Source organism: Leucopleurus acutus (assembly GCF_964270905.1).
Source record: "Leucopleurus acutus genome assembly, chromosome: 11".
Lineage (NCBI taxonomy): Eukaryota > Metazoa > Chordata > Mammalia > Artiodactyla > Delphinidae > Leucopleurus > Leucopleurus acutus.
This window is the reverse complement of record NC_139152.1, coordinates 86,073,985-86,218,163: the sequence shown is the minus strand read 5'-3', so window position 1 is coordinate 86,218,163 and position 144,179 is coordinate 86,073,985. Positions and strand designations below refer to the sequence as shown.

Below are 144,179 nucleotides of genomic sequence, written 5' to 3'. Positions count from 1 at the left end.
TTAAACATGTAATTATATGATCCAGCAGTTCTAATTCTAAGTATATACCCAAGAAAAAAGAAAATGTGACCACACAAACTTGTACACTTATGTTCATAGAAGTATTATAGATAATAGCCAAAAATAGAAACAAACAAACAAAAGTAGAAACAACACAAATGTCCATCACCTGATGAATAAATAAAATGTGGTATATCCATACAATGGCATATTTTTTGTTCTGTTTTCTTCATTTTGTTTCCTCAGTTGTAAAATTATTTATTTTTCATAATTTATACACATATATAAGAATAAATATAAATAATATGATGCTTAGAAAAACGATCCTAACATCTTTCTATAGGATTACTTCAAACAGAGGCAACAGACTATATTTCCTTTTTGATTGGACCTCAGAGTTTCAGACACAAACAATGGCATATTATTCAGCAATAAAAAGAAATGAAGTACTGATAATATGCTACAGTGTGGATTAACCTTGAAAATGTGCTTAGTGAAAGAAGCTAGTCACAAAAGACCACATAGTGTATGATTTCTTTTCTATGAAATGCCCAGAATAGGCAAATCTATACAGACGGAAAGTAGATTAATGGTTGTCAGGGTCTCCTGGGAGAGAGGAGTGGAGAGGGTATCTACTGCTAATGGGGATGAGGGTTCTATTTAGGGTAGTGAAAAGATTCTAAAGTTGTATAGTAGTGTTGGTTGCACACTTAACTGTACGCTTTTAAATGGTGAGTTTTATAGTATGTTAGTTATATCTCAATTTTTTAAAAATCTGGACACAAATGTTTATAGCAGCTCTATTTTTAATCACCAGAAAATGAAAACAATCCAAATGTCTTTCAATAAGCGAAAGCTTATATTATGGTACATTCATACAATGTAATAAATGCAATAAAATAGAATACAACATATTGTATGAATCTCAAAGGCATTACACATGTGAAAGGTTACATTTTGTGTGATTCCACGTATATGGCATTCCTGAAAAGACAAAACTATATTGATGGAGAACAGATCAGTGGCTGCCATAAGTTAGGAGAGGGGATAGGTTGTGACCACAGAGGGAGAGCAGGAGGGAGTTTTTTGGGGGGTGATGGAACTGTAATATATCCAGACTGTGTACATGTGTGTTAAAACTTATAAAACTGACAACCAAAGTGTCAATTTTACTTGTAGATTAAGTCTTAAGATTTAAAAAATATCCCAAAAGATATACTCAGTTACTGAGCAGCTGTTATGAAAAAAGAAAACAAGACTGCAATGAAGATCTTATATATAGAAGAGGGACATGAATTTAAGGATCATTCCTTTCAGAGAACTGGTTCCAGAAATGTACTTGTATTTATGCAAATCCCTCTAATCTTCTTCAAATGCAATTAAGACGTTATTTTCGATTTTAATATATTTATCACTGTAAAGCAAGTTCTTTCCTGCTATCTCAGGAGTTGCTGGCTTGCCCACATAAAATGAAGTGAATGAGTTAAAATCTTAGTAGTTATTCAAGCATGTATTACAGGAGCCAAGACAGGAAAACAGACATGTCTTAGATAATAAATGTGAAATTACCTTGTATATTGTGGAATCCTACAAAATGCTAGGTATTTTTGTATGAAATTATTACATGTCCTATGCATTTACTTTTTTTTTTGGCTGCACTGTGAGGCTTGTGGGACCTTAGTTCCCCAACCAGGGATTGAACCCGGGCCCTCCTCAGTGAAAGCGCAGAGTCCTAACCACTGGACCGCCAGGGAATTCCCTGCATTTAAATTTTTCTGGGAGATAGATCCATAGAATTTTAGAGCTGGGAAGGATTTAAGGTTTATCCATTCACTTTATTTTGCAAATGAGGAAACTGAGGCCCAGAGTGCCATGGAATGTGTCTCAAATCACACAGGTAGTTGATGGTAAAACAGGAGCTAGAACTCTGTTCTCTTGACTCTGATTCTCTTTCCACTCCCCCGCAAGTGAATTGTGGAGCCATAGTCTAAATAAGCAGCCCTCAAATATAACAGGAGCTCTCTGTAATGATGGTCCTGTACTGGGATCAACCTTAGAAGCTAAGTTGTTTTATATCAGGCTCTTCCAATTCAAGGTTACGTTCCAGAGACCCGACTGATCTTGTGGACACGAAGTGATAAAGGGATACTACTATGCTTTGAAGGCAGGGTCAGTGAGCCCACAGCATTCAGCACTCATCACCTAAGCTGGACATTTTAAGCTGTATTCAGGATTTCTATGACTAATTTTTAGTCTACTTGTCCTTAAACATAAGGTTAAACTGTCCTGAATATGATCCTTTTCCCCTTCATTTCCAGGTACTGGCAATCCTCCTAAAAGTTTTATTTTAACTCAACTGCTTATTTTCATGGAAACACAATGTTTTACTTTCAAGTCTTATGAGGTGATGGAGGGACGCAGGTTCTCATTACGTTAAAAATGGCTAATCAATCTATTGAGGCAGTAGAGCATCAGCTTCCTGGGGGAGGATCCTGGCTCCACTACTTACTATTTGTATGCCCTTTACCTCTCTGTACCCAGTTTTCCTCATTTGGTTGTTGCAATGATTGAATGAGTTAGTATATGTAAAGCACTCAGCATAGTGCCTGACTCATAAAGAGCATTCACATATATCACTACTTTTCATAAAAAGTCTCAGAAGTTATATTCCACTCCAGAAAACAACCCCAGAAGGGCATGTTCAGTCATATCCCCAGTCCCTACAACAATGCCTAACATCTAGAAGATGGTTAATAGGTGTTGAGTGAGTAGATATAACCTAACTTAAAAGACTACCTTAGGAGTTACCCCCTCTTTCAAAAAAACTATATTACTGGGAACTACAACACCCAATATGGAATGTTGGAAAAACCATTCCTTCTCCCTCTCATGACAAGGGCAATTTTACCTGACTGAGTTGTCTCATTTGTAGGATTCCAAAGAGTCAGAGGCAAGAGAACTAGATAATAGAAGTTTCCAAGGGGGAAAACTGGTTCCTCGATTGATCAAAAGTGGGAGAGAAAATCAGACAGGAGAGAAAAACTGGACTCACTTTATTCAAACATTTACTGAGCACCTACTATGTGCCATGCACTATCCCAAACAGGAAATTCAACTCTGAACAAGACAGCCTTACCCTGGGAACTCAGTCTAGTAGAGTATATTACACACTACACAATATGTCCTATAACAGAAACGCAAAGGGCCACAGGTGTCCACAAAGGGCAACACTAACTCTATTTGGGGAATCACAAAACTGTCATTTGGACTTGGTCTTGATGGGTAAGGAGAGTTTGCCCAACAAAGAGAAGGAAGGGTATGTATTCCAGGCAGAAGAGACCAACCATTGAATAATAAGATAAGTGAGGCAGCCTGGCAAGGTCAGGGAACAGAAAAAACAAAACAAAACTGGGCCAAATGCAAGAGAGGAAGCCTTTAAAAGAAGCCTAAACCTGTCAAAAGTTCTTTGCTCTTAAAAGAAAATTCCCCAGGAGTTACAGCATTGATCTAATCCAATGTGAATGATTATTAACCAGTGCCTATGCAAAAAGATCATACACACAAATCCCTTTAAAATCTACCACCTCTGCCTCTCACACTACTCCGCCCACACCCAGAGCCAGAGAAGTTGATTGGGCTTTGCTTTGTTGTTGTTTTAATAAAGAGTTAACGTTCCTTAGCAAGCCTGCTCCAACTGCTGTACCTTAAAACTAGCTGCCAGACACACCTGCTCATGCTTCCCTTCTTGCCAGTCCCTACCTTCGGCTGCCTTTTAGTGATACTTAGAGAGAGCTTTTACTGGTTAGTCCCTGTGCTTGACTGAAGGCCAAATCCCAGTTCAGCTTCCCTTATGTTCTACTTTGACCTGGAACCCTCTCTTGTCCAGCCAGATCAGCCTGGCCAAATCCCGAGAATTACCAGTCCAGCAGATCAAATCACACCCAGGAAGATACCATGGAGCCCTGCTTGCTGCAAATGGGTACAAGAAAACAAACCATGCTTCCTGCTTTCCCAACACAAGGAATGTTTAGCCCAGTATTATATGCCTGACAAGCTTGACCTGGGGGTGGGGAGATGCTTACTGAGTTTCAGTTCCTTCTACTTCTTTTCCTTGATCTCATTGCATACATAAAAGAAAAAGCAAATCTAGCTCTTGCTCAATCAGGTAAGATTACTTCCGTAAACCTAAAACAAACGTGATGACCAAGAGTGCTGCGCCCACTTCAAAATAAATCTTTGTGATAAAGCACTCTATGAAACTGGATATAGAGGGGGCAAGACTCCAGTATGCTCACAGTGGCTTTAATCCCTCTGCAGGCTGCTGCACACACTTGAAAAAGTAGGCAAACTAGGGCAGCACAATTTGAGAAGAATAAGCAGCTTAAAATACCACTAAATAAGTGAACAGTAACTTCAAGGTAGTCATAACTACGGTGTAATACCCACGATCTTAAGAAAAAGTATCCAAAGCTTGGAAATAAATGAAGGGATGACAATGTCCTTTCAATGTCATACTAAGGCATTGTTAAAAAACCCACTCGAGACTCATTTAATAATCTAAGAGAATGTATTTGTACTATTTACTATTTTATTAGAGTCCAGACACTGAAGTTTCATGTTAACTTGTACATTTCTGTCCAGTAATACCAAAGGTTACAGTTTTATTGACCTGTAGGACATTAATCAGTTTTGTAACTACTAGCAAAATACATTCAGCAATTCTTTGATTGTGTAAGTCTCTATTCCTTGAATTCTCCTTTAAATCAGCTTTGCTACCTTATTGATTCCTTCATTAATTGATGAGTTTAATAAATTTTTAGACAGGTTCATTTTATTTGTGTACAAGAATCATGTTTTTAACTTTTTGAAAAATCATACTTTGATAACAGTCATTACATTGTTCACTGAGTCATTTCTCTGCATTGTGGTCTAAGAAGAACTATTTTCTGCCCTGGCCACTCCTCCCATACATTCAAAAGGCACATTTTTTGTTTTTTTAACATGTGCCAGCTTGACATAATTTTACACAGTCACAGGCCTTAATTACCTACAATCATACAATCAGATCTTGTGTGGTCCTCAGTGTTTTGTTTTATTTAACTGAATTATTCTGACATTTACAAACTGGAAGTCACAAAAATAATTAATAAATATGGATTTCTAGTTTCTTTTGAGAAATCAGAAGGTCTGGCAACACCACTCATTTTCTCACACAGTGTTAAGGGAGCTGAGTAGAGGTTGCCCCTTTTTAGAGCATTCTCCCCTCGGTTAGCCACAGTCCCCAACACACCCTGTTGTTTACCATACAGATTAATGATTTCTTTCAAGAACTTAATCCAACTGTAAATCCGAAATGCATTTAAAAAAAATGACTAGGTCTTCCCTGGTGGCGCAGTGGTTGAGAGTCCGCCTGCCGATGCAAGGGACACGGGTTCGTGCCCCGGTCCAGGAAGATCCCACATGCTGTGGAGTGGCTGGGCCCATGAGCCATGGCCGCTGGGCCTGTGCGTACGGAGCCTGTGCTCCGCAATGGGAGAGGCCACAACAGTGAGAGGCCCGCGTACCGCAAAAAAAAGACTAATTTAAAAGCTTTAAATACTCAGTACACTTCAATACAAAGAAGTGAACATTCAAGTGTGAAGATCTAAGTCATGTGCAAAGATTTTAGTTACATTATCTGGCTAATGTGGGCTAAAAGCAATTATGCTCTTGATTATCTAGTAAATCAGGCAACATTAACTTCTAATTGCAGATTCCTAGCCTGTCAGCCAGGATGATCTTTGGTTCACAGTTTTCAATTTCCTCTTACTGCATCTGACTCACTCTATCAGCCTCAATGATCTGCAGAGGCTGCCTCCACCCATGCCTCAGCCCCACTGCTGAGGACAGGAGCCTCTTCTGGGAAAAGATGGCTTGACTCTGGCCCAAACACCTCACTGCTGCCTTCTCAGACCTTGGTTCAAACAGAATCAGCCAAGCCACCAAAAGTGAGGATTCCTGGCCCAATACCCTGAGACTGACTTACTAGGTCTAGGTTGGAGACCAGGAAAAGGAGCTTTTAATCTCCACATCCCTTACATGTATTAATTCTCTTGTAGGTGGTCTTAGGACCACACTTTGAGAAACGCTGTCTTATGTAATTAATTCTTACATAATTAATTCTCTTGCAGTTGGTCTCGGGACCACACTTTAAGAAACACTGTGTCTCTGCCTCACTAAAGAAGCTGATCAGCATTAGTAACATCTCGGCTTATGGAAAATTCCTCACTTAAAAAAAAAATTGCCCTTTGCCATATGGACCATATGGATACATTTACTGACTCCTAACTATCTTTAAGGCACCATGCCAAGGACTGTGGGAGATGCAATAATGAACAAGACACATTTCCCAATCCTCAAAAATCCAGCAGGAAAAATGTTTACAAGTTAATTAAAATAGAATGGAATATGTGTCATGGCAGAAGTACAGATTAAAATCTAAGCACCCAGAAGTGAACTCTACCACTTTTCTCAAGGATCTTGTACCCATCCAGCTTTATGACTACACATGATGACACAGCATTTTCTATGTTACTCATCTGCACTAGACTGTAAGTTCAAGGGCTGAGATCATGCCTTATTCATTCTGGTGTTCCTAGTGCCTGATAAGAAATAAGATGCTTGGTTGAAGAGTCATTCAATCAAGACTCATTACAACTTGGGCCGGATTGTGAGAAACTTCACATTAGATTCTGGCTGCTCATTGAAGAAATCGGTTTCTTGCTTGAAACCTAATAATTTACAGTGGGAGGGAACTTTGAGAACATGTGACCTAACATTTCACTAAATTTGGTGTGCAGATCACTGGTGACACTCAAGAAAGATAGCTTCTAGAATATTTATAGGTGCTACAGGAAAGAACATTTTAAATTTCGATAGGATGCATATATGTATGTGCATAGAAAAATATCTAGAACAAAGCAGTGCTTTCATAGATTGATGCTTAAAAAATGCTAAACTTATTTTGAAAAGTAAATATAAAGGTGAAACTTTTATGCTGTTAGGAATCAGCAAAGGCAACCATACGCCAATAAAAACTAAGTAAAAAAAAGAAATCAGCAAAGGGAATTCCCTAGCGGTCCAGTGGTTAGGACTCCACGCTTCCAATACCGAGGGCCTGGGTTCAATCCCTGGTGGAGGAACTAAGATTCTGCCAGCCTCACAGTGTGGCCAAAAAAAAAAAAACCAAAGAAAAACGTGCCCTTGGTGTGGGAGAAAGAGGCATGGGGCGGGGGTTTCTGGGGTAGTAGAAATGTTGTTTCTTTAGCTGGGTGCTGGCTGGATAGGGACATTCAGTTTGCAAACATTTAGTAAGCTGTATAACTGCACTTTTCTGTACGTATAGTATACTTCAATTAAAAAGCACTGCAAAAGGTGGATGTAGCTAAAGAAAAATAGTCAATAGATGGTAGCACATGAATATGGGAAAAATCCTGAAGCTGGTACACGAAAGGCAAATTTGGTACACACGGACTCAAACTCCTTCACTGGGTAGATGAGAAGAAACTCAAGGAATGGTCACAAATTAGCTGCTTGACCTTGAGCAGGAACTGCCCCCACTCGACCTTCTCCCTCATTCTTCCCTTGCCCCAACTCAAGTCCTCAACTCCAGCAGGCTATGTATCCTCATGACCTCCAGGATGGTCTTATCAGCTGTTCCCAGAGCAAGAATGATCTGTCCCTTTCAGACACCCCTGCCAAATCCTAGCTCTTCCAAGGGAGCTGCCTTCCCCACTTGGCTCTTATTACAATTCCTTTTAGCCTTTCACCATATGCTGCCCTAACTAAATGGTAAGCCTCGAAAGGAGGCAGATCCTACAGCATTTAACAACTCCATCAGTTGGGCAGGTTACAATGAACACAACATTGTAAATCAACTATACTTCGATAAAAATGGTTTTTTTTAATTGGGCAAGTTACTTTTCTGGGTCTCACTTCTCACACTTGTAAAAATCCGAGGCGAGGGCTTCCCTGGTGGCGCAGTGGTTGAGGGTCCGCCTGCCGATGCAGGGGACACGGGTTCGTGCCCCGGTCTGGGAAGATCCCACATGCCGCGGAGCGGCTGGGACCGTGAGCCATGGCCGCTGAGCCTGCGCGTCCGGAGCCTGTGCTCCGCAACGGGAGAGGCCACAACAGTGAGAGGCCCGCGTGCCGGGAAAAAAAAAAAAAAAAAAATCCGAGGCGAGGGGGGGCAGTATAATGGTTATGATCTGGGCTTTGGAATCAAATTGCCTCAGCTTTTAACCCAGTTCTACCACTACTTAGCTGTGGAAATTTGGGCAAGTTTTGTAACCTCTTTGTGCCTCAGTTTCTTCATCTGTAAAATGGGCGTCGGTGAGATGTACACCCATCTCAGAGTACTGCTGGTAAAATGAAACCAGACCCATGCCAAGTGCTTGAAACAGTGCTTAGTAACTGTTAGCCTTTGCCATTATGATCATTACCTGCAAAACGGAGAAAATATACGCACCTTTCTCATCGAAAAGAGTAATCGGAAGGATAAAGTGGGGTGGTGTCAAAAACGTGCCTCAGATTCAAGGGGGTGGGAGAAACAGGGAGGATGTGTCCCATAAGATTCGGGATGAACAGCAAGAGGGCGCAGGGGCCTGGGGGCACGTGGGCCCCACCCAAGACCTATCCAGTCAGCATCTCCAGCTAAACGGGCCTAAAAGTCCCTTTGGCCTTAGCTCCTTTGAGTTTGTCACCCTCAGCCCAGGGTCCTGGATTCTCCAGAGGGGAAGGTAATTCCCCGGGGGTAGTAAGTGGCGGGTTCCCTTCCCCTCTACTCTTTCTTTGGAAACTCTGCGCCTGTAACAAGGGCGCACCTTCAACAGCCCGCGGGCAAAAAAAAAAGGCCAGTAATTCTCTGTAGGGTCGGCGCTGAACCGTCTTCGCAGGTCTGGGCTGCCCGGCACCTGCCTCCGACCCCCTTGAAAGCTGCCAAGCCGGGCGGCCCGCGGCCAGCCGCCTCCTCCGTGTCTTCGGGTGGAAAGGGAGCGGTGGCCTTTCACCGCCGCGGGGCATCCCCAGGGCCCCGGGCAGGGCCGGCCTCCCCCGTTTCCGGATTCTCCAGCTTGGCGCCCGTCGGGCCCGCGACGACGGCCAAAGGCAGCCAGGCCGAGGGCGCCATGGTGCGGGGCCCCAACCACGGTGGGTCGGCGCCGGCTGTCTGGAGGGCCCCGGGGGCCGCGCCTCCGCCCTCAGTCGTACCTGCCCTAAGGCCGCCCCGGCCACTCTTACCGTCGGCCTGCCGCTCGGCCACTCGCGCCTCCTTGCTCTTGGAGCAGCCCATGGCGCGCGGGGCCTTGTGGGAACTTGCGGCTGGGCGACGCCAAGCGGGGGTCGCGCGCCCCCTGCTGGCCGCCGCGGGCGAGACCGCGAGGCCCGCGCCTCTTCTGTTTCAAGCGGTGGATTTTTAGCCTCGCCCAACATAAAATAGGAAAATGCAAAGTGGAAAGAAGGAGAGGGGGAGGGAGAGGAAGAGGGAGAAGGAAGCATCATCCAAAATCTTACCCTTCAAACTACTTTTGCTGCATTTATTACTTCTTTCCAAGTTTTGGGGGATTTTTTTTTCCCCTCAATGCATAGTTTTGAACCCAGCTTTTCACTTAATATTAGCATTTTCCATACTGTCACATAGTCTGCCAGATAACTGCCTGGCTTCCACCCACACCACAGGCTTTGCCAATGGATGAAACTTACACTGACCTCGACCCCCAAACCCTTACCTTATTCTTTTGTTTATATAGCGCTGACAGCCTTTTAACTTGCCCTATATTCGCGGTCTCCGGCTCCCTCTTGCCTCCTCCTAAATGTATACCCCAGCAGAATAGCACTTTTGCATATTGTTTTTCCTTTGCTGTATCCCAAAAGCCTAGAACAGTGCCTGGGACACTGCAGAAATTCAGTATTGAGGAAAAGGAAGAAGGGAGGAAACATCATCTTTAATCACTAGCAGTTAATAGTCCTTCCAGTAGAGCTACTGTACTACGCCTACCTGGTTCTCTTTGTTAGACATTTTGTTCGTTGCATATTTTAAAATATTATGAATCAAATTGCAGTGAATATCTTTCTTTTTACAGCTTTAAGGGCTCTCCTTACACATGGCCAGATTGCTTTTCCAGAAAGGCAGTCCCCATTTGTTCTCCCTGTGGTAATGAGTGAAAGTTCCACACTCCCCTAGAGTGACTTTTTTTTTAACACCAAAACCACATTGTGCCACATCAAGTGTGTGTGTGTGTGTGTGTGTTTGTTGGGGGCGGGGGTGTCACTGTTCCCAATCAGTGCAGTTTTTTGTTTTCCCTTCTTCCAATTAATTAACATATGTGAAGCATCCAACCCATATCCGGCTCTGTTCTAAGGTTACAGGGTGTCTAAACACAAGTTTCCTGCAAGGAACTTCTATCCCAGCTGAGATTCAGGGAACTTGTCTGCTTACCAGATGTGTGGCAAAGGTGCAGGCTCTTTGTTTTTATCTGGGTTTGCGGGCAAGCTTATTTCCTGCTTTTCTTGGGAGCAACCCAGAGTCAAACTGTTCTTTGAAAACACTGGTGTTTATTTACTTAAATACAGAAAACAAAAGCTGAACCAAAGCCTTTTAAAAACAGACACTGCCCCAAGCCAAAGCGAATCTTAACAACCTCCTACAGGTGTTTGCAGTCTATCATAACAGTAACTAATATAACTAAGGCAGGACCTTTTAAAGGCAAAGAAAAGCTCCCTCCCTCTGTGAGCCAGGTCTGTTTCCTTTGTTCAGCTGGAGTGATTGTTTCAGAGATTCTTTTTTTTTAAACATACTTGTTCAACTTATGCTAAAACTACTATTTTGTCAGCAAAATTCCAATTGTGGTTGTCTTTTCATTTTCTGTATTTAAACCACACATTTAACTAAAATGATGGCATTTCTATTAAAAAAAAAAACTAGCAAAAGTAGCTTAGAGTCATGTGCTTGAGTCATCGTATCATATATCAACAATTTCTTGGGCACTTAAGATGAGCCAGGCATCCTGCTTTGTCCTTTCTGCACATCTCATGTCATCTGCACAAGAGCCCCACGTGGTGGGGAACTATTATTATTATTCCCATTTTACAGATGAGAGTCCTGATGCCAATCTAGGTCTCCTGGCTCCCAGGCCTCTCCTCTTAACCACTAAACTCTCTAATCATTGTGATACAGCAACCCACTCAGCCCTACACATGAGAAGGCCTCTTCCCTGGGAAATGTTTTGAGTTTTAATTTAATTATACATGATTTGTTTCAAGAGCATTGAAAGAGGGGACAACTCTATGATTTCACACAATAATAGTCAATTCTGAGTCCTCATCTTACTTGACCCGTCCACAGCATTTGACCCATTTAAAATTTTCTCCTCCTTGGAACAATTGGCTTCCAGGGTACCACATTCTCCTACATTTCCTCTTATCTTGTTATCTGCCCTTTCTCAGTCTCCTCTGCTGGCTCCTCCCCAATCTCTCTGGCCCTTAATATTGAAGTAACCCAAGACTCAGTCCTTAAACGTTCTATCATCTATCTATCTATCTAAATCTGCATTTGCTCCTTTGTTGATCTCATCCAGTCTCAAAGCTTTAAATGGCTCACAATGGCCAGATTCCTATCTCCTGCCCTAGACCACTTCCATAAACTCCAGGCTCACATATCAGCTGGCTCTCCAACATTCCCACTTGACTGTCTAGTAAACATCTCAAGCCTAAAATGTCCAACAGATTATCCTCTCCCCAAACCCTCAGTTCTCCATCTCAGAAAATGGCAGCTCCATCCTTCCAGTTGCTAAGGCCAAAAACCTGAGTCATCCTTGACTCCTGTCTCTGGTACCCCACATTCAATGTGCCAGCAAATCCTGTTCACTCTACCTTCAAATTACATTTTAAAATAAACAAAAAAATAACTACCAGTTTATAGGAAACAGAGGACAAAGGAACAAGTTAATACCATAGGAATGTAATCAGCAAAATCCAGGATGTGCCAATTCCATCTACAAATAATGGCAAGGGAAGAAAAAGAGGAAGTGGGAGATTATCAATTGCAAGAGACTTAGGATACATGAAGTATGCAGAATAGTCGAATTCATAGAGACAGAAAGTGGAATTGTGGTTGCCAGGGGCTGGGGGAGGAGGAGAAAATGGTGAGTTATTGTTCAATGAGTCCAGAGTTTCAGTTTGAGAAATTGATAAACGTCTGGAGGTGAATGGTGGTGATGGTTGCCCAACAATGTGATGTTCTTAACTCCACTGAACTGTGTACTTAAAAATGCTCAAAATGGCAAATTTCTCACATTATGTATATTTTAGTACAATACAATGTGTGGACTTTGGATCTGAACAAATATATTGTAAAAACATTTATATATGTAAAATACAGACTGGATATTTATAGGTTACTAGTGTTTTTTTGTGGTACGCGGGCTTCTCACTGTTGTGGCCTTTCCCGCTGCGGAGCAGGGGCTCCGGACGCGCAGGCTCAGCGGCCATGGCTCACGGGCCTAGCCGCTCCGCGGACCGGGGCACGAACCTGTGTCCCCTGTATCGGCAGGCGGACTCTCAACCACTGCGCCACCAGGGAAGCCCCTGGACTCTTTTTTATAAAGACATTAATCCGATTCATGAGGGCTCCACCCTCATAACTTAATCACTGCTCAAATGCCTAGTTCCTAGTAACATCACACTGGGCATTAGGATACAACATATGAATTTGGGGGGACACAAACATTCAGTGCATAACATCCAGCAAGAGGGGACTGGTTAAATAAATTCTGAAACATCCAACAAATGGAATGGTCGACCTCCATAAAAAGAATGAGCAAGCTGTTATGTGCTGATATGCACAATCTCCAAAATAATTTTTAAGTATCATAAGCCAGAGCAAGGTACATAGCCACATGAGTAGCATACTACCATTCTGGTATTTTTAAAAAAAAGAAGGAAAAAGGAAAGAGAAGAAGAATCTATATAAGTACTTGCTTGTAAATACAGATAATTTCTCTGTAAGGATATACAAACAAAGTAGTAACGGTAGTTGTTTCCAGTGAGGGATTAGGGAAGCAGAGACAGAGATGGGAGTGATTTTTGCTGCATATATCTTTTCATACCTCTTGATCTTTGAATCATGAATGCAAACCATATTTAAAAAGAGACTTTTTTAAAAAAGTTGAATCACGGTTAAGTCATGGTGAAGGGAGACAGAGCTGGGAGAAAAGGAAGGAGAGAAAAGCAGCTGTTGCATGAATTTGCTATTATTGTTGCTACCTAGGGAGGAAGTCAGGCCACAAAAGAATACATATGACTGTCTGAGGAAGTGTGCAAATTCAACAGACACACCATCCTTTTATCATCACATGCCTTCTTCCATTTGTGATGTGTTCAGAATGGCAGGTGGGAGTGGCCTGGAGTCAGGGAGAAAAGTGACCCCTCATTATTCAAGGGGGACATGAAATTCCTCAAGGGCTTTAGGTTATGGAAGAGACTGTGGTAACTAGTCTTCATGGACAGGTGGAGGAAGGCTTATTTCTAAGAGGATATCTGTGAAGAGGCTGCAGTCAGAAGTAGGGAGGGAAAACAAGTCACGAAAGAACAAAAAAGGAAAGAAAAGAAAAATGATTAAAAACCTACTATTTCCGGGACTTCCCTGGTGGCACGGTGGTTAAAACTCCATGCTCCAAATGCAGGGGGCCCGGGTTTGATCCCTGGTCAGGGAACTAGATCCCACATGCATGTCACAACTAAGAGTTCACATGCCACAACTAAGGAGCCCACCTGCCACAACTAAGGAGCCCGCCTGCCACAACTAAGGCCTGGAGCAACCAAATTAATAAATATATTTTTTAAAAACTGTTATAACTACTACCAGTTATAAGACAAATAAGTACTAGGGATGTAATATACACGATAAATACAATTAACACTGCTGCATTTAGATATGACAGTTTTTAAGAGAGTACATCTTAAGAGTTCTCAACACAAGGAAAAAAATTTTTTTCTATTTCTTTAATTTTGTATCTATGCTGATGGATGTTCTCTAAACCTGTGATAATCATTTCATGATGGATGTAAGTCAAATCATTATGCTGTACACCTTAAACTTATACAGTGCTGAATGTCAATTATAACTCAAAAAATGGAAGAAGGTAAAAGGTAGGCTTCTCTGAAGCAAATGAAACAATTGCAGATATTTAGATTATCCTGATTCAAAGTTATCTACAAGCAGAAACCAGGTCTTATAAGTCTTGTGAACTACCTTCACCAGGGCCACCCCTAGTGTGTGTGAGACCATAGGTGACTATTTTTGTGGGGTCCCTATCTAAATAAACAATTTGATTTTTAAAAAAACCAAAACCAAAAGCCCCAAACCTATTCTGGGCCAGGCACTGTACTTACAGTGGAATCTATGAGTTTTGCCAACATCTAGGCCCCCATTCTTCTGGTAACAGTGCCCCGATTTTCCTTAAGCCTTCCCTTTGTTAGTCTATATCGAGGTTTTCCAACTTTGGCACTATCGTCATTTGGGCCGGGGTAACTCTTTGTTGTGATGAGTTGTCCTGTGCATTGTAGGATGTTTAGCAACATCCTGGCCTCTACCCATGAGCTATCAGTAGCCTCCCTGTCCCCCAGTTATAACAACCAAAAATTAGTCCAGACATTGCCAACTGTCCCCTGGGGATCAAAAATCATCCCCTGGCCCATTGAGAAGTACTGTTGTGAACTGCCTATGGGGTCACGTGGTAAGAAACTGTGGGTGACCTCTAGGAGCTGAGAGTGGCACAGATGGAAAGGAAATTAGGACCTCAGTCCTACAACTGCAAGGAATTGAATTTGCAACAAGAATGAGCTTAGAAGCAGATTTTTCTACTGAGCCTCCAGATGAGAACTCGGCCTGGTTGATCCCTGGATATCAGTCTGTGAGACGATATATGGGATGTGGCTGTACGCTGCTAGGTTTCTGGGGATTCGTTATGCAGCAATAGGGACCTTAAGTACCATGAGATATATCTATATCTTTATAATAATTTCCCCTACTCCTTTTTTCCCTTAAGCCATATCAAATAGATTTGTTATGTGCAACTAAAAATGTCCTAAGTAAAAAATTACCTTGTAAGCCTATTGAATCAGACCATTGTATTGATCTGTACATTTCACTACTTATAAATTTTACCTAAATTTTTAAAAAAAAGGAAAAAATTATTTCATAGGGTTGCCATGAGGCATAAATGAGATAATGTACATACAGTTCTGTGTTAGATACAAGTGGCTGTAACTTAAACTGGGTTAAGTTAAAAAAGGAATGTACAGGCTCACAGAACGGAAAAATCTAGGGGTACGTCTATGTATTCGTTCTCCATTGTTGTGTTGCCTTTCCTTTTAAAGCTGAATGACATTCCTTTTTATGTATATGTCATATATTTTTTATCCAGTCATCTGTCAGTGGACGTGTGGGTTGCTTCCACCTCTTGGCTGTTGTGGATAATGCTGCTATGAACATGGGTGTGCCAATATCTTCCTGCTTTCTTTTTTTTTGGATTATATACCAGAAGTGGGATTGCTGGATCATAAGGAGGCTCCTTCTTTTTTTTTTTCGGTACGCGGGCCTCTCACTGTTGTGGCCTCTCCCATTGTGGAGCACAGGCTCCGGACGCGCAGGCTCAGCGGCCATGGCTCACGGGCCCAGCCGCTCCGCTGCATGTGGGATCCTCCCGGACTGGGGCACGAACCCGTGTCCCCCGCATCGGCAGGCGGACTCTCAACCACTGAGCCACCAGGGAAGCCCTATTTTATTTTTTAATTTTTGAGGAAACGCCATACTGTTTTCCATCAAAAGTTCATCCTTTCACATTCCCACCAAGTGCACAAGGTTTGCAATTCCTCCACATACTCACCAACACTTGTTATTTTCTGTTTTTTTTCCACACTAAGTTTTATTTTATTTTTAAAAAGCACACTGGATGCAGCATGGAGAATGGATTAGAGGGGTTCCAGGGTTAATGTCTACGGGCCTGGAATTGGCCTGAGATGAGTTGCCAAAGTGGAAGATGTACCTGCATAGCATTGGCCTCCAGTCAAGATATTGTGTTGCTTCGTAATCATGGACCCAAGGTAAGTTCCAGGGAGATTCGTGCCAGCACTGTTTATTGATAATTGTGAGATGGATGATTTGCACCTGGTCTAGTGAGACCCCCTTGAAGGGGCTCACCATTGGGGTGGATACATTGCAAGAATATCCTACGTGACAGGATAAGAAGCCTGGCTATACTCCATTTTGGACACTGATTCCAAGGTGTTCAGGGCACATGTTGGTGGTTCCTGACCTAAAGGTAAAACTGTGTCCATTCAGCAAAGCAGAAGGAGAACGGTTGGTGTGTATCTGGCCTTTCTGGACCCTTTGTTGTGAAGCAGACTTTGCCTGCTTGCTATGCATAACCTTACTTTAATGCTGCTGCTATGCTTTAGCCCTTTCTGCAACATCGTCATTTTGGGTCCTATTAGGTTCCTTTAGGAATCAACCCCTGCTAACTGCCACCATTACTGCAAGGGGGGAATGACTGGTTCTGTGGTATCCCCATGTCTAATATAGTGCCTGGCAGGCAATATGCATTTATTGTCAGTATTTGTTGAGTCATCCAGGCTGGAGCTGGTGAGGAGTGTGGGGTGGGGCGGAAGTCCCACTACCCACCTCCTCTGCTCCCCGCTGTGTCACACGGACTGCTCATCAGTGCCTCACCCAGAAGAGCTGCTCGGTACACACTTCTCAAGTGAGCAAGTAAATGAAAGAAAAAGGGCTTCCCTGGTGGCGCAGTGGTTGAGACTCTGCCTGCCGATGCAGGGGACACGGGTTCGTGCCCCGGTCTGGGAAGATCCCACATGCCTCGGAGCGGCTAGGCCAGTGAGCCATGGCCGCTGAGCCTGCGCGTCTGGAACCTGTACTCCGCAACGGGAGAGGCCACAACAGTGAGAGGCCCGCGTACCGCAAAAAAAAAAAAAAAAAAAAAAAAAAAATGAAAGAAAAAGAACAAATGTTCTCTTTACTTGGACGTGGCAATGATCTCAAGGTGCTACAGAGCAAAACAAAGGAAGGTCCGTGAGCAAGCCACATGGAGCTTGTCCTTCTCCAGGCCTCCTGGACACTCCTTTCTAATGACAGCTTCTCATGGACCCTTTTAGATAAGCTGTCCTCAAATGAGAGGGTCCAGCTGATTTTATTCTGTGGGCATTTCACCCGTGCTCCTTTCTCAACATCACCCCAGGGATTCACCAGCCTTTTTTGAACTGCCAACAATGGTTTAAAAGCAGATATTTTTGTGCTAGTTGATTCTTGTCAATCCTGCCTCTTTTACAGTTTCTTGTTCCAAAAATAGCCCGTAATTTTGCTTTGCCCTAAGAATCTCTGAAGAAGGATTCTCCATTTGAAAAAAAAAAAGAGGCATTGAAGCCCTGTATACAGAGAGATCTTAACGTGCCATCATTTCTTGGGCTTCTTTCTTTTATCTTCCTTAAGCACCAACTGGCTCCCCAAAAATGTGTGAGGCCTTTCTCAAGTTCCATATTATTTCTGTTCGGCAGCCATGAAACACCTTTTGTACTTGAGATGGACTTTGACAGAAGGATCTAGGAGTAAGTGTTCATTTTATGTTTTTCAGAACATTAATAAGAGCAAACTCGACGGTTCCTGGAAATCACTGGGAGGGGGAAAAAGAGGTGGAAATGCCCATGGCTTTAGTACTTGGAAAAGGAGCAACAGCCTTCTCAATGCAGACATTTTAAAGTAGACATACAGAAACCATCGGCGACAATAAAGTGCTAATAATCCGAACGAGAACTAAGCCAAAAAAAGCTTATCTTGGGCAAAGGAATGTGTTCTGGTATTTACATTTGCAAATGGGTTTGCCTGATTTCTTGTATACCTCGACAAGAACGAAGCTGCTCTGACCCAAGACTCTGCTCTGACTCAGAGAAACTGACCCAAGAAGGGCTAGAGACCCACAGTCTCCTCACGCAAAGACTCTGCCTCCTACCCTATGCTGTGAGAGCAGTGCCTTCCTTTTCATGTCTAATCCACACCTTCTCTGGGTAAAGTTGAATAATAACGAAGTCTTTTTGTTTAAAAAATAAAGTAGTTGGGGACTCTTTCAAGTACAACTGGCATAAACACCAGAATAACTAGATTAAATGAAAAGGCAACTCATTGACACATGGAAAGGAGAGTCGTTGGCTTCAGGCACAGCTTGATCCAGGAGCTCAAATGATGTTATCAGGACTCTGTTTCTGTTAAACAGAACTTCTCTACTAGAGATCATAATGATCACTGGCAGCTCAGATATATCCTACCAGCTTAGCATCCTCAGAGGAAGGACAGCATTTTCCCAAATCTTGTTGGCAGCAAAGTCTCAAGGAAGATTTTGAATGGTATCATTTGGGTCATGTGCCCAGTCCTGAGCCAGTCCTTATGTCTGAGGGCATGGAGTCCCTTGGGAGATGTGGGAGATGGATATGAGCAAACCCACTCGAACTACATGGGGCCCGTTTCCCTACAGGGATGAAGAATGCTGTTTCTAGAAGAGGGAAGTGATGTCAGGCAGACAATCACAACAGCTATGCCCCACAAAAGGTCTTTCAGAGTAACTTACCCAGCAGAACAGAGAGGCAGAAGGAAGGAAGAGGCCACAGGTGGGGGGCCAACTTTGGGACATGATTCTTTTTCATTTCTAATTTCTGGTTTTCCTCCTTCCTTCATTTGTTTCCTTCAACAAAACTTCTTGCTTGCTGGAAACAGCAGGAGCTGGGATTGCAGGCTTACAACATCACGTATGAGGGTTTTAATAGAGATGTGAACGAATGGAGGCTGGACTGACTTCCTGAGAATGTAATTTTGAGTCAGGTCTGAGCAGTGAGAAGGAGGGAGATCACTAGAGGAGGGAGGAGAGGTGAAGAAATGTCAGGTAGGGCTTCCCTGGTGGCGCAGTAGTTGAGAGTCCGCCTGCCGATGCGGGGGACACGGGTTCGTGCCCCGGTCCGGGAAGATCCCACACGCCGTGGAGTGGCTGGGCCCGTGAGCCATGGCCGCTGAGCCTGCGCGTCTGGAGGCTGTGCTCCGCAACGGGAGAGGCCACAACAGTGAGAGGCCCGCGTACCGCAAAAAAAAAAAAAAAAAAGAAAGAAATGCTAGGTAAAGGAGACAGCTGGCATAAAATTATGGCATTCTAGCAGGGTAGGCACATTCATTCAACACGGGAACATTCCCCGCGGCTGGGGCAAGGGCTGCATAGAAGGGGGGCCGGTGATGAGAGAGGAGCTGGGAGAGGGACCTCAGGGCAACTTGTGAACTGCCTTGAACCTCACACCAAGATGTTTGGACTTAATCTTCTCTCTAGGTTTTGGGGAGGTTTTTAACCCTAGAATTAAATTTTCAAATATTTTTATGATGATATCTCTGGCAGCTGACAAGAAGGTGAGGTGGGATGGAGCAAGACGGCTGGCAAGGAGTCCAGTTTTGAGGCTAAGTTGGGAATTGTGGCCAGAAGTGACAAAGACCCCTAAGGCAGCGGTAGAAGGAAGGGTGGGATTCTGGAGGCACAGCTCAGGTAGAATCCATGGGATTTGGTTTTGCCACAGATTGGGGAAGAACTGATTAACGGAAGAGGTATATGGAGACAAGAGTTGGAAGCAAGGAGCTACTGCCCTCCCCTGGCAAATTATTGCCAGAATGAATCATCCATTAAGAGACAGGAATGTTCCCTGTATTCTCAGAACAGAAGATGCTTGCTTCTGGGACACATCAGTCAGGAGGTATGGGTTGCATTCGTGTAGATTTTCATTTCATTCACTTGTCCAGAAATATTTATTAGGTCCTGTTACATGCCCAGTCCTGTGCTAGATGCTGGGTACAGACTGGGAAGTGAAACAGACACCCTTCCTGTCATCATGGAGCTTTCTATACACTGTACTGGAGGGAAGGACAACAAACAAATGTATGTATAATTAACATGTACAAACTGTGTTAAATGTATGAAGACAATCAATTCTAGGTGCAATGAAAAGAAATGAAGGAGCTAGTGGGAAGCAGCCGCATAGCACAGGGAGATCAGCTCGGTGCTTTGTGACCACCTAGAGGGGTGGGATAGGGAGGGTAGGAGGGAGGGAGATGCAAGAGGGAAGAGATATGGGAACATATGTATATGTATAACTGATTCACTTTGATATAAAGCAGAAACTAACACACCATTGTAAAGCAATTATACTCCAATAAAGATGTTAAAAAAAAAAAAGGAAATGAAGGGAGCAGAGAATCTCCTAAGATGGATGGTCAAGATGAGGCTCGATTCAGAGTGGGACTGTCCACATCCCCTTTCATCCGGGTAGGGCATTTCTAGCCAAGCAGATGTCAAACTAACGAAAATTTCGCTATGTTGATAAATTTCACTTTGAGTTCAAAGTCACTCTTTTCTCCAAGTATCTTGCAGTTTTAAATGCACTCTGAGTAACTTGCTTTACTTATCCTCAAGTTTTATAACTATAACTCATTTAGTATTTTAAAATTTGCAATATGATTCTCCATATTTGCTGACTGGTTTATGTGATATCCCTGGGGTAGATTGTTACAACAATGGCTCCCACTCTATCACCCTTTCCTGTATCCAATCTCTTAGGTAGGCCCCTCCCACACTGACATGTGGTGTGGCCATGTGACTTGCTTTGACCAATGGAATATTAGGAGACATAAAACAAGCAGAGAATTAAAAAGTGCTTGAACACTGGGCTTGCCCTTTCTTGCTCCCTGAGAATGACAGGTGAGGAAGCCTGAGCTAGCCTCCTGGAGGATGAGTATCCCAGCTGAGTCCTCCTAGGTCAATGAGCTCTCAACCAGTCTACAAGTTGACTGTCACCACAGGAGTGACCCTAGACAACTAGCAGAAAAATCTATCTAGCTGAGCTCAGTCCAAATTACTAGGCCCAAAGAAGTTTTGAGAAAATTAAAGGATTGTTGTTTTAAGCCACTAAATTTTAGGGGCTTTTTATGCAGCGATAGATAACTGATATGCTGTAATCTTCAAACAACTTAATTATTAGCTTTTAAACAAGAAAACTTAAAAGCAGCAAAGATAAATGACCCTCCTAAGATCTCACATAGTTTGGGGGTGGATCTGAATTCTTACTTTACATCCTAGATCTTATTCTTTTTTTTTTTTTCGGTACGCGGGCCTCTCACTGTTGTGGCCTCTCCCATTGTGGAGCACAGGCTCCGGACGCACAGGCTCAGCGGCCATGGCTCACGGGCCCAGCCGCTCCGCGGCATGAGGGATCTTCCCGGACTGGGGCACGAACCCGTGTCCCCTGCATCGGCAGGCGGACTCTCAACCACTGCGCCACCAGGGAAGCCCCCTAGACCTTATTCTAAACACCACTTCATTTCTGCAACTTCCAGTATCTCTCGGAAAATACCCAAACCTAAACCCACTAATGAATCATGGTTTCCCAACTTCCCAGTTTTCTTAGCAGGTATCTTAAAGTGATATTAAGATACTGGGCTTTAATTTAATTTAAGTGATTAAGAATCAAGATTATATATAATTGCATGAATAAACAGAACTAAACTGATCATTTTCAAAATAGCCACATAACCTTGTAATCAAAAGTCATAACCATCTGAGAAATATTCTTTCTGTCATTCTAAACAACAAACGAATTGAGAGGAAATAAAAGGACATTTTACTCAACTTGTTAAAAAGAAATTATTGTGACTTTTTTTCCATTGTGCTTAGAGAAGAAACATACTTTTCCAGTTCTTTGAAACATTAAAACAATAACTAAACCTAAAGTGGTGTAATCTAACACATATGTTCTGAATCCTTACAGATAGGAAATAATTTGTTCCCTAGGACATAAGAGAAACTCACATCTCTTTAAGGTTTTGTGTACTTTTTTTCAACTTGAGAATCACTTTCAACTTTTTAATAATGACTTGAAGATGTTGAGTTACTTGCCCAAGATTACAGATTATAAGTCATAGAGATGGAATCAAATATTTTTCTTTTAGATGCCAAGTCCCATTCTCTTAACTGCCCTAACTAAAATAATAACTATTATTATACAAGTAATATGGTCACTTTCTTCTTCCTAACAGAAGGAATTTTTTTTGCAGTGTCCCATCCTCCCCCCAGTAGCCACATTCTTCTGGGGAGGTGGGCACTAGACCATCTTGAGGGTGTGGTCCTGATTGGTCTACGTTTAAGTCAATCATAGTGCTCTCAGCTGGTTTACACAAGGACATGTGATCCCTGTGACACATACGGAAAGTCTGCTGGGGCATTTGTTCTTAAAGAGAGAGAATGCTTGTGACTGTCCTGAGAATGTCTTCTCAGCTCTCCAGCTGCAGGGACCGTAACTGACTAAGTCTCTGAGCACCTGAGGCCACGCTTCCCAGGGCAGCTTCCAGCCAAGAATGGAGTGTGACATGGGACTCCTGTGTCGGGTGACTTTGATCAGCAGTAACTTCGGCTAGATGCCTCTGGCCTTCTCTGCTAGGGATATTAAGTTTGGATGTTTCTCCTGAAACTACCGCACCTATCCCACATGAGCGGAGCTGTCTGAGAACAAAGCCTGCTCCCGGAGAACGGCAAAGCAGAAAGACAGAAAGAACCTGGGTTTCCAATGATGTTTTGAGCTGCTGAGTTAATCAATCCCAGGTTCCCCCTAAATTTCCTTATTGTGTGAACCACTGAGTTGAGGTTTTCTTTACTTGCAGCAGAAAGCATTGTCATGGATACAATTATTCTCCAACCCCACTTCCTAGAAGAAACCTCTAATAACATTTTACTATGAACTTTTCCAATATATTTACAAACATATGTATCATTTTGCAACTTGCTTTATTTTGTAGTCATCAATATGCTACGTACACCCTTCCACATCAGTGCCTATACATCTACCTCTCTCTTTCTCACAGCCGCACAGAATTCTATATGGGGATGTACCCTCATCAATGTGCTTCTATCCATGATCATTCACCGTGTGCCCCTTTTCTGAGTCAAAAGATTTGAGAGCCACTGGCAGAGCCTTCCTTAGAGGTCAAATTACTATGTTCTGTTCCTCTTTCCATCCCAGAAACGGGACCACTTTCAACACAGAGGGAAATATACTTTTAAATGTACACCAAAGGCAGCCTGAGCAAATAAATCAGACTTAGGAACCAGAGAGGGCAGACGTTTTGTAGAAGACGAGACCTCCCAGCGAGGCCTGGTCACAGAGATGCAGCCTGAGACTGCTTGCGGAAGAGGGCAAGAGTATTCTAGATTATTCTAGCCACCTCCTCGCTCCTCCACTCCACCGGCCTCGCCTCCTTCTCTGCCCTCTGCTGCGTCAGGTTCTGGGGGCCGCGAGGGAGGCAGGGAGTGAGTGGGCTCATGCCGACGAATCATCCTGCAGGAACAGGCTCGGCTGCTTACGTTGGGCTCTGTGGGATCGAAGACACCTGCTCAGCCCGACCCAGCCTGGCCAGCTTCCACCGCCCTCTCTCGGCAGGCGTCCTGCCCCGCCCCCTAAGCACCCAGACCCCGCCCCAGCCCCACCCACAGCCTGGCTCCACCCACTGCCACCTCCGGCCCAGGCCCCGTCCCTGCTCGCTGCTGGGACTTCTGGCTCTGGCGTGCACCTCTCCCCTTACTCTGTATGGGATTGTTTTGAGTCTGCAAACAGCAAATCAAAACAACACAGAAAGTGTCCACTCTAAGGTGCTGTTTTTGTTAGGGCCAAACAACCAATGTGTTTCACCTAACGAGATCCTCCACCTTATCTTCTGAGAGGTGGAGTGGTCCTCAAATCCCAAGCCCATCGGAGAAGTCTGATGTTGAGGATAGAACTCTGCACCATGATTCTCACAGGAACAACTTCTGGCGGAAACTGCCTTTCCTCGCCTTTCCAGGAAACTTCCCACGTTCAGCCGGCTGATTTCAATCACTCTATCAACTCAAACTGGCCTGGCTTAGAGATGGATCTGATTCGGCTGGGAATATAAAAGCAGCGGGCTTGGCTTTTTTTTAGCTTTTGAAGCCCTGCCTACTTATTACAGCAAACATTAAAATAGCAACTAAGCACATCACACATTAAATATACTTTTTAAATTTTTGCTATAAATGTTATTCGATCAAGATGGAGAAAAGTGGGTATAATATGCCAATGTTTATATAAAAAGAGGGAGATACAAATTGGTATGTATATTTACTTATTTGGCAGAGAAAAGGACAATGGAAAAATATACCATTAAAGTGAACAGTTATCTATAGGTGAGAGGAAGGAACTGGAAAGAACAGAAATAAAAGCTAGACTTTGAAGGTTTTGTAGATTCAAGGAACCATATGATATTTTGTATAATTAAAAAAATAAAATTAAATGACAAAAAGCATTATTTAACAGTGAAAGCAAAATGGAAGGAAAAAAAAAGAAAGGTAGAAAGAAAGAAAAAGAAGTTAACTGTATATCCAGTTGTTAGTATAACCACATTGTGAAGAACTGAGACCAAAATAACAAACAACCCTCTGGGCAACACTGTAGGATGCTAGAGAACCAAGTCATTATTTTGAAAACTAGTAAATAAAAAGAAAGAATCAAGCATTTACCTTGCCTTTTTTATACAAGCTATGCTTTGGGGTAACCAATTAATTGATGAGGGAACGTTTCTTTTTATAGTACTCCAACTGTTAAAAGAAGGAATGATAGAATAACACCATTTTACAACTTTGAAAGAATTAATGGTTCTAGGCAATGATCATCAGTGGTTGCAAATATCTCAAAAACAAATACAACCAGATATTGTGTGCCTCCTGATAGAGGTACCTCTGAAGGAGGCTTCCAAAAAAAAAATTCCATCATAATCTAATCAAGTAACTTGATCTGACTACCAACTCAGGAAATATCAGGGAAAGGAGATGTGAAGTGACACTGTAAGGTGCAAAGTAGCAAAATCCAGACTATGGCGAACTCCACGGGACAAACAACCTGGTTTAGTCAGTAAGAAGAAAAAGAGATGGAGGGAAAGACCTACAGATTAAGAGGCATTTAAGAGACGTCATTCATTTGCATTGAATGGGCTTTAATTGGATCTTGATTCAAACAAACTCTAAAAAAATAATTCTATAAACAAGCACACATATTTGAACACTGGCTAGATATTTGATGGTATTAAGATTTTATTGTTTATTTCTGTGTTTGGGTTTATTTATATTTACTGGGCTTTGGGGCTATTTTTTGTGTTTCTGTGGTTATGTTTTTTAAAAGAGTCCTTATCTTTTAGAAGTAAATGTTGAAATATTTACAAACAAAATGATAGAATGGATGTCTGGAATTTTTTTCAAAATAATCCTAGCTTGGGGGCAGGGCAATGGGTAGGGATGTAGATTGGCCATGAGTTGATCATGGCTGAAGCTGAGTGAAAAGTACATGGGGTTAATTATTACTATTTCCTTTACATTTGTATTTGCTTGAAAATTTCATCGGTAAAATGTTTTAAGAAATCCTTTGGAAAGGGTTCTTATAATTTTGCTTTTGAAATTACTTGAGTGTGAGTAACTCACTTAATTTGGTGATGACTTCTTAGAAATCAGTTCATATTTTGGAATTCTTTCCAAGTGAGAAAATAATGATAATAACAACAACAGTTAGTACACATCCTTAGAGTGCGCCAAGTACTCTTCTAAGTGTTTTGTTCATTTAATCTTTTCAACAGCCTTTGAGGTTAGTGGTATAACTAACTCCATTGCGGGCCTCTCACTGTTGTGACCTCTCACGTTGTGGAGCACAGGCTCCGGACGCACAGGCTCCGGACGCACAGGCTCAGCGGCCATGGCTCACGGGCCCAGCCGCTCCGCGCCATGTGGGATCTTCCCGGAGCGGGGCACGAACCCGCGTCCCCTGCATCGGCAGGCGGACTCTCAACCACTGCGCCACCAGGGAAGCCCACCCCACCTTATATACGGGATTACAGAGGATGAGGAAACGGAAGCTCAGGGAGATTGTATTACTTGCCGGAAGTCACACAGGTAAATGAGGAGCCAGGATTTGACCACAGGTAATTTAGCTTCACAGTTCATACTTTTAACTACTGTATTAATCTACAAATTATTTTCCAATATAAGGACATTTTTATGAATACTAGATTGAATAATTAATGACGTTGACATAAGGATGCTTCATACACATTTAGTTAACCTTCATTAACTTACATTTTGAGATTTTTCTCTTTGTGCTGCAGAGCAATACTTTCTTGCAAGAACCCAAATGTTTTCATAAATCCCAAATATCTCACAGGCCCTATGTCTGGGGCGTCTCCTGCCCAGTGTATAAAACAACCTGAGATCTAGGGCAGAAAACTGATTGATTCTCAGGTGTTACTTCAGCCTGATCCTCTCGTCCTGGTTTTGTCAACTTTCAACATCCCTCCCCATTGTCTCTATCTGCCTCCTTTGCTATATCTGCCACTCATCTTCTGGAGTGGATCCCAGTGTATTTTAATCCTTGATTCTACCTTGAGCGGCTAGTATCAGTTTGCTCCTAAGGAGTATGTTTTGGCTTTTCTGGGTCTCCCCAGCTCACAGGGTTGGTTGGCCACTTTTTGGTCAGAATTCACAGGCTCTGGGCCTAAGAAATGCAATGAGTTGGGCAGGGCACTCACCTCAAACTTTCTTCCCAATCCCCACTGATAGAACTTAGTCTGTTCTAGAAGACTTTGAAAAGTTCTAGCCAATGGGATTCCTGGATCTAGCTTCTGTGTAGTGACCAACTAACCAGATGTGAGGATAGTTTAGCTAGTGGGCAATAAAAAAATTAAATTAAATTAAAAAATAAAATAAAATAAAATACCTGCACACAGTCAGCCCATGAATTCCCCTAATACTGGATCCTCCAATACTGGTTATCGGACCCTGGGACCCCTCATGTTCTCAGTCATCTTATTGTGTGTCTTATTTTTCCACTTGAGTCTGTTCTTTGCATTACTTTTAATATCACTTAATCTGCCTTGAATGTTTGGAGCTCGGAGGAAGGGACATAGTGTAATTTTCCCTGGGCCTGCTGGAGAGCTACTAGCTATGAACCCGCCCCAAAGATAACTCTGAACACAGGATAAGCATACATGCATGCATGCCAAGAATGATGTAATAAGAAGTCTGCAATGTATCAAAAAATAAAAGGATAAGCATAGACTGACTCAAGGATCAAAAGAGCAGAAGAACTTTGAACTTCCAAATCAATTTTTCCTCTAAAACATATGTTTAAAAACCTTTATAGGCAGCAGACCTGAAGGATTCTGGTTTTGTGGTCTCATATACAAGCAGATAGCCAACTCCAAAGGGTAAGGCTTGTTAGCACTGGTTCCATCCTTCCTTAGTGAATACAGTGCCACTTGTTGAATTGCCTCTATTGGTCCCTGCACTGCCCCTGTATTCTTTGAAGTTTCTGGAATTCAAGAGTTGGCCTGTTCCATCCTATATAGTTTAGGAAATTTTAAAGTGGCCCAAGGCAAATAAGACTCAGAGCCAGAAACACAGCCTGATATCACTGATAAGATAACAAGAAAAGGATGAGATAAATACACTATATTTAATCTTGGGAATGTTTATGTTGCTATTTGCATCATTCCAATTAAAAGAGTGATGTACACAAATGAAGTTTCCTACAGTTGTTGTGATGTGAAATAGTCCAGGATTGTGCTAGGCAAGCGTTTTCTGAGCAGGGTGGTGGTGTGGGGTGGTGAGGATGAGTTGAAATGGAGAACAAGGTATGATAGGTGTATGGGGTGGGCTGAGCCACCACGTTGTACAAGTACAGGGGATGCCGCTCATTACCGTGTAAGTGAATGGCTGGTGCCCCCTGGCATTGTGCAGTGCACCACCTGTGCCCCAGGGGTCTAGGAGAGGGAGGGAGTAATGTCCTGGCAAACAGACAAGTAATCCTTTCCCATTTGTCTACCCAGTGAGTGATGGCTTCTTTAAGTTTCAGAACTTGTTTCACTGTCCCTATCCTACCTGAATCTTTCCTAATATTGCATAGCGCCCTGGAGAGAGTTAACAGGATCATCTTCTATATCCCATATTTCCCCGAAACACAATTTCTTCACTGAACATACCACCCGGAAATTGTAAGAATTTGGTGCTGTCTCCCTTGCTAGATCATTTTTCTTTTTTTAAATAAATTTACTTATCTATTTATTTTTGGCTGAGTTGGGTCTTCGTTGCTGCACATGGGCTTTCTCTAGTTGCGGCGAGCGGGGGCTACTCTTCATTGCAGTGCGTGGGCTTCTCATTGTGGTGACTTCTCTTGTTGCAGAGCACGGGCACTAGGTAGTTGAGGCTCATGGGCTTTAGAGCGCAGGCTCAGTAGTTGCGGCACACGGGCTTAGTTGCTCTGTGGCATGTGGGATCCTCCCGGACCAGGGCTCGAACCCGTGTCCCCTGCATTGGCAGGCATATTCTTAACCGCTGTGCCACCAGGGAAGCCCGCTAGATCATTTTTTGAGGCAGGAAACATTGTGTTTCATTCATATTTGTAATCCTATTGCCTGGCACCTAGTACGCACTCAGGAAATGTTTATTGAACTGCGCCGAAAGCAAAGGATGGTTTCATCATCTCTTAAATTCAAATCTAGAGACAAGACAAGCATTTCCTGAAGTGTGGACCACAGAACAGTAGTCCTAGAGAAATGGTTTTCCTAAAAGGGTAAACGCTGCAACCAAATTATCCCGTCATGAAAATCGCAGTGCATATTACATAATATAGGCTCTATGAAGTCCTGCAATTAAAAACAGAAATCTTTTTAACTTTGTTTTAAAAGCAGAATTTCCAAATTCATTTGAGCATGGGATCATCCCCTTCTCCTTTGTGGTAACATAACATTTCTAAGGACACTTAAGAAACACTGCACCAGAGTATCTTTTTTTCCTTCTTTTTTATTGAAGTATAGTTGATTTACAATGTGTGCCAATCTCTGCTGTACAGCAAAGACTCAGTTATATACATATATACATTCTTTTTCTATATTCTTTTCCATTATGGTTTATCACAGGATATTGTATATAGTTCCCTGTGCTATACAGTAGGACCTTGTTGCTTATACCAGAGTCTCTTGATGTGTATAAACCAAGCTCTATTCACATTTCTCAAATCCAAACTGGGAGCCTGCCGTTTTAGTTCGCCCCTGAAAAGAACTCATTTTATTTATTTATTCATTTATATATTCATTTAACTAACATATATGGAGTGTTTATGGCTCATATGCCAAGGATAACAAAAGATGCCCTAGCCTCCCAAGAATTCATGGTCAAGACAAGAAGACAGAGAGCTAAACAGATTCTTACAGTGCATACAACTCAATAGCTGTATGATAGAAATAGCCCCTGCTTCACACCACTCTGAGCCATTACTCACACTGAAGTCTAGATCAGCGGGGGGGGGGGGGGGATGGGAAGAATTCACCTGCCAGGGTATCTCCACTGGGGTGAAGAACCAATTGGTTTTTGTGACATTGTGACTTATAGTAAGAAACAGACATTTGGTCTTCCTAAAACCCTTAGTATTTCCTAATAAGAGGATAAAGTTGTCTTCATATTCACAACAAACCCCTTTCAACTACACCTGAGTTTATGTCAGTGAGGTGACTTTTGGAAAGCGCCTAAGGCTAGGGGCTGGTTGCCAGGGGAACCAACCAGGTGTTTAGAGGGTTGGAACTCTCAGTCCTCCCCCCTCCACAGCCCCCACCTGCAGAGAGGGGAGAAGGGGTGGAGATCAGGTTCAATCACCAATGGCCAATGATTCAATCAATCATGCTTCTGTAATGAAGCCTCCATTAAAAACTCAAAAGGGTGGGGTTCAAAGAGTTTCCGGTGGGTGAGCACTTGGAGATCTGGGGAGACTGGCACACCGGAGAGGGCATGGAAGCTCCGAGCTTCTTCCCACATACCTTGCCCTATGCATCTCTTCGTTTGGCTATGCATCTGTTTCCTTTATAATATGCTTCATAATAAAATGGTAAACGTAAGTAAATGTTTCTGAGTTTTTTTTCTGAGTTCTATGAGCCACTGCAGAAAATTAATTGAACCTGAGGAGGGTGTCGTTGGACCCTCCAATCTCTAGCCGGTGGTCGGAAGCACAGGTGACAATCTGGACTTGTGATCGTGTCTTGAAGTGGGGTGGAGGGGGTGTATCTTGTAGTCCTGAACCCTTAACCTGTGGCATCTGACTCTATTTCTGGGTAGATATTGTCAGAATTGTGTTGAACTGTAGGACACTCAGCTGGTGGTGGAAAATTTCTTTTTGGTGGTGGGGAAAAAAACCCCAGCAACAAAGTTTTTTCTTTTTCAGTCCATTGTGAATTGATACCTTTGCAAAATACATAAAAAATGTATTACTAAGGCAGTGTGATAGTGGCATAAAGACATATAGATCAGCAGTCCAGAAAACAACCCTCAGGTTTATGGTTAATTGATTTTCAGCAAAGATGCCAAGACCTTTGCTGAAAATCAATAAATTTAATGGGGAACTAGGACTCTTTTCTTTTCAACAAATGGTAGCGGAAAAACTGAATATTCACACGTAAAAGAATGAAACTGGATTCCTTCCTTACACTGTGCACAAAAATTAACTCAAAATTGATTACAGACCTAAATGTAAAAGATATTCTTTGAAGAAAATATGAGAGCAAACTTTTGGAATCTTGGGTTAGCCAAAGCATTCTTAAAGGATATAACACCAAAAGCTCTAGAGACAAAAGAAAAAATAGATAACTGTATTTTATTAAAACAGAAAACTTTTGTGCTTCAAAGGATACCACCAAGAAAATGAAAAGACAACTCACAGAATGAGACAGGATATTTGCAAAACATACATCTCATAAGGGATTTAAAACCAGAATATATAAAGAACTATTGCAACGCAATGATAAGAAAAGATAAATAACCCAATTGAAAAATGGGCAGGGCTTCCCTGGTGGCGCAGTGGTCGAAAGTCCGCCTGCCGATGCAGGGGACACGGGTTTGTGCCCTGGTCCGGGAAGATCCCACATGCCGCGGAGCGGCTGGGCCCGTGAGCCATGGCTGCTGAGCCTGCGCGTCCGGAGCCTGTGCTCCGCAACGGGAGAGGCCACAGCAGTGAGAGGCCCGAGTACTGCAAAAAAAAAAAAAAAAAGAAAGAAAAAGACAAATGGGCAAAGAATCTGAATAGACATTTTTCCAAAGGAGATATACAGATGGCCAAAGATGTGAGCAGGGTTTGTAAACCAATAGGAGACAGTGTGGTTCCCCCGGTGTTAGCAAGAGCCGGAAACCATTAGCAATGAAGGGGCGCGATGGGAGGGAATAGTCTCAGAATCTATGGAGAGGAGCTGAAGGGAGAGGGCTGCCCAGACAGGACTGTGGCCTTTGATAGAGGGAGGCCGCAAATCCACTGCTTCCGGCGGCAAAGGAACAAGGGAAATAAACGCCCCAGACCCACTCTCTTCCTGGCTTTGATTTCTTCCGCCATTGGCCAAACTCAGAAGTGGAGCTTGAGTCCTCCAGGTGGAAGACAGTGGTGGAAACAGGCTTAAGCAGAGGCGAGTTTGTGATTTAGGGCGTAGGAGACAGAGGGAAAAGCTATACATTGGATGGACCTGGAAAGTCAAAATGAAAGAGAAACTAAGGTGAGTAGCAGAGCAGGAACGGGGAAGATGGGGGCGGGAACAGGATGTACTGTGGATTTAGATGTGATAAGGCTGCTCGCTGAGTACCAGGATGTTCTCTGCTGGGTAAAAACCAGCGGCGGTTCAGCTTGGAGCAGAAGTGGCCTAAAACTATTGTGCTGGTTTCCATCTTCTCTTTGGAGCATTGCCCTAGGCCAGAGGTCAGCACACTTATTCTCAGAGGCACAGATGGTAAATATTTTAAGTTTTGCATCACAGCTACTCAACTGACACTGCAGTGGGAAAGCAGCCTCAGACAATACATAAATGAATCGTGTGGCTGTGCTCCAGTACAACTTTATTTATAAACACCGCGGGCCTGCCAGCCATCGTTTGCCAACCTCTGCCCGAGACACTTAAGAATTTTTTCATCATTTTGCCTTCTGGTAAACTTTTTTTAATTTAAAAATTTTTATTTATTTATTTATTTTTAAATTTTTTGGCTGTGTTGGGTCTTCATTGCTGGGCACAGGCTTTCTCTAGTTGCGGCAGCGGGGGCTACTCTTCATTGTGGTGCGCGGGTTTCTCATTGTCGTGGCTTCTCTTGTTATGGAGCTTAGGCTCTTGGTGCTTGGGCTCAGTGGTTATGGCACACAGGCTCAGTAGTTGTGGCTCATGGGCTTAGTTGCTCTGCGGCATGTGGGATCCTCCCAGACCAGAGATCGAACCTGTGTCCCCTGCATTGGCAGGCGGATTCTTAAACACTGCGCCACTAGGGAAGTCTCTTCAGGTAGACTTTTGATGCATCTGTTCAAATGGCCTTTCCCCAATTCTGGCTTCTGACAGATAAACAATCTGGACTTCTTTCAGTGTGCCAGGAATGAATGAGTCAGTAGATTCTGCCTTAATTCCTATAGATGTCCAAGAAAGGAAGCATGTGTAGCTGGCTGACCACTAACAAAGGACATGGGCAGGAATTTCCAGCTCCAATGTCTTCATTTCAAATATTTTCCTGAAAATATGTTAGGTTAAAGGGAGGTTTGCTTTTCATGCCAGGAACATACTCCAGTCTGGTGAAATGAAGATTAAGCTTGGAAATCACACAGACCTGAGTTTAAAGCCAGCCACTTACTAGCGGTTTGACCTTGCTGAACTATCTTTCTCATCTGTAGAATGAAGGTATTCCTGACCTCATAGGTAGCAATAGCTATTATTATTATGAGGAGTTACAAAATATGTTCCTATTTAGAGCTTTTTTCTCTCTTGCTCTTTTCTCCTGCCCTCTTGAAGAATATTCGTGCTTAAAGTTTGTTCCCAACCTACAGGTTTTTCGCTTGGGTTCTCTAAATGCTCCTTGAGCAAAGCCAGAATAGATCCCAGACAATTTATAAATTGATGGAGACACTTTTTTTTTCATGGAAAGGCATTTTATTTTAACTATAACAGTGTGTACACGGCCATCCCAAACTCCCAATTTATCTCTCCCCTCCACCCTTCCCCGCCCCCGCAACCACAAATTCGTTCTCTAAGGCTGTGAGTCTACTGGAGATCCTTTGTTTGCAAGCAATAGAAACTGAATTCAAACTAATGTAAGGGGAAAAAAAGAAAGGTGGGGTAATTTACTGGATACTGGAATTGTTCTCAGAAGAAGCATAACAATTCAGCCTCAGGAAAGCATGGATTTCAGTAACTGAACTCATATTCTCTCTCTCTCTCTCTCTCTCTCTCCGCTTTTCTCTGTATTTCTTTTCCTGTGTGGACAAGTATTTTCTTTTTTCAATTAATTAATTAATTTATTTATTTTTGGCTGTGTTGGGTCTTCATTGCTGCGCGCGGGCTTTCTCTAGTTGTGGCGAGCGGGGGCTACTCTTCGTTGCGGAGCGCGGGCTTCTCATCGCGGTGGCTTCTCTTGTTGCAGAGCACGGGCTCTAGGCCTGCGGGCTTCAGTAGTTGTGGCTCGCGGGCTCCAGACCGCAGGCTCAGTGGTTGTGGCTCACGGGCTTAGTTGCTCCACGGCATGTGGGATCTTCCCGGACCAGGGCTCGAACCCTTGTCCCCTGCTTTGGCAGGCAGACTATCAACCTCTGCGCCACCAGGGAAGCCCCTGAACGAGTAGGGAAGGTGAACTTCAAGGGAGGTGCCTGTTGAGAACTCTTCAGTCACATCACAGCTTCGCCGCCTAAGAGGAAAGGAAAGTTCTTTGCTTCTTCTTCCCCTAGAACTATATTTTAAAACCCCATGAAAGGGTCCTGTCTGTCCTGACTTGGGTTGCGTGCCCATTCCTCGAGCTAATTGCCGTGGCTGTGGAGGTGAGGTACTATGATCTGCTGAGCTTGTGTCAAGTACGCACATCATCTGATTGGCCGCACCCACTCGGACCACGTGGTTGGAGTGGGGGAAGAGCAGTGTCTCCAGAGAAGAAGAGTGATGTTACCTGAAGAAGCATGGAAAGGTGTGCTGGGCAGAGAGATGCGTGCTATATTCACTGGCCATGTCCGCTCTATTAACCATATCAACATAGCAATTTTTCTAAGTGCCTGTCATGATTACAGTGCTAAGATCCTTAGAGTGAGCTACAGGACATATGTGAGCACATGGCTCCCACCCTATCGTTGGGGGTGGGTGGATGGGGGCAGGTATCTGTTAGAGGAGTGGGCTGTGAACAGGACATCTGGGATCAGTTTAGTATGAGGTATAAGGTAAGAGATTCTACCTAATAGTTTTCCAAATGATCACGCTAGACCCATTAAAGTTCGATTCTTGTGTCATAAATTTTTTTTCAGTTGAAAATTTAAAAAATGAAAGTCCAGTTCACATCTCCCTTTTTTGACTCCTCTGGCGGTTTCTCTGTGCTTCCCCTCTTCCCTGGCTCTCTCCTGGATACTATGTCTCGCTAATTATAAGCTTTGTAATGATTGCTTTTGCACAGCATATCGCCTGGGGCGGTAGAGAGGTGGATGTTTATATTAACTCAGATGAACCACGATGACAAGCAGTATCACAATGAGCAAAATTAACCTCCCTTTTGTGGTTATTACGTCTGGGACCATGCTAGACGCAGGATGTGTTACTCAAGACTTAACTTCAAGGGACAAAAACCCAGCTAGTACCAAGTGAAGTAAGTCAGACAGAGAAAGACAAATATTATATGATATCACGTATATGAGGAATCTATAACATACTATGAATGAACTTATTTACAAAACAGAAGCAGACTCACAGACATAGAAAACAAGCTTATGGCTACCAAAGGGGAAGGGGGGCGTCGAGAGGAATAAGTTGGGAGTGTGGGATTAACAGATGCACACTACCATACATAAAATCGATAAACAAGGATTTACTGTATAGCACAGGGAACTATATTCAATATCTGATAATAAACTATAATGGAAAAGAATCGGGAAAAAAAGAATGTGGATATATACACATATATGAATAATCAAATCACTTTGCTGTACACCTGAAACTAACACCATATTGTAAATCAACTATATCTCAATGAAAAAAAGAAGTAAAGTAAATTTAAAGAAGAAAAAAAGAACCAGCTAGTACTAAGTTGATGACTAGTACTAAGTTGATAACTAGTACTAAGTTGACAAAAAGTTAGAAAAAACGGAGAATGAGAAACTAGAACCCTGCAGAGACCCTCCCCTGCTTCTCTGCGTGTGAGACCCTCCCCTGCTTCTCTGCGCGTGTGCTGGCTTTCTCTGAAGGGCTGGGGGCCAGGAAGTTGCCAGGCCAGCTCCTCCCAGCTTGACACCAGACGGAGGCAGACACTTGCTCTCCTGGTGTCAAGTTTACAAGCCTGGGTAAGGGTTCTTACTTGGGATAGGTTGGAGGTTGAACCAGCATCAGTGGCCAAAACTGAGACCTGTCTTCGGAGGTCAGGCAGGTCACATAAAGGGAAGGGATAGCCTGGTAGAAGCCTGGGGTTGGTGGGGCCTGGAGCAAGTGAAAGAAGCCATCACCCCCAAATGACTTAAATTGCTCCCTTCCCATTCCAAACTTTGAATAAGTGAAATAAAAATATGTGTGCTGGGAAAAAAAAAAAAAAAATGTGTGCTGGGGACTTCCCTGGTGGTGCAGTGGTTAAGAATCCGCCTGCCAGTGTAGGGCACACGGGTTTGAGCCCTGGTCCGGGAAGATCCCACATGCTGCAGAGCAACTAAGCCCGTGAGCCACAACTACTGAGCCTGCGCTCTAGAGCCCATGAGCCGTAACTACTGAGCCCGTGAGCCACAACTACTGAAGCCCGTGGGCCTAGAGCCCAAGCTCCGCAGCAAGAGAAGCCACCGCAGTGAGAAGCCCGTGCACCGCAACGAAGAAGAGTAGCCCCCGCTCGCCACAACTAGAGAAAGCCCGCGCACAGCAACGAAGACCCAATGCAGGGCTTCCCTGGTGGCGCAGTGGTTGAGAGTCCGCCTGCCGATGCAGGGGACACGGGTTCGTGCCCCGGTCCAGGAAGATCCCACATGCCGCGGAGCGGCTGGGCCCGTGAGCCATGGCCGCCGAGCCTGCGCGTCCGGAGCCTGTGCCCCGCAACGGGAGAGCCCACAGCAGTGAGAGGCCCGCGTACCGCAAAAGAAAAAAAAAAAAAAAGAAACATACGAAGACCCAATGCAGCCAAAAATGAATAAATAAAATAAATAAATTTATAAAAAAAAAATATGTGTGCTGCCTCTAAAGGCCATACTGGCTGGGGAGGAGTTTGCAACCTTTGAGCTAGAAGGCCTCAAGAATGTCTTAGCAATTGCGCAAATGAATCTGTGACTTTGATCATAAGCAAATCAAAGTGGGAGGAGTCTTTCCAGCCAGGAAAACACTATTTCCCAGAAGGATAATGAAGGCGGGGATGTGCCAGGTTGGGAGAAGCTGCAAAGCATCCTTCCCTTTACATTTCATAAAACTCAGCGACTACCCAGAGTGAGGTCATAAATACCTTTAAAAATTTTTTTTTATCACCCTAGGTTCAGAAAATTCAGTCACGAAAGTTCAGTCTATGCTTATAGTTTTGTATCCTTTGGTTGGATTGGGTTCTCACTGGACTCAGTCAGGGTCAAGTCAAAGGCATGATGGCGGAAGGGTTTCTGACTCTGAGGCAGGGGAAGTTCAAGGGCCTTGGAGTCAGGTCATAGTAACCTGCACAGAGGCGGCGCATTAGCTTTGTCCAGGCGCTTGTTGGAGGTGAGGGAGTTGGGTCTGGGGCGGGGCGGGGGCGTGGTCACTCATTTGATAATTTGTTCATTTAGTAAACTTTCTTTCAGCTTTGAGCCAGGTACTGTTCTAGGGTGGGTGATGAACAAGATGGACGTGGTCCGGCTCTCACAGAATCTACATTCCAGAGGAGGATATGCTTTAATGAACAAGATGGATATCACTCGAAGGCTTGAACTTGGAGGATCAGGAAGGCTTCCTGGAGGGGGTGATATCTAAATTCTGGAGGATATGTAAGCAGCAGCCAGGCAAATGGCAATGGGTGAGAGGTCAGTGGCCCAAACTTCCCAGGTGGAATTAACTATTATGCAAACCAAGAACGTGCTTAGGGACCAGCGAAGCGAGGATATCAGAAAATGAGGGGGAACATTTTTTTGGAAAGAATTTGACATTGAAAAACATATTAAAGTGCCCATTTTGGAGAAAGCAAAAACTCTGTGGGACTGCCATCCATGTATTTTTCAGCGAAGCCTCCTTTTTATTTTGAATTAGATGTGGGACACATGGCGTCATAATCTTTTTGGTGCTTAGGGCCACTGAAGGTTCTCAGGAGCTGTCCTGGACCAAGAGGTGGGAGGGAGGCCTGTGACCTCCCATTTCCTCCCTTCCAGGTACCTCCCTCAGCTGGTCCTTCCCCTCCAGGGCTCAGCCTGCCTACTCACACCTCTCTTGTAGAACCATTCCCTAGCGTGCCTATTAAAATTCACTGCCTTCATATTCCTTCCCCCCTGCACCTCTAATCCACAGCGACATGGGTGTTAATGATCACATAGCATATACATTACTCCCATAACTGAGTAAACTAGATAACCTTTAAAGATGGCCTGATTCCACTGTAATAAAGAATATTAATAACAGTCAATGACTACTCATAGTTATTCTTAATTTTGATTTCTTTTTCAGTTATCCCCCATCTCAATAATTAGAACAACAATAATGGCTAACAGTTTGGGCCATTATTCAATGGCTCTCTTGTTGAAGAGAGTGACCAGCAGCTGAGTGACCTTGGAGGCACAGGCTACATAATCTCTGTGTGCCCCCATCTCCTTATCTGCAGAGTGATGCTTTTCCTCATCCATTTTGGAGATAACAGTCTAACTCTTAAGGTTGTTGCAAGGCATGAGTTAGTATAAGTTTAGAGTCTGCCTACAACATAGTTTTTCCCCAATTTTTTCTACTACTAACAGAGCTCTTCTGAATTGCTTGTTACCTAATTATTATATTATTACCTGCATCACAAATTATTTCCTTATGATACATTTATTGACTAGAAGGGTAAGAACATCTTAAAGGCTGCTAATGCACACTGACTAATTGCTTTCTAGAAAGCTTCCCATCACTGGTGTATGGGAACAGCCATCTCACCACACCTTCATATTCATCTTTGTTGTAAAATTCGTAGCTTATTTGATAGGTTTCTCCTTCCTTTGATTTCTTTTAAAAAATAAATTTATTTATTTATTTTTGGCTGCGTTGGGTCTTTGTTGCTGCGTGCCGGCTTTCTCTAGTTGCGGCGAGCGGGGGCTACCCTTTGTTGCGGTGCCTGGGCTTCTCATTGTGGTGGCTTCTCTTATTGCGGAGCACGGGCTCTAGGTGCCCGGTCTTCAGCAGTTATGGCACTCAGGCTCAGGAGTTGTGGCTCGCGGACTCTAGAGCACAGGCTCAGTAGTTGTGGCGCACAGGCTTAGTTGCTCCGTGGCATGTGGGTTCTTCCTGGACCAGGGCTCAAACCTGTGTCCACTGCATTGGCAGGTGGATTCTTAACCACTGTGCCACCAGGGAAGTCCCTCCTTCCTTTGATTTGAGGGTAAAGCTTTTTTAATAACCCCCACGTTTAATAGCCATTTGTATTTTTTCTTTTATGAGTTTTCTATTTTATGTCCTTTGCTCATCTCTCTATTGGAGATGTGTTTTTTTCTTATCAATTTGTATGTGCTTCATACATAAAGATATTAACAATGGGTAGGATTTTTTAAATAACAGTTTTATTGTGATATCATTTACCTACCATACTATTCAACCATTTAAAGTGTACAATTCGAGGGACTTCCCTTATGGTCCAGTGGTTAAGACTCTGCACTCCCAATGCAGGGGGCCCGGGGTTCAATCCCTGGTCGGGGAACTAAGATCCCACATGCTGCACGGTGCGGCCAAAAAAATAAATGAACAAAAAGACACCAATTTTTTTAAAAATTAAAAAAAAATAAAGTGTACAATTAAATGGTTTTTAGTATGTTGACAGATTTGTGCAACAAATCAATTTTAGAACATTTTCATCACCTCAGAAAGAAACCCCATGCCCTGTAACTATCACCCCTTGTTCTCCCATCCCCTCCTGGAGTCCTAAGCGATCAGTTGACCTCTGTCTCTGGATTTGCCCATTCTGTACATTTACTATAAATGAAATCGCATACTCCATGGTCTTTTAGGGCTGCCTTCGTGCACTTAGATAATGTTTTCAAGGTTCATCCATATTGTAGCACGTATCAGGACTTCATTCCTTTGTTGTTTTTTTTTCTTTTTTTTTTTGCAGTACGCGGGTCTCTCACTGTTGTGGCCTCTCCGTTGCGGAACACAGGCTCCGGACGCGCAGGCTCAGCGGCCATGGCTCACGGGCCCAGCCGCTCTGCGGCATGTGGGATCTTCCTGGACCGGGGCACGAACCCGTGTCCCCTGCATCGGCAGGCGGACTCTCAACCACTGCGCCACCAGGGAAGCCCCTTCATTCCTTTTTAAGGCTGAATAATGTTTATCCATTCATCAACTGATGGGCACTTGAATTATTTCCACTTTTTGGCTCTATGAATAATACTGCTAGGAAGCTTCACATACAAGTTTTTGTGTGGATTGTTTTTCCTTTTCCTTAGGTATGCACCTAGGAGTGGAATGGTTGGGTCAAAGGTTAACTCTGTGTTTAACTGTTTGAGGAACTGCCAAGCTGTTCTCCACAATGGCTGCACCATTTTACATTCCCACCAGCAGTGTAGGAAGGTTCTGATTTCCCCATCCTCAATGACATCTGTTATTAGCTGTCTTTCTGATTATAGCCAAACTAATGGGTGTGAAGTAGTATCACATTGTGGTTTTCGTTTGCATTTCCCTCATGATTAATGATGTTGAGCATCTTTTTACGTACTTATTGGCCACCTGTATGTCTTCTCAGAGAAACATCTATTCAGATCTTGTAAATGGGTAGGATTTTTATAAGAGAGATTAGGGCCAGAATGAATCTGCAGTGGGGCGAGACTAAGAGGGAGTCCTAGAATTGGCTCTGCCACCACTAGCTGGGTGATTTCTGGGTTTCTTAAACTCTGAGCCTATTTTCATTTCTTTTAAATGGGGATAATAATACCTACCTCACAAAGTCATTGTGTGGCTGAAATGAGAAAACATGTGTGAATCATTTATTGGAGTACACGATACACAGTAAACACACAATAAGTGGCAGGTATTTTCATGATTTCTAAAAGGTAATAACACGATACGAGCTGTGTGTCAGTAAGATTAATCTGGACCTGTCACAGTAAATAGATCAAAGAGAGACTGCAGACAGGGCCGCAAGTTCAGAGAATACAACAGTTTATGCAAAAGCAAACGAAATGAGAAAAAGATGTTTTTTGGCTATCCTTCCTATTAAAGACAATTTCCCCTCCAGTCCTTGGCCTGGGCAGCCCTAGAAAGGAGAGGGATATTGTTGCTTTTTCAGGTTGATCAAAGAATGTTTTAATCATCTTCGTATATTAATTCATCTAATCCGTGTGGAACTAGAGATGAATGTATTTTGAATATTTTGATTAACACTTCATAATAACTTGAGGAATTTTAAATACGTTTATTAACTCTGTTTCTCTGGAGAAAGATGACATATGATGCTTTGGTAATTTCAGGGTCATTTATATTATCAATTAAGATGCAGATCTTCCTTGATTTATGATGGGATTACGTCCTGATAAACCCATTGGAAATTGAAAATACTGTAAGTTGAAATGCATTTAATATACCTCACCTACCGAACATCACAGCTTAGCCTAAGCTACTTTAAACATGCTCAGAACACTTATATTAGCGTACAGTTGGGCAAAATCATCTAACATAAAGCCTATTTTATGATAAAGTATTGAATATCTCATGTAATTTATTGAATACTATACTGAAAGTGAAAAATAGAGTGGTTGTATGGGGACAGAAAGGTTGTAAGTGTACTGGTTTTTACCCTCATGATCGCATGGCTGACTGGGAGCTGTGGCTTGCTACCACTGCCCAGCATCCTGAGAGTATTATACCGAATATCATCAGCCTGGGAAATGATCAAAACTCAAAATTTGGGGAATTCCCTAGCGGTCCAGTGTTTAGGGCTCCACGCTTCCATTGCAGGGGGCACGGGTTTGATCCCTGGTCAGGGAACTAAGATCAGGAGAGCCACATGGCCAAAACAAAAAACAAAAAAAACAAACCCTCAAAATTTGAAGTACAATTTCTACTGACTGTATATTGCTTTTGCACGATTGCAAAGTTGAAAAATCACAAGTGGAAACTTTTAGGTCGGGGACCACCTGTACAGTGTTATCCAATGCCTGCTCATGAATTCATTCCTTACGTATTTACGGAGCCCCTACTATGTGCAGACACTGTTCCAGGTCCTGATTGTACAGCAGTGAACACAAGGTCTTTGCACTCAAGGACTTTATATTGTAATAAGTTGAAATGTTAAAAATCCATTCATTCGGGGCTTCCCTGGTGGTGCAGTGGTTGAGAGTCCGCCTGCCGATGCAGGGGACACGGGTTCGTGCCCCGGTCCGGGAAGATCCCACATGCCGCGGAGCGGCTGGTCCTGTGAGCCACGGCCACTGAGCCTGCGCATCCGGAGCCTGTGCTCCGCAACGGGAGAGGCCACAACAGTGAGAGGCCCGCGTACAGCAAAAAAAAAAAAAAAAAAAAAAAAGAAATTCATTCAACAAATATTCTTTGAATACCTACTATGTACTTGGGATGCATGGGTGAACCAAACAAGCGAAACTCCTTGTCCTCATAGAGCTTACATTCTAGCAGGAAGAGACACAAAACATAAACAAAATAAATAAGGAAGCTCTACAGTATGTCAGAAGGTGATAAGTGTTACTAAAAATAATAATAATAATAAAGCAGTTAAGGGAAAGTGGGGGTAGGGAACTGGAATTGCAATTTTTAGATAAGTGATCAGGTTGGTGTCAGTAAGAAACGGAAGGAGGTGAGAGAGTGAGCTCTGTGGATATCAGAAGGAAGAATGTGCTATGCGGATGGAATAGCAAATGCAAAGGCCCTGAGGCAGGAGCATTCCTGCCAGAAATAAGGACAAAAGGAAGTGAAGTGAGCAAAGGAGAAAATAGGATATGAAGTTAGAGGGGGAGTGGAGAGGAAATAAGATTGTAGATGCCATAGGGCCTTGTCTGATCTTCATGTCTGAAAGAAACAAAAAGTGCAGAATATATTTCTTGCTAAGCAAAGGACAGCTGTATTATAAGGCAGAGTATCTCTGAACAGAGAAGTCTTTGGTCTTATATAGTGTTTCAGGAAGTGTGGGGTTCAGAGACTGGCACTTTTAGAAGCTGGACTGTTCAGAGACGAATTGACCTTTAGAGAAGGAAGCAGGATTACTGGAGTGTGGCTATGGCTCATTGGCTAACTTTCTGAAGTCAGGGGTTGTCACTGATTGGGAGGTTGTCATAGATTGATTAAAAAAGATTCTGGTGGTTGCTTGTTTCATGGCCAGAAAACGATTAATCTTTTCCTTTGTTCAACTTGGAATGAACAACCTTGTCACTCTGCTTGCAAGGCTACTGTAAAGTCTTTTGTCTTTTACTCTGAGGAGAATGGGGAGGCACTGGAGGATTTCTGAGCAGAGGGGTGACAGCATCTGACTTCTGTTTTCGGGGGATGAGTCTGGCTGCTGTGTAGGCCGGGGCGGAAGCAGGGGGACAAGTTTGGAGATCACTGCAGTTGCCCTGCTGAGAGGAGATGCAATGAGAAGTGCTCCTATTTTGGATATATTGATAGACAACAACCAACCAAGACAATCCAATGAGGTTAAGTATATTGGAGTGAACATAATAATACTTATTATTATGAGTGGATGACATTATAGGGTGGGGCTTTTAAAGAGGTCAGGGGTCAGGGAAAACCTCCAGTGGGTCTAGAAGCTGGTGAGGTGGGGCAGTGGTGACAGGCATAGCTGGGGTGGGAGAGGGAAGCTGAAGCCCGATCCTTCCAGGCCTTCAGGGCAGAGAATGGATGGAGAGGATAGGGGCAAGAGTAGACTAGGAAGTTGGAAACGGAGACAATACTATAACAGACACTGTCATCAGGGGAATTTATGAAGTGAGGCCTCATTAAATTAATAAAGTAAAATCCAACTGAGAAGTCTTCATTGTGCTGGGGATTCTGTTTTGATGTTTGCTGAATTATGACTCATATATAGTGGTATAAATTAAGGGGCAGCTGTGGTGTACGGATTAGGGAGGGGAAAAAAGACAATCACCTATCCTTTGACCTTTAATACAAAGTCTAGATTAGTCTAGGGAATGTCTTTTCCAAGACATTAAATTGTGATATACATCTCTCTCTTTCACCCTGTCATCATGAAAAATGGTTAATGTTTATTGGGGGACTCCTGAACACAGGTATTAAAGGCACAGAGAACATAGGTTGTCGTGGCAGGTTAACTGGGATTCAACTGCAGAGGGGGTGTGGACTGGGTCTCCAGTCTCCTCGAGTCAGCTTCCAGGGTAAGGAGAGTGCCTTATTTACCTCTGTAGCCCTGAGGCTCCTAGCACAGTTGTGGGACTCGAGGGACATTGTTCCAGCTAATGATTAAGAACTCTCCAGACAATAGGGGCTTCTTAGACAATGGGTGAATTTCCAGGATGTCCGGCCGCCTTCCGAGAAGGAGGGAGATAACAAAATGTAAAAAAGGTGTCTGTCAAAGACCAATCAGGCAGCTGGGGAGAAGGAGGGAGATAACAAAATGTAAAAAAGGTGTCTGTCAAAGACCAATCAGGCAGCTGGGGACAAGTTCCCTCTCTGGTCCGAGCCTAAGCCGGGACCAATCAGCAGGAAAACACAACCAAATCTATAATTTACATACGGGGAAGTGGGAACCTATAAAACTGACATATTCGCGCCCAAAAGGGGTTCCTTCTTCGATCTCCTACGTGAGGACCAAGGAACCCCGGTGCACCGGCCTTCAATAAACCTCTTGCGTTTTGCATCGGCTTCCGACTCTTGTTGTTTCCTGGGCGAGTCGAAACTCCTAGGAGACCGCGCAGGTCTAACATTTGGGGGCTCGTCCGGGATTCCACTCGCCCCGGACCACAAGAACATCGGGAGTTGGAGGTACCAGGTAAGCTCGAGCTTGATTGTCTGTTTGTCCCTTGTTCTTTGTGGGCCATTATCGGAGGAAAGCCGTAAGAATCGGCTTATTATGGAATCTGTATCGGACCTCTGGCTAGGCAGACGTGCTAATAGCCGGCGTCCATGAGCCCTAGGGGACGCCCTGGTGGCTCATCTGGAAGGAGAGGCAAACTCTGTCTCCCCTTCACTCGGTTTCGGCAGTTCCCTTGGTGATAACTGCCATCTGAAGAGGTTTCGGTTTTGAAGCGAGCTCGCGGTGGCCCATGCGTATATGTGTTTCGTGGAGTTTTTAACTGTTTCTGTATTGTGGTCTATTCTTCTTCTCTGACGGACGACAATGGGACAAACTATGACGACTCTTCTTTCCCTTACCCTAAGCCATTGGACCGAAGTTCGGGCCAGAGCCCATAATTTTTCGGTAGAGGTAAAGAAAGGAAAGTGGCAGACTTTGTGTGCCTCTGAATGGCCAACATTTCAGATAGGATGGCCCCCTGAAGGATCCTTTTTATTAGACAAGATTAAGCTGCTGAAGTCTAAGATATTTAATATAGATCCCCACGGACATCCAGACCAAGTACCATATGTCTTGGTCTGGGAAGATTTAATTCTCTCCCCACCTCCGTGGGTCCTGCCCTTTGTTTCCTCAACAGGTATGTCCGCGCACACATCAGCAGCGTCGGAGATATTAGCCTTAAAGAAAAACCCCAACACGGAGAAGCTACCTGACGCCCCGGATCCACCGAAGGCGATTTATCCTGACCCGCAGTCAGATTTGCTTCTTTTGGATTCCCCATCCCCTTATCCTCCGGCCCCAAATCCCCTACCACCTAGAGGACCCCCAGCTCCACTGCCCTCGGCACCAAGGGAACCATCCATGATGGAAGAAGAAAGGGGTCCCTCAGCGGGCACTAGGAGCCGGAGGGCTATCTCCCCGGACTCCACTGCCCTACCTCTTAGAGAATATGGCCCCCCCGACGGCCAAGGGAATAGACCTCTCCAATATTGGCCCTTTTCCTCTGCAGATCTTTATAATTGGAAAATGCATAACCCAACTTTTTCCGAAAATCCACAGGCCCTTAACCGCTTTAATAGAATCTCTTGTTTTCTCCCACCAGCCCACATGGGATGATTGTCAGCAGCTGCTTCAGACTCTCCTAATGACTGAGGAGAGGCAACGGGTTCTTTTAGAAGCCAGAAAAAAAATGTATTAGGCGCCAATGGGCAACCTACCCAGCTGCCTAACGAGATTGATGCTGGTTTCCCACTCGTCAGGCCAAACTGGGATTTCAATGCCCCGGAAGGTAGGGAGCGCCTGAAAATGTATCGCCAGGCTCTGGTGGCGGGTCTCCATGGAGCGGCCAGACGGCCCACTAATTTGGCTAAGGTAAGGGAAGTCACTCAGGGGCCCCAGGAATCTCCAACTGTGTTCCTGGAACGTTGAATGGAAGCCTTTAGACGCTTTACCCCTTATGATCCAACTTCGGAGGAACATAGGGCTACTATAGCAATGGCTTTCATAGATCAAGCGGCCCCTGATATTAAGAAGAAATTACAGAGGCTAGATGGCTTGCAGGGATTTTCGCTTCAGGAGTTAGTAAAAGAGGCAGATAAAGTATATAACAAAAGAGAAACAGAGGAAGAGAAGGAAGAAAGAAAGCAGAAAGAGCAGGAAGCCCGTGAAATAAGACGGGATAAGAGACAGGAGAGGAATTTAAGTAAGATACTGGCCACTGTGGTTGGAGGAAGAAATATAGGGGATAGGAATAGGCAGAAAGGGCGAACGGCAGACAGAAGGCGGCCATTAGACAAGGACCAATGTGCCTACTGTAAAGAAAAAGGACATTGGGCGAGAGAATGCCCTAAGAAAAAGAGTGGAGGAAGGCCAACCAGAAACAAGATCTTAACATTGGAAGAAGAAGACTAGGAAAGTCAGGGCTCGAACCCTCTCCCCGAGCCCCGGGTAACTCTTAAAGTGGAGGGGGAACCTGTTCAATTTTTGGTGGATACCGGAGCCCAGCACTCCGTCCTTCTCCACTCAAAAGGTCCTATCTCAGCTAAAAGGTCATGGGTACAAGGAGCCACTGGGAATAAACAATATTCATGGACCACACGAAGGACAGTAGATCTTGGGATTGGATGAGTAACCCATTCATTTTTGATTATTCCGGAATGCCCCTATCCTTTGCTGGGAAGAGATTTACTCTCCAAAGTAGGGGCTCAAATCCACTTTCAGCCAGAAGGTCCCACCATAACTGATAATAAAGGAAGGTTACTTCAAATATTGACTATGAAATTAGAAGATGAATATAAATTATACGAGCAGCCTTCATCCTCACGAGTTAATGTTACAGATTGGGTAACTCGGTTCCCTCCAGCCTGGGCAGAAACTGCCGGTATGGGGATGGCCAAAAATCGGCCCCCGGTGCTAGTGGAACTCAAGGCAACTGCCACCCCAATAACGGTCCGTCAATACCCCATGAGTAGAGAAGCCAAAGACGGTATCCGTCCCCATATACAGAGGCTACTAGACTTGGGCATCTTAATAAGATGTCAATCAACATGGAACACTCCTCTCCTGCCGGTAAAGAAACCAGGAACAAATGATTATCGGCCGGTGCAGGATCTACGAGAGGTAAACAAACGGGTGGCAGACCTCCACCCCACAGTTCCAAACCCTTACAACCTCCTGAGCACTCTTCCACCTCAATATACGTGGTATACTGTTTTGGACCTTAAAGATGCTTTTTTCTGTTTAAGACTCTCTCCCCTGAGCCAACCCTACTTTGCCTTCGAATGGAAAGATCCAACATCGGGAATGTCTGGTCAGCTGACATGGACACGGCTACCTCAGGGATTTAAGAACTCCCCGACCATCTTTGATGAAGCCCTCCATCAGGATTTGGCATTATATAGAGAATCAAATCCCCAGGTAACATTACTCCAATACGTTGATGATATTTTATTAGCTGCTGAGACCCAAGAAGATTGTATCAAGGGTACTGAAAAACTGTTAACGGAACTTGGAACCCTGGGATATAGAGCCTCAGCCAAGAAAGCACAAATATGCCAACAACAGGTCAGTTACCTGGGGTATCTATTAAAAGGGGGACAAAGATGGCTCACGGAGAGCAGAAAGGATACGGTGGCCCAAATTCCGGCTCCCAAAAGCGCCAGGCAGGTTAGAGAATTTTTGGGGACGGCCAGATTCTGTAGACTATGGATTCCAGGGTTTGCTGAGCTGGCGGCCCCATTGTACCCCCTAACCAAAAACAGCACTCCTTTCGTTTGGGGCGATAAGGAACAACGGGCTTTTGACCAAATCAAACGAGCTTTACTTTCAGCTCCAGCCCTAGGACTGCCAGATGTAACCAAACCTTTTCATTTATATGTGGCCGAAAATAAGGGCATTGCAAAAGGAGTATTGACTCAGAAATTGGGTCCCTGGAATCGCCCAGTTGCTTATTTGTCAAAAAAATTGGACCCTGTGGCATCAGGATGGCCCACCTGTTTAAAGATAATCGCTGCAGGACAAAATCTAACGATAACAGCTCCTCATGCCCTGGAAAATGTAGTCCGTCAACCACCGGATAGGTGGCTAACTAATGCCAGGATGACCTATTACCAAACCCTGTTGCTAAACTCAGATCGCATCAAGTTTGCTCCAGCCACAGGACTCAATCCAGCCACCTTGCTACCTGATCCTGACTTGGAAGGCTCCACCATCATACATGATTGTCAGGAAGTACTGGCCGCAGCACACGGCAGTAGGCCAGATCTGATGGACCTGCCCCTCCCTGATGCTGATTTCACCTGGTTCACGGATGGGAGCAGTTTCCTGGAGGAAGGTAAGCGTCGAACTGGGGCAGCCGTGGTAGACGGAAAACAAGTCATATGGGCAGCGGCGCTACCACAAGGGACCTCAGCCCAACGAGCTGAATTAATTGCCCTGACGAGGGCATTAGAGATGGCAGAGAATAAAAAAGTAAACATCTACACAGACAGTAGATATGCGTTTGCTACCGCTCATATCCACGGTGCCGTTTACCAACAGAGAGGGCTACTAACTTCAGGTGGCAAAGAAATTAAAAACAAAGACGAAATCGTGGCTTTGTTGACTGCACTCATGCTTCCTACTAAAGTCAGTATCATCCACTGCCCTGGACATCAAAAAGGAAATAACCCAATAATTAGGGGAAATAATATGGCTGACCAAGTGGCCCGAGAAATAGCATCGGGAGAAGTCATTCTAGGACTGTCAGATAAAGTTCCTGAAAAACCAGGCCGCGATGAAGAAATCATCCCGGCCACAACAAAAGGAACTTTGTCCCCTCAGCAAGCAGAATCCATGTTACAACAGATGCACAGATGGACACATTTGGGGGCTAAAAAGATGGTAGCCTTGTTACAAAAACCGAGTACGAAACCCCTGGAATGACAAAATTAGCTGGACAAATTGTGCAGGAATGTGTCCCATGTCAACAGGTAAATACTCACAAAGGGAAACTTGAAACTGGAAAGAGACTCAGGGGGGACCGCCCAGGAACTTACTGGAAGGTGGACTTTACCGAAGTGCGTCCTGGAAGGTACGGTAATAAATACCTTTTAGTTTTTGTAGACACTTTTTCAGGATGGATAGAGGCTTTCCCAACAAAGAAAGAAACAGCTGCTGTAGTAGCCAAGAAGATTTTAGAAGAAATTTTTCCTCGATTTGGAGCACCAAAGGTAATAGGGTCTGATAATGGTCCAGCCTTCATCGCTCAGGTAAGTCAGGATGTGGCCAGATATTTGGGGACTGATTGGAAATTACATTGTGCCTATAGACCCCAAAGTTCAGGTCAGGTAGAAAGAATGAATAGGACTCTAAAAGAGACCCTAACTAAATTGTCCTTGGAGACTGGCGGTACCGATTGGACGGTGCTCCTTCCTTTGGCCCTATTCCGGGTTAGAAATACACCTTCCCGATACCATCTTACTCCTTTTGAAATATTATATGGTGCCCCGCCTCCCCTCCTCACTTCAGGAAAAGAAATAAAACCTGATTGTCAAAATAACACTGACTTATATGCTAGGCTACTGGGACTCCAATTGGTCCAGAAAGAAATATGGTCCCAACTCGCCGAGGCCTACCAACCGGGAACTCCGGGAGAAACTCATCCTTTCCAAGTCGGAGACTCTGTATACGTCCGTCGGCATCGAACCCAGACGTTGGAACCTCGATGGAAAGGACCATACACCGTCCTCCTCACCACCCCAACGGCCATAAAAGTGGACGGCATCGCTGCCTGGATCCATGCTTCACATGTGAAGGCTGCACCAACGACGACATCATCAGGATGGCGGGCCCAAAGGACTGACAACCCGCTCAAACTCAAGCTTCTACGAACCTAAGACTTATAATTTTGGTTTTACTGCCTTTACTGACTGTAAGTGATTTTAGCCCTCACCTCCCCCAACGTTTAACTTGGCAGGTAATTTCTCAGACTGGAGATGTAACCTGGTCCATTAGTCATACTGCACCCCCCTGGACCTGGTGGCCAGATCTTTTTCCTGATGTTTGTAAATTGGCAATAGGAGCACCTTATTGGGATACAGAAGATTCTCATGATATGAACACTGCCCCTTCCAAAGTTTCGGAAACTGATTGGTTTGGGCCGGGTTGCAAAAATGCAGGCAAAAGAATGATGCTTGGTATCCTCACTTTCTACGTATGCCCCGGGTTCCACCGCCCTCGATCTCTGAATTATAAATGTGGTGGAACTGAAAACTTTTATTGCAAAAGCTGGGGATGTGAAACTACCGGGGATACTAATTGGAAACCCACCTCAACTTGGGATTTTATTACTGTAACGGCTAATTATTCTCATAATGAGGATACCGGACACCGGAGTAAATGTTCAGGATGGTGTCATCCCCTTAAAATTTCCTTTAGTAATCCCGGAAAAAGAGATAAAAAATGGATAAATGGTCATTCTTGGGGCGTTAGATTTTACATGAGGGGATATGATTTAGGAATATTAATGACCCTTAAGCTAAAGATTGAGACTCCTGCTCTTATATCAATAGGCCCAAATCCCGTACTTGGCCCCCCTTTGCTTCCCCCGGCCCCTTCAGCTACGTCAACAAAGAATGAGACTAATGAAACCTCTGGATCCAAAGAACCCACAGTTAAGCCTGGGACTCCTCAGGATAGGATGCTTTCTTTGGTGCAGGCAGCCTTTACGGTTCTCAATGCTACAAACCCAGAGGCTACAAAATCATGTTGGCTTTGCTATGCTGCCCCTCCCCCTTATTATGATGCTATAGGATATAGCTCCAACTATACTAATTCTACCTCCTCAGACCAATGTCGATGGAAGCAAGAAGGGACCAGTAAATTAACCCTGTCCTCGGTTTTTGGAAATGGTACTTGTATAGGAACACCTCCCCAGTCCCATAGACACCTTTGTCATGATTTTAGCCTCCCTTCAGGCTCAGGATATCTTGTACTTCCTCAAGATGGATGGTGGACATGTAACACGGGGCTCACCCCTTGTGTCTCTTTAGAGGTTCTTAATACCTCAGCTGACTTTTGTGTGTTAGTGCAATTAGTCCCTAGACTTATCTACCATTCAGACTCATCCTTTTTAGATGAATATGTAGAAAAAAACAAAAGAGAACCTGTAACCCTCACATTGGCTGTCCTTCTAGGACTAGGAATATCTGCCGGGATAGGAACAGGAACCACAGCCCTCATACAACAACCCCAGTATTATGCAAGTTTAAGACAGGCTGTAGACATCGACCTTCGAGCATTAGAAAGTTCCATAACTCAACTAAAGGAATCACTCACCTCACTTTCAGAAATGGTGTTGCAGAATAGAAGAGGCCTAGATTTGCTGTTTCTTAAAGAAGGGGGATTATGCGCCGCTCTAAAAGAAGAATGTTGCTTTTATATTGATCATTCAGGAACCATTACCAAAACCATGGATAAACTAAGGGAACGCTTAGATAAAAGGCAAAGGGAGAGAGAAAACGAAAAAGGATGGTTTCAGTCATGGTTTGATAAGTCCCCCTGGTTTACCACCTTAATCTCTACTCTGTTGGGACCTCTTATTGTTTTATTGTTGATTTTAACTTTTGGACCATGTGTTCTAAATCGCTTGATAGCATTTATTAGAGAACGTATCAGTACTGTACAAGTTCTAATGTTAAGACAACAGTACCAAAGTTTACGAACAGAAGGTTGAGATTCCATGATTGGAATCAATAGTCACAAGAAAAAGGGGGAAATGTGGGACTCGAGGGACATTGTTCCAGCTAATGATTAAGAACTCTCCAGACAATAGGGGCTTCTTAGACAATGGGTGAATTTCCAGGATGTCCGGCCGCCTTCCGAGAAGGAGGGAGATAACAAAATGTAAAAAAGGTGTCTGTCAAAGACCAATCAGGCAGCTGGGGAGAAGGAGGGAGATAACAAAATGTAAAAAAGGTGTCTGTCAAAGACCAATCAGGCAGCTGGGGACAAGTTCCCTCTCTGGTCCGAGCCTAAGCCGGGACCAATCAGCAGGAAAACACAACCAAATCTATAATTTACATACGGGGAAGTGGGAACCTATAAAACTGACATATTCGCGCCCAAAAGGGGTTCCTTCTTCGATCTCCTACGTGAGGACCAAGGAACCCCGGTGCACCGGCCTTCAATAAACCTCTTGCGTTTTGCATCGGCTTCCGACTCTTGTTGTTTCCTGGGCGAGTCGAAACTCCTAGGAGACCGCGCAGGTCTAACACAGTGACTGGTAGACAGTAGGGGCTGAACAATCCTTCGTTGACTCGAAATTAAGCATGTAGATTATTAGATCAATGGCACTGAAATAAAACCCTATTAATGCAGGGAAAGTCGTCAGTTATCTTTGCATCTTTTGATTCATCATCCATTGTGTGGATTTGTCATACTTCTTCCAGTTCTACTACTTCCTTTTTTACATTTCCTGCCTTTGAGTACATCATTTCACTCCTAAAACTCCACTTTATGGGTAGTTGTAGAGAAAGGGAGGAGTTAAACACAGGCCAACATTATTTCTTTTCTGCAAATAACAGTTTTTAAAAGTTTGATGGAGATTGAAATTCATGTGATACAAAGGTAATAAGCCAATTTAAGCTAATGGGCCAACTCTTCTTAGGGCTTTCTCTGTGCATTTACTCTAAGTGAATTCCAAACAATCCTAAGAAGTAGCCAGTATTACTCCCATTGTAGAGGTGAGGAAACTGTCACGGAGAGGTCAAGAACCTTGGCCAGGGTCACATGCCAGTAAGAGGGGGAGCTGGCACTCAGATCAGGTTGTCTGATCCCAGGGTGGTATTGCTACTCACTCCTCTTGGAATAATTGGAGGCTTTCATTCGTCTTTGCTTCCTTATTTGCTCCGGAAATGTGAAAATATGCAGAGAAACAGTAGGAGCTTTATAAATAAAACATGTCTACATATTTTTATGTGATTAAAGCTGGAAAGTTTAATGTGGCACCGGGCCACTTGTTTAGTGGAAGTAAAGGGAACATGATTCCCGGCCCCGGTTGCAAAAATCCTGCCCCCTTTGCAGTGAGTGGTGTCTGGCCCACCGCCCATCTCTGATGGTCACAGACCAGGGAAGTCCGAACCAGATTGGACTCAGGGAAAGACAGCGAGGGAGCTTGGCTGCACCGACGCAAGAATGGGCCATGCATTCTTGCAGCCCAAATGTCATCTGGTTGGGAAAAGCCACATGTCATGTTGCAAATACTATGCGGGTGGGGGGCAGCATATGCAACATTTTAAGCTGGCGTGAAGGCTGCCTGGACTGACCAGCTTGTTAAACCTGAAGGAGAGTATTGCAACTTCAGATGGAATCTGAAAAACGAATACCGGAGCTCAGCGGCCGAGTGAGAAGGAGCGTTGTGCATGTGGCCACATTAACAGGGACACAAGGCCAACACGAGGTACTGAAAGCGTTCCAGGAGACAATCGCCGTTCAACTCCACCCTGCAGTTCGGGTGTTGCCCTGGACAGCTTCTGCCCTTGGTTTCCCCATCTTAAAAATCGAGGCGCAGGCAGGCTGCACTCAGGCAGGCGGATGAGACACTTGCACTTGATGGAGGGAGGCGATTGAAAAGAGAGGGAAGGCTGAGAAATCACGCTTCGCAAGGTCTGGGGAAAACACCGCAGGAAGCAAGTCCGCACAGACCTTAGCAGAAGCGCGCCTAAGTCCCGGTCCCTGGAATCCCCCGCCGAGCAAGAAGGCCGCTGGCCGGCTCCGCCGTGCCCCGCAGGACCTACCCGCAGCACCTACCCACAGCACCTAACCGCAGCTGCCCCCAGCCCGCTCTGCAGGCTGGCACAGCTGCAGCCGCTCGGCGCACGGGGCGGGGCCGGAGGCGGGGCCGGGGCCGGGGCGGGGCCGCGCCGGGCGGGCACGCGGGAGGCGCGGAGGGAGGGTGTCGCGCCGAGGGAAGCGGCCCGCGGCGGAGGGAGGGAAGGCCGAGTCCTGGAAGCGGAGCTCCGCGCTGGGACTGGTTCCTTCGCAGCCATTTTCTGTCCAACCAAACAGCCGATTGGAGACGGGAGCCAACCAGGGCTGCATTGGAGGTTTGTGTCTCGCTTCGGCCAATGATCGCTCCTAAACCGACTCCACTTTAGCTCGAATGAAATGTCCGTCTCCTCCCGGCGCCGTCCCCGCCGCCAACGCCGCCGCGGCCGGGGGCACTCGCCTCCCTCCTGCCCGCCCTCCCGCCCGGGCCGGAGCCGGGGCCGGGCGGGCGCCTGCGAGGCCTGTCCCGCTGCGGGCCCGGCCGAGGAGCGAGCGCGGGGCCGCTGCGCGGCTCTTTGTGCGCGGGGCCGAGGAGCGGCGGGACGCGGGCCAGGCCGCCCCCTGCTCGCCGCCGCCGCAGAGCTCCGGGCCCGAGGCCGAGGAGGGGGCGCCGGGGCACCGTCGGGCCCCGCTCTCGGCGGCGTCCCAGCCGGCTCCATTTTGTGCGGAGAGCCGGCCGGGGGGCGGGGGGACGCAGCCAGGACCTCCGGCCCTGATCCTGACCCCTGGGCCTGGCCGCCGTGCGGGGGTCCCCGGGGAGCGCCCCTCTTCCGCCCGCCGGTCCGCGGAGGCACGGCGGGGCCGGGCTGCTTTGTCTGCCCCGGCACCCCGAGCGCCGCGCGGCGGGCGGGCGTTGGGCGCGGGCCCGGGCCGGGCGAGTCGGGGGGATGCGCGCCAGGGGCGTCCTCGCCGCGCGGGCGGGACTGACAGGTCGGCCGGGCGGGCCGTGGGGCCGGGGCCAGTCCGCGCACCTTCGTGGGGAGGAAGCGAGGTCCCCGGGAGGAAGGAATGGATTTGGTTTCCCCGCAGTCTGGTTTGCGCGTAAAGAATGCAGCCATCTGGCGGCTTGCGGTCCCTGGACTTGCCCCGAAGGTGGGAAGGAAGCCTTACGGATTGGACTAAGGTTTTAATCTTGGGTGGGAGGCGGGGAGGATATGTCAGGCTTTAGGAGTAGTAGTCTCCGAGAACAAAGAATTAGAGGACCCACAAGTCGTAATCTCGACCGAAGTACTCTAATGAGATGATTTAAGCAAGGTTAGGTAGCGTATGACCTTTAGAAAAAAATAGTATCCCACTAACCTGCATGGACTCCACGGTTCGTGCCACGAATCACTGGGATGGTTTCGGCTTTCTTCTATGGAAACTAATCAGCAATATAAAGTGATGAGGTAAACTGATCAATGTAAGTGGCATTAACAAATAGGGATTTTATTTGTAAAGTATTGAAAGTTTAACCCAAATACCTTAAAAGGCAATTATTCCTTCCTCACACTGCTGCTGTAGTTTTTAATTTAAGGATTGTATTGATGCAAAACTCTGGTTTTGATGCCAAAGAATGGAGGGTGGAGGAAGGAAGGGTCTACTGCTTTTCTTGGATACAAATTTGCATTTCTTTAAACATTAAACAGATGTATGCATTCCCTTGAGCTTTCATATATATCATAACCTGCCTTTAAGAAAATATATACCATATGAGGTGATAGTGTTTTTCTTTGATATACCGAATCTAAATATATACCGACTCAACTATTTGGGTGAGTGTGGTGAGGTGTGGCACCCCTTTCCCCAGCAAAAATACATAAATATCTACAGCTTCTATATTTTAAGGATTCTGAGGATTTTTTACCCCCCAGAGACACCCTTTAAAAAATAACACTTATAGCTACAAGGAAGGAATTTTCCGGGCAGCTTTGGGCTAGAAAGAGGACGATATTTGGAAAGAAATTAGAAATTCCTTTTAAGATTATAACACAGTGGACAATGTCAGCCAGTCTTTGCTGCCTGGACCCTTGTAATGGCCTTTTAAAACTCAATTCAGTGGTTATAATTTTTTCTGCCATTTACTAGATTTCATGCTTGAATGTGTATCGGTATTTTTTTCTTCTTTTAAAAATTAACACTAAAAGGGTATGTTTTTGTCCCCCCACTCTCCATTTAATCGTTTCACTCGAGAAAAGGAAAAGCAAATGAGAAAGGGAGATTGTAACATTGTAATAGATGCTAGTTTATTCAGCTATTTATGCCTTAAGGTGAGAAGGAAGTTCTATTGAGATGCAATTTGAGTCCAAAATGGTGGTACCTTAAAATGATAACGGTCTTAATTGTGTTGTTGTTCTCTGGGCAACATGTATCTTCTTACCGCTATAATCTGAGATATTTAAAAGCGTTATACTCTGAGGTAAATTTGTCTCGCCTTTTGAACTCTAAATCGCACTCTAAAACAATAAGAAAATCATCACCAAAAAATTAAGTTGATAAATGGGGTGTTCGTGTCTGGGTGTCGATATTTTAAATAGTTTAGATATGTTACATGATTTTTGGTCTCTTGCATATTACATAATTTGGTGTGTTGTGATGAATATTTATGATGAACATGACTAAATATAGGCTTATGTTGGAAAAGCAATACCTCCCCCCGATGGCATTAACTTTTTTGTGAGTTCTCCAAAATACATCTTCCAATTTAACAAACATTTATTGGGTGCTTGCTCTTTGCACCACTTTTTAGCCATGCACTCCATTAAATAAGAATAGTAGGTAAAATTATATATGCCTTTTTAAATTTTACTAGGAAGAAAGCCTATAGGCTAACTTTTTTACTACTAATAGATGTTTATCTTCTAGGTTGGAATTGGGCAGAGATTAGACACCTTTTTAGGCAGGTGTTCTTGAGTACCACTGACAACACGGTTCTCAAAGTATTTCTTGACAGTAAGTATGTTTTATCATTTTGGTTGTTAATTTGATTTGAACTGTAATTAGCTGGAAACAAAATTGTAACTGATTTATATTGGAGATTCCTGATAGAATGAATGCCTTTCAAGGCCAGACAGTACCTCTCCTCATTCCTGTTGCTTTCTTCTTTTTAGGGACTTGCGTATATTAAGTGTTTCCTCTGGGTCCTTAAGAGTTGTCCAGGCTACAGGGTAAAAAGCCGTCCCAGCTCTCAAGAGGCTATCTGTTTAGCTGGTAGGGCTTTAGTCAAATTGAATACTTAGAGGCAAGTTATGTGTGGAACAGAAAATGGTGGTTCTAAGGGTAGCACAAGTGAAAAGAGAGGTGTGGTGGGCTTGGTAGTTGGGAATGTCATGGAGGGAGCCTGCAGGGTTCGAACTGAGCCTTGAAGGATGAGTGGGGTTGGATAGGTGCAGGCTGTCACCATAAGCAAAAGCCTGAAGGTAGGGGTGAGTGACTTATGTTTAGTGGCTGGGCAGTAGATCTGCATGGTCCAGGTGGGGATTTCACAGGATAATCCAGTGAAGAGATGCCACGTGACCTGTCTGGATACTTAATCTTGAATCTGATACTACATCTGTAACATCAGGCATGTCACAACTTCCTTGAGACATGATTGCCTCACTCCTAAAACAGAAGAACAAAAACAAGAACAAAAGAACCTGGTGGTCCCTAAATAAGGTTTTTTTTAAAAAAAATTAGCCCTGAAGATAGAGTTGGAAACCAGTTTAGTTAGGTTAAATAGGGGAACCTCTCATGTAAAGCCATGAAATGGTTTGGATTTGATGCGGAAGACTTTTAGAACCATTATAGGTTCAAGAGCTATAGAAGCAATGTTTCAGTGAGATTGGTCTTAAAACTACATGTACCCAGGTAGGTTGGATAGTAATCCAGTGTAAGTAGAAAAGGAAGGGCATATCCAGAAAACATTTAAACAGATTAGGTAGATCTTGGAGGAGGTGGAAGAACCTAAGATGACACTGGTATAATTAGCCTGGAAGCGTACGTAGAGAGATGGCATTATTAACAATGGAATTGCAGCAGTTCAGAAGGAGTTCTTATCCATTGCCTCCTTGCAGGGGATGGGGGAGGTGAATTTCATTTTCCAGTATCTTAAGTTTGCAGTGGTGGGATATCAGACATATTCTACAGGCCTGGCTTGCTTGAGTGGCAGTCATGATATAGTTGTAGATGTAGGACTTATGAGCATAGAAATGATATTTAATGAGTTTATTAAGAAAGGGAAGAAAGAAAAAACGATTGTTGGTTAAAACTAACAAGTAGGATGTGGGAAGGAAAGAATATTGCTTTGGAAATCAAGGGAGAAGAGAATTCCAAGCATAAATGTGGGGTCAGCAGTGGCCAGCACTACAAAGAACAGTCAAGTAGGTTGAAGGCACGATCTTTGGCAACTTTTGAGAGCAGTTTCAGTATCATGTTGGGATGGAAAAGCACATGTCACAGAGTTTCAATAGGACTGAAGAGGTGTGTAAGGACTGTCAGGGTGAGGATAAGCCAGACAGAGTGTGGAGCAGAATTAAGCTTGTATGTGTCTATATGTACTTGGTGTGTTTAATGAGGGAGACTAAGCATGTTTAAGGAAGAATGAAGAAGCTGGTACTAGAGATGAGGAATCTTTATATTATTTCTTATCCTCAAAGAGATAAAAAGGAATTGATCCACAGAACAGGTGAAAGGGGTCATGTAAGAGAGAAAACTTTTTATGCCTGGGAAGAATATGAGAACTGTATTTGAAGGGACAGTAATAATACTAGGGTACATTTGCTGAGTTCTTACTGTGTATCATGTACTTTGCTAAGTGCTTTTTGTTGTTGTTGTTGCGGTACGCGGACCTCTCACTGCTCTGGCCTCTCCCGTTGCGGAGCACAGGCTCCGGACGCGCAGGCTCAGCGGCCATGGCCCACGGGCCCAGCCGCTCCGTGGCATGTGGGATCTTCCCGAACCGGGGCACGAACCCGTGTCCCCTGCATCGGCAGGTGGACTCTCAACCACTGCGGCACCAGGGAAGCCCTGCTAAGTGCTTTTTATACCATACCTTCACTTCTCATAGCAATTTCATTTTGAAAATGGGGAAGTTAATATTGTCCTTGCTTGAGAAGCATCTTTGAAGGTTTTTAATATACAATCAGTAGACTCAGAATTTAGAGGACAAATTAAAGACGTAGGCTTAAGGACTATTTGAAAAACTATCAGGAACAAATACTATAAAGTACTTCGCATCTGAGACTCTGGACTTCGGTCTCATTTAGGTTGCCACCTTTGGCAAGTCATTAGCCTCACATAACCTCAATTTTCTCACCTGCTTCATGGAGTCATGAACATTGCATAAGGTATTTAGAAAGTGCTCAAAAATGTTAAACATATTGAAGAGGGCACTACTTATCGCATTTGTGCAACAGATTATTAGTATAGTTAAGATACCGCTACATCAAAAAATTATAGAATAAAATTTACTAGCTTAGACAGCTGACCATTTATTTCGCATAATATTTTAGAGAACAATATTATCGGTTAAACTAAATACTTAGAATAGTCAATAAAGTTAATTTAATGGGATTTAACTACTCTTTGTCCATATTTCTCAGTTCCCTTGGATCTAATGATTGATCATTTTACCCATTCTCGTCATTATTCTACATGCTCTTTCCTCTTTGTTGTCTGGATGGAATTCAACACTTCAGGGTCTCTGTTCTTACCAGGCTTGTAAGTATCACAGCTGGACATATCGATTCCACTAAACATTTATGGTCACCAACTTCAGCTAGGCTCTTTGCATCCTCCTAGCACTCCTGTTCCCTTCTTTTGCATTCTCTGGTGAAAGCCATCTGTCTCCCCAGCTGTAAGAATCCCAGCATTATCCTTGGTTCTTCCTCCAGCTCTTATTCAGTCAGCCACCAAGTCTGTTGATTTTACCAACGAAAAAGCTCTGTAGTCTCTGCTTCTGCTGTCCAGTGCTGCTGTCCTGTTGATACTGGGAATGTTCATCATCTTTCCTGAACTCATGCCCTAAATGCAGCATTACAGTCCTTACTGGACTTCTGCCGCCATTCTTACTCCCCTCCAGTTCACTTTCTACACTGGACTGTAGCCAGAGTGATGTTTTTAAAAAGAAATCTGATTTGCATTCTTCTGCTAAAACTCTTCTTTGCTTTACTCTTGTCCACAAGATACTGCTTGACCCAGCCTCTACTAGCTCATCAGCCCACCAGTACTGTTTCTCAGTTTCCTTTGCCTGGAACATTCTCGTCCCATCTTTCTTTGATTGCTGTTCATTTTTCAGTCTCAGTTTAAACGTCATTTTCTTAAGACGGCCTTCCTTGACTCTTAGACTAGTGAGGTTCCTTATGGAATAAACTCCCGAAGCATATAACAAAACATCTTTATTTTCCTTAGCACTGGGCACTAGCAATTAGTTAATTACTTGTCATTATTTAATAACTATATATAACATTTACTGAGTACTCCTATCGTACTATGGTAGGTCTTTACATGGTAAGTACTATTCTCGTCCCACTTGCCAGTAAGTTGCAGGGAATTCAAACCAGGTGATCTGATTCCAGAGCCTGTGCCTTGGAAATACTAATAGGCTGTGCTCCCCACCCCGTCCCCCGACCCCAGTTTACGTAACATTTGTCTTCTCTGCAAGATAAGGACAGAGACCGTGTCTTTGTTGTTGACCTGTGACGTCGGCACATAGCACAGACTTGATAAATACAGGGTGCTTACTCGGTAAATATTTGTTCACTGGCTTACAATCTACAATCTATTTTATGAATTTTAATAGGAAGTTTTAGACCTAGAAAAAGCCTTTGGGATGTATCTAGCAAGTTACCCCCCTCATTTCTTATATATATATAGGAGGATAGCTAGCATATTGTAAGCATCAAAGATGAGGCCAGCTTGTTGAATGGAAGATTCTAAGAACCTTAGGGATTCCAAGATGGGAACACTGATTTTTGGCTTACAGAATAGGGTAAATCAGAAAGATTTCAGGAGGATGGGTGAACACTGGGATTAAAGTATGGGGCAGGATTTTAATGGTAGAAAGAAGAGAGGAAGACAGGAGTGGTGAAATGACAGAAAAGCTAAAACTTGTAGAACCAAAGACGCATACAGCTAAGCAGATGACATGTGGCTTATCTTCAAAGGAGGGAGGGTGAGATCTGACATCTGAGTACACTATGTGCCAGACTCTGTCCTTAGCAGGTTTCTAGTCTTTATTTAATTCCAACAACTCTATGAAATACTTTCAGAAGTAATTTTTAGAAGACTGAGGTTTAGAGGCTAATGTTCTTAATCCAGGTGATAATCTTGCTGCTAATTCCAATGCATGACAAGATAATGTGAGTTAAACTTTTTGCTTTTAACACTTTTTTTACATTATAGCTATAAATTAATCTCTCAGATCATGGTTATTACAACAGGGTCTTGCTCATCAGCTAATTTAAAAAGACTCAGGCTATCCTGTGGACATTGATTTAGCAAAGGATTTCTGTAACTGCCTCCAACCCCCCTTCCCAAAAAAACAAACTGTATTTGTTTCTTAGTTGTAGGCTTTTAACCACTTTGGTCCTGTCTCCTGCACCTTGATCTCCCCTAGGGCATTGTAAAAACCAATCCATTCACAGCTATCCTAATTGACCTCTCTTTCATGGCTAATAAATCCATCATCATATCTATTAAAGACAACTCTCCTAGTATCTTTATAGCATTTTAGGATCAAAATAGCATTTTATATTTGGAAAATGCTTCATACATATATTAGCTGTTTAAGATGGGGAAGGTGAAATTATTATTTCCATTTTATATAGAAATACATTTAACCGGTAGGGATGCTTGTTTTCAGGGATCAATAAGACTCTAAATCAGAGCTCACTGACTGCTGTTTACCTTCTCTTAGAAGGCACTAAGAAGCATCATAAATAGGTACCCTGTACTTTCACAAATTATTAAAGTAAGTGAATTCTATTCTCTACCCCCTTAAAACAGCTATATAAATTATGGAAATGTATCTGTATTTACAGTTAAATTAGATACCACAGTCAACAGATGCATCAAAGAAATGCCATGTTATTGAAGACTTGGAAACTAGCCTGGTATTTTAGTATTAGATAAAAATCCAACAGAGATGGAAAGGAAGAGGTGTTACATAAGGACTCAGATATTGCGGTTAATAACACTAAGTTTGTGCTGGGTCCTGGGCCTTGATAAACATTTAGCATCAACTGTCTCTTCTTGATTTGGCCTGAAAGCATATGTAAATTACACTTAATTTTTGCTATGCTTTTTATTCAGATAATGCATTCAAAATTTTTCCAGCCACAATTAGCCAGTCCCTTATTGTTCTGAATAGTATTATTTGCAAAGCAGAAAGACTTCCAGGATTTGCCATGTTGGAATGGAGACAGTTCAGGGCTTATGGGTCCATCCCCGCCCCGCACCCCCGCCCAGATTTTCTCTCTTAGAAATCATTTACCTCTGAGTAAAATTACGCAGGGTTTTATTTTTATTTTGGCTGCGCCGTGTGGCTTCAGGGAATCTCAGTTCCCTAACCCACAGCAGTGAAAGCGTGAAATCCTAACCACTAGACCACCAGGGAACTCCCAGGGTTCTTTTAAAATAGTCATTTTAGGGCTTCCCTGGTGGCGCAGTGGTTGAGAGTCCGCCGGCCAATGCAGGGGACAGAGGTTCGTGCCCTGGTCCGGGAATATCCCACATGCCGCGGAGCGGCTGGGCCCGTGAGCCATGGCCGCTGAGCCTGCGCGTCCAGAGCCTGTGCTCCGCAACGGGAGAGGCCACAGCAGTGAGAGGCCTGCGTACAGCAAAAAAAACCAAAAGTCATTTTAACTCTCATTTTTGTCTGTGGTTATCATTTTCCTATTTTTATATGCAGATCTCCAATCTCCCTGACCCCTCCTTTTCTTTTTTCCTTAACGAGTCAAAAGTCTGAGGGTGGGGGAAGAGAAAATTAACCTTTGACTAGAATTAGGGGTGATGAGCTTGTTCAAAATGTGGGTGTACTTTTAGGTTGCATGGGTACAGAATTGTGCAAGGAATCCATATGCTTCTTATACCAAACAACAGTTTAAACCAGGATATTGTCTCTTGTGGAACTTCTGTGAGGTAGCAAAGAAAGTTTGCAGCGAGAGCACAAAAGTTCGTGTAGGAATATCTGGCTTTAGCAGGAGAGCTGAACAGGCTGGATATATCCAGGTGGCTAACTACTAAGCTGATTTTGGCTTTGCTTGCCATTACAGAGATAAATTAGGTTGTAAGTCAGGGTTGCCTATACTATATTTGATGATTATGCAATTGAAAAGAAAGACGTGTGTGTTTTAAATTCATTTCCTTGTTTTGTTTCCCCGTTGGTCGTAGGCTTATCACTTAATAGAGGGTGAATAGGGAATCTTGAATCATTGGCAAATTATCAAAAGTTTTCCAAATCAAGAAATATGTTTTCTTTTAGTAAGCTTAAGGCTATGAAAAATTTAACTGATTCATCCTATGACAATTTATGAGCACTGAATCTATTATGTAGTTTTTAGACAAGTTTTATTGAAGATTATTGAAAGCTTTTTTTCCTCATAGATGGATGGTGACAGTTCCACCACAGATGCTTCTCAACTAGGAATTTCTGCAGACTATATTGGAGGAAGTCATTATGTTATACAGCCTCATGATGGTAAGAAAGCCACAATTAGAAACAAATTCACAAGTAGGAACAAATTAGAAAGTGGAAATTTTATTGATGTGATGTTCTATGTTACTTTTGTCTTTACAGGAAAATTAGCACTCTTGTGTCACAGTTTAGTGATAGTCTAAAAAGGTATACTTTGCTATTTTTATTAGAAATAGTCTTCAAAAGAATGATGGGTTTTAGAAAATAATTCTATAAAAGTATGCCTTTTTAAAGCTGGTACAGTTTCTTTAATGATTTGTTATTGATTTCCTACTTAAGTATTAAATATGGCGAATTCTTACTCAATTGATAAACTGAGTAGTTCTTTAGAGGGTGGTTGCTAGCTATTATATTTCTGGTACTTATGAACAGACTTAGTTTTGGTTTTTATTCAATATTAAGTTTTAACTTGTAGTAGAATGGCAGTATTATGTTGGCCTATCAAATAATTTGCTTTTGTGGCATTCTGATGTGTAAGATTAAAAAACACTAAGATATATTTTTGTAGAAGGCAGTTGGGGGTAGGTGATTATTTATTCCATCCTAAAACAGATATTCAAGCAAGTTAATTTTGATAACATCATTTTAAACATGTAAAAATGTAAACTGAATCAACTTAAGTACCTTTCTTATTTAATACATATATTAATAAAAGAGTGGGAAGTTTACTTACAAGATACTGCATTTAATCATAAAAGGATATTATTTGTACTATGAAAGCTTCAGTTATATCTAAAAATTTACTTTCTGTAAGAACATTGGATTACTGCTATAGCTTTGTTCATAAACTATTACTACATTAGTGGTAATCCAATTGGGTTAGTAATATTCAAGTCCAGTTTTTCCATTCTATATAAACTTGGCTTTGGATAAACACACACCCTTTTAATCTTGTTATATGCATGGAGCCATAGATCACAGTCTCTTCTATTTTATAGCTAAGTTATGTAACAGATAATTTATGAGCACCTCCTCTGTTGGAGGTGCTGTACCAAGTCCTAGGAAGGACACAAAGCTGATCCCTGGCCTCAGGTAGCAAAAATCTAAGAGGGGGAATGAGAAATAAGGATTATAAAATGTGTTAGAGAAGAGACACAAAGAAGCACTTGTTTGACATATTTTGTGAAAGGAGAGATCACTTCTGAAGGTGCTGTGGAGATGTATTTGAGCTTTTTGGAGAGTGGGTAGGTAGGACTTAGTAGGCAGAGTTGAGGATAAGAGTATTCTAGGCAGTGGGTTTAAAATTAATGAGGAGGCTCAGTTACGGCCCTGAGAAAATTGTGAAAAGAACTGCTGTCCTAATCCCTAAAAACGATTAGAAAATGAACCAGAATGTTTCTTATCTTAGATTGTCTGAGGTAGTCTTCTCTATCTTGAAGGAAAAATTATAAGAAGCTATAAACCTGTTATTTTTACTTAGATACTGAGGACAGCATGAATGATCATGAAGACACAAATGGTTCAAAAGAAAGTTTTAGAGAACAAGATATATATCTTCCAATTGCAAATGTTGCAAGGATAATGAAAAATGCCATACCTCAAACAGGAAAGGTAATGCTGAGGAGAATTTAACTGGGTTTTGTTTTTCAGGGGTGGGGAGGAGGGCATGTAAAACTACATGAACACATATTTCATGAATATAGTTAGCTGTTGATTTCAGTCATTCACCCTTTCAGCAAAACACACATCTCAGTTGTACACACTTGGTTGCTGAGCGGCGCTCCTGCTCCCCACTTGCTGGAAGCAGATGAAACAGAATTAAGAATCGTTTTAAAAATAGGTGCATTGTGGGCTTCCCTGGTGGCGCAGTGGTTGGGAGTCCGCCTGCCGAACCTGCATGCGGGTTCGTGCCCCGGTCTGGGAAGATCCCACATGTCGCGGAGCGGCTGGGCCCGTGAGCCATGGCCGCTGAGCCTGCGCATCCGGAGCCTGTGCTCTGCAACGGGAGAGGCCACAACAGTGAGAGGCCCGCGTACCGCAAAAAAAAAAAAAAAAAAAAAAAGTGCATTGTCAGAACTATCCGGTTTTGGGCATATGAAGTTGTAACTTCCGTAATGTTGCAGCAAAATTGGACCATGTTGGGCTGATGGATGTAGTAAGGATTTTCCCCCCAAATCTGTATGTTTGGAAACTTTCTCTATAATTAAAAATAGTAACATACATTTAATTCAACTGGCATGATCTTTTAAAGTAGTTTTGTCTTGTGGAGAAATAACTGTATAAACAGTTACTTATAACAGCTTTTAAAAACTCACTGTCACTCTACTTATCACTTGGTCTGAACTAAAGTCCACACTTTGTATATTGTTTTGTATTGCATAGTAAGGTTTCTCTCATTTTATTGTAGCTTTGAAAATACTTATGAAAGTAATAAAGCTTACAAAGCAATACATTATTAAAATATATCACGAAGCCTAGAAGTTCCAATTTGAGTGGTCCTCCTTATGTTTTAAGGGGAAAAAAGCACAACTGCTGATAATTGCTTACTATGCTAGGCCTGCGCTGCCTGGTACTGTGGCCACTAGCCACATGTGGTTATTGAGCACTTGAAATGTTGGCCGAATGAACTGAGATGTGCTGTAAATGTAAAACATACCCCAGATTTTGAAGGCTTAGTATAAAAGAAAGGATAAAGAGATCTCAATTTTAAAAGTTTTTTAAATTGAAGTATAGTTGATTTACAGTATTTAAAATATCTCAATTTTTAAATGGATTCTGTGTTTAAATGATAATATTTTAGATTTACTAGGTTAAGCAAAATATATTGAAATTAATTTCACCTTTTTTTTTTTTTTTTTTAGCATAGCTGCTGGAACATCTAAAGTTATGTATCTAGCTCAGGTTATATTATCTTGTTTGACTGCATTTATGCAGTAACTCTTGTTACTTTTCACCAGGATGTAAAATAGGCATGGAGGTGAAAGACAGTATGTTTCAGCAGAGGATTTTGTCATTCCTGTTAGAAGTGGCTTTGGAATTGCATGATTTAATCTATTAGAGTTTCACTTTCAAACCCTAGACCACTAAGTGAAGAGTTGTCTTTATAATGAGATGGCAGGTGTGTGCTTCTTTTGGTAGGCTTTTTCATAAACTCAAAACGTATTCCGGACACTTTGTATCTTTATTAATAAAAATGTCACCAGATGTCATTATTTCACTCCCTTGTAAGCCTTACAGTGAATTTAGTTTTCAGTTTGTTTTTAAAAACTTTCTGGTGTCCTCACTGGTGGAAATGCCAGGGCAGAGAAGCGGTACCTAAGTCTAGCCCACAGTACACTCCAGACATAACAGGACTGATTTTCTTGGGGCACTTGGTTTGTAAGAGTTTTCATTTTTATGGGGTGGTAGGGTCATCCAGTAGTTGCTTTTAAACCTAAATTCTGTTTTTTGTGAACAGTTGTCAAGGCTTCTCTCATTTGTATTTAAGTTTTCAGTCTCACTCAATGAGGGTTGCAATTTTAATAGCATATGTTACGTCACTGTTAGCAGCATACATTTTGAAGATTAAAGGTTAACAGTCATAAACTGAAATTTATATTCTTCTGAATAGCCTTTTATTTTTGCAGGTTTTTAGGAAAGTGGTGGTTATATTCCCTGCAGATTTACCTATGATTTTTCTCTTCAGATTGCAAAAGATGCCAAAGAATGTGTTCAAGAATGTGTAAGTGAGTTCATCAGCTTTATAACATCTGAAGCAAGTGAAAGATGCCATCAAGAGAAACGGAAGACAATCAATGGAGAAGATATTCTCTTTGCCATGTCTACCTTAGGCTTCGACAGTTATGTAGAACCTCTGAAATTATACCTTCAGAAGTTCAGAGAGGTAAGTAAAGTGTCTCCCATTATGTTTTTAAGAAAATAAGATACACTATTCACTTTTAACTTTTTAAATGTATTAATCATTTCTCAGAAGTATGTTATCACTTACATTACTGAACTTAAATAGGAAGTCCTTTCTTTCTTCCTTTGTATTACTAATGGCAGCATAGTTGTGTAATGATTAAGAGCATGGACTCTGGATTTAGACCATCTGGATGCTGAACTCTGTGACCCTGGGCAGCCTGTTTAAGTACTTTAGGCCTTGGTTTCCTGGTCTGTAAAGTGAGGCTAATACTAATAGTACCTACCTCACAGAGTTACTGAGAGGACTAATAATCCATGTACAGCCCTTGGCTTGGCACATACAGAGTGCTCGATAATGTTAGCACATGCTGTTATTGTTACTAATTTAAAAGAGGTAGCATCTCAAAGCTTGCGGCCTTTTAGATAAGAAAAAGGGAATTATAACTATAACCTTTTCTTATTATTGATTGAATTCTTCTACATTTCCTATTTGGTTTTTCTTTGCATGTGGTATGAATTTTGTGAAAATGAATTGAGATCAGCATATTTATTTCTACACTCCAACTTGGGTGTCAGATCCACATTGCTTTCAAAATACTATCTTAATGTCTCTAGTGTTAGAATCCCATTAAATTAGTGATATCTGCACAGAATGACTAAAGTAGGAAGAGAATGTGTAAATTCTTTACAGAACTTTTCCAAATCTTCAGCATCATTAGAACCTGAGAGTGGACAGAAACTTAGAGGTCTCTGATCCAAATTGTAATTTTGATTTAGGAATTTTAAACTCCAAACTGGCTGCTGTAGTGCTGGCCGAGAGCTGCAAGTATAGTTAAATGATAACTTGGATCATTTGTAGTAGATCTGCAAGCTGGGTATTAACAGTTTTTGCAGACTACTTCAACTGTAAATAGACTTCTCTTTTCCTTTTGATGTAGTGTGGAATAACTTTATTTTTACTCATAAATATTTTAGATTTTCTAGGTCATTACTAACACTGTCTTGTGATGACTACTGATATATAACAGCATTTTGAAGGACCTTTCCATATGTTATTAACCAGGAGCATTAATAAATACTCTGTATTTTTTAATAATAGAAGCTCCTAATTTTAGGAAATAAGTAAGCATTCTCATTTAGGAAACAGGTTGTTGTTGTTTTGAATATAGTGATTACTTGTTTGATTTCCCTTCCTCAGGCTATGAAAGGAGAGAAAGGAATTGGTGGAGCAGTCACAGCTACAGATGGACTAAGTGAAGAGCTTACAGAGGAGGCATTTAGTAAGCAGTGTTATGATACATTTATGCAGCTACATTCGTTCTTACGAGTCATGTAGATTGTTGGCAGTGATTAATTCTATATGTCTGCAGTAGAACTTTTGGAATATTAGCACTGAGTGTTTTGACATAGCACTATTTTGAATAGTTCTTACTAGTTCATGCCCTTATATTTGAAGCCAGTGAGGGATAAGCGTATAAATTTTAATTCTGCAGAGATTATAATCTTTCACCAATAGTTCTAATGGATTTCCATAGTCCCTAGTTTTTGGTTTAAGATTCACATGAGAGGAGTATTGAGAATTGTTGTTTATAATATAAAATCTTGTGATTTAAATAAATTTGAACTGAAGGTTTCTTAAAAATTGAGTGTTGGGCTTCCCTGGTGGTGCAGTGGTTGAGAGTCCGCCTGCCGATGCAGGGGACACGGGTTCGTGCCCCGGTCCGGGAAGATCCCACATGCTGCGGCGCGGCTGGGCCCGTGAGCCATGGCCGCTGAGCCTGCGTGTCCGGAGCCTGTGCTCCGCAACAGGAGAGGCCACAACAGTGAGAGGCCCGCGTACCCCCCAAAAAAAAAAAAAATTGAGTGTCATATTGGTGAAATAAAAGGTCCTATGGTGATTATGTTTCTCATATAAAATTTATATGTATATATATATTTCTCATATTTAAAATATATGTTGCTTAGTTATGTAAGTGTTGCTCCCAACCAGGCCTCACAGTGTAGGTCTACTTATGAGTCAGAAACTCCATCCAGTCTTTTATGCCCATGGGGAATTAATTAGCGAAAGTACACTTAAGAAAACTGGAAAATGCTATAGGAAAAAAATGTGCATTTTTAGGGAACTATTTTAAATGGAAAAAAAATCACACAACCTTAAGGTTCAGGTCAAGAAAGCAGATGCAGTTCTTTTCCTGCTTTAACTTTTTTTTTTGTCTTTTAGCTAACCAGTTACCAGCTGGCTTAATAACTGCAGATGGTCAGCAACAAAATGTTATGGTTTACACAACATCATATCAACAGGTATAGTACCTTCTTTCTATTAATACTTTAAATAATTAAAAAAATTATATTCATTAATTTTTTTTAATCACAGGTAGTTAACGTCAACACATTATTATTAAGAATCTGATAAAGGTTGTTAAAAATTGTTTTCTCAAAATATATAACTGTGTATAGTATTCTCTAATGGTTACAGATATGTACACAGATGTTCATACAGTTCACCCTTCATATCCACGGGTTCCACACCCATGGATTCAACCAGCCATGGATCATGTTTCCGATCTGTGGTTTGTGGTTGGTTGAATCCGCAGATGGAATTTGCAGATGCAGAACTCATGGATACTGAAGGCCGATTAAAGGACTTGAGCAGGCTTCCCTGGTGGCGCAGTGGTTGAGAGTCCGCCTGCCGATGCAGGGGACACGGGTTCGTGCCCCGGTCTGGGGAGATCCTACATGCCGCGGAGCGGCTGGGCCCGTGAACCATGGCCGCTGGGCCTGCGCGTCCGGAGCCTGTGCTCCGCAACGGGAGAGGCCACAACAGTGAGAGGCCTGCGTAATGCAAAAAAAAAAGAAAAAAGAAAAAGGACTTGAGCATCTGTGCATTTTGGCATCCACAGGGCATTTTGGAACCAATCCCCCATGGATACTGAGGGAATGAATGTATTTGCATAGATTTCTATAAAGATACACAAATTATTGAAGTAGCTCCTTAGGTAGAGAGAATGTAGATTTGGGGTGGGAACTAGACTTATTTTTCATCGTCTGTTGTTTTTACTCTTTGAATGTTTATAATATACAGGAAACTATTTTTTCTTTAATTCTGCTCAATTTAAATTTTCAAATCTTAGATTTCTGGTGTTCAACAAATTCAGTTTTCATGATCCGAAGAAATGATGGACTGGAGAGTGTAGAGAACTGAGTCTGTATGATTCCGGAACAGAGACATTAGAAGGAGCTGACTGGTGAAAAGATGTCTCTTTGTATATTAAATAGTTGTAATGTAGCTTCCCAATGCTTGACTAATTGAGGTGTTAATTCTGACTTGAGAATCTTTTTCATGAATGATTTTAAAGAAAAATTTGGATTTTAAAGGTATTAAAATATTTTTGTTTTGTACGAGAGTTTGTTGCTCTGTATGACTCCTGTATGCATTGTATATTGCAGTTTATTACTGTCAGAGATTTGTAGACAGTTTCTTATTTTCATATTGAATCATGTTACTTTTGTAATAATTCAAGTAAGCAGCTGGGTTAATTCATGTTTGCCCTTTTAATAAAAAATAAGGGTAGAGTTCATTTTGAATGCAAGTTGCCTTTCTTATAAATTTGAGTTTGTCTTGGTTATATAATACTTTGCATGATAACCTAGCTAGATTTTTAGCATTTGCCATATTTATTAACTTTTTTGTAAAACATTCATAGCTTAAGCAGCACCATTTTTTTAAAAAAATGTAATTGAGAAATTAAGTGTGAATGCAGAAGCAAATATTGTCGGCCCTATTCAAGCTGGTGCCCGTTAACAGTGTTTACACTGTTCATTGTGCCTGTTAAGATAGTTTTAGTTTATTGGAGCTTTTGTTTAAGACTAGATTTGTTTTTGAGTTACATTATTATGAGTGTTGGAATTCATTGAAGTTTAATGTAGTCCTAGTGCTCTTGAAATGGTGCCCCTTTCATTTTGTATATGATTTTTCCAAAGGCTTATCTTCAAATACTATATAGTATCCTCTTCCAGAAGAGGAATTTCATAGTCTGATGGTAAATGTCCTCATTTTACCTTTTTAATTGAAATGTCAAGTTTCCTATTATGCTATGGGAACCAAGAAATATCAGACATCATTGTGTGTATACAGAGCTTTTTTGCATGGGTGAGTGAATGAAGTGAAGAACAGAGTTAGTGCTGTGAATGGTGCGAAAGAGAAACCGCCAGCTTCTAGTGTGCTGTCTTGATCTTTGCAATAAACTAAATTTAGATAATGTAACTTTGTATAATTTACTAGTATTGTACTTGGGTTGTTCCTTTTTTAGAGTGAGGATTTGTATTTTCTCACCTATTCTTTTTGGTGATAACTAACTTGAGTCTCTTTATTTTTTTTTTTAAATCAACAATTGCCCTTGTATAGTTTGCCTAAAAGGCACTTTGAGTGAATGTCATCTTGGAAGGACACTCACATTATAAGGGAGAAGCAATTTCCTAGATACAGGCTGGACAGAAACATTTACTTTGCCAGAAGGAGCTTTTGCGGGCACAACTGGGATAATCTGAAGTTAATAACTCCCTCACTACCTTCCCATTTAAAAAATAATCTTCATTACAGAAAATTCAAACGGGCAAAAAAGGGTGGTTAAACAAAACCAACTATCATCCTACTATGTTAAAAACAACCAATGTTAATATTTTGGTAAATATGATTTGTCCTTTTACTTTGCTAAATATGTATATTTTTATAAAAATGGGCTCATACTTGCATACTGTTTTGTAACATGCTTTTTTCACTTAATATATTGTGAACATCTTTCCCAGGTCATTACATAGTCTTCTACTTTTATTTCTTTATTATTCTGTTGTATGGCTGAAACATAATTTATTTAATCTTCTATTGGACATTTTGACTATATACATCTTTTCACAGTTATAAATGACACTTCATTGAATCTTGTGTACATCCATGACTGCTTTCTTCAAATAAATTCTATTAGTAGAATTGTTGGTTTAACAGATATGCAAAATTTTAAGGCTTTTGATACATATATAATTGTATTTTTGAAATAGCTTCCATTTGATCCAGGCAGTATGTCATTATATAACTGATAAAAGCACTTGATCTTTGGTTATCAGGTTCTTTCTCTAAAGTTTAAAGATTGAGCTATGTATAAGAATCAAGATTAAAAAATTAGACAACTTTAAAATGTATATCAGTATATACCAAAATAAAATTCTAAATTTAATAATTCGCTATTAGTACTAAAACTTTAGAGTATGTAAAATTAGGTCAATTTTGGATTATACGGGCTTCATACTCTGAAAGAACATTGGCAATTTGCACGTGTCAGGTCCATAATCCCCTTTTATGCATGTGAGAAGTAGTGCTGCCTTCTTACCTGGCTATGTTGCATGTAACTGAATGTCATGTTTTCTCCCCCCCGGAACTTAAGTATATAAGCTCCTACAATAACCTAAAAGTTAGTTTTTAAAATAATTTTGTATGTGTTGCTTTATGAGTATCTAAGAGAGAAATGGGCTTCAGTGATTAAGTCATAGAAGAAGGGACTTAAGTTAGCTTCTATCTATCTATCCCCTCACTACCTCGTTATAAACGGGGATGCTTTAGTCCAGAGAAAATTTTTTTAAATGCTACCTTCCCAGTGTCATATGCTTGGGTATGATGATGTTTTAAGCTATTTGTATATCTTTTCCTCTTATAGTATACTATCTATGCAGTATTTTCCTTTCTTCAAAAACATGCCTTCTTGCATATCAATTAGGCCTGAAAAATGAAAAAAAAAAAAAAGTTTCTACCATTTACCAAGAATGAAATCTTGCAGTGCAAGATTTTTGGAAAATATATTTTCGGAAAATATATTTTCTCTTAGGGAAACTTATTTTTATCAGCAGTCCAAAATAAGACAATATTTCTTGCTTTATGTGATAAAATACACTTCTGAGGCAGAAGACCTAAATAGACATTTCTCCAAAGAAGATATACAGTTTGCCAACAAACACATGAAAGAATGCTCAACATCATTAATCATTAGAGAAATGCAAATCAAAACTACAATGAGATGATATCATCTCACACTGGTCAGAATGACCATCATCAAAAAATCTAGAAACAGTAAATGCTGGAGAGGGTGTGGAGAAAAGGGAACACTCTTGCACTGCTGGTGGGAATATGAATTGGTACAGCCACTATGGAGAACAGTATGGAGGTTCCTTAAAAAGCTACAAATAGAACTACCATATGACCCAGCAATCCCACTACTGGGCATATACCCTGAGAAAACCATAATTCAAAAAGAGTCATGTACCAAAATGTTCATTGCAGCTCTATTTACAATAGCCCGGAGATGGAAACAACCTAAGTGCCCATCATCGGATGAATGGATAAAGAAGATGTGGCACATATATACAATGGAATATTACTCAGCCATAAAAAGAAACAAAATTGAGTTATTTGTAGTGAGGTGGATGGACCTAGAGTCTGTTATACAGAGTGAAGTAAGTCAGAAAGAGAAAGACAAATCGTATGCTAACACATATATATGGAATCTAAGAAAAAACAAATGTCATGAAGAACCTAGGGCTAAGACGGGAATAAAGACACAGACCTACTAGAGAATGGACTTGAGGATATGGAGAGGGGGAAGGGTAAGCTTCAAAGTGAGACAAAGTGAGAGAGTGGCATGGACATATATATACTACCAAACGTAAAATAGATAGCTAGTGGGAAGCAGCCGCATAGCACAGGGAGATCAGCTCGGTGCTTTGTGACCACCTAGAGGGGTGGGATAGGGAGGGTGGGAGGGAGGGAGACGCAAGAGGGAAGAGATATGGGAACATATGTATATGTATAATTGATTCACTTTGTTATAAAGCAGAAACTAACACACCATTGTAAAGCAATTATACTCCAATAAAGATGTAAAAAAATAAGTAAATAAAAAAATAAAAGCCAAAAAAAATAAACTTCTGAGTCACTCAAGTAAGTGATACTGGATGAGATCTATACTGAAAGCTAGTCTATTTTATTAAAAAAATTTTTTTTTAAATTTATTATTTTTTTGGCCACGCCATGCAGCTAGTGGGATCTTAGTTCCCCAACCAGGGATTGAACCTGGGACCCTGGCAGTGACAGCGCTGAGTTCTAACCACTGGACTGCCAGGGAATTCCCAAAGCCAGTCTATTTTAAGTGTATAATTTTGGTATCCCTGAATTAGGCAATTTATTAGTTTATGTAATAATTTATATATATATTGACATTAAACTCACATTGTCATATAGTGTGCTCATGAGTAAAAAACAGAACCCTACTAACTCTGTTTTCAAAGAGTTGTACTATACTGTCTAAAAACTATTCAGTTTTAGTTTACGGTTTCTTTTAGAGCTGGAAATGTTACTTTGCTTAATTTCACCAAGTTTAGCTTCCTCTTTCTCGTTCTGCTCCAGCCATCCGGGTCCCTTGGCTCCTTGTGCCGTGTTCTTTGTTTCTTCCCAGCCCCCTGCCATGGCTTTAAACACATATACTTACTTACTTCCGCCTGGATAAGGCCAACTCATCCTTCAGGTCTCAGCTTAAACTTCATCAGGAAAGCCTTTAAAACTTTTGTAAAAACTTTGTACTAATCATCAAATACGGAAAACAGCACCACCCCAAATCGGTTTGTAATTAGCCGATATGCTGGCTGCTACTGCTCCATGGATATTTCCTTCAAGACTATGCTGCTTTTCATACCTGATTTTAAGGATTTTAAAACCATAAGGCAGAATCCTTTCAAACCATGGGCCACAGATGGCATTGGGATGGATTCATATCTCTGGCTTCTGGGCATCACATTCTGAGATACAAGCTTGCCTAGAAATACAGTTACAGCTTTCCCTGACCTTACTCCAGAGAATTTCCTTTTGCACTGCATATTAAATAGATACCTGTGCAAGGCAATGTATCGTAAGAACTCCTTTGCCAAGTTTAGTGGCACCGAGCGTGCCAAATAAAGTCAGTAAAATATGTGCTGGCTCTGTCTGTAGAGGCCTAACGGCCATGTATGCCTTTTAGGGGCGGAAGTTACAAGTTGATAGGTAATTCCTCCATCTTCCACAAAAATACATAAGATTAAAAACTTCTGACACAACAGCATAAATTTCTGCCTCTTTTAAAAAGGCATAATTTGGGTCTTCCTTGATTGTCCTCTAAGTACAAACAGTAATGGTTTTGTGTCTTACTTTTGTACCTCTTTTCCAGGGCTCAGTTTCAGAGTACATCTGAATGAAAGATAGTTCTGAACCTTAAACACTGGGTAATAGGTTGAAAACAAGTTGCTAGGCAAAGACAAGCCATAACAGACAGTGCCTTTCAGCTAGGACAGGTATGCCAAGAAGGCCCATTCACGCATATATAATGCCCAACATTAGGTTTACAAGAAACCAAATTCAAATCCTTTTTTTCAGACCAAAGCAATCACTAGTCAAAGAACACAAGTAATATCTGGGCTAATAGCCATTTAAGGAAATGGCAGAGCCATTCCTTACTGTGGAGGAAGAGTGTAACTTTAAAAAAATGGTTTTCTATACATTTCCAACCTTGCAAGTAGCAGTCCCCATACCATAAAAGTGCTGTCTTGCAGGACAGTACAAAGGAAATAACGAGGCATCCTACAATTCTGTACAGACTACAAACTATTATGTTTCCTACTCACATCAGGACAAAGTAAAACGAATTTTAATTTAGACTTCATTTCTGAGAGTAAGGCAGTCTAGATACCTTCAGTAACTCCTGTTTTAAAAAACCAAATGCTGAACAAAATGTAAGAAACAATGTAAAGTTGTATTAAATAAATATCTTTTTAAATGTGTCACTGAGTTGACAGGAAAGTATAAGGCATCTGCAAAACGCCAAAAATGAAATGGAAACAGGACACCTGTGAGGTGAGCCAGCACCAAAGCCTGCTTTTGCCATGAGAGAGTTCTGTTAAACTCTGGAGACCAGAAGCTACCAGTAGCGGGGGAACTGGACATAAAGCCTGAGGCTCACTTAGGCTGGAGTCTAGCTGGGCCACCACCGAGAAGTGGGCAGCAAGGAACCTTGCCTGGTTCAATTTTGGTTCTGGGTGGAGGGGGATAAATCACCACCACCCTTGAATTCATAATCACTGGTGAGCCCTGAAGGTTTGTGATCTGAAATCAGAGAAACTTCAAGCTCATAATTTAAAGTGGTCTCAGGTTACTGGCCCCTGGGTGTTTGGCAGAACAAACAAATTATCTTAAGGATCTCAATTTCAGTCCATACTTCAAGTAATTCCTTTTTTCCCAAGGAAAATAAGTTTCAGGTATCACAAAACAAGGGGAAATGGCACCGTAAATGAAAAGCAACACAATTTATACAACAGTAGACTCACCCACAAAGAATACTGGTATCAACACAAGAAAAATTACTGATGTATAAAGGAACAGAAGCATGGAAAATATGAATAAGGAGCAAAAGATTACACAGGAAAAGAAGTACATTTATAAACCAAATAGAACTCATAAGAAAAAAATATAATAATTGAAAAAAACCCCAACAAATAGAGGAAGGGAAAAAAGAATAAGAAAATGAAAAATGAAAGATAAGGGAGGAGTGGACAAAAATTTAAAAAGATGATATGATGAGAAATCATAAAAACAGAAATCATAGAAATAAATCCAAATTATACTTGTAATCATAATAGAGGTACCAAACCATCCGTATGTTTTCTGTGGCCGTATCTTTTAAGTGTGTATCAAAATGTGAGGCCAAAAAAAGATCTAAGATATTCAGATAAACACTAACCAAAACATTGCTATAGTAAGTAAGGACAACAAAAAGATGAAAGCAACAGCAGTCACAGAGAGTCACTGCATAATTATAAAAAATTCAATTTTCACCAGGGAGATAGAAAAATTCTAAATTGGTATGTATCTAATAATAAAGCCCAAAGAAAAAGAAAGCAAAGAAAAAGATAGCAAACACAACTTAAAGAGAAACTGAGAAATCTACTTATCGTAATGAGATCTTGAGACTCTTCAGTAAATAAGAAATTAAGTATAAGGTAAATCAGTAAGGAGAAGATCTGCACAGCACAACTAACAAGTTTGATCTAATGGACACTACACTCAAAAACCGAGGAATATACACTCTTATCAAGTAAACATGGGGCATGTATAAAAACTGATCACAAGATAAATCATAAAGCTAGTCTCAAATTTCAGAAAATCTTATAGCTCATATTCTCTGGAAAAATGACATAAGAAATAAAGATTAAGACAACTATAACCCATCCCTAGCATCTGGAAATACACTTTGAAAATGACTAATGGGTTAAAAAGTCAAACCTCTGGAAGGATTAATGATGAAAAAAAATGAGAAGGCAAAAATGAACTAACAGGAATGAAAAAGAGTCATAACTACATATGCTGTGGAAACTAAAACGATATAAAGCTAATAAGGATAACAATATCAAAAAGTTAAACTAAGATGAAATGGAGAAATCCCTAGAAGAATTTATTAAATTTAACTAAACTGACTTGAGAATAATAAATCCAAATGATGCTAAAACCTTCAAAGAAATGAATCAATAGTTTAAAATCTTCTCTTAATGACCACATGGCTTTAAAGACTAGTTCCAATCTTAAACTCTACAGACAGTTGAAAACCTCATTTAATAAGACTGGTATAACCTTGATACCAAAACCAGACAATGACAGGACATAATAGGAGAACTATAAGCTGATTTCACTCACAAACGTAGAGGCAAAAATCCTAAAGAAAATATTCGCAAATTGAGTCCAGCAATGTATTAAAACACACACACCATGATCAAACTGGGTTTATCCTAGGAATTAAAGATTGGTTCAATATTAAAACATCAACCATCATAAGTTAATACATTAACATTAAAAGAAAAAACAATTTAACCATTTAAATAGATGAGAAAAAGCATTCAGTAAAATTCAACATTCATTCATATAAAACTATTAGCAAACTAGAAATAGAAGAGAATCTCAACATGATGAAGGCCATTTGTGGGAAAAAAAGAAATCCTCAACTGAAATGTCGAAAGCACTCCCTTTAAATTGGGGCTGAGACAAGGATGTTCACTATCAGTTCTTTTCAACGTTGTACTACAGGTCCTAGCAAGTACAGAAATGTAAGAAGAAATTTTTTAAAAGGTAGAAGGACCAGAAAGGAAGAAAACTGCCACCATTTCAGATGATGCGATTACATAAAAAACTCAGAAAGACATCTAGATACATTATTAGAACTAATAAAAATTTAGCATGGTTGCTGGATCCAAAATCAACACATAGCAGCAATATATCTATAATCAGCAACATCCACTTAGAATAGAAAGTGTAATTTTAAGAAATTTACCACAGCATTAAAAAATATATAAAACTCCCAGAAAGAAAACTAATATAAGACATGAAGGCCTTTATGGAGAAAAATTGTTAAAGTTTATTGACAGATATTAAAAGAAAACCAAATGGATAAATACACAATGTTTTTGGATGGGAAGACTCATTATTGAAAAGATATCAATTTTCTCCAAGCTAATCAATAAATTCAATACAATCACAAAAGATAATACACAAACTGGGAGAAAATACATACAACATGTTTAACTGACAAAGGACTGGCATCCAGAATATATAAAGAAATCATATGAATCACTGAAAAAAAAGACACACACCCAATAGAAAAATGGGCAAAAAAGACATGAATAGGTATTTCACAGAAGAGGAAACACATTCATGTACGAAAAAACACTCAGTTTCATTAGTAATCAGGGAAAAGCAAATTAAACCCACAGTAAGATACTATACAATTGCTATCCAATTGGCAAATATAAAAGATAGTCAAGATTAAGAGTTTGCTAAGATATAAGTGTTTGCAATGACACTCAACCACTGCCAGTGGGAGCTTAACTGGTACAAATGCTGTAGAAAACAGTTCAGTATGACTAAGTAAAACCTGCTTCTTAGAGCATCAGTTCTCAAATTTTTGGTCCAGAACCTCTTTACATCCTTAAAAATTATTGAGGACCTCAAAGAGCTGTTGTTCATGTGGGTTATAGTTATCAAAATTTACCATATTAGAAATTAAAACAGGCATTTTCAAAACAAAAATATATAGGTACACACTTGATAAGCTGTCAGAGTGATGATGTCATCATATATCTGGAAAACATTTAAAAGTGAAAAATGAGAGTGAAGAGGACAAATAATGTCTTAGTATTCTTATGAAAACGCTTTTGCCCTCACAGACTCCCCTGAAGGGGTCTCAGGGACCTCACGAGTCCCTCGACCATACTTTGAAAACAACTGCCCTAGAGAACTCTTGCACGTGTGCACCAGGAGACATGTACAAGAATTCACTCATTCCTCAAATATTTATTAAGCATCTACCATGTACCAGCATTGTTCTAGACATTGTGAATGTGTTAAACAGACAAAATCACACAAAAAGGACAAAATCCCTGCCCACACGGAGCTTACATTGTAACTGGCAGAATGCTCACTAGCAGCATCATTCAGAATAGCCAAAAACTGAAAACAATCCACATCTCCATGGACAGAGGAATAGATAAATTGTGGTATAGTCATATAATGGAATACTATACAGTAGTGAAAAACAGATGAAATACACTTACATGCATAAACATGGATAAGAATCTCAAAAACAGTGTCAGAAAAAAGTCACAGAAGAATACATACAGCATGATACCATTTACATAAAAGTTCAAAAACAGGTAAATCTAAATAATATATTATTAGGGATACATAATATAGATGGCAGGGCCATAAATAAAAACATGGGAATTTTACCCAAAAATCCAGAATAATGTTTACCTCATGTGGTATGTGGGGAGGGAAGACAGAGTGGGGTAATTCTACACATCTGAGGGTATTCTAGTTCTTAAGCTGAAGATTGAGCACATGTGGGATCATTTTATTTATTCTCAACAAACATCGTAAAAGAAAAAGGATATAAGGTTACGGGATATAACTTCATCAACAAAGAGAGGGAACATCCGATTATTTCAGCCACTGTTCTGCATTGCATATCAGGCAATTATTGTAACTGGTGGGGAAGAAGTACATAGTAATATGAAAAAAGGAATGAATATGGGCTGTTCTTCACAGACGTTAACTAGGTTCCCAGAGAGCTAGGATCTAACGAGATGGCAGTATTATAGCACTGCTCTGCCAAGTTGGTTCAGCCACTGGCATGATTCTGGTTAGTTGGTTATGTTGTTCATTGGGTATATAATTATTTGTATAAAGCAGAGAATGAAATGATAGGTGATACAAATCACAAAATAAACTGAGACACTGCCTCTTTACTGAATTCTGTTGACTTTCAAAAGTACAAATTCCCTTTGGCACATTCTCCTAATAGTGCATCTACGTGTTAAGCAATCCAAAAATACAGGAAGTGCTTGGTGGCTACTGACTCTTTCTCCACATTGGTCGATAACATGTGCCCAGGTTGGTCACAAGTGTCATAACAATTTTGCAATCATATCTTTGCCAGGGTCTTCACCAGCAGTGCCATTTTGCAAATTAAACAAGGCACAGTTAAGGTACATTTTCACCTGATTCAGGGGATTAGCTATACATTTTGGTATACAATTTAGAAATTTGAAAAAAAAGATCTTGAAACATTGGATCCACCCCTCGTACCCAACAAGGCAGGCTGAAGTTACTATCTTGGGTTAGGGAGGTGGTGCAAGAGGCAGACGAGGCCGGCAGCAAATGGCTGGCAATACATTCTCAGGAAATGGAGAGCAGACAGTGTATCCTGCAGGTCCAATCTCTTCAACTAGGTTCCAAACATTCAGAAAATTCCAGACATCGTTGTACTATTTTAAAAATCCTAGGCTGCGTGTTACAAAAGACCCAAAATCTTATCCATATGTAAGCTGGAATGGACAATGCCACCAGGAGGTGCTAAACTGCAACTGGCAGCAGGATGATTTCGGATCAAGCAGTTGGCTGGACCTCCAGAGCCCTGCCCCCTCTCTTACATGCTACGCTGCCTTTAGTGGCACACCCACAACTTTGTTAAATCGGATGTAATTATTATACCTGTAGCTTTGTCCTCCTTCTCCAATGAGAAACAGAGAAATAGGGAGGGAGCTTTTCTCAAGCTTGTAGGGAACTTCCAGTCTATCTTTTCAGAGGAGGAATGGATAATCCTCTTGGTCAGAGGTGGACATTTCTTGGACCATGACTTACTAGCGGACAAAGTTACTCTATGCTCAAAAACAAACACTAGATGCTACCTTATATAGTTATAGAAATAGAAGATATAGAGATCTATTTTGAATAAGGAGGCTGGTATAGCTTTTTCCTTCATCATTCGGTTTATAGAATTGTCTCTCCCCAGAATGTTGTAGTTCATGTTTTTCCAGGCATGATTTTTAAAAAGTCTTTTTCTGAGTTACAGAAATATATAAGTATAAGGACTCCCAACTATAACTGGGAAACTTGGAAAGAAGGTGTGCCAATGTCATCTTGTTTTCCAGTAGTGTAAGAATCCTTTGTCCTGTAAGCTTAGAGGTGACAACAGTGACCTGACAGACTCCAGTGAGGTTCTAATGCTGGTGCTCTGTGTCCTCCAGCAGCTCCCTGTGCTTACATATTAAATATGTAGGTAGCTTCTTCTAAAGTTAGACAATTGTCCATGGCTTTCCTATATGGAAATCAGAGAGACTGACTTTGGAAATATTTTTAGCTCATTTTCCTGATCATCCAATGTTAAAAATCATTATCCAGCAATGCCCACCAGTCTCACTAAATTCTCAGATCTTTTTAGATCAAAGAATTCCTCTTGAGATCTATACACACCCATATTAAATCCCTTTTAGCCTAATAAATATGTGACATATCTCTTACTTATCCCAGAACTTCTCTTAGGAACCTAAGTAACAGCAGGGTAGGGTAAGACAAAGGTGAAGCTTGTATTTCCTCCAGAGGCTTATTAAATCTGCTAAAATCTCTTTCCCTTTCAAAGCCTCCCTCTCACTTTGACCCAATTTGAGAAGGGGAGTGAGAGTATGGAGAGAGATGTAAAGGTGCAATTTTATTTAGTCATTTGTTAAAATATTTAAGTAGCAGCTAAATGGCTGATATGGAAGAGAGATAAAGACCCAGTCTCTGACCATCTGGCAGAGGGAGAGGAATAACAACACTAACGAGTAAGGGCGCAAGAGCTTTTAGGCTGCTATGACAGAAGATTGAACAAAGGACAGTGGGGGCATAAGAAAAAGGGATCAAATCTACCTAGAAATGAAGTATGTCAGGAAAGGCTTCAGCAGGTTGGAGACCTTTACCTAAATCTTGAAAATACGAATGGAGACAGGTGGGAGTGGAAAAGGGGACTGCAGACGAAAGGAGGTGCATAAAAAGACAGAGAGCACAGTCTGACAGAAACTAAAAAAACGTGAAAGTGTCAAGGGAGTGGTTTAAGTTTCAAATGACAAGATTAAGTACAATGAAAGAATTCAATGGATTTGGGAAATGAGACGTTATCCCTGACCTCTGCTAGAGCCATTTTGATGGAGTAGCAGGACAGAAGACTGGCTGCTATGAATTAAAATGAAAAGCATAAAGAAAAAAAAAATTAAGAGTAAAGAAGACCAAAAAAAGGTGACAACAACTTTAGTCTGTTTCTTGGAGCCATCTGCCTTTTTACTTTCAAGCATACTAGTTTAGTTACAATGAAGGTTAGATAGGCTCTACATTTCTATCAGAAAATGACTCCCAAACACAATCCACTAAATAAACAAGTTTTTAGACAAAGTTCATTCTTTATGAGCCTGCCTGTATCATTTTAAGTGAATGATACAACATCAGCATTTCTACAGATTTACTCTGCCACCACTAATTTTTCTTCCATGTAGTTCAAAATAAATAACACCTGTAATTGCTTAGAGTAGAAAAGGTGCTTTATTTTACATGTCATTGGTACACAATATATAAAACTGCCTAAAATTAGTCTTGGAAAACATAACTGTCAGTTATACCTTAAATGGTCAAGGACCAAGTCTATTTTGTAACCTATTTCATTTATGATCAGATGACTACAGTAATTTTAAATACTAATAATCTCTTCATATCCAATGTTACAAGTTATTTTTATGCTACAAGTGCTGCAATTTTTAAAAATAAAAATATCTCCAGTTATAGTAGACCATATATCTAACTGGAACAAATCTTTGCTAGTCTACAACTCTTTGAAATAATGGATCAACAGTTTCACCTTCTTACAGATGATTATATGTATGCAGTTGGGTTATAGGGCAGGGGGCCCTCATACATGCAATTGGATTATTTCTGTTTTTTTTTTTAATGCAGATAAAAGTGAGTTTATAATACCCTATTTCTAGTTAAGTTGCCAAACAGTTTACTAAACTAAAATGAAGCCAATACAATATTTTAGAAAACATAATTCTAAGAGCATGCAACAGCAAAATCTTTTTACTACCTATGTGAACCAAATCTGCAGAGTCCAGGAAGAGGACTATGGCACAAAGGCTTGTACATCTGAATTGCTTATCCAGCTGGGAGGAGTAAAGAAAGTAATTTAACTCAGGGTAAATCCTTTTATGAAAGATACCTGCATGTTATAACCCACTGCTACACAAAGGGATCTTCACGTAGAAAATGTGCAAATCATAAGAAGCTAAATGCACTTCTCTTGTTATTTATCCCAATCCATTCTATTCATAAACACATAGCTCAATGATCTCTTATTAGCTATTAATGTGAAAGCCACAGATATTTCCTAATGGCGTCTTTCAGTCACCAATCATTTATCAGCGATAAATGTGATTACTACTTAATGTACAAATGTGAAAAAATGGTAAGAAACTGGGCTGATTCTCAAAGTAAAAACATGTTATTTTAACAAATCCCTTGGTATAGAAAGACTGCCTTTCTCTCTAGAAAATAAGACATATTTTAGAACCACAGGTTCATATTCACCTCCTAGTCTAGAAGAGATATTTAAACAAAGTAAACTAAACAAAATACTAAGTAGGTATAAATGTACACACTCAAACAAATATTCTATTCTTTGCTTAAAGTCAACTTATTCCTTGTCATTAAGAGAAGTGCTTCAAGATGCAAATTGTTAATTAATGCAGAGAATAAAGGGTTAAAAGCCAGACCTTTTCCTAATAAAGCAAACAGATCATTAAAATGATTGGGCTTGAAACACATACTTACTATAACTTTCCATAGTTATTCTTTTTATAACTAAACGCACACATATACACAACAAACCCTAGCATTTAATATGTGCAAAATTGCTTACCATTTATTTTAACTTTGGTTAAGTACTTCTTTAGCCTATATCAGACATATTATGGAAGCTACACAAATGATTACAAACATAATAATGAGGTAAGTTAAAATTCTACTAGTGCAAAAAGCAAGCATATGCCAAAAGCAAAGCATATGAGTTAAACAAATGCAGAATGAAGCTCTCACCAAGGGAGGTGCTGGGATAACAAACCAGAGAAGCTCCTTGTAAACACTGTTTGTAAAGTACACATTTAAAGATTAAGGATTCATATAGCCACAAAAAAGGTATTCTAACAACACCACAGTAGTGCATTTATTTTACCTTTAGAGTTTGGAAATCACTCATTACGTGTCTAACAGTTTGCATATTTTCTTCAAGAGAAAATTAGTGAGACACATTAATTACAAATACTGTAGTATAAAAATCCCAGTTCTTTACAAAAATTATATATTAAAATATTCTATACACTTTTAAATTAGTAACTGGAACATACATATATATCAATTCTGCACAATTAAATCCATCTTTGCTTGGAGTATTATACATGAAGTTTGAGGACATAGCTACTCAGTCAACCTAAACTGGCATAAGGTTACATGGTATAAAATGACAGACCTGTGCCCCTGCAGTTACTGCAGCTCTTAGTCTGAAATATCTTTTCTGCAATTATTGCTCTGTATATTCATTCCAGATTCGAATAGGCAGTGGAACCATGAAACGTCTAAAAGGTTTAAAACAAGTTACCTGTAGCAGAGTATCCATAATGCCTATATGCATCTTTAAGGTTGTAATGGAACCTGAGTAAGCTGTCTAATGCTTATATTTCAGTTGTAAAAAAGTTTATACAATTTCAAGGTAAAAACAATGCAAAAATAAAACATTTAGAGCATTTACAAAAATCTTACAAATGTTTAAAACACTATTTCAAAACTCATGTCCAGTTAAGGTGCTTCTTTCTTTCTTCAATAAGAAGGACATACTTTAACTTTGAATTTTAAACTATGAACATTTTAATTTCAGCAAAAGTAAAATTAGATCCATTGAGACAGATGTTAAAATGTTTAGGGATATACTTTACTACTGATGAACATACAGAATTTTACTGCTGAAAGGGACCTTAAAGGTAAACTCTTTTAACTCCCTCATCTATTAATCAGGAAATTGAGGGCCAGATAAGTTAAGTGCTTTGGCCAAAAATATATTCCAATATATCAACCTGGTATGAATCAAGAAAATCCATTATCCTTTTGGTATGTTGCCATGATTCTTGGAAAATGATGAAAATTCAAAAGCAGATTTCTGAACTTGCCTTTCTTTTTTTAATTTCTTAAGCTCTGTGCTAACTGTAGATAAAGAAATGAATCAAATGGCTACTAAAATCAGTATTACAAATATTATCCAGTAGAAGATAGCTGTTAGAGGACCACTGCTCATATAGAATAAAGTTAGAGGGAATACTCAAAGACAGGGCCTTTTACAATGTAGAGAACATTTACTATATAAGACAGCACAGTGTACAACAGCCAGTTACTAGAATCATCTCAATAACTCTAGGATGACTGAGTTACATGGCCTTTATAAAAGATATTGGAGTAATAAAGCCTTCTAGCTTTTATCTTAATTTTACTATTTTCCTTTATAAAAGAGCTGTAACTTTAAGGAAGAATTCATATACTAGTTTTCAGAGAGGCTTTGCTTCTTTTCTACTTTTATTTGGATCTAGAATTGAGCAAATACATTTTAAGAACAACTTACAAACTCAAATTCATAACTGCTAGAAATACAGTCAGAGAATACTCTTTTAAATGACAAATCTTCAAAACCAGTTACTAATAAATAATCATCACAATACCTTCAGTTTAAAAAAAATCAATTTAAAGGTGCTTTTTTATTGTTACCTTGAAGCCATCGAACTTGTGTAGCTGGTCCATATCCCTTTTCATTCTTTGCCGATATTCTGAACACAATGGCAGGCCTGGATGTATAATCAATATGTGCATTTGCAAGTTGCCCAGCAGTTACTATACATGATGTCTTTAGACCACAATAAATCCTCATAAACACAAGCTGACTTGGATTATCTTGTATTTGTGCTGTGCGGATAGCCAAGTAGGCTGAATATTCCAAAATATTTCCAGAAGGTGAAGTTGGAGGCTCCCAGGAAAGATGGATACCCTCAACATTCTTGAAGAGTGGGGGAAAAACAAAAACAAAAACAGGTAAAAGTTCTGAAGTTTTCTCTAATATCACTTATTATGTTGAGTCTATCTTTAGAACACAAGACGTTTTTCACTAAAGTAACTGCATTAGATGTTAGAACTTTTATTGTTGATTTTTAAAAACCAAACTTAATTCGATCTATAGTGTTTAATTCATGTCCTTTTAAAAAACATAACTAGGCTTAAAAGTCTGCCTGTACTACCCCAAGAAAGGGATTTTTCTTATCTGAAAGCAGACCTTATCTTCTCTAAATAGGGATAGGACCTTAGGATAAAATATAATCCAATTAAATGTGTTCTATTAAAATTCTCCAGCACAAAACTTTTTGGTTCCATAATAACAAGAACAAAGCTAATATTAAGAAGCATACACAGATTTCCCTGACCTTCTAAAATTTGGATGCTGTAATTCTGCTTGAAATTTTGGTCCTTAAAAATATCATGAATGATTAGAGAAAAATATTTAAAAAATTTTTAATCTACCCCTTTTAGATACCTCTCATTTCATCAGACACTAACAAGAATCTCTAAACTGATAGTTTTACTTCATGTACAAAGTCTCAGTAGTTTAAATCATTAAGTCTTGACCTGATGTCTCACCTTTGAAATTCTGACTGCAGAAGGAGCTCCAGGAAAACCGGGAATACAAGTTTTAAATTCACTGATTTTGCTGAAAGGGCCTATTCCACAACCATTGATGGCAGCAACCCTGAATCTGTATCCTGTGCCTGGAACAAGATCTTGTTTCTTAAGTAAACTGTAGTCAGGTACATCTGCATTTCCTATCTAAAATATAATATATGCAAAAGTCAAAGAAAAGATGCAATTAATTATTTTTTCATTAAATAACAAAACTTTTAAAGAATGAATTATGTTTTAGGGTTGTAGTTCACATTATTTATTTTCTTCTTTCATACATGGAATGAACCCCCCCTCCCCCAAAACAAAAGTAACTTACGCCCATAAATTGGTGATTCTCATCCAGAGGAAAAGTGCCTTTCCAGTTGAGAATCACTGGCTATAAAAAGAAATATAAGGGTATTCTGCACATGAAGAGTATGGAGATAGAAAAAAACTGACCACTATAAACAAGGTAACAACTATCTCCATGTAAACTTAACGTGGAGTAGAAACCTCAGAAAATTTACTGTCAAACAGTCTAGCCAGGAACAATACCCTTTGGACACAGGCAAGCAAACTTGATAGAAAAGGAATGACTAGCACGTAGTACAGAGCATTTTAATAATTAATATTCAGCAGATGCTGAAAAAATGTTAAATTAAATAATTGGACTGCATACTCTGCATAAGAAGATCATAACATCTACAACTTTCAAACAATTTTTACATATTCTCCCTAACTCTCACTACACCACTGTGAGACAGGTAGTGCCAATGTACCATCCCATTTTTTTAAGGAAGTTAGGTCATCTCCATTTCACAGATGAGGAAACTGAGTCTCAGCAAGGTTAAACAAGTGACTTGTCCAACGTTACACTGTCAAGTACTGGAACTAATGATTCAAATTCAAGTTTACTGGCTCTAAATTTTATGTTCTTTTCTTTCTTTTGGGAAAAACATAGCTACTAGGCCCTTAGATAAGGATATTTCCATGTATATGAAATCAAACTACAGCCAGAAATTTTGTTAGGCATAATACCAACAAATTATTAACTAGGATATCTATTTTTGTCAAGAATTGGAAGAATTCAATATGTAAAAGTGAGACACCAGAAGTAATATTAGAGAAACTAAAATATAATGATAAATAATATATTCCCCATTAGTAAGATCTTTGGGAGATTCAAACTGAATATGTGTTTCTTTGGCAATTCCCTCTCTGAAATTCCCCATTCCAGAAAAGTATTAGTTCAATATGCTTTGGAGCTGTTATCTATTTCATAATTCTTAGAGGGTTAATGTCTCATCTATATATATGAGGTCCTCTTTAAGGGACTTTAGAATTAAGGGAAAATTAGATTGTATTCAATAGCATAGGGGTTTTTAAACTTTTTAAACTGTGAAATTAGGAGTAACAAAAGTTCTAAGTAAAAAAATGTTCTTTAAACATTCTTTAAACACACCAGGTAACAAAATTAGAGATATTTCAAAAAATCTTTATCTGTACTGGCCAGACCATATCACTTATGACTCAAAATTCAGCCCAGTGATTGTATGAGATTTTTTAAAATAACCTGCTTGTGATATATTCTATAAAAAGAGTCTTAAAAAAGAATACAAGATAACTATATATAGAACTCGCAATTATAGATTGTAAACAGATCCCAATTTCACTCATTCGAATGTCCTGAATCAGGATTACTTTTTAAACTCTCATTCTTGAGGCTTGTAACTAACCGTGTAGAAAGTATGTCAATAGCTACCTTTGAGATGCTTTGCTTCCCTTTTGGCAGCAAATAAAACTGGCTCACCAAAGCTGTATTATTTTTAAAAATTCCTACATCACACCACTGTCGTTCTCCTGCTTTCATTGTGGCCACTGGATTTGAAGGAGTCTCTTTCTAATTTCAGAGAAAGAAACATTTATGAAGACTCTTACTGAACATACAAGAAATTTCAAGATTTAATAATCCATGCAGTGATCTACAAGTAGGTATATGGGTAAACACCACAATTAATAGCTCATAAGTAAATAAACTCTTAACAGATTAGGTCAACTGACAGTGAAACAGGGTTGCCAATTCAAACATAGGGAGTGACAGGCATTCTCCAAGTCAGTAGCTCTGTGCTATCAACCTAGCTGGAGTTAGCATGCTTTCCAATCAGTGATACGTTAAAATGCCAGCTGTTTTATAGAACATTGTCATTTCAGAGACTCTCTCAGAAAATGTAATAATCCCTTTAATGTGACACTACAACTTGCTCCAAAAGGAGCAAATAAGGAAAAATTCATTCCAAGCTGGCTTATTTCTAGATTCAAAAACAACTAGCAGAAATTCAGTGATCTTTGCACTTGAAATACCTGTGATTCTCCAAACCTAAAAGGAGAAAAAATGTTCAAAACTAAAATGCAATTTGAATATAATTTATTATATACTAAAGAGGAACAGATTAAACAGTTTTACATTTTTACCTTGCTTTAAGACTAATAAACTTCCTCTACCTTAAGCTACTTTTAGTGATAAGTGAATTATACTTAACCCTGGAACTAACCTTTTTAAGCCATCTTCTTTATAAATGAGACACTGTTTCCAGAAGCTCAAAACAAATGTGCACTTCAGTTATTTATTTCTGTCTTGAATATATAACAGCAGAGGTACATGCTTATAATTCACATTACTTGTTACTTAGGCTATCACACATGACAAAGCGAGCTAACTAGAAGAGTCTTTAAGGTTTTTAGAAAAGGAATAGCTTTAAACTTGTTTTCATTTTAAAGTTGTAAAAACTCTCTTCAACAACTTTTATAAAACAACTGGCTCCAACTGAAATAACAGATACCACTCTGGCTGATGCATTGTAAAATAGATTTAAGAGATAAAAATTCATTTGAATAATTCTTCTCTGAGAAGAGTCTAAGAACACTGGGACTTAACATTCTGGAAAGGTGAAAGCTGATGAAGGTAAATACAGAATCAAAAGCCATAAGATCATGACTGAAAGAAAACTACAACTATAGACTAATCTTGAAGATTCTAAAAGGTAAATTTTAGGTCAAATAAAAACTCTTGCTCATAGCAATAAAGTTAAAATGACTGAGAATTTAAAAATAAATTTAAAGATATACACAAACACATGTATTCATCTAAGTGAAACAATCTTAGTATACTATTTGTGAGGCACATTCCTAGCATTTAAATTTGGTACCAGGCAGACTAATTCTGGCCTTCCACCAAAAAACCCAATGTCAGTGATTGTTGGGATACCCTACAGGTATGCCTGACTCGGTATTGCAATATTCTGTTGTTCTCCTATTAAGTAGTTAGCAATAAAGCCATTCAAGTTTTATGTTTTATAACATGTCCTTTTACTCTTTAAACCATTAATATAATTTCAATATATACACATATGTATGTATACACACACATTTCTGATTATTAAAGTAACATTACAGAAAAATCCTGAAAGCATAAAGAAGAAAATGAAAATTATCTCTGGCCCCACAACCTGAAGAAAGTCATCTAGCATCGTAGTGCAGATGTGTGAGGACTCACGTGAGAGTGTGAATGTACACACTGTGTGTGTTTTTAATAAAATTGGGAATGCAGTATATATATTTTGTCCACAGTTTTCCACTTAACATTATACTGTGAACAGTTTTCTCTTTAACCCTTCATTTTCCAATCTATGTCAAACAATTACTAGAGGATACCCGAGTCTTTTCCTGAATTTATGTTAAAGGTGCTCAGCATTTAAAGCATATTTAACCGTCTGTAAACATATATCATGTCCAGGTAATATACTTACAGAAAATGGCATCACTGCAGCATGTGCCTCTACACGGCTGATCTTAGTTGCAGGTAATGCACATGTTTCATCAACTAAAAATTAAACAATTCATCAGATAAGACTTACATAATCACTTATCAAACAGATATATTAAAATATAATTATAAATATACAAAAAATCACAATAATTGGAAATATGGACCCTCTAACTTGAACTAATTCACAAAGTTCATTTTTTAAGGATTTGATGACTAGTTGGAACTTCAGAGAATGTTCACCAAACATGAAACACAATTCCTATTGCAAAAGAATAAAATGAGAATTTACAAAATCAGAAATCAATCAAGCTGGGAGAATTGTTACTCCACAGCCTAGAACTAATCTTTTCTAAGGAAAAAAAATTTTGCAGAATAAGTTCATGGTAGGAAAGATACATTCTGATTGTATTACAGTGTGTGCTAATTTAACTATTTTATGTAAGGTACCTTATCCTTTTATATTTGATTCAATCCAAGATGAAATGCAATTCCCATCTAAAACAAATACGTTTGATGAATTTATATACAAAAATGGTTCAAAATACAGTATGTGAAACACATTTCAAACCTTCAGATTTGGTACTGAATGTTGTTAGTGAAGTTTCATCTTTAACAACTGCCCCATTTGTACTGGATGATTCAGTTTTAATGGTCTGCTGGGTTACCATAGTTTGTGCGTTGGAAACAGTACTGGATACAGAAGTTTCAGGGATTACTGTTCTTAAGTCCAGGCAACTACTTAGAACACCTATATTTACTGAAGTGTGAGGACCTAAAATTAAAGGGAAAGGATTAATTATTAACATAACACCTGCAAATAACTGCTGTATCTTGTAGTTCTTGTCACCCAATTCTTGGCATTTTCAATTTTAAAATCGTAAACGTGAGCACCACGAAAGTCAGTCATATGACTTAACCATTAGGCATAAAATATCTAGAAAAATAAAGTGCATTATATCCATAACAGATTTCCAACTTCTCAGCTCCTTCTTCCATTCTAAACATTGAATCACTGTTCTTGAACTCTACTCAGTCATAGATCAAATGGCCTTTCCTCCCATTTTAGGAAAAGAAAAAGAGGTGATCAGGCATGAATGCCACCAATTTTCTGCCTTCTCTTGTCCTAAACTAGAAATGTATTTATGATTGTGCCCAACCCCTCTGTCCTCTCTTCCATTTCAGATGATGACTTCTCTCCTAAGGAAGTTTAATCTATTCTCTTGTGCTCTTGGTCCCATTCCTTCTGCATACTTTGGGACCCTCTTTTATCAATCATTCCTTTCTTTTTGGTGTTTTCAAATTCTTCTTCAGTAGTTTTGGCCCTCAGTCTATAAACATTATAAACAAGTATTCTCCAGTTACCATCTCCCCTCGCTAACTTCCTTTAGAGCAGTCTCTACTTCCTTGACCTCCCCAAATTTGATCCAGCACACAACTCTAATGAAATGGCTCTGACAAATGTCAAGGGATACTTATTTCTAAGGGATAGTTATCTATTTTCATTTACTTGACTTCTCTGCAATGTAAACAATCCTCACCACATACTCTTTTTTGAAACTGTTTCTGTCTATGACTTGTATTCACTCATGCATACATCATAAATGCATAGTCATAAACAGTGATGCCCACTATACAGGTAAAAAACATGATACCAATCTTTTTTCCTAACCTTCTTGGAATGCCTTTTCAATCTCTTTAGCTGGCTTCTCTTCTTCAAATGACTCTTTAAATGCAGGTGTTTCTAAGCCTTTTCTTTTCTCCCCTTGCATATTTTCCTGTTGTTTTAGCTACCATTCACGAATTATACATCTCTCAAATACATGTCCCAGGTGCAGTGCCAGGTCCTGAGAATCCAGCAGTAAACAAGTCAGACAAGGTCCCTGCTCTTGTGGAGCTTACATGTTAGATACTCTTAATTTCTAAATTTATACTTCTAGCCAAGAACTGCCTCCTAGACTCCAGACCTAAGTATCCAACTGCCTATTAGAAATCTTTACCAATATGTAACTCAAGTGCCTCAAAAACAGTAAGTTCAAGGTTGAACCTATCTTATCCCCAAATCTGTTCTTGCTCCTGTATTTCCTATCTTCATCAACAACTGAATGTCCAACCCAGAAAACTGGGAGCCATGTTCAACTCATTTTTATTTCTCATATCTAACCAGTTTCCAAATCTAATAGGTGCTACTTTCTAAAGGTCTCTGAACTGATGTATTCTCTCCTCTCCATCCCACCCACTGCTTTAGTCTCTATGCATCTCTTGGAGTCCTAAAAGAACCTCCTAATGAGTCTCCCAACCATTTCCTATTATAACTCTTCCTGAGGGTGAGGCTAGAATGTCCTTTCCAAAATAAAAAACAAAAACTAATCGCGGGGCTTCCCTGGTGGTGTAGTGGTTTAGAAACCGCATGCCAATGCAGGAGACACGGGTTCGAGCCCTGGTCTGGGAAGATTCCACATGCCGTGGAGCAACTAAGCCCATGCACCACAACTACTGAGCCTGTGCTCTAGAGCCCGCGAGCCACAACTACTGAGCCTGCATGTCACAACTACTGGAGCCTGCGCACCTACAGCCCATGCCCTGCAACAAGAGAAGCCACCACAATGAGAAGCCCGCGCACTGCAATGAAGAGTAGCCCCTGCTCGCTGCAACTAGAGAATGCCCACGTGCAGCAACGAAGACCCAACGCAGCCAAAAATAAATTAATTAAATAAATTAATTAAAAGAAACACAACTAATTGTGTCACTCTTTCACTTTTGAAACATACAAAAAAAGGAAAAAAGAAAGAAACATATCAGCTACTCCAACCTACAGAGAAAAAGCCCAATCTCCTCTTGTTAACCTGAAATTGGGTAACCATTCATTCACACATTTGAATATCTACTATGTGCCAGACACTGTCATTGTACAACCACTCTTGTTTCTCCATTTGACTAATATTAATTTTATCCAAATTGCCTTACAAGTAGGATTCAGAGTACATTAAGATTCTCAAATCTCATATTTGTTTTCAAGAGTATAAACTTCTTTATATGATAGACATAGAAAATCACTATAAAAAAAATTTAAACTGACGTCCAAGACCAAGCTTTTATAATTTTGACCAAATGATTCCCTTATATCAGAAAATCAACAAAACAAAAGTGCTCTCCTCTTCCACAAATAATAAAATTAGAAAAACTATAGGAAATTATTTTCCTTGAATACTTTAAGGTCGTAATTTTTTTCAAATTAAAAATAAAACCACATATTCCTACGTCAGGGATATATCAGAATGAGATTTATAAAGTGATTTTAGACAATGAAATCAGAGGCAACACTTAATATATCTCGAATGGTATCAGAATATTCAAATTAAATACTTTAAAATATAAGGATCACCAAATTACAAGCTGTACCATGAATTCAACAGGCTAATCAACAGTTTCATAAATGAACTACCTTTCTGGGGATAATCCAGTTACTTGGTAAACAAATATGTATTTATTTATTAAGTGATTACTATTTACCAGGCATGAATCTGGGTGCTGGAGAACTTTATGTGAACAAGATAGACAAAATCCTGGCCCCAAATAAATTACTGCAGATAGTTATAAGTGCTAGGACAACAGGGTAATGGAACAGTGATACTGAACACACTGGCCAATCTCAAATGGTACACAAGAGCTCGCCTCATTTAAATTCTATAGTTAATAACTAATCTTTACTATTCAGGTAAGTTCTTGCTTGGTATCTTGACATCATTCTAATTAGGGTTAATATGGCAGGTATATATTATATTTTGAAAATGGATCCAAACCATATAACATTTACTTTTTCAAAGACTCTAAAATTTTCTACCATTATTATAAAAAGCTTAAGCTTTATTTAGAATGCCATCTTTATACCTTCATTTTTCCTTAGCATATCCACCACACAACTGTTATGATTAGAAGCGTTAGTTGCCAAAGATGAATGTAAAGTGGCATTAGAATCAGTTGATGCTTTGAGTTCTGGTTTGTTTTTCAGTGAAGTTCCTTTCATAGCTGTATGTTCAGATTTTGCACTGTTCATTGTATCACTGATCTACAAGAAGTAAAATAATTTATTGTAGCAAGTAATGTTCAATTAAATAGAAATACATGTAAAAAACAAGCAAAATAATTTATAACTTAAATGTTTTGAAAATAAATTTTCCAAAATACAAAACAGTTTAAATAATATTCTTAATTTGTACAGGATTATACTTTAAATTTTATAATAGTTTAAGGAAACAATTTCTTTCCATTTAATATTCATTCTCAAAAGACCAGTTCTGAAGGGAAAAGGAACAATACATTTTCAGGGAAAAAAAAAAAAAATCTACATTTTTACAAGTGGTAGTTAGTATTCAAGTAAATACATACGTAACATAGGTGACAACACCCAAGATACTGAATTTAACATTCAAATTTTCTTAACAAGATCAGACATGTACACTAAAGATTTTACGACTCCTAAGAGAAAAATCTCAGTTATATGAAACCTTCAAGCATATGAATTATTCTATATGACTGAGTTTTCCATATAGGCTTCAAGATTTAATACATACATATCAATATTCTTCACCATTAAACAGTCTAGATAGGAATCTTCCTAATTACATTTGTTTGTCTTCTTAAAGACACTATAACAAACATATTTAAACCTTTTGATAATTCAAATCATCAATGTGAACATCAGTTATTATATAGCAATAATTACAGGTCTACTGAACCATAAAAGTGATCTGGCTTCATTCTAATACCCCAATATCGTTGCCTCTTTTTTGTTACATGTTTTTTGTTACTTTTCTGTCTCCACCTTTAATGTCAATTATAACTATATTATCAATTATAATTTCTCATAGCTCTAAGAATACTTGTCCATAATATGCCCTCTACTTCCCTTCTAATTGATAGTGATTGTGCTACTGTTAATAAATGATGATGATGACAGCCACAACCATTAAGGAGCATTATATTATGTGACAGGCCTTGTGCTACATAGTTATAAAGTCTGTATCTCATTTAATCTTCATAAGAATTCTATAAATTGGATAAAATCACCCCTGGCTTACAGATGGAAAAAAATGAGACTCAGAGAGATCTTAAATAACACACCCAGGGTCCGGCAGCCAGCAAGTAGCAGAGCTAGAATTTGACCCTAAGTTTATTTCACTACCAAGTCTCCATGTTATACTATCTGGGAAGCACAGTAAAGCAAAGTGCAAGAAATGAGGTATGACTTTATAAAGCAGAAAAAGCTAAAGCTAAGAGCCTGTAGGTGGAAAGTGACTGAGAGGTGAACCGGTTTTGCTGAAGAGCCCAGAAAGGCTTGGAAATTGGGGGCATCAGGTTCTTTGGAGGCTGAAGTGCAGAGTGCAGAACACCAGAGGACCATCATATAGAAGACTATATAAAAAGTGTCTGCAGCCCCAGCTCTGCTCTTCCAGCATACAAAGGCAGACAGATTCCTCACCTCCATTCGAACTGAAGAAGGGAGATAGGTAGAAAGATTAAAATGGGAGTCTCTGGACCATGGTACAGAGTCTCTCTGGTGAGGATGGAGGAGGGGCACCGATACTAAAAATGGGGATTAACTGAAAGTCTGCATACTGAACAGAAAGACACTGCCCTCTCTGCATTAAGCTCCCAGAATATTGATAGCCAGGCTTAGAGCCCTTAAGCAAGAGGTTGGAGAAGTCTCAGGGGAAACCCACTGGTTCACAAGATAAGATACTGATATTTGTAGATCCTCACTCAAAAACCCTCATTAAGGTCTACTAATCAAGCATGCCCATAGGCATAGAGCTGCTATGGTCTGACATGTCTGTGTCCCCCACAAATTTATATGTTGAAACGTAACCCCCAAGGTGATGGTATTAGGAAGTAGCTTTGGGCTGTGATTAGTGCCTTATAAAAGTGGCAAAAGAGTTTTGTTGGTTTTTTTTAAAACAGATTGTGCAAGATTGTTTTCACAAAAACTTGAAAAATTCACAAGTGGATCAGCAGTGCATGAGCACCCCCTTTTCCTGATGGTGAACGCCAACACTGTGTGGCTGACAGGGTCTTGGTGCTCCAGCTGGGTGGCAGGCCTGAGCCTCGGAGGTGGGAGAGATGAGTTCAGGACACTGGACCACCAGAGACCTCCTGGCCCCACATAATATCAATCAGCGAGAGATCTCGCAGATCTCTGTCTCAACGCTAAGACCCAGCTCCACTCAATGACCAGCAAGCTCCAGTGGTGGACACCCCATGCCAAACAACTAGCAAGACAGGAACAAAACCCCACCCATTAGCAGAGAGGCTGCCTAATATACTAAGTTCACAGACACCCCAAAACACACCACTGGATGCGGTCATGCCCACCAGAAAGACAAGATCGAGCCTCACCCACCAGAACACAGGCACCGGGTCCCCTCCGCCAGGAAGCCTACACAACCCACTGAACCAACCTTACCCACTGGGGGCAGACACCAAAAACAATGGGAACTACAAACCTGCAGCCTGCGAAAAGGAGACCCCAAACACAGTAAGTTAAGCAAAATGAGAAGACAGAGAAATACGCAGCAGATGAAGGAGCAAAATAAAAACCCACCGGACCTAACAAATGAAAAGGAAATAGGCCGTCTACCTGAAAAAGAATTCAGAGTAATGATAGTAAAGATGAGCCAAAATCTTGGAAACAGAATGGAGAAAATACAAGAAACGTTTAACAAGGACCTAGAAGAACTGAAGAGTAAACAAACAATGATGAACAACAAAATAAATGAAATTAAAAATTCCTTAGAAGGAACCAATAGCAGAATAACTGAGGCAGAAGAACGGATAAGTGACCTGGAAGATAAAACAGTGGAAATAACTACTGCAGAGCAGAATAAAGAAAAAAGAATGAAAAGAATTCAGGACAGTCTCAGAGACCTCTGGGACAACATTAAACACACCAATATTCGAATTATAGGGATCCCAGAAGAAGAAGAGAAAAAGAAAGGGACTGAGAAAATATTTGAAGAGATTATAGTTGAAAACTCCCCTAATATGGGAAAGGAAATAGTCAATCAAGTCCAAGAAGTGCAGAGTGTCCCATACAGGATAAATCCAAGGAGAAACACGCCAAGACACATATTAATCAAAATATCAAAAATTAAATACAAAGAAAAAATAATAAAAGCAGCAAGGGAAAAACAACAAATAACATACAAGGAAATCCCCATAAGGTTAACAGCTGATCTTTCAGCAGAAACTCTGCAAGCCAGAAGGGAGCGGCAGGACATATTTCAAGTGATGAAAGGGAAAAACCTACAACCAAAATTACTCTACCCAGCAAGGATCTCATTCAGATCCGACGGAGAAATAAAACCTTTACAGACAAGCAAAAGCTAAGAATTCAGCACTAGCAAACCAGCTTTACAGCAAATGCTAAAGGAACTTCTCTAGGCAGGAAACACAAGAGAAGGAAAAGACCTACAATAACAAACCCAAAACAATTAAGAAAATGGGAATAGGAACATACATATTGATAATTACCTTAAATGTAAATGGATTGAACACTCCAACCAAAAGACACAGGCTGGCTGAAGGGATTAAAAAACAAGACCCGTATATGTGCTGTCTACAAGAGACCCACTTCAGACCTAGGGACACATACAGACTGAAAGTGAGGGGATGGAAGAAAGATATTCCATGCAAATGGGAATCAAAAGAAAGCTGGAGTAGCAATACTCATATCAGATAAAATAGACTTTCAAATAAAGACTATTACAAGAGACAAAGAAGGACACTACATAATGAGCAACGGATCAATCCAAGAAGAAGATACAATAATTGTAAATATTTATGCACCCAACATAGGAGCACCTCAATACATAAGGCAATTGCTAACAGCCATAAAAGGGGAAACTGACAGTAACACAATAATAGTAGGGGACTTTAACACCTCACTTTCACCAATGGACAGATCAACCAAAATGAAAATAAATAAGGAAACACAAGTTTTAAATGATACATTAAACAAGATGGACTTAACTGATATTTATAGGACATTCCATCCAGAAACAACAGAATAAACTTTCTTCTCAAGTGCTCATGGAACATTCTCCCGGATAGATCATATCTTGGGTCACAAATCAAGCCTTGGTAAATTTAAGAAAATTGCAATCATATCAAGTATCTTTTCTGACTACAACACTATGAGACTAGATATCAATTACAGGGAAAAAACCTACAAAATCCAAACACATGGAGGCTAAACAATATGCTACTAAATAACTGAGAGATCACTGAAGAAATCAAAGAGGAAATCAGAAAATACCTAAAAACAAATGACAATGAAAACACGACGACCCAAAACCTATGGGATGCAGCAAAAGGAGTTCTAAGAGGGAAGTATATAGCAATACGATCCTACTTCAAGAAACAAGAAAAATCTCAAATAAACTGTAACCTTACACCTAAAGCAATTAGAGAAAGAAGAACAAAAAACCCCCAAAGTTAGCAGAAGGAAAGAAATCATAAAGATCAGACCAGGAACAAAATGAAAAAGAAATAAAGGAAATGATAGCAAAGATCAATAAAACTAAAAGCTGGGTCTTTGAGAAGATTAAAAAAACTGATAGGGCTTCCCTGGTGGTGCAGTGGTTGAGAGTCCGTCTGCCGATGCAGGGGACATGGGTTCGTGCCCTGGTCCGGGAAGATCCCACATGCCGCGGAGCGGTTGGGTCTGTGAGCCATGGCCGCTGAGCCTGCGCGTCCGGAGCCTGTGCTCTGCAATGGGAGAGGCCGCAACAGTGAGAGGCCCGCGTACCGCAAAAAAAAAAAAAAAAAAAATTGATAAACCATTAGCCAGACTCATCAAGAAAAAAGGGAGAAGACTCAAATCAACAGAATTAGAAATGAAAAAGGAGAAGTAACAACTGACACTGCAGAAATACAAAGGATCATGAGAGATTACTACAAGCAACTATATGTGAATAAAATGGACAACTTGGAAGAAATGGACAAATTCTTAGAAGAGCACAACCTTCCGAGACTGAACCAGGAAGAAATAGAAAATAGAAACAGACTGATCACAAGCACTGAAATTGAAACTGTGATTAAAAAGCTTCCAACAAACAAAAACCCAGGTCCAGATGGATTCACAGGTGAATTCTATCAAACATTTACAGAAGAGCTAACACCCATCCTTCTCAAACTCTTCCAAAATATAGCAGAGGGAGGAACACTCCCAAACTCATTCTACGAGGTCACCACCACCCTGATACCAAAACCAGACAAAGGTGTTACAAAATAAGAAAACTACAGGCCAATATCACTGATGAACATAGATGCAAAAATCCTCAACAAAATACTAGTAAACAGAATCCAGCAGCACATTAAAAGGATCATACACCATGATCAAGTGGGGTTTATCCTTGGAATGCAAGGATTCTTCAATATACACAAATCAATCAATGTGTTACACCATACTAACAAACTGAAGGATAAAAACCATATTATAATCTCAACTGATGCAGAAAAAGCTTTCGATAAAATTCAACACCCATTTATGATAAAAACTCTCTGGGAAGTAGGCATAGAGGGAACTTACCTCAACATAATAAAGGTCATATCTGACAAACCCACAGCCAACATTGCTCTCAATGGTGAAAAACGGAAACCATTTCCACTGAGATCAGGAAGAAGACAAGATTGTCCACTCTCACCACTATTATTCAATATAGTTTTGGAAGCTTTAGCCACAGCAATCAGAGATGCAAAAGAAACAAAAGGAATCCAAATCGGAAAAGAAGAAGTAAAACTGTCACTGTTTGCAGATGACGTGATACCATACATACAGAATCCTAAAGATGCTACCAGAAAACTACTAGAGCTAATCAATGAATTTGGTAAAGTAGCAGGATACAAAATTAATGCACAGAAATCTCTTGCATTCCTATACCCTAATGATGAAAAATCCGAAAGAGAAATTAAGGAAACACTCCCATTTACCATTGCAACAAAAAGAATAAAATACCTAGGAACAAACCTACCTAAAGAGACAAAAGACCTTTATGCAGAAAACTGTAAGACACTGATGAAAGAAATCAAAGATGATACAAACAGATGGAAAGATACACATGTTCTTGGATTGGAAGAAACAACACTGTGAAAATGACTATACTACCCAAAGCAATCTACAGATTTAATGCAATCCCTATCAAACTACCACTGGCATTTTTCACAGAACTAGAACCAAAAATTTCACAATTTGTATGGAAACACAAAAAACTCTGAATAGCCAAAGCAATCTTGAGAAAGAAAAACAGAGGTGGAGGAAGCAGGCTCCCTGACTTCAGACTATACTCAAAGCTACAGTAATCAAGACAGTATGGTACTGGCACAAAAACAGAAATATAGATCAGTGGAACAGGATAGAAAACCCAGAGATAAACCCATGCACATATGGTCACCTTATCTTTGATAAAGAAGGCAAGAATATACAATGGAGAAAAGACAGCCTCTTCAATAAGTGGTGCTGGGAAAACTGGACAGCTACATGTGAAAGAATGAAATTAGGACACTCCCTAACACCATACACAAAAATAAAATGGATTCGAGAACCAAATGTAAGACTGGACACTATAAAACTCTTAAGAGGAAAACATAGGAAGAACACTCTTTGACGTAAATCACAGCAAGATCTTTTTTGATCCACCTCCTAGAGTAATGGAAATAAAAACAAAAATAAACAAATGGGACCTAATGAAACTTAAAAGCTTTTGCACAGCAAAGGAAACCATAAACAAGATGAAAAGACAACCCTCAGAATGGGAGAAAATATTTTCCAACTAAGCAACTGACAAAGGATTAATCTCCAAAATATACAAGCAGCTCATGTAGCTCAATATCAAAAAAACAAACAACCAAATCCAAAAATGGGCAGAAGACCTAAACAAACATTTCTCCAAAGAAAATATACAGATTGCCAACAAACACATGAAAGGATGCTCAACATCACTAATCATTAGAGAAATGCAAATCAAAACTACAGTGAGGTATCACCTCACACCGGTCAGAAAGGCCATCATCAAAAAATCTACGAACAATAAATGCTGTAGAGGGTGTGGAGAAAAGGGAACCCTCTTGCACTGTTGGTGGTAATATAAATTGATACAGCCACTATGGAGAACAGTATGGAGGTTCCTTAAAAAACTAAAAATAGAACTACCATACAACCCAGCAATCCTACTACTGGGCATATACCCTGAGAAAACTATAATTCAAAAACAGTCATGGACCAAAATGTTCATTGCAGCACTATTTACAATAGCCAGGACATGGAAGCAACCTAAGTGTCCATCGACAGATGAATGGATAAAGAAGATGTGGCACATATATACAATGGGATATTACTCAGCTATAAAAAGAAACAAAATTGAGTTATTTGTAGTGAGGTGGATGGACCTAGAGTCTGTCATACAGAGTGAAGTAAGTCAGAAATAGAAAAACAAATACCGTATACTAACACATATATATGGAATCTAAAAAAAAAAAAAATGGCTCTGATGAACCTAGGGGCAGGACAGGAATAAAGACACAGATGTAGAGAATGGACTTGAGGACACGGGGAGGGGGAAAGGGAAGCTGGGACGAAGTGAGAGAGTGGCATGGACCAAATGTAAAATAGATAGCTAGTGGGAAGCAGCCACATAGCACAGGGAGATCAGCTCAGTGCATTGTGACCACCTAGAGGGGTGGGATAGGGAGGGTGGGAGGGAGACGCAAAAGGGAGGGGATATGGGGATATATGTATATGTATAGCCGATTCACTTTGTTATACAGCAGCAACTAACACAACAATGTAAAGCAATTATACTCCAATAAAGATGTTAAAAAAAAAAAAAAAAGTGGCCCAGGGCTTCCCTGGTGGCGCAGTGGTTGGGAGTCCACCTGCCGATGCAGGGGACATGGGTTCGTGCCCCGGTCCAGGAGGATCCCACATGCCGCGGAGTGGCGTAGCCTGTGCTCCGCAAGGGGAGAGGCCACAGCAGTGAGAGGCCTGCGTACCGCCAAAAAAAAAAAAAAAAAAAAAAAAAAGTGGCCCAAGAAAGATCCATTGTCCCTTCCACCATGTGAGGATACAATGAGAAGTCAGCAGTCTGCAACCCTAAAGAGGTTCCTCACCAGAACTCTACCATGCAGGCACCCTGATCTCAGACTTCCAGCCTTCCAGAAATGCAGGAAATAAATGTCTATTGTTTATAAGCCACCTAGGCTGTGGTGTTTTGTTATAGCGGGCCAAATGGACTAAGACATCTTCCAAGCTCATTTTTAACGCCTCACTTAAACATGAAAGGACAGCCAAGCATCACCAGACATTTGATAACAGCCTCTAACATGGAAGTCCAAGACCAAAACAAATTTTTTTTAAAAGGAGCTTGAAAAAAAGAAATAATGTTGAGAGCAGAATATAACTCCATTTTTTAAAAAAAAGCATAATTCTTGAAGAGATAAGGGAAAATATTACATTCATGAAGCAAAAATAAAATGTCATAAAAGAAATAAAGAATAAGAGCAGGCTTTTAGAGATTAAATATGTGGTTGAATATATTTAAAAATTGCATAGAAGATTTATAACATAAATGAAGAAACTTTTCAGAAAGCAGAACAGACAGAGGAAAAATAGAAAGTGAAAAGTAAAATCAGAGGATTAGTTCAGGAGGACCATCATTCAATTAACAGGAGTTTCCAAAAAAGAGAAAGAGAATGTGGAAGGAGGAAATAATCAGTAATGAAAGCCATGAGTTTCCAGAATGACGCAGCCCACTGACTGCACAGTACAGTGAATGAAGCAAAGACACACACTCTAAGGTACATCACTGTTGAAATTTCAGAGAACTGGGGATTAAAACAAAAAAAATTAGGTCACACATAAACGATCAGGAATCCGAGTGGCAACAGACTTCTTAACAGCAACACTGAATGCTAAAAGAGAGTAGGAAAATGTCTTACCATTTCTAAGGAAAACATTTCCAATACAGAATTCTATATATAACGCAGCCAAGCTACCAATCAAACGTGAACAGAGAAAAGGCATTTTCACATATGTAAGATCTCAAGAAGTTTACCTTTCATAAACCCTTTCTCAGGAAATTACTGGAGAATACCAAGAAAGAATGAAATGAGATCAATGGCCTCTAACACAGAAAAGAGGTAAAAGAAACTTCCAAAGTGAAACAAATGGAAGTTCTAATCTGACAGCTGAGTAGCAGACTTAGAGAAGAATTAGTACAGACTAGAGCATCAAGACAGAGGCCCTGGGAGGAATGGTTCCGGGGGCAGGGGGTGGTGAAGAAAGAAAAAAGAGACTACCTTATATGTTTGAATATTTTGAGAGGAGTTTTATTATTTTATTGGATAATCTGAGTATTAATTAATGATAGGCAAGAAGAAAACCAAGCAAATGAAAAAGTGAGGCAGTTAACAATGCCAAGAAAAACAAAAAATTACATGAAGAAGGAACAATGTTCACAGCACACTACATGGCTCACCTATGAATATGTCATCATCACAATGTAAATATCAAATAATGATTCAACTAAACATATTTAAAGGATGTGGGAAGAGGAAGGGGAGGAAATGACAATATTTTAAGAGATCATAAAATCTTCATCTTCCATTACTAAAGACAATTGACCTAAAACTAGAAAGTCAAGAAGTGGCAGCACAAGGATTTTATTTAAAAGCACAAAGGTGGATACCAGAAGAGAGCTAAAATATTTGAAAGTAGTTGTTTCTAGAGGCAGGATCAAGGGCAAGTAGGAGCAGAGCAGGAAACTATTGCTCTTCATTATAAACCTTGTAGTACCACCTAAATTAAAAAAAAAACAAAAACCAAACATATATATATACATACATATAAATATATATAAATATATACACACATATATATACATATATATGTGTGTGTATATATATATATGTGTGTGTGTATATATATATATATATATATATATATATATATATACGTATATATATAGTGTGGGTGTGTGTTTGTGTGTTTGTATTAGCCTCTGATACTATGTGTAATGAGACTTCAATCTCTTGGCCAGGGGTTCTTAATTCAGGCTACTGTCACAATGATATACGGAGCTTTCCTTAAAAACAGAGTTATCTGGGCATCGTTTTAAGATTCTGCTTCACTAGATCTGGGGAAAGGCATGGGGAATCTGTGTTTATTTGTTTGTTTTTTAATCTCAGAGGTGATTGTGATGTGCAGCCACGGTTCAGAACCCCTGTCCTAGGGTAATATGCTAAAAATATTAATAAAAATTGGGACTGTAACCATAAACATTCATTTACTGTTATAAATTTTTTCAACTTACACTGTTAGGAATGATGCTATTACTGCCTTGTCTGTGTGGGTCCATCCTGACTCCTGTAGGAATGGGAAAGTTCAGACTGATATGCTCTAAATTAGCTTCAAGAAAATACATTACAATCAAATATTTTTAAAAGTTACATATTAAAGGTTTAAAAAGTTGCATATTTATCAAAGTTTACCTGTTTTCTTAATAGTCTGCTTAATAGTTGACTGAAATCCTTTTTGGAAGAACATGTAAAATTAAATTTGCCTTTACTTTCCTTCCAAGTGCCTGTTAGTTAAAAATACTTTTGAAAGAAGCTGAAATATTTACGAAAACTAATTAAAACCATCTCCTGAAGTCAAGTAGCATGTCAGATTAAGAAAGTACATCAAAATGAACTCCAGAAAAAACATTCTACCCTACATGCCTATGTGTTCTACTACACCATAATGGTAATACAGTCAAGTTTCAGAGTTGAAACATATTTTTCAGGCAGGAAACATCATAGAATAAAATTTCTTAAACCAGGCCTAATCACAGGCTTTTCTACACTATCTTTCTTTCGTGAAGCATATGAGCATACACGCTTTAAGTGTGAAAATTATGTTACCTTGCATATTTGGTGTTGCTGAAGAATCTGATGACACAGCTTGGTACGGCAAGTCTGTATTCAACTGCAAAAGATAGCCTTCAACTGTAGGCACTTCATCCCATTTGACATGAAAAGAGTTGGTAGTGGCTTTGATCAGTTGTACTTGTGATGGTGCCGGTGGTTTCTCTAAAGAACAATATTGGTATTATGTATTAAAGTTTCAAATGTATCAATAGTTTGCCTATATAGCTTGTGGACCTGGAGTTCTGAAAACATCAGCAATGAACATTTCATCTGTTTACTAAGAGGAAAAAATTTACTCAGATAAACATAGCTATAGTAGGTCAAATAAAAATAATTTGGAGTTCTGATTTTATTTATCTAATTCCTTATATGAATAAATCTATAAACAAAATAATTTAGTTCCAAGCTGAGTCATCAAATTAAAAAAAATATTTAATCCTAGAAGTGTGGGGAAAAACCAAGTACTTTATAGTTACAGCTATGCTATTTTACCTTCTTGGTAAGTTTTTAATTTTATGACCCAATTTTGAGCCAACAGCATACATGTCAGAAATACTGTTAATGTTGGCAAAAATGATTTGGACATGATATTTTGGAAAAACTTCTTTGAAGTAACTTCTTTGAAGTTAATACCTTCTTATCAAAACTTGTACTAACCAGGGCTTCCCTGGTGGCGCAGTGGTTGAGAGTCCGCCTGCCGATGCAGGGGACACAGGTTTGCGCCCCGGTCTGGGAAGATCCCACATGCTATAGAGCGGCTGGGCCCATGAGCCACGGCCGCTGAGCCTGCGCGTCCGGAGCTTTTGCTCCGCAATGGGAGAGGCCACAACAGTGAGAGGCCCGTGTACCGCAAAAAAAAAAAAAAAGAAACAAAAGAAAAACTTGTACTAACCAAAACAGGTAATTATTTTGGAATAAAATGTTACCAACATTTCTAAAACAATAACAATCATAGACTATTAGAACTGGAAAAAAGGACCTAAGATTATTTCTACAATATCCCTGTCTTTTTGTTTACCTATCAAATTAGGGAACTCACAAATCCCAAGGCAGTACACTCCATCTCTGGACAATTATATAAGAAAATGTATTTTTCTAGTGAGGTGAAATCTATACACTATAATTTAATCTTTATAGAACAAGTCTAATATCTATCTCTTTGTATCTTTTAGAATAGGGGTCAGCAAACTATGGCTCATGGACCAGATCCAGTCTCTGCCTATTTTTATAAATAAAGTATCACTGAAATATAGCTATGCTCCTTTGTTTAGGTATTGTCTATGACTCCTTTTATGCTACAGCTGTAGAGGTGAGTAGGTGTAACAGAGACGTTATGGCCCAAAAAGCTTAAAATATTTACTCTCTGGGTCTTTACAAAAACAGTCTAATGTCCCTGTTTTAGAGGGTAATTAAGCCTAGTTCCTCCAACTATTCCCATGGAAATTCCTCCACGATCCTATTCACAATCCAGCTTATTTATGTTTTTCAAAGTAAGGCAACCCATACCTGAACAAAAGCAGAGAATAAGAAGACAAGTCCAGGAGGTACACCACCCACATAAAAGAAGTTACATGAAGAAAAAGAGAGAAAACAGAAGGGCGTGAATCAGTGAAATAAACTGAGAATTCTCACAACTGAAGAACATGAGTTTCCATACTGAAAGGGCCCACTGAGTACTCAACACAAGGGATTAAAAATAGACACACAACAAGACACATCATCATAAAATTTAAGAACGGTAGGGACAAAGAAAAAATTCTAAAAGCTATCAGGGGAAAGGTCACATTTAAAAGGACCAAAAATCAGAAGTGGTTTAGATTCTAACAAAAACACCTGAAGTTTGAATATAACAACTTTCAAAAAAATTTTTTCCCAGCTTTCAAAATTCTGAAGGATAATGACTTCCAATATAGAATTCTATTTCCGCTCAAACTGTAAATTCAGTAGGAAGGAAGACTGAACTTATTTTCAAACAATGCAAGATCTCAAAATAAATTTATCACCTATGCACCCTTTTCCTGGGATGTGCTCTACAAAAATGAGGATGTAAACTAACGAAGGGAAAAATATGAGATCCAGGAAACAGGGAATCCAGCACAGGTGAGAGGCAAAAGATATCCCCAGAAAGATGATGAAGGGAGACTCCAAGATGATAGGTGTGCTCAATTTGTGGAAGGCAATCATCTCAGATTGGAGGAGGAGAAATTTCTTCAAGATGAGGAAATTTGATAGAATATCTGATGCATCTAACCATAATGAGAGAAGATTTAAACAAATGAGAGCATAGACTGAATTAGTGGTAAATACATACAGATCTAAAACAAAAAAAGTGACCATTACTAATCGACGGCAAACAAAAAATATTCACAATATTCTACATAGCTCACCTGTGAATAGCATTTATATGGTTATAATGTAAACACTGAACACTCATCTAACAAAATTATGGTGTAATCAATCATACTCAGAGAGTAGGGGTTAGGGAAGGTGCATAGGAGAGAGGTGAGGAGTGGTGGGAAGAAGAGAGAAATCCTTAACTTCCACGGTAGAAAGTGAGCATATTATGCCTAAACTGAAAAAAAATAAAAGTAACATATTCATGTTATATGGAGAACTGTAAGTAAATACCATAAGAACTGTTTAACAGAGCTGAAAGCACATGCTTGTGAAGCAAGGAAAATGGGAGGAAAGTGTGAGCAAAAGACTGTTATTTTTCATAAAAAACACTTATGGAAGTATATTAATCTTTATATGAACTCAAATGCACAAAACTTAACTAAAAGTGAAGAAAGGCAAGATGAAGAACCCTACTCCCCTCCCCTGCCCAAACTGAGGCCAAGTTATCACAAGGAAAAGCAAAATCTACATTTTGCCTTTATGATAGTGGCCATGATTACTTTTAGAAAGATATTCCTGTCCACAGCCTTTTATGGAAAGGTTTATGGAAAAACTGGCCATTCAGAGACAATGATTTTTAATCTTTTAAAAGTCACAGATCTCTTATAGAATCTGGTTAAAGTGACATATTTGCTACTGAGAAAAATTGATATGTGCACATTTTTCTTCTAATCTCAGAGACTGATTAGAAGCTTATCCTTGGACTTCAGCTCATAATTTCCAATTTCAAAGATGAATCAGTAAGTTCAATTTTCTATAGTTTTTCCTCCTTGCTAGTATGTACTTCTTCCATAGAAAGCATTTAGTCTCCAACTTAACTGTTCCACTTATTACTTTTTCAAGTATCTTAATTTTAAAATTAAACTTTCTACATTATAAAAGCAATGCATGCTACTGCAGAAAATACAGATAAGAGAGAAAACCTTTTAAAAAAATGTATAATCTCACCTCTTAGATAATACTTTGGTACACAGTGTATCCTTCCAGATTTTTCTGTTTATACACTTAAAAGAAAAACTGGAATCATAGGTATGTTTTATAATCTGCTTTTCTCATAAAACAACACATACTACATCTTCAGATCTGATTTCTCTACTGGCTTCCAGACTTCTTTATTCCCTCAATTGCCTACTTGATCTCCTTATTTCAAACTTAGCGGGGTTTAAATGGAACTTTCCATTTTCTCCACAAGCCTGTTTTCTCCGCAATTTTCCCAGCTCAATAAATAGAAATACCACCAAATTATTCAAGCTAAAAACTTCATCCTTCTTTCCTCTCTTTCTGTCATCTGCCATACCCAAATCAGTCGGTTCTGTCAACAAGAACTCCAAAATACGTCCTGAATTTATCCATCTCCACGTATGAAAAACCCGAATGAACTTTTTGGCCAAACCAACATGAAAAAGAGAGGCAGTGGCTTTGCAGTAAGTCTCAAAAGACAGACATCATTTGATTATTTATTTATCTAAAGGAAAAACTGTATTTGTTAAATACTCTTACCTACCAGTATCAAGATACCAAAGATCCTTGCAGCAAACTTGACTATTCAGTGCTTTTTTGTAGCCATCTCTTCCACTCCAAAAATACAATCGAGTGCCAATTGCAACAGCACAGTGTCCAGCTCTTGGTCTTGGTCTTGAATTTTTTTTGTCTTCTTGAGAATCTGATACTAGGGTGGTCCACTCTGCTGTATCTAAAGACAGAAATATCCATGATTAATCTACTTTTCTTAAATGACAAAATAACAAAAGTTATTTTATTAATAAACTTTATTTTAATAACTCTTAAAAGACTCACCAAGATTTAAGTAAGAAAATGAACTGGTACATCTCCATTCACAATCATGAGGTGAAGTCTCAATATTTTCCCCCTTATGTGGAACCCATCCACCAAAGATGTACATCCTGAACAACAAAAAAAGAAAACATAAAGTAGCTGGTTTTTTTTCCTAAAGCTTTAATTTTATTTTTCAGATTTAAAATGCTAAGAATAGACAAATTTATTTTTTCTTGACTCAAAGCTTCAGGACTAATAAATCACTTATCACTGTCAAGGTAATGGAAATACGATAGTGAATAAAGTGGTCTTCTTTCAAGAGTTTATAATTTTATGAAGCAATACAGAATCAAAATTATTACTCTCTGGCAAGTTATTCAAAGTGGGAAATATTTCAATTATAATACATTTGAAAATCAATAATGTATGCAATAAACTAAGGGTTGCCTGCCAGAAGGATACTCAAATGATCTATGACATCCAAAGTTAAATTTAGAATTGTATGTGTATAGTAACCAAAGAGAATTAAGTTTCTTATAACTTTGGTCACTGATATCATCAAACAAAAACCATTAGACTATGTTCCTCAGGGCCCTAAGGGTTCTCGAGACATGCCCGATGGCTGCTGAAGAAGAAAGGCTCATCAGGAAGAGCTCAGGCCATGTAGCCTCATGTCAACCAGAGAAGCTCTATTTTTTTTTAATCTATTTTATATATTAGAGTTCCAATGGAAAAACTACATGTTATAAAAGGGTTCTGCTATTTAAAAAAATGAACATTTATTAGGTTTTGTTTATGGCTATTTTTTAAGAAGAACTAATGAGGTTCTAAATTACAACTAGCTGTTTCCTAAAACATTACTTTTAAGGTGAAGTCCCTACACAGGTAAACACTTACTTAAATTCTATTTAAACAATATTCCTAATTCTGGCCCAATGTTGCACAAAAAAGGGAACTTGTTGATAGTAACAGCTAACCTTTACGGAGTGCTCTCTATGTACCTGGCACTGTTTGAAGCATTTTATATGTATTAATTCACTCAATCCTCATGACAGTCTTGTGAAGGAGGTTTTATTATTATCCACATTTTATACTTGAGGAAACTGAGGTACAAATAAAGTTTCCTTGCCCCAGAACAGATAGGACAAGTATCAAAGCTCAGACCTGAATTCGGGCAATCTGGTTACAGAGTCCACATTCTATCCATAACACCATCCAAAGTATAATCATTGAGCATAGACGCTGAATACACACCTGGGTACAAATCAATACGTGAAAAATATGTAAAAAGAAACAGTGAGTTATGTGTGTCAAATCTGTTGATGGAGGACAGATCAGTTTGACAACACTCTACCTTACACTTATATAACACCTACTCTGTGCATGATATTGTAAGGAATGTGAAGAAGTAAAAGAGGCAGCATGACAAGAAAATGGTAAGTATTTTGACTCTTATGGGCATATTACTTTATGCCCAATAAATACTTACTTTATGCACAGTAAGTATTTTAGCTCCTGTGGGCATATTACTTTATCTTCACTAAGCACAATCAAACATTATTAAATCATTTTCAAGAAATTAGCAGCATCACTCTTCTTTGTACCTATCTTTCTTAAGTTTGTTAAAAAGACAAAAAAAAGGAAGACTAAAAAACAGAAAAACACCATACTTATTTCCTATAACACTGGCTGTATGAAGGCTTCGTGGAAGTGGCACTGTCCCTTTAGTTTCTGGTTTTGACCATGACATAGTTTCTAAAAGTAAAAATAAGTATATTAGCAACTTAATCTAATAATAGCAAATTACTTCAACTTGCAGAATTGAAAAAAAAAAGGACTTACAAAAATGAAGCAAAGGGTTTCAAAACCATTACTTGAATTTCATCTTAAAATAAACATTTCCAGCTGACACAAATTGCCAATCACAGAAATCTATTTACACTTGAATGTTAGTATTTGTAATGGAGAGGTGTATTTAGGGTGCTACTGATTTTGAATTAAAACCAGATTAAGGATTTTAACATTTTAAGTAAGAGCATATTGTGTAGAAGACACTCAGAAGTGGGAGCACACATACCCTCCAAATATTCATTCCTACGATCCCTTAAAATAGTTATGCAAGGAGGTTTTTCACTGACCAGCAGTAACATTACTAACGCCACATTTCCTGTAGACAGACCACATAAATTCAATCATCCTCAACTGGGACATCTCACAGAGTGAAAGGGGTACTATTGATAATTATGTGGGACAATAAGCATAAACCAGGACCATCCAAGGCAAACCAGAATATATGGTGACCTGACTTATAGGGAGCCCAGGAGAGTTACTGTCATAAATCAAATATTCATTTGTTCAACTTGACTGATCAGCAATCACTCATATCAAGTACAACTCAATAAAAACTGTAATCAAAAATATTTTTCAAAGCAATTTTTATATTTGCCTTTATCAATCATAATGAATTCCTGAGCCTGAATGAACTTAAGCTTACCTAAGTCAAGTTGCCATAGGTCATCAAGGCGAGCACCACACATTCCACCAAAAACATACATTTTAGGACTTCCTGAATCTCTTCTGCAATATATAACAGCTGTGTGGGATTCTCTTGGAGAAGGCACAATCCCTTTAGTCACTGGAATGCTCCAACCCACAACACCAGAACCATGCTGTAGCTCCAGCTCATAGAAATCATTTAAATATCTAGGATATAATGAAAGAAATTAAAACATTAACATGATTACACTTTTTATTTGCTTTTTGTTTCTATTTATAAAAATAACATACGCTTATTCATATAATACAGAAAGCCATTAGAAGAGCAGAAACCCCATAACTCATTCATTCAAAATGTATTCATCAAACACTACTATGTACCAGGCACTCTTGTGGGGATCAGTAGTGAACAGAAGAGATTAAAAAAATTCCTGCCATCATTTAGCCAGCACTCTTGTCCATGACAATACCGTGACGGTTTCAAAACATAGCTGCAAATTCCCTGACACTCTTCCCATGAGGAGGTAGGGTCTATGTCCCCTCCCCTTGGTGCTAGGCAGGTTGTGACTGCTTCAACTAATAGAGTGTGGTGAAATGATACTATGTGACTTCTGGGGCTCAGTCACAGAAGGCCAATGCAGCTTCACTACAGAACACTTGCACTTGGAATCCTGAACCTCCCTGAAAGTCCAACTGTCACAAAACCACCATATGGAGAGGACACAAGTAGGCACGCAGGATGACAGTCCCAGTTGAGTTCATCCTTCAGCGATCTCAGCTGAGGCATCAGACATGGCAGTGACCACTGACGCCTTCCCATCTGAGGGCCTAGTCATCACTGCTGTGTCCTGTATGAATTCCCAATGTACAGAATCCACGAACACAATAAAATGGTTGCTATTTTGCATCACTAACTTTTGGGGCAGTTTATTACATGGTACTAGATAACCAGAACAATCAATTACTATTGACAATAATTAGTAAATACGCTTTCAGACCTCTCTCTCTATGGATACCCACATATGTATAAGCAAGATATACTACAAATATTGCTTTGCAACTTTTTTCTTTTTAAATTTTCACTCTATAATGTCATAGCAATGTCCTACATAGCTTTTTTACTCTAGCAATTGGCATGAAGCTTCTCATCTATGACATGATGTTTTCAGTGTTTTGAGCAAAGTGACACTTATAAGAATCTAATCTCTCAATAAATTGAGTAATCAAATTATTACTCAAATATGAGGGCAAAATTAAACATTTTAGAACATATAAAACTGCAAAGTTTAGGGCTTCCCTGGTGGTGCAATGGTTGAGAGTCCACCTGCCAATGCAGGGGACATGGGTTCGTGCCCCGGTCCGGGAAGATCCCACATGCTGTGGAGCGGCTGGTCCCGTGAGCCATGGCCGCTGAGCCTGCGCGTCCGGAGCCTGTGCTCCGCAACAGGAGAGGCCTGCGTACCGCAAAAAAAACCCAAAAAAACCAACAACTGCAGTTTAGCCATATAACTGTTCTGTGAAAAAATGATGCTAGATCATCCAGGAAAATTAAAAGAAATCCAAGAAAGAATACACTGAATAAAAGAAACGGTTGTGCAAAGAAACTAGTAATTTATAATTAAATTTAAATTGATGTTTATAACCGTGGCTGTGAGGTCTAAATAATCACTGGGAAAGACTGACTAAAAAATTAATTTCTTAACATTATTGTAATCTGGAATAAGATTCACAACTCTACGAAACATATGTAAAAAGGGAGTAAGCAAAAAAAGGCTAAAGAAAAAGACAGTAATCTATTTCCAAAGAGTACAAGGCATCTTCAGTTTAAATGTGTATGATGATTTCCAAGCAACTAAGGGAAGCATAGAATTAGCATGTATAATTTTCAAATCATTAGCAGGAAAGAAAGAATCAAAGAAAAACAATAAATCAAGAAAAAGGAAGGAGAAGGAAAAAAAGCAAAGTATAGTCTATGGAAATAAGATGGCTGGGGAAAAAAACAACTATAAACAATGTCAAAAGAGAAGAGAAAAACTGAAAAAAAATTTAGTAAACATCACAGAATTTTCTTAATATAAAGAGCTCCTATGAAATCAAGATAACGACCAATCACACAATAGACACAGGTAAAAGGATATAAACAGGCAGTTCACAGAACAGGAAATAAAAATTATATAAATATATAAACACACATACACAAATATTCAATCTCATCACAATTTTTAGAAACCTAGCAAAGGCAGGGAAAGGGGTGTGGAGAAGCAACAACAAGCAGAGTAGATGGAAAACATAAAATTACAAGGGCAGGAAAAAACGTCCTTATTTTAAGACAAAGTCTCTTGGAGATAGGGAGTATGCAGGGGAAACAAAAGAACCCCAAATCCAACTATAAGCTATTAATAGCACGATGATATTAAAACTATTTAACAACTGATATGGCATAGAGTTAAACAGATCAGAACGAATCCCAGCCAGTATGCTATACCAGTGCATACTAGTTAATTGTTAGTCCTATTTACATAAGATAAGTCTACAACAAAATAATACACACAGGTTGAAATTATATATGTAAGGAACAAAACACAAATTCACAATCACACTGGGAGATTTTAACATGTCATTCAGAAGTTATGACCTACACCCACAGGATAAAAAAGCTTTGAATAATAATTTAAAACATTGATTTAATAAAGAACCTTTTCGCCAAACAGTCAAGAACTTACAATCTTTATGAAGAACTATGGAATAATTACAAAAAATGACTGTGAAATAGACCACAAAAACAACCATTAAAAAGGAGAAATCCTATAGACCACATTTTTTTTAACCTCAATATAATAAAACTAGATATTAGCAACAATAACAAAACTTTCCATTTTGAAATTTTTCTTTTTTTTGGCCACACCACTCAGCTTGTGGAAACTTAGTTCCCCAACCAGGGATCGAACCCAGGTCCATGGCAGTGAAAGCCCAAGTCTTAACCACTGGACCACCAGAGAATTCCTCCATTTGGAAAATTTTAAAAATTAAGCTCAACATCCATTTTTTGGTTAAAAAGAAAGAAAAACTGAATTAGCAAACTATAGATTTAAGAAAACTTCCTTATATATATGGAACCAAAAAATACAACAAACTAGTAAATGTAACAAAAAAGAACCAGACTCACAGATATAGAGAACAAACTGTGGTTAGCAGTGGAGAGAGGGAAGGGGGGAGGGACAACATGGGGTAGGGAATTAAGAGGTTACAAACCATTAGGTATAAAATAAGCTACAAGGACATACTGCACCACATGGAGAATATAGCCAACATTTTATAATTATAAATGGAGTATAACCTTAAAAAATTGTGAATCACTATACTGTACACCTGTTACTTATGTAATATTATACAACTATACTTCATATATATATAACTTTTTTTTTAGAACTTCCTTAATCTGATCAAAGACATATACTAGAGACCTACAGCAAACATCACAATTAAAGATAGAAAGGTAAATATATTAATGAAACAGAAGAGAGTCTAGAACAAGAGCTCACAAACTTTTTCTGGAAAGAGCTAGATAGTAAATATTTTAAGCTTTGTAGGCCATAAATTCTGTCACAACTACTCAACTCTGCCCTTTTAATATGAAAGCAGCCAGAGACAATATGTAAATGAATGGACATGGCTGGGTTCCAATGAAACTTTACTAGCAAAAACAGGCAGCAGGCCAAATTTTGTCTACAGAGAGTAGTTTGTAACCCCTGGTCTAGAGAGTCTAGAAAAAGACCCAATTCTAAGAGAATTAAGATATGACAGAGATGGGAGTTCAACACATTGTGTGTGGGGGGATTGGCTTATTTAATAAATGGTGGGAGAACTGAAAATTCATTCAGAAGAAAAAGTAAAAAGCCTCACACTAGTCACAGAAATATATTCCAAATGCATTAATATTTTAAACACAAAAACAAAGCTGTGAATGTACTAGAAGAAAATATAGAAAAATTATTTTTATAGTTTTGGGACAGGAGATTCTTCCTAATAAGCAGGATACAAACCAGAAAGCCATTAAAAAGTATATTGTCATACTTGATAAAACAAAAATGAAAACCCTTAAAAAATCGGGGGGGGCAAACAGAAGACTTGGGAAAAAATATCTGGAACATATAAAACAAATTACATAGAGAACTCCTAAGAATCACTAATAAAAAGAAAAACAAAAATCCATGAAAATATGATTAGAAATAATAAATGAATTCAGCAAGGTCACAGGATACAAGATCAATATACAAAGACCAAATGTATTTCTATATGCTAGCAATGAACAATCCAAAAATGAAATTAAGAAACCAAATCTATTCACAATGTCATCAAAAAGAATAAAAAGTTAGAAATAAATTTAACAAAATAAGAGCAAGATTTGTACATTGAAAACCTCAAAATATCGCTGACTGACAATAAAGAAGATCTAAATAAATGTAGAGACATTCCATGTTCATAGATTGGAAGACTCAGTACTAATAAGATAGCAACTGTCCACAAATTGATCTATATAGTCAACACAATCCCTATCAAAATCCCAGAAGACCTTTTTGCAGAAATTGGCAAGTCGATCCTAAAATTTATACAGAAACGTAAAGGATTCAGAATAGCTAAAACATTCTTGATAAAAGAGTAATAAAATTTGAGAACTTATATCTTCCTATTTCAAAACGTAATATAAAGCTACAGTAATCCAAACAGTGTGGTACTGGCATAAGGCCAGTGGAACAGAATTGAGAGTCCATAAATAAACCCTTACATTTACGGTCAATTCATTTTCAATAAAGGTGCCAAAACAATACAGTGGGAAAAGGATAGTCTTTTCAATGAAAGGTGTTGGGAAAACTGGATATCTACATGTAAAAGAATGAATTTAGACACTTACTTTACCCAGGCATAAAAATTACCTCAAAATGAATCACAGATATAACTACAGAACTTTTAGAAGAAAATAGAGGAACAAAGCTTTGTAACCTTGAGACACGCAAAGAGTTCTTAAAAAGGATGCTAAAAGCATGATCCATAAAAGAAAAAATGGATAAACTGAACTTATCAAAATTAAAATCTTTGTGCTTCAAAAGATACCATTAAGAAAATAAAAAGACAAGCTACAGATGGGAAGAAAATATTTGCAAATCACATATTTGATTTTTTAAAAAACCTGTATGCAGAATATATAAAGAACACTTATAATTCAATAATAAGAATACAAGCAACTAAATTTTATTTTTAGATTTATTTTATTGAAGTATAGTTGATTTACAATGTTACGTTAATTTCTGCTGTACAGCAAAGTGATTCAGTTATACATATAAATATATACATTTTTTTCATATTCTTTTCATTATGGTTTATCACAGGATATGGAATATAGTTCCCTGTGCTATACAGTAGAACCTTGTTGTTTATCCATTCTCTATATAATAGTTTGCATCTGCTAATCTCAAACTCCCAATCCATCTCTCCCCCACACCCCCACCCTTGGCAACCACAAGTCTGTTCTCTATGTCTGTGAGTCTATTTCTGTTTCATAGATAAGTTCATTTGTGTCATATTTTAGATTCCACATATAAGTGATCTCATGTGGTATTTGTCTTTCTCTTTCTGACTTACTTCACTTAGTATGATAATCTCTAAGTCCATCCATGTTGCTGCAAATGGCATTATTTCATTCTTTTTTTATGGCTATGTAGTATTCCATTGTATATGCGTACCACATCTTCTTTATCCATTCATCTGTCTTTGGACATTTAGGTTGTTTCCATGTCTTGGCTACTGTGAATAGTGCAGCTATGAACACAGGCATGTACGTATCTTTTCGAATTATGGTTTTTTCCAGATATATGCCCAGGAATGGGACTGCTGGACCATATGACAACTCTATTTTTAGTTTTTTGTGAAACCTCCATACTGTTTTCCAGAGTGGCTGCAGCAATTTACATTCCCACCAACAGTGTAGGAGGGTTCCCTTTTTTCCACACCCTCTCCAGCATTTATTATTTGTAGACTTTTTTTTTTTTTTTGCGGTATGTGGGCCTCTCACTGTTGTGGCCTCTCCCGCTGCAGAGCACAGGCTCTGGATGCGCAGGCTCAACGGCCATGGCCCATGGGCCCAGCCGCTCCACGGCACGTGGGATCTTCCCAGACTGGAGCACGAACCCGTGTCCCCTGCATCGGCAGGTGGACTCCCAACCACTGCGCCACCAGGGAAGCCCTATTTGTAGACTTTTTAATGATGGCCATTCTGACTGGTGTGAGGTGGTACCTGATTGCAGTTTTGATCTGCATTTCTCTAATAATTAGCAATGTTCAGCATCTTTTTTTGTGCCTGTTGGTCAAGTGTATCTAACAAATGAACAGAGATTTGAATAGAAATTTCATCAAACAAGATATATGAATGGCTAAAAAGCTCATGAAAAGAAGCTCAACATCACTGGTCATTAGGGAAATGCAAATTAAAACCATAATAAGATACCACCTTATACCCACTAGGTTGGCTGTAAAAAAAAAAGACAGACAATAACAAGTGTTAACAAGGATGTGGAAAATTTGGAACACTTATACATTGCTGGTGGGAAGGTAAGATGGTAGTCACTTTGGAAAACAGTTTGGTAGTACTTAAGAAGTATAAATTTCCCACATGACTCAGCAATTCTATTACTAGGTATCTAATCAAGAGTAATGAATACATGTCCATAGAAAGACCTGTATGCAAATGATCATAACAGCATTATTCATAAAAGCCCAAAACTGGAAACAATCCAAACGTCTACCAACTGATGAACAGATAAACAAAATGTGATATATCAATACAATGGAGTATTATGCATCAGTAAAAGGAAGAAATATTTGATACATGCTACAACATGGTTGAACCTTAAGAACATTATGCTAAGTGAAAGAAGATAAATGCACAAAAGCACATTTGTAAGAAATGTTCAGAAAAGGCTAATCTACGGAGACAGAAAGTAGACTGGTAGTTGCCTGGGGATTGGTATGGGAATGCAGACTGACTGCAAATGAATAAGAAGTTTCTTTTGGAGTGATAGAAATGTTCTAGAACTGGATTGTGGTGATGGTTACACAACACTGTAAATTACTAAAAATCATTGAATTGTACATATAAAAAGGATGAATTTTATGGTATATAATATATACTTCAACTTTCTAAAATAGAAAAATAAACAAGGACCTGAACAGACAATTTCAAAAAAGTAATTGTAAATATCCAATAAGCATTGTTAATCAAGCTCATTCCTAGTTTAAAAATAAATCAAGATAAACCCATGAAATGTATTTCACCAATTATGTTGGCAAAAACTAAGAAGAGTGAGATGATTCAGTATTGCTGAGGGTATAAGGCACTCTCGTACACAGTTATTAGGAGTATAAAATACTTCCATCTCTTTGGAGGTTGATTCAGGGGTACCTAAACAAACTTAAATGTACCCTTTGACCAACACCCTCCCCCCCAATTCCATTTATAAGTATCAATCCTACAAAAATATTTATACATGTGCAAAAACTGTAATAGCAAAATAATGGAAATATTTAGACGTCCATCTGTAGGGGAATGGTTAAATAATTTGCATAATTCAGACTACTTTTCAGCCTTTAAAAAATAGGTCAATCCATATCTACTGCCATGTAAAGATATATTGTTAAAAGTAAAAACAAACAAAAAACCCAAACAAGTAAACAGCCAAAGTCATAAAGCAAGAAGAAAGACCTCACTTGTATAAAAAAAATACATGTCTGCGTAGAATCAGATTAAGGTTCCCAAGTCCCCTCTCCCAGAAAGCAGAACATGTATCCTTGCATCATGACTCAGGTCTTGGCTTTAGGGCTTGCTCTGACCAATGGAATGTCAACAGAAATGAATGTGCTAGCTTTAATCAAGGTTTTAAAAAGTATCACGTGTATCTAGTTATTCCCTCTAGCAGCATAAACTTGAGAAGCTTACCCTTAACACAACAAAAGCTAATACAATGTGTTACATGAAAAAGGTTCCAAAAGATACACATCAAACTGAATTATGTGTTCTTGCCTATGCTGGGGAACAGTGATGCTATGAGAAAGAACTTCGTATACTTTTTAGTTTCTTGAATTTTACAAGTCTGTACCTAAAAAAAAATTGTTTAATGGAAAATGAAAAAAAGACATGGGCTAAAAGTAAAAGTATCTGGATTAGTGTGGTGGTATAAATTCTTTTCCTTTTTTCCAGTTTCCAATTTTTCCATGTAGTTTTAGTATATGTTATTTTTTAAAGTCTGGAGGAAAAAAAAAGCTAACTCTATTATCAGTCTAATGTAGGTAAAAAGACACATTATAATGGCGATGACAACTACTGATATTGCTGATGGCAACTTGAAAGTCCTTTGAAAATTATTCCAATAATCTTATTTAGCAATCACAATGACACTGAAAGGTAGGTATTTAATCACTCCCATTTCACAGTGAAGGAAAACAGGCTTAGATTACTTCCACTAAAGGACACATACACGGTAAGCAGTGAATCAGAAAACAGCCTTTTGGATTCTAAACCTCCAAATCCTGAATGCTATAATGACCATGTGATCAAAACATTATGCAAAAAGAAAAGAGGCAGTGATTAATTCTGTTCGGAAAAAGGAGGAGAGAATTGGTTCTGAAAGTACTTGCTTGTGTGAACCACTCTTAACAGCTTCCTATGAGAAAAATGGAAATGATAGCCTTCATTCTATATTCAGATTTTTGCCACTAACTCTCAGAGAAATGTAATTTGAAAATATCCATTTATTACTTTTCATTATCACTTATGACAACTAAAATTCATTATGGCTCAACATATACAAATATATTGCCATAAGCAGTTATATTAATATCAATTTAATAAGATGATTTCTGATCGGAAAAGGCAGTTTTGAAAACAGATATACTCCAGGGACTAAGGAAAACACAAAATGGACACAAATTTGTTCACTGTTAGGTTTAATTGAAAATGGCTAAGCTTCATCACTTTTGATAATTAAAGATGGAAGAAATGAAATGTTCTTAATCTAAATCGTAAAATAAACATTTGGTCTGAAAAAGTGTTGGCATACCTGGGAACATTATTGTTTGAATCTTCACTTTCATTTGCCAGGCCACCAAACAAATAGCATTTGTTACCATATAAAGAGAAGCTATGTCCCAGCCGAGGACAAGGAGGTAAACCAGAAGAAGGAGGATATGGTTTCACTTTTTTCCATAACCAACGACTTGCCTAAAAAAGAGCATAAATACTCTCAGACAAAATCAGGAAAGTGCTCCTATATTGTCAATAGTGTAACATCATACCAATACATTTTAATCTGAATCCGATCAGAAGACTTCAATAAGCTACTTTTGGGACAAATGACAAGTTAACCAGATAACTTCAGGAATTAAAATGAGTGTTCCAATAGAAATTCAGTCTAATCTTCCATATTCACAGCTTTCCACAATGGCAAACTAAGCTTATAATAATAAACACTAACAGTTATAAAATATTTTCCAAATGAAAAATTCAACATTATTTATAGCTTTAAGATTAAATGTAATTTATGTACTCTCACTTTTTGAAATTAGGTAATCCATGGATGGTATATATTTTAACCTTTAAATAAACATAAAGCTCATTAAAAAGTTTTTTTTTTCCTTGGTCGCTGCATGGCATGTGAGATCTTAGTTCCCCAAACAGGGATCGAACCTGTGCCCCCTGCAGTGGAAGTGCGGAGGCTTAACCACTGGACCACCAGGGAACTCCAACATAAAGATCACTTAACAAACCAAACTCCAAAACTTATTCTCTAGCCATGGATGCTTTCTTTATCTAAAACTATTTTTGAAAAAATTTTTAAATGGACTGCTTGTAAATAGGCATAATTCACCTACATCTGCCAACTACCAGATATCCTTATGATCACAGAAGTGGGAATATACAGTTCAGGAATAAAAGTCAGTTAGGGCTGTCACAGAGGGCTCTGCGTCTGGTTTATTAGAGAGTAAAATCTAGAAAGGCTATTTGAAACTGTTACCCCTTTTGTATGTACTGCCAGAAAGGGGAAAAAAGTGATTATTAGCGTGAGGGTAACAATTTCTGTAACTAAGGCAGAAGTTTTCAAAAACGTACGGTCTGGAGACCAGCAGGAGCAGGTGGAAACTCAGAAGGAATGCAAATTCTCTGTAGAGAATACTGATTCAGAAACTCTAAGGGCGGGGCCCAGCAATCTGTGTTTTCACAAACCCTCCAGGTGCTTCTGCTGCAGGCTAAAGTTAAAGAAAGACTGCGCTAAGATACAAAAGCTCAAACATATAACTTGTACAACTGAGACTAAGTAACAGGTATCTTAATGTTACAAATGTTGCACTGGGTATTGGAAAAAGACTTACACTAGAAACTTTGGCTTTGGGACTTCCCTGGTGGTCCAGCAGATAAGACTCCGCGCTCCCAATGCAGGGGACACGGGTTTGATCCCTGGTCAGGGAACTAAGATCCCACATCCCACATGCCACACGGCGCGGGCAAAAAAAAAAAAAAAAAAAGGAAACTTTGGCTTTTTAGTGAAGTGGAAATGTTTTCTTTGAAGCTATGAAATGTGAAGCTCACACTATTTTAAGCATGTTAATGAAACATTTTGCAATCTTTCAAAGAATTATGAGCAATATCATTAAAATTTCAGGTTGAGATAATAAATTTGAAATATACTTACTTGTAACTCATATAACTCATTGCTGTATCTTCCGTATTCAACCATTCCCCCAAATACTAATATTCTGGTACCATCACAGACAAATCCATGGGCAGCACAGCCTGGAGGGATGTCTCCTCTAACAGCTGGCAGGAACCACTGATTTGTAACTAGTTGCCAAAATAAAATTAAAACCAATTATAATAAACAGTTATCACAAACTATGAGTATGTACTTTTATATGAATCATTTATATCAGTGGTTCTTAATTGGGAATGATCTTGCCCACCCAGGGACAAACAAAAAAATTTCAGTTGTCAGAACTGCAGGAGGAGGGTGTTACTGGCAACTAGTGGGTAAAAGGCTGGGGATATAGGGCAGCCCCTAAAACAAACAAAATTATCCGGTTCAAATGTCAATCATTGCTGCTGTTGAAAACCCTGATCTATATCACTTAATTTCTCAACAAAAACCCTACTTGGGGAGCATCATCCTCTCCATTTTACAAGTGAAAACTCTGACACTTAGGTTCAGTAACTTTAGGGTTGATCCTTGAGCAACTGGCAGAGCAAAATTCAAACCAGGTCTAACTTCTTCCACACCCAAGGTTTTTACAGTCTACCAAATTGTCGACTAACTTTTTAATGCTGGGGTGCCAGGAGGAGGAGAAGGTGAAAAAATAAAGTTTCCCCTACTCCACCATTTTATTAATTTCTAAATGGCCACTACGATTAAGTTGTTTGGTCAAAGAAAAGTTATTGATCACGACATAGACTTCAAACTCATTAATTAGCCTTACACCAAGAAAACAGCTTCCTTAGGACTGCTGGCGCATTTACAAGTGGGAAAAATGAAATTGCAACCTCCTTTCTGTTCCACGGAGGTACTCAAAGTCAGGGCCTCCGCGGCCGGGGGCATTTCTGATGTGCAGCGGCGCTCAAGGCGACAGTCCTCCCCGAGCGCTGGACGGCTGAGCTTGGGCACACACACCCAACCATGCAGACAGGCGCCGGTATCACCCACGAGCACTTCCCCGCCAGTGAAGAGGGCTACCAACGGGGTAAGAATCTTGACTAACAACTGCCAGGTACGGGGCTGTATTTGGGGTGAAAGTACCAGAAGGCCTCTCGTTTTCCCTCCTCATCTCCCCTATATTCTCTTCCTCCTAAAGAAGGCAGGCAGGCAAAGACGGGAAAGGCCCGGAAGAGCTCTGGTTTGGAGGTGGGTTTTGACAGGGAGGGATCTCGGGGCCCCGGAGTGGGCGAGACTTCGGGAAGAGGCCCAGGCGGATGGAAACAGTCTCTCTCGCCTACGTCCGCCAGCAGGGCTGGGGCGGGGGGGTCCGGGACCGCCTGCCCGAGGGCCGGCGCGCCCCGCACGGGGGCCGGTTCCGCCCCGGCAATCCCGGAGAAACGGAGCTACGGCCCGGGACGCTGCGGGATTGGGGCCGCCCGGCCGAGACTCGCTCCCCGCCGCCCGCCGGAGGAGGCAGTGACCCGGCGGTGACAGCTGTCAGGGCCGCGGCCGCCGCCTCGTCTCCCCTCCCCCTCCGCGGCTCCCACAGGCGGGGCCGAAGAACCGCCGCCGCGCCTACCCGTGTTGTAGACGTGCAGCTCGTCGGCGATGCCCTCGTTGCCCCCTCCAAAGATGATCATCAGCTCCCGGATGGCCACCGCGCGGTGTCCGTGCCGGGCGCGGGGGACCGGCCCCGTGAAGGAGGAAACCCGCCTCCAGTTGAGGAGGCTGGGAGCCGCCATCTTCCCAACCCCCGCCCCTCTGTCCACAATGCACCGCGCCTGCTCCGGCGCCGCTGCTCCGGGAGGAGGGCTGGGACCCGCCTCCAGCTGTGCACGCGGGAGGAGGGGAACCCCACGGAGGAGGGTGATGGTCACGTGACCGCGGGCGTCCTGGGTGAGGATGGAGGGCTGCGGGGAGCAGAGGGGGTCCTGGCAAGGGAGCCCCACCCCCCCCGGGTGACGTGGCTGGTGTTGGCACCCTGGACAAGGGATTTTAGGGTGGAAGGAAATTTCCTACCGACCAGTCTCCCCTCCCCATCTAGAGCCTCCAGTTTTTTAATTGCGGGAGAAGATACAGCGTTTTCCTTTACGGCCACTTTGAGCATCTAGGATGTAAGGGCGAGTCAGACCTTTTAAAACAGGGGTCCCCAACCCCCAGGCCGCAGACCGCAACCTGTCCGGGCCTGTTAGGAAAGGGGCCACACAGCAGGGGCTGAGCAGGAGGTGAGCGAGGCTTCCTCTTCGCCTGAACTATTCCCGCCCCCCATTCCGTGGAAAAATTGGCTTCCACTAAGCCCGTCCCTGGTGCCAAAAAGGTTGGGGACAGATGCTTTAAACAATGACAACACAGCAAGGGAAAAGCTCTCGTAGAGGTTTTGAAGTGCCAGGAGCGCGGGGAGAGGAGAGGGAAGTCCATCTCCGCCGAGGGCGTGACTGCGCGCAGAGCGCCTGGGCGTAGAGGATGCCCCTGAAGGCTGGGGGAGGGGGGCAGTCTGGACCCTGGTGGAGAGGCCGCGAGCGCTGCGTGCCACTCGCGGCTGGGAACACCGGAGGGAATGTCGGAGCTAAGCCTGCAAAGGCAAGTCAGGCAGATCAGATTTGGAGGGTGACATGCCAAGAAGTTTAGGAACGGTGAGCCGCGAAAGTTGTTTTGTTTTGTTTAAGCAGGCGGGAGGTTATATATAGCTTTATCTTTTATTACTATCTAACATTTGAGGGTCTTTCATTGACAAGCACTGTCCTCCTTGCCTTATATAAATTAATTTGTGATTCTCCTAACAATCCAGTGAAGTGGGTACTGTTATTTCCATTTCGTGGATGGGGAAATGAGGCACAGAAAAGTAAAGTAATTTTCTCATGGGCACACAGCAGAATTAGGGCCAGTATTCAAACGCAGAGCTTCTGATTCCAGAGCCCCAACCCCTAACCACTATACCATACTTACTGTGAATACAGTCATAAGTAACCCTGTTAAGTCCGGGCTGCTTTGTGATCTGGTCCTACACAGAATCACACTCAAAGAGATACAAGTCCAGCGGCAGAGGTCGGGGCGGGGAATGAAAGCAATTTAAATCCCTACCTCACACTCTAAAGACGGTATCAAAGAGGGAATACACATAATGTAGGACAAATTTCCTAAAATTTCATTTCCCTCATCTTACTACTTTCAATTTCTCTCATATGCCTAGCTCATCTCTCCTCCCCCAATTCCCTCAAACCTAACCATGCCTCTCCCACCTTCTTGTTCATCTAAACTGCCTTTTGAGAGGTAATTCTCTCCCTTTTAAAAAGGAATTCTTACTAGTCTTTCCAGCTCCTGCTTCTCAAGTTCTTCCTGTCACTGATTAATTCCCCAGTTTCATAATATGGTCAAAGAGAATTTGGAATTGGAATAGGAAGGTGGCTGGAAACAAAGAAAGAAAGCTATGAATATTTATGTACTGATATTTTTCTTGGTCACATACATAACACGGGCTCTTAAATGTTTCAGTTATAAAGTTTAGGTATCTGAAACAATACTGGAAAAGTTGGGGTAGAGCCATGAGTTTTTCATAAAACTTTAAATACTTTATTTAAAGAATTATATTTTATTCTGAGAGTTTAGTGTTAAAATGTCCTAACTTTTATGACTGATACTGTAAGTGGGTGGTAGTTTTTTTTGTTTTGTTTTGTTTTTTTTAATGTCCTTATAGCAAAAGACTAAGGGTAAAATTAAAAGTTGCAAACCCAATGTTGATATTCAAATTAAAAAAAATCAAAACTGGTGTATGATATTCAAAAGTCTGAAAATCTCTGAACTAAGGGAGAGATGAAGGCGAAATGTTAAGACAAAGGAGATTACAAGTGATAACTGGTTGCTTAGATAAGGAGCTTCAGGACAGTGGTGGAGGTCTGTATTAGTTTCCTAAGACTGCTGTAACAAAGTACCACAAACCAGGTGGACTGAAACAACAGAAATTTGTTGTCTCACAGTTCTAGAGTGTAGAAATCCAAAATCAGGGACATGATCCCTCTGAAACCTGTAGGGAAGAGTACTTCTTTGCCTCTTTCTGGCTTCTGGTGGCGGCCGTCAATCCTAGGCCTTCCGTGGCTTGTAGCAGCATCACTCCAACCTCTGCCTCCATCATCATATGGTGGTGTCCCTGTGTGTCTGTGTTTCTTCTCTTCTTATAAGTTCACCAGTCATATCAGATGAGGGCCCACCTAATGGCCTCACCTTAACTTGTTTACATCTGCGAAGGCCTTATGTTCAAATAAGGTCACAATCACAGGTTAGAACTTAAACATATCTGTTTTTGGGGGGGACACAGTTCAATACATGACAGGATGCTTAATCCAATGGGAAAGATATTTTACCAGAGCACCTTGGACTCAACGCTGCTTAAGTGAGGAGTCTAGATTAGGTCCCCAATTCTCAGGAAAGCTACCTTCAATCTTTGAAACTTTAAGAATGGAAGTTACCACCTAGGAGGTGAGTGTAGAAAGGGAAGAGAAGAATGAGGCAGAATAGCGCCCTGAAGAAACCAACTTTTAAGAGGTAAAGACAGCAGGAGGCTCTCATGAACGAAATGGGGAACAAATAGCGAGAGAAGTCAAAAGGGAACTGGGTGAGGGCGATGTCAAAGAAGCCACAGGCTAAGGGACTTTCACAGAGTGGAAGTGGTTATCAAAGCCAAGAGCCATAGAGAGGTCAGATAAGAAAAAGACAAAGAAGCAACGTCTGCAAACTAAGAGGTTATTAATGGCCTAGATTAAAATACTCCGTGGAGTGGGAGGAGGGAAGCCACAGAAGATCAAAGAATGAATAACAAATGAGGACGCACAGATAAACATGTATAGCCTACTTTTTACAGACATTTGCCCCCAGAAGGAAAGAAAAAACAGTGGCTGGAGGGGAGAAATGGCTGTGTACAGATCAAGCTCTTCTCATTCTTTTCCAAGGATGAGGCTTGAACATGACTGTGGGCTCAGAAGAAGGATCCAGTTGAAAAGGTAAGACTGAAGAAGCAATAGAGATGTCTTAGTCTGCTTAGGCTGCTGTAACACAATACTAGAGGCTGGGTGGTTTATAAACAACCAAAATTTACTTCTCACAGTTCTGGAGACTGGAAGTCCAAGATCAGGGTGCCAGCATGGTCAGATTCTGCTGAAGATACTCTTGTAGGTTTCAGACTGTTGACTTCTCACTGTATCCTTACCTGGTGAAAGGGATGAAGGAGCTCTCTGGGGTCTCTTATAAGGGCGTTAATCCCATTCATGAGGGCTCCACTCTTATGACCTAAGCACCAAAATACCAAAGACCCTACCTCCTAACACCATCACCTTGGGGGTGAGGATTTCAACATATGAATTTGGAGGGGGACACAAACATCTAAATCATAGCAAAAGAATATGTCATTTGGAAATGCTTTTTGTTACAAGTAGCAGAATATCCGACACAGTGTGGCTAAATGATAAGGCACTTATCTTGCACAAGAAATCTGGGGTAGGTAGGTCTAGGGTTAATTTGGCAGTTCAGCGGTGTTACGGTTCCAGGTAGCAGTTCTGAATTTCTCTTGACTTTTCCTTTATGGTCAAAAAAAGGTCGTTGTACCTTTGGACATTGTGTCCCCATACAACCATGCCCAAAGGCATGAAGCAGGAGGACAGCCAGGATGGGGAAATAGGGCTTTCATTTTACAGGGAGGAAAAGCATCTTGCCCAGAAGCCACCCAGCATACTTGCTCTTAGGTTTCACTGGCCAGAACTGGGACATTTGGTATATTAAGATTACATTAGCTATAGTGACAGAAATAGGCTTTAAAAGTTTATGTTTCTCCCATCTAAATGAACTTTGGAAATGGCGGTCCAAAGCCAGCATGGCAGCTCTATTTCACCGCATCTTCAGGAATTTGTAGACTTTGTAGATTGGAATTCCTCCTTCCAGCTCATGATCCAAGATGGCTGCTCCAGCTCTAGCTATTGCATCTACACTCCAGCCAGCAGGAAAGAGTAGGGGAAAGGAATGTTCCCCTCTCCAGAACACATTCTGGAATTGTACATGTTATTTCTGCTTACATCCCATATGCCAGTATTTAGTCACAAGGCCACAGCTAGTTGAAGGAAGTTTGTGAAATGTAGTTTTTATTTAGAATGGCCAAGTGCTCGGGTAATAGTCAAGGTTCTATCACAAAGAAAGAAGAGGAGAGCAGACCGTGGGGGTCTTCTTGCAGGAGGGTGGCTATAGGAGTCTAGGAAAGTGTTTTTGTTTGTTTGTTTTTAGCCTCAGTAATGAGAAGCAGGCAAGGGTGAAGAAGGTTGGAAATGAGGATTGGTGAGTTAACCAAGTAGGCCTGTCTCAGGGCAGGTTGAAACTTGACTGAGCAAGATCCTAGAGGATCAAGAAAAGATGGATTCAGAAGTACATGAAGGTTTACACATGGACTGGGGTTGAATATATGTCTATTGCATAGATTATATAATTGTTTATATTCTATAAGAATATATTAAAAAACAGAAAGCTCATTGGACAGCACTGCTCTAGCCTTTTGAAGTTACATTGGAGAAGATGCCTTCATCTGTCACCACTTTCTCTCCTTCACTGCCGCTCCCCCATATCAAACACCATCATTTACCTGGAATCTTAGTATAGCATAGAGGTTAAGATCACGGGATTTAGGATTCAACAGGCATAGCCGTTTACTAGCTATGTGGTCTTGGTCAAATTATTTATTTTTTTCAGCTTCAGATGCTTTGTCTATAAAATGGGGATTGTAATAGCATCTATTTCTTAAGGTTATTTTGAAGATCCACTGAGATAATATATGCAATGCACAGGCTGCGCTTGCTTTGCACGAGAGTGCAGTTCTGTGAAAATGGCCATGGGAGCTGGAACCCTGCAAAGCGATCTTAATTACCAATGGGAAAAACCACAGTTGTTTTGTTCATGATCTTTAAAAATTTTTGTCAAAATATTTAAAGTTCTCTTACTGTTAGTTTTAAATGTCTAAAGAAATGAAAAAAATAGTAGACTTAATGTTTATTTGTTCTACTGTAATTTAAAACATTGGACATGTTGAAGATGAAAATTAAATATTTAGGGTTTGTTTTGGTTTTGGTTTTGGTATAAAACTTACCAAGAGCAGCTGAGCAGTGTTTAACCTTCTTGCCATATAACTTACTGTAAGGAGTGAGCATCTTTTCTGTGCCTTGGAAAATGGTCATACTCCTTCCTAAGTTTGGATCAGCTTCCCATATTTTATCCTTTGCACTTTTAACATCATAAAATAACCTTTGAGAGTTCCTCTAATGTGAATTTTTTGCCCATGTCATTTCCTCTGGAACATCTCCATCCCTCTCATCACAACCACTTTCCTTATTTATGTTCGTAAAATCACCCTTACTAGATTTTTCTGGCTGCATAGCTAGAGTTGAATAGCAACAGTATCATCCCACGGCCAACTAATTTCTTCTCTACCTTCATTTACCTTTGATTTGAATGTCACTCCCACTATTATCATTTTTTGTTTCTTTGCTAACGTTTCTCTTTGTTGGCCAATTCTATTATCCATTTTTGTAGATGTCACATGGGTTTATCACTGGGAATTAACGAAGCCACACAACTACATGCTTTGCTGTCTGTACATAAGCCGAATAACAGCTATCCAGTGACCAATCAAGGACAGACTGTCAAAGAAGTGACACGATTGGTCACTCATCATTGATGTGGCTCTGTTATCAGCGTAGTAATTTTGTGGACTGAAAAGCTAGCAGCAAAGTTAGTAATTATCCAATTACTCAGTTGATATACTGTGGTAACAGATTTGAACTGTGTTGTAGGGGGACTGATGTTATTAAACTACACTGTGGTGACTGAAATTGGTGCTGATGCCACGCAGAGCAAGGACAGTGCTGCGCTTATGAAATGCCTAGCACGTGGTTAGCATTCAGTAAGTAATAGATTGTTTAACTTCTATCATTTTCATTATATTACTACCGTTTCTACCCCTCCTGAGCTACGGGCCACTGAGGAGTCAGTCCGAGAGGGAGGGGCTGGTGCTGGGAGGTGGCAGACAGTGCAGTGTTTTCAGCCAGGAGTGTAAAATGGCCGTGTCCAACGGATGCCTTAATCTCAGTTGAGAACTCAGGCCAAGGGCTTATTGGCAGCAGTCTGAGAAGGGGTTTTGAGGAGTGCCAGCAGGTAGGCAGAGCTCAACAGCAGAGAGCCTAGGCAGGCACTGTTCCTGAGACGGAGGAAGCAGATGGTGTCTGAGAGGTCTGCTCCCAGATCACAGGGCTCCAGCCATGGCGAGAGCTGCGGCCAAGGCCTGGAGAGGGCAGCTGGCCAGAACAAGGCAGGACCCCAGGCCAGGTAGAGCCTACACCAATTACCAGAGGAAGGAGCTGGCACAAAAGCCAGGGAGGAAAAGCAGTCATCTCACGTGGGAGAAAGGGACCCTGTGTGCAGAGAGTCAGGTGCAGGAGCGATTGCTGCAGCTCAGGGGGTAGCAGGCAAGAGCCAGAGCAGCTAAGCTCTGGACAAGGAGATGACCCATCACGGAGCCCCACCAGCCAAAGAGAGGGAATTGAGGCCCCCATAGTTGTATTTCCTGCCGCATGTGGATGATCCTGGAGCCCAGTCCTGGGAGACAGAGGCAATAAATAGAGGCTTGTCAGCCTGACCCAATGCGGTGATTCACTGCTGCTGCACAATGCTGCTTCCTTTCCTTCCAGTCACATTTATCAGCCTTAATAGAGTTTATCTTACCTACTTATCTACAAAGTAATACACGCAGCCAAGGCAGGCCCATTGGGTAAGAAATGATGAACATTTGGCTTTCAACTAATAAGAAATAAACATGGAATAATAATGACTCAGATATACATTGTGTTGACTAATGATAGCACAAATCGAAAATGCATATAGATCACATAGGACTGTGTTCAGGCAGATAACCGAAACCTAACCAAAGTAACTTAACCGCATCCAGGTTTATTTTCCTCACACGGTTAGATGCTCCGTAAGTAGTCAGCTCAGGCTGCTGTGGTGACTCCTGGTGCCATCGGGACTGAGGCTTCTCCTGTGTTCTTGCTCTGCCCTCCTCACTTAACATGTGCAGGGCTGCTGAGTCACCCAGCGCCGGGGCACGGATAGTTTCCATTTGCTTATGAAGATCTATTCTCTACTCTTCTTTAACTTGTTCAGTGCCGTGAGGCTGACCTAAATGTATTACATCACCTGACGTCTCCAGGTCTCTGACTTCCAGCTGGGTTTGGCCAATGGGAGGCACCACCAACAGGAGATTGTAAGGTTGGGGTAATGTACCTCCTGGTCCCTTTCGTGGGGGTGAACAGAGGGCGCTCCTCTTGGGCAGCCCTCCCCTGCGGCTGCTTCTTCCCACTCCTGGTGCTATAGCATCAATTTTTTTTTTTTTCCGGTACGCGGGCCTCTCACTGTTGTGGCCTCTCCCGTTGCGAAGCACAGGCTCCGGACGCGCAGGCTCAGCGGCCATGGCTCACGGGCCCAGCCGCTCTGCGGCATGTGGGATCTTCCCAGACCGGGGCACGAACCCGTGTCCCCTGCATCGGCAGGCAGACTCTCAACCACTGTGCCACCAGGGAAGCCCTATAGCATCAATTCGTAACCAAGTTTCCCTAACACTGACTACACCTTTTCAAATAGTGCCTGTTTTAAGAGTCTCCACCATTAGCTCACTGGGGTGGGCCATCTGTGTCCTGCCGGGACCCCGACTGACTCACCACAGCGGTCTCTTGCACACAGCCAGTGGGACCATATGCAGCAGCACGGGGTGGGCCTTTCATCCACAGGGCTGAGAGATGGCGACTCCACCTCCAGGCACCAAGGTTGGGTTTCAGACAGGAGGAAAGGGCAAAAGGCACCAGACAGCTCTTTGCCAGGAAAACAGTAGCTTTCTAGGAAGTCACAGCCAGCCAGCTTCTGCTCACGTGCCGCTCTAGCTTCAGGACCTCTGAGGAGGTGAGTATTTTTAACTGGACAGTTGCCACCTCAAATGACAGAGTGTTTCTATTTGAAGGGAAGAAGCAGAGAGGTTATTAAGTTGTACCAGGCTACCAGTGTTTGAAACAGCATATAACTCATTTGGACTTTTTGAAAAAAGTTACCGATTGCTTACTGTTACAATTTCTTTCTCTTGTTTATACGTTGGGGTGTCTTCATGCAACAACAATAATAATCATTTCCGTGTTCTGAGCCCTTACTGAGTGCATTACATGCATGAGGTCTTTTAACCCTCACAAGAAGCTTCCTCACCTTACAGATGAGGAAACTGAAGGTGAGATTTTCAGGAATGTGTAAGTGTAACATGTGAGTTAACACCTAGGTCTGTCGGTCTGTCTCCAGAGCCCAAGCTGGTAGCCACTACACTTAGGGTGCCCCTTATATCCTACGTCTCTTTCTATTCTCATTTCTTCCCCAGGGGAGAATCTGTGCGTCCAATTTGGAAATATAGGTCATAGACAGTAAGCCTCTTGCAGCTCAGCACATGGCCCAGCAGAAATAAAGGAGGGGCTTCTCTGGTGGTGCAGTGGTTAAGAATCCTCCTGCCAATGAATGGGACACGGGTTTGAGCCCTGGGCTGGGAAGATCCCACATGCCTTGGAGCAACTAAGCCTGCAAGCCACAACTGCTAAGCCCGCAAGCCACAACTGCTGAGCCCCCATGCTGCAACTACTGAAGCCCGCGAGCCTAGAGCCTGTGCTCTGAAACAAGAGAAGCCACCGAAATGAGAAGCCCACACTGCAATGAAAGTAGCCCCTGCTCGCCACAACTGGAGAAAGCCCACTCGCAGCAACAAAGACCCAACACAGCCAAAAAAAAAAAAAAAAAAAAAAAGACTAGTGCCACTGAAGAACTGCATTTTATTTATTTATTTGTTTTTAAACAAACAATTTCTTTTTTTAAAATTTTGTTTTATTTATTTTTTATTTTTGGTTGCACTGGGTCTCAGTTGTGGCAGGCAGGCTCCTTTGTTGCGGCTTGCTGGCTCCTTAGTTGCGGTTCACTGGCTCCTTTAGTTGTGGCACGTGTGCTCCTTAGTTGAGGCTGGTGGACTCCTTAGTTGTGGCATGCGAACTCTTAGTTGCGGCATGCACGTGGGATCTAGTTCCCTGACCAGGGATCGAACCCACGTCCTCTGCATTGGAAGGCAGATTCTTAACCACTGCGCCACCAGGGAAGTCCCGAGGAACCAAATTTTAAACTTTACTTAGTTTTAATCAATTTAAATTGAAAAACTGATTCACGATTCAGTTATTGGAAAATTTTGAAGTATGTTGGAGCAACCTGAATATGTGAATCTATTTTTTTTTTTTTTTTTGCGGTACGCAGGCCTCTCAGTGTTGTGGCCTCTCCCCTTGCGGAACACAGGCTCCGGACACACAGGGTCAGTGGCCATGGCTCACGGGCCCAGCCGCTCCGCGGCACGTGGGATCTTCCCGGACCAGGTCACGAACCCGTGTCCCCTGCATCGGCAGGCAGACTCTCAACCACTGCGCCACCAGGGAAGCCTGTGAATCTATTTTTTAAACTGTAAATTTTATCAAATCTAAATACATATCAATTGTTTCTGATGAAGTTTAGTTTGGGAATTGAGATGTGTTGCAGGTGTAAAATACACACCAGATTTCAAAGGCTTCATACAAAACAAAAAGTGTAAAATGTCTTGTTAATAAGTTTTATACCAATCACATGTTGAAATAATGTTTTTGTATATATTATGTTAAGTAAAATTTATCATTAAAATTAATTTTACCTCTTTGTACTTTTCTTAAAGTGACTACTAGAAAATTTTCAATGACAATGTGGCTTGCATTATATTTCTATTGGGCAATACCACTTTAGAAGGTGGCAGTGAGCAGAGGCAGACTCATTTCTTTATAGGAATGAGGGAGAGAGGCCATTGCTAAATAAATTCCATGATCCCAGGCAAAGTGCTGGCACCATTTCCTGGATTTCTGAGAATCAATGGCAGGAACACAGAACAGCACAGAGCTGGGTGGGGTTGATTCACTGCCTGATTCCTTCCCATGTTCAGTCACAAAACACACCATCTTGAAATTTCCGTCACTATCATTGCCTTGGTCGAAGGGAGACCACAGTTTTTATCTGGGCTTTGATTTGGGGACAACAGCATTTTAATGACTAGGGCATTTTAGGAGAAGCTAGTGGCCAGGAAAGATATTCTTAAAATCAGTATGAACTTAATTTTTTCACTTCTGCCCTCTCAAAGTTTACCTTAGACCCAATGTGTGGTGGAAATTCACCCTCCAAGCATCTGCTTTTCTCCAGTTTGGAATGTTTTCCTCCAGAGCAGCCTTGTTTTTGAAATGATTTGCAGGCTGCCGGAGGAGGCTGCGAGAGGAAGTCTGACCCGCCAAGCCCATCTGGAAGTGGTTTCAGGGGCCACATCACTCAGCCAGCACAACGCCTAGATTCCCAGCTGCCTGGAACAGGGGTGGAAGAAACCCGAGCTGCTCCAGAGTCTGCACAAGCAAGGGAGGTGCAGTGGGGGAGGAAGACTGTCTTGGAAACGGAATATTGGCCTTGAGGCTCTCCGGCCCTTTGAGATTTCCAGCGGGATCGTAGAAGCAGCTGAAGCAGCGTGAGGGGCAGCATCCCAGGGCCAGCCACCATTTGAATGCTCTGCCCTGCAGCTCTTCTGGACGGAGGAGCCCTGCCCTCACCACCCACCAGGTAAACAGACATTTACAGCAGGGTGACGGCCTTTCTGTTTCACCCTGGCCTGCTGGCAGCTGTCCTTTATTTTGCTGTAGATGCAAGAAAGTAAATCAGAGGTGGACTGTCCCACGCAAACCACCTTCAGGCGCTCCGGCTGTTTGTAGCATGCTAGCGGCATCATCTTCTTTTTTTTTTTTGCCATCGCTGCAAATCCAAAATATTCAATGTGCAAGTTTTTCACATCCTGGACTGCTTTTCCAGACCTGGGTTTATGTCCGTCCCCCTACCCCCAAATAGTGTGATTTACTTACTATGTTCATCATATTTTAAGTGTGGAAATCATCTGTTAGCTAGGACTGTATAAATGCTAGCATTTAACGCTGGTATGTTTCTGAGCCACAGAAGATTTAATTGAGCTGTGATTCATGTTTTCAGAACCTGTCCTAGGAAGCTATTCTGAGGGCCCCAATCCCCCCCCAGAGAACTGGCAGTTGTATGAAATCTAAATGAGGCTTACTGTAAATATGGTAGTCATAACGTCGGGTTGAAAATGCTTTTTAACTTTCAAAAAAATGTCTTCTTTTGTTCACTTTATGAGCAAGCGTAATACTTTGGCTAAGCCTGATATATAATTTATGACATAAGTTAAGAAGGGATAGTTAATAAAAGAGTAAGAAGAGAGAGAGGAAGAAAATATGATATCCAAACATCTGAATGTGCTGTGGAAAAAAGTCAGTCCTCTAGCTGTTTGGCCCGTGCAGCCAAATATCCAAAGTGACATTGGTTTGTTTTGTCTTTTCCTCTGAATGTTTTGGTGTTGCATTTGTGTACAGTATATCCTTTGCGTGCTGCATAATGGAATTCCAGGCTTCCATCTAACTCAGTAGAGCAGTGCAGGGCAGTGGTGGGAACATGGGCTCTGGGGTCCGACTCACAGAGTCTGTGCGCTGCCACTTATAAGCTTTATAAACTTTGACTCTGGGTGACTCTATCTCTTCATCTGTAAAATGGGAATTAAGCGACATCATGTGTCTAAAGGACATAATGCAGGATCTGCAGAGTAGTGAGGCCTCAGGGGAGGTCAGCTTCTCTGGTGGTGCTGATGATGACAACGGTGATGGTGAAGGTGACCACACACCCTGCACTGGGCCACAGCCCTGCTTTTGACACATTGTTCCCTCCCATAGTCCAGTCGTCCAGTGTTCCTCACATCTGTCCAAGTTGTCTCTCCCGGGTTCTGCTTCCTTCCTTCTTCTCTTCAAACACCTCTCCTTTTTTTCCACTCTGGCTCTCTTTAGTTCTCCTGCTTCTTCCCTTGCTGAGAGAAAGACATGCTCAGCAAGCCACAGCCCTCACCATTTTCATTCCTAGTTCCTAGGGGGCATGATTCTAAAGATTTCTTTTATTTCAGCGTCTGCCAAAGAACGTTCCAAAGAAGATAGTCCCGTGGGGAAAATACGTTCTGTGAGCCATATCCCCCTCTCAGCACTCTCAAGGCATGATGGCATTTTAAAGGTCCTGAGAAGTCCCGCAGAACAGGGGTCTCCAACCCTCGGGGCTCAGACTGGTACCGCTCCGCAGCTGTTACGAACCGGGCCGCACAGCAGGTGGTGAGCGGCGGGCGAGCTCAAGCAAAGCTTCATCTGCCGCCCCTCACCGCCCCCCATCCCTCGCATTACCGCCTGAACCGTCCCCCCCCGCAGCCTTCCCCCACCGTCTGTGGAAAAATTGTCTTCCACCAAACTGGTCCCTGGTGCCAAAAAGGTTGGGGACCGCTGCTGCAGATGAGAAATCTGCTTAAGTTTGTTTAAGTTTGTTTTTTAACACTGTGATTCCCAGTTGACACAGAGCCATTTTATCACATCATATAGATTAACATCAGCACTCTGCAATATCCTATTCTTTTTTAAAATTTATTTATTTTTTGGCCATGCCATGTGGCATGTGGGATCTTAGTTCCCTGACCAGGGATCAAACCCGCACCCCCTGCAGTAGAAGCGGAGTCTTAACCACTGGACCGCCAGGGAAGTCCCTGCAATATCCTATCCTGACCACATGTGTTTTCACCCTGGTTCCTCTCATGGACATCCTACCTTCATACCTTTCCTGGCGAACACCCAAGGGGACATCTTGTTCTCCCTTCCCTGGTTAAGGACAGATGATTGATCACGCATACCATATTGATATGTAGAAAGTCTGGCCTAAGGTGGGCAGCAGGGATCAGCAAACATTCCCTGCAAAGGGCCAGGTAGGTGGCTCTGCAGGCCAGATGGTCTCCATCGTGACGACTCAGTTATGCGGAAGTAGTGTGGAAATGGCCATGGAAAAAACATCAAACAGCACCATCAAAGAATAAGCCTGGCTATGTTCCCACAAAACTGTATTTTTAAAAAACGGTGATGGGCAGGATCTGGCTGTAGTTTGTCAGCACCTGGTCTAAAGCCATGTTGTGAAAGAATGCCTCAATCCATCACAGGAGAAAGCAGGATGGGTCGTCCACAAACTGAAGACATCCCCACCCTGCTTATTTTGGTGGATCAGGAGTAAGCCTTTGATGTTCCAGCAAAAAGTAAAAAGGCCAGAGGTGTTTTGTTGGAGGCCAAATTCCTAAGTCCTGGTTTTGTCCTTCTTTCTCTTTTCTTCAAGTGAACCCATGCTCCTGTCCTGTTCATAGCTCTGTAGTCTGCCTGGTTTAAGTTGAAGAGCTCTATTAAATGTATTTTTTTTTTTGCGTTACGTGGGCCTCTCACTGCTGTGACCTCTCCCGTTGTGGAGCACAGGCTCCAGACGCGCAGGCTCAGCGGCCATGGCTCACAGGCCCAGCCGCTCCACGGCATGTGGGATCCTCCCAGACCGGGGCACGAACCCACGTCCCCTGCATCGGCAGGCGGACTCTCAACCACTGCGCCACCAGGGAAGCCCTATTAAATGTATTTTATGCCCATGTGAACTTCAGGGTCAAGTCTTAGAGAATACCGTGAAATCACAGAGCTTCTTGGCAGGTCTCTTAACGTCCCTGAACTTCAGTTTCCTCATCAGTAAACTGAGAAGAATAACCTTATAGGGTTGTTGTGAGAATCAAATTAATTAATATACATATAAAGGTCTTAGAACAATGCCTCGCTAATAGAAATTACTATGTGTCTCCTTATCATTGTAATAAATTATTTAATTTAACCTGCAAAACAATCCCATTTTACAGACTGGGTTTTGTAAGTTGCCGAAGATTACACAGTAAGAAATGAGGCAGAACCAGGATTCAAAGTCAGCTCTGTCTAATGACAAAACCCATATTTCCACTCAGGTACATGCCCTGCCAGATTTAAGTCATTCAAAAATACATTTTAGGAGCCCCTCTTTTATATTCCTTTTTGATTCCCAGGTCCTTTCCTATTACCTCCTTACCTGAACCCATGGCAGACATGATTAATCAATCACAGTGCCCTTCCTTCCTTCTTCCTTCTTTCCTTCTTTCTTTCACTGAGTCTTGTGATGGCTTTAGACTCCTCAATTTGTCAGTCCTGAAAGCTCCTACCAACTGATTAGAGTTGGCATGTAAAATAAAACTTATGGGCTCGGATTTTTGGAATACTTTTCTGGAGTCCCTCCCACTTTTGCCTTTCTTCCAAGGCAGAGCTAATCCCCTTAGCCACTGCCAGGTCTTAAGACATTCTTTCCAGGTTTGACAACAGGCCCAAACTCTTCGACATTTGGTAAAACAACTCCCCATGCAAGATCTTCTGGGACCTGTTTTTAAACCTAATAGACATTTCTCTGGTCCAGATCAATTCCCTAAGCTCTCCTTTTTCTTCCTAGTCACAGGCCCTAGGACCTTTCCCCTTTGAAGCTCCAACCATCCAGGGCCTTACCTAGGGATTTCCTCTTTCCAACACTGTGAGATGACTCCCCAGCTGCATCTTTCTTGCTGTCCTGAAGACAGGCCTATGGGCCCTTAATGCTGAAGGCGCGACTCTTTGTTACTTCAGGGAAACTACAACACAGAAGTCACTCAGCTTAGGAAAGCTTACAGAGGCTCAGGGGACATGGTTCTGGGGCTCCTTGTGATGGTAAGAGAAAGGCCAATAAGAAGACCCGAGCCCTCCGCTTTTATTTTAAAAAATTATTTATTTATTTTTGGCTGTGTTGGGTCTTCATTGCTGTGTGCAGGCTTTTTCTAGTTGCGGTGAGCGGGGGCTACTCTTCGTTGCAGTGCGCGGGCTTCTCATGTCGTGGCTTCTCTTGTTGCGGAGCATGGGCTCTAGATGCACGGGCTTCAGTAATTGTGGCACGTGGGCTCAGTAGTTGTGGCTCACAGGGTCTAGAGCACAGGATGAGTAGTTGTGGCACATGGGCTGTTCCATGGCATGTGGGATCTTCCTGGACTAGGACTCGAACCCGTGTCCCTTGCATTGGCAGGCGGATTGTTAACCACTGAGCCACCAGGGAAGCCCCTGCTTTTATTCTTGTAGTGGGACCATCAACCTGGCTTTACCCTCCTTCTGGCTTTTTCCTTAGTGAGGGTATGCAGACCCTTTTCTTCCTGGGATTGAAGAACAGAACAACAAGAGCCCTTTCTTCCTCTCTCCTATTTCTCACTCATTCATTCCACACACATTTCTTGAGGCACACAGAGGTAGGTCGGCCACAGTCCCTGTCCTCTGTCATCTCATGGTCTAGTGGAGGAGACAGGCACACCCATGACATTAGAACACAGTGTTCTGAGTGCAGGGATAGGCATAGGAATGGAGATTAGGGGAGCACCCAGGCAGGGTAATCAGGTAAGGCTTCCTGAAGGAGGAGGAGGAGTCTTTAAAGCACAAGTAGCAATTTACTGGGGAAAGAGGAGGGGAAAGGGCATTCCAGGCAGAGGGGACTGAATGAACCAAAGTTCAGTGACAAGAAAAACATAGAGGGCTTCCCTGGTGGTGCAGTGGTTAAGAATCCACCTGCCAATGCAGGGGACACGGGTTCGAGCCCTGGTCCGGGAAGATCCCACATGCCGCTGAGCAAGTAAGCCCATGCGCTACAACTACTGAGCCTGCGCTCTAGAGCCCGCGAGCCACAACTACTGAGCCTGTGCCACAACTACTGAAGCCTGCACGCCCAGAGCCCATGCTCCGCAACGAGAAGCCACCGCAGTGAGAAGCCCGAGCACCACAACAAAGAGTAGCCCCCGCTCGCCACAACCAGGGAAAGCCCGCGCACAGCAACAAAGACCCAATGCATAAATAAATAAATTAATTAATTAATTAATTTTAAAAAGGAGAAGCATAGACCTGGGTGTGAAGGACAGTGGAGGGCTGGAGACTAACTTTCAACCAGTTCAGCTTAGACGGAAGGCATGGCACAGAGGACCTAGGGGAATCTTAAGCTCCAATCTTAACCTTCTGGTACTGGATTTCCAGTGAAGGGCTTTAGGGAGGAAAGGAACACTCAGAGTAGCGGGGTTTTTTGTTTGTTTGTTTTTGTTTTTTAATTGAAGTGTAATTGCTTTACAATGTCATGTTAGTTTCTGGTATACAGCAAAGTGATTCAGTTATATATATGAGCATGTGTGTGTGTGTGTTTGTATACACTTTTTATACACTGTATATATTCACTTTTTCAGATTCTTTTCCGTTATGGCTTATTACAAGATATTGAATATAGTTCCCTGTGCTATACAGTAGGTCCTTGTTGTTTATTTTACATTATAGTAGTATGTATGTGTTAATCCCAAACTCCTAATTTATCCCTCTCCCCCCAATCCCTTTCCCCTTTGGTAACCATAAGTTTATTTTCTATGTCTGTGAGTCTGTTTCTGTTTTGTAAATAAGCTCATTTGTATCATATTTTAGATTCCACATATAAGTGGTATCATATGCTATTTGTCTTTCTCTTTCTGACTTCACTTAGTATGATAATCTCTAGGTCCATCCATGTTGCTGCAAATGGCATTATTTCATTCTTTTTTATGGCTGAGTAGTATTCCATTGTGTGTGTGTGTGTGTGTGTGTGTGTGTTTGTGTGTGTGTATATACCACATCTTCTTTATCCATTCGTCTATCAATGGACATTTAGGTTGCTTCCATGTCTTAGCTATTGTAGGTAGTGCTGCTATGAACATTGGGGGTGCATGTATCTTTTCCAATTAGTTTTCTCTGGATATATGCCCAGGATTGGGACTGCTGGATCATATAGTAACTCTTTAGTCAGTAGGATTCTACAAGACAACTGGCTTGTCTTCTTCCAAAAAAAGTTCATGAAAAATAAAAAGGCAGTGTGGTGAGGTGGGACTGATCAAGAGTAAAAGAAACTAAAGATATGACAACCAAACTATAAAAAACAATATTGGAATAATGGGGACATTTTGAATATGGACTGCTTATCCAGTGATGTTAAATTAATGTTATTTTTCTTAGGTGTGATAATGGCATTGTGATTATATAGGAGGATGTCCTTGTTCTTAAGAGATGCACACTGAAGTATTTAGGGCTGAAGAGTCATGTGTATATATATGTATACATACATATATATATATACAGAAGGAGGGAAGAAGAGAGAGAGAGAAAGAGAAAGGAAATATGGCAACGTGTTAGCAATTGGTGAATCTGGTGTAGGGTATATGAAAATTCATTCTTTCAACTTTTTGGTAGACTTTAAATGTTTCAAGTGATGAAAAGGAAAAATTGAACAAAAAAATAAGGGTACTCGGGACTTCCCTGGCAGTCCAGTGGTTAAGACTGCGCGTTTCCACTGCAGGGGGCACGGGTTCCATCTTTGGTCAGGGAACTAAGATCCGCCATGCGGCCTGGCCAAAAAAAAAAAAGGTACTGAACCTGCATGTACATTTCAAATTAATTTACTGTAATTATTAAACAACAAAAATAGTCACTGTGACAGCTGTACCAGTGATGGATTGGGAAAGGGGAGGGAGCAGAAATCTTACAGGCAGGAAGTCCAGGAGGGAAGTTACTGCAGAGTTAATCAGTGAGATGAGGCAGGGTAGAAAGGAGATGGATTAAGAAACACTTAGGAGGTGAAACTGTAGGAATCAGGCGTTGGTTGGATGAGGGATTGGGAGGGAGCGGTGGAAGAGGATGCTCAGAGAACACTGAGGAGGAGCTTCTGTGGGGCAGGTGCTGATTTCAGTTGTGAACAGATGAGGTTTGAGGTGCTGCGCAGCTTCCTGGAGGAGAGGGTCACGTGTTCTATAAATCTTTTATATTATAAAAATATTTATATTATAAAAATATTTATAAGTCTGTAAATTTTTTTTTTTTTGCGGTACGCGGGCCTCTAACTGTTGTGGCCTCTCCCATTGCGGAGCACAGGCTCCAGACGTGCAGGCTCAGTGGCCGTGGCTCACGGGCCCAGCCGCTCCGCGACATGTGGGATCCTCCCGACCGGGGCACGAACCCGTGTCCCCTGCATCGGCAGGTGGACTCTCAACCACTGCGCCACCAGGGAAGCCCTATAAATATTTTTGAGGGTTCATATCTCCAGGCACTCATGCTGGGCATATGGCAATGAACAAAACAGACAAAATGCTCTGCCTTCAAGGAGCTTATAGCCTATCACCGGGAGGGCAGACAATAAGCCAGTGATGAAATGGGCAGTATGTTGGACGGTGGTCATTGCTGAGGAGAAGTGACATATGTGTTGCTGAGGTTAGGGGGTTTTGACTGAGTCTGGGGGACGCGAAGGAGCCAGCCACATGGATATCTGGCAGGAGTGTTCCAGGTGAAGGGAATAGCATTCCCGGTGGAGGGAACGAGTGTAAAAGGCTCTGAGGCAGGAGAATGCCTGGCAAGGAGGCCAGTGTGATCAGGTGAGATCTTGTAGGACACTGTACAGACTTTGGCTTTTACTCTGAGAGAAATAGTGAGGGCTTGGAGAATTTTAAACAGAAAACAACACAACCAACTAAAAGGAGATACAGGCAGAATCATCCAGTCAAAGGATGGTGGTGATAAGGCCAGGGAGAAGGCGGTACCAGTGGTGAAGATCTTGGATATATTTTGAAGGTGGAACTGACAGG

The 144,179-nt window shown here is 40.7% G+C and overlaps 2 protein-coding genes across 6 annotated transcripts; one reads left to right on the top strand and one right to left on the bottom strand.

Annotated features, from left to right (window-relative positions):
- Positions 1 to 53,819: 53,819 nt before the first annotated feature.
- NFYB (nuclear transcription factor Y subunit beta) lies at positions 53,820 to 72,402 on the top strand. 4 transcript variants are annotated; one of them, XM_082850115.1, is made up of 8 exons: positions 53,820 to 53,881; positions 56,448 to 56,534; positions 63,168 to 63,261; positions 64,679 to 64,809; positions 66,884 to 67,081; positions 68,300 to 68,381; positions 69,323 to 69,402; positions 70,233 to 72,402. In XM_082850115.1, the coding sequence occupies exons 3-8, from the start codon at positions 63,168 to 63,170 to the stop codon at positions 70,263 to 70,265; spliced, it is 618 nt and encodes a 205-aa protein (XP_082706241.1). In that variant the 5' UTR covers positions 53,820 to 53,881; positions 56,448 to 56,534; the 3' UTR covers positions 70,266 to 72,402. The 4 variants fall into 4 exon arrangements, with proteins under 4 accessions (XP_082706241.1, XP_082706240.1, XP_082706239.1 ...); XM_082850114.1 differs by lacking the exon at positions 53,820 to 53,881 and adding an exon at positions 54,546 to 54,991; XM_082850113.1 differs by lacking the exon at positions 53,820 to 53,881 and adding an exon at positions 54,546 to 55,005.
- A 5,874-nt stretch (positions 72,403 to 78,276) lies between these two features.
- On the bottom strand, positions 78,277 to 125,212 carry HCFC2 (host cell factor C2). Of its 2 annotated transcripts, XM_082849881.1 has the most exons (16): positions 125,040 to 125,212; positions 123,467 to 123,615; positions 121,838 to 121,998; positions 112,726 to 112,934; positions 111,902 to 111,986; positions 110,253 to 110,359; positions 109,960 to 110,148; positions 106,053 to 106,220; positions 105,461 to 105,513; positions 94,986 to 95,163; positions 91,666 to 91,869; positions 91,078 to 91,151; positions 89,034 to 89,171; positions 87,251 to 87,436; positions 86,330 to 86,615; positions 78,277 to 79,204 (listed from the first exon to the last, which is right to left on the bottom strand). In XM_082849881.1, exons 1-16 carry the CDS (start codon positions 125,200 to 125,202, stop codon positions 79,146 to 79,148), a joined length of 2,409 nt encoding a protein of 802 aa, XP_082706007.1. In that variant the 5' UTR covers positions 125,203 to 125,212; the 3' UTR covers positions 78,277 to 79,145. The 2 variants fall into 2 exon arrangements, with proteins under 2 accessions (XP_082706007.1, XP_082706006.1); XM_082849880.1 differs by lacking the exon at positions 78,277 to 79,204 and having other exon boundaries at positions 80,206 to 86,615.
- Between the last annotated feature and the right edge of the window lie 18,967 nt (positions 125,213 to 144,179).

Excerpts from the sequence above, each read along its gene's own strand:
- HCFC2 (XM_082849881.1), bottom strand. The coding sequence starts at position 125,202 with ATGGCGGCTCCCAGCCTCCTCAACTGGAGGCGGGTTTCCTCCTTCACG. Across the intron at positions 106,221-109,959 it reads TCTTTGGTATCTTGATACTG|AGAAACCACCGGCACCATCA; the intron begins GTAGGTAAGAGT and ends ATTGTTCTTTAG. Across the intron at positions 79,205-86,329 it reads ACAAGTTCGATGGCTTCAAG|ATTTTGATAACTATAACCCA; the intron begins GTAACAATAAAA and ends CTAATATGGTAA.
- NFYB (XM_082850115.1), top strand. The coding sequence starts at position 63,168 with ATGGATGGTGACAGTTCCACCACAGATGCTTCTCAACTAGGAATTTCT. Across the intron at positions 67,082-68,299 it reads ACCTTCAGAAGTTCAGAGAG|GCTATGAAAGGAGAGAAAGG; the intron begins GTAAGTAAAGTG and ends TCCCTTCCTCAG. Across the intron at positions 69,403-70,232 it reads ACACAACATCATATCAACAG|ATTTCTGGTGTTCAACAAAT; the intron begins GTATAGTACCTT and ends TTCAAATCTTAG.